This window comes from Chiloscyllium plagiosum, unplaced genomic scaffold, assembly GCF_037043375.1.
Source record: "Chiloscyllium plagiosum isolate Xiang-an unplaced genomic scaffold, Cpla_swu_hap1 HiC_scaffold_45, whole genome shotgun sequence".
Lineage (NCBI taxonomy): Eukaryota > Metazoa > Chordata > Chondrichthyes > Orectolobiformes > Hemiscylliidae > Chiloscyllium > Chiloscyllium plagiosum.
This window is the reverse complement of record NW_028270183.1, coordinates 17,242,237-17,365,912: the sequence shown is the minus strand read 5'-3', so window position 1 is coordinate 17,365,912 and position 123,676 is coordinate 17,242,237. Positions and strand designations below refer to the sequence as shown.

The 123,676-nt window shown below is 43.7% G+C and overlaps 2 long non-coding RNA genes and 1 pseudogene across 3 annotated transcripts; 1 reads left to right on the top strand and 2 right to left on the bottom strand.

Moving 5' to 3' along the window:
* Positions 1-16,916: 16,916 nt before the first annotated feature.
* On the bottom strand, positions 16,917-39,687 carry LOC122552358 (uncharacterized). The gene is made up of 4 exons (XR_015754419.1): positions 38,272-39,687; positions 20,689-20,776; positions 19,346-19,552; positions 16,917-17,078 (listed from the first exon to the last, which is right to left on the bottom strand). It is a non-coding gene; the product is annotated as an uncharacterized LOC122552358 (long non-coding RNA).
* A 684-nt stretch (positions 39,688-40,371) lies between these two features.
* LOC122552194 (adhesion G protein-coupled receptor E3-like) lies at positions 40,372-93,425 on the bottom strand (annotated as a pseudogene). The gene is made up of 18 exons (XR_015754410.1): positions 93,419-93,425; positions 91,800-91,880; positions 90,092-90,226; positions 83,703-83,837; positions 82,300-82,425; positions 76,432-76,566; positions 75,110-75,198; positions 69,938-70,036; positions 68,585-68,762; positions 66,053-66,169; positions 65,267-65,469; positions 63,784-63,954; positions 57,756-57,947; positions 54,375-54,610; positions 51,354-51,420; positions 49,952-50,043; positions 49,226-49,394; positions 40,372-41,920 (listed from the first exon to the last, which is right to left on the bottom strand). The product of XR_015754410.1 is annotated as an adhesion G protein-coupled receptor E3-like (transcript).
* Positions 93,426-96,082: 2,657 nt separating this feature from the next.
* On the top strand, positions 96,083-105,610 carry LOC148136402 (uncharacterized). Its single transcript, XR_015754421.1, has 3 exons — positions 96,083-96,202; positions 103,324-103,414; positions 105,589-105,610. It is a non-coding gene; the product is annotated as an uncharacterized LOC148136402 (long non-coding RNA).
* The last annotated feature ends 18,066 nt before the right edge of the window (positions 105,611-123,676 follow it).

Genomic DNA, 123,676 nt, shown 5'->3' with positions numbered 1-123,676 from the left:
GGGAGTCTTGAAGCAAGGGATATAAAATAAGGGGGAAGACACTTGGGACAGAAGTGAGGAGAATTTCTTTTACTCACAAGGTTGTAAATCTTTGGAACTTTCTATTTCAAAGGGCTGTGGAGTCTCAGTTCTTGAGTATTTCTAAGATAGAGATTTTTAAATATCAATGTTGTAAAGCAATATGGGAATACTGAAGAGAAAAATAATTGATGTGGTCATCAGCTATGATCTTATTGAACGGTGTTACGACCAGACCCTGTGTGATGTTCTCTAATTTGTTGCAGTTCCAGACAGGATACCCCAAAGTATAAAATTTCTGGGTAAGAGTAGATGGACTGCAACTCCTTCTTTATACACCACCATGCAGCACCCCACAAACCCCACCTAACCGCCAGCCCCAGTTAGTTGCAGTGTAGATAATTTTAAAAAGATCCCTTCCCCTGTGGCTGCTTTTCTCCCAGATGCAGTAATTTTCAGTTTTAAAAGAAACTAATTTAACTAAGACAAAGTCTCTTCCCTGGGATGGGGGAGTCTAGAAATAGAGGGCATAGGTTTAGGGTGAGCAGGGAAAGGTATAAAAGAGACCTAAGGGGCAACCTTTTCACACAGAGAGTGATACGTGTATGGAATGAGCTGCCAGAGGAAGTGGGGAGGCTGGTACAATTGCAACATTTAAAAGGCATTTGGATGGGTATATGAATAGGAAGGGTTTGGAGGGCTATGGGCCAGGTGCTGGCAGGTGGGACTAGATATCTGGTTGGCATGGATAGGTTGGACCAAAGGGTCTGTTTCCATGCTGTACATCTCTATGACTCTGTGACTCTATAACTAGGCTTTCTTGAGTGAACAAAGATGTGTTTGATAATTATTAAATGTGAGAAGAGTTAGCAACACACATATACACAGATTAGAAATATGAAGCAAATCTAAAATGATTAAACTGTTTAGTCTCTGAACTATTCATAAAGAGTGTAGAGATGTACATTGCAGTTCATTGCATTGGAAGTCACTGGTAACATTGACATTGGTAGGTGAACTGTCTGCTCCGTGATCCTTAGTTGAGATTCTGTAGTTCTAATGCGTTTCTACAGTGATTAAATTCTAGCATTAAGAGAGAGAGAGCCATTTGTTATCTGTTTTCTTTTTAACTAGTTTGCAGCACTCAAAGTCAGAGAAGATTTTACCTGCAACACTGAGGTAACTCTTCATCTGTGACAGCACACTACCACTCAACCCCAGGCTGGTATACATGAGAGTACTGAGTCCCACTAGTCCACTCTAGTAGAGTTCAAACTGGCTTTATAACCTTCTGTCCTTGTGTATTCTTCAAACGGAAAAACACAAAATGTGTCTCCAGTTTATGATATAATCTGGCATAGGTGGCTTGCTTTTGAGTAGCAGGTCATCTGTCCCTTATTATCTTTGAGAGAGATAATAATCAAGAGATCATAGTCCAGTCTGCTTCAACTTTCATTGATGTTATCTTCCATTGGTCTCTCTCTCTCTCTCAAAACAGCCACTCAATGTGCATCTGCAGCCATCTTTGGTTGTATTAGCCCTCTTCCAAAAAAAAACACATTTTGGAATTACAAATTAATAATGTCTGCAGTACTTCAAAGTTCCGGTCTATCAGCTTTACAATGGTGGAGCAAGCTTGATGGGCTGAATGTCCACTTCCATTCCTATGTTCTTCAAGCTGCCTCGGAATCTTAAATGTCTCAAAGAGATCACTTTGTATTCTTCTAAACTCCTAACAAATATTGGAGCAACATTCTGAACCTCTCCAGATAAAATAAAATTATCCTTCCAGGTATCAGACAAGTGGACCTTCTCTGAAATGTTTGCAATTGCCAGTATGCTCTTCCCTATATACAGTGATGAAACTTTTAAGAAAATAATGCAATTCTTTGAAGGACAATTCCCTTGGTTAAGAAATCAGTATCCAGGGGACACAGTCTTGGGCTAAGGGAACAGTCATTCCGCACTGAGTTCAGAGGAAATTTCAAGCTCAGAATGATGGTGGTGGTGGGGTTTGGGAGTGGGGAAGATGGTGTTGAAGTGAACTCCGTGGCCATAGTGGTTTCTTACTCCATCATAGGGAGTAGTGGAATGTAAAATCAATTAATATGTTTCAAATATAAAGTCTGCTGCAATTATGGAAGCCATGAAAACCTTCATCAATTGTAAAAAAAAAATCTGGTTCACTAATACCATCCTTACCTGGTCTGGCCTACAGGTGACTCCAGACCCACAGCAGTTGACTCTTAAAATGCCTTTTGAAATGGTCTAATAACTTATTCAATCCAAGGGCTATTAGGGATGCTACTTAATGCACTTTAAGAGTTCAGAGTTTGAACAATCAATGCATTTGAACTCAACAAACTAGAACAAACTACTGGAATTTAGAACAATGAGGGGATGCCTTATTGAAATATTATAACATTCTTAAGGGACATGATAAGGTAAATACCGAGACCTGGCTGGTAGGTCTAGAATTAGGGGAGACAGTCTCAGAAAGGGTTAGCCATTTAGGACATAGATGAGGAGTATGTTTTTGTTTTCAAATGGTTATAGATAATTGGATTTCTCTACTCCATAGGGATGTGGATTCTCAGACACCAACTGCTGGCTTTGTCAAGAATGCCTATTTCCCATGAAAAAAAAAATCCTGTATCCCAGAGGAATGTAGATGATAGTCAGGGGTACATTTGAGACTCAAATCAGTAGACATTCAGAAACTAAGGTTTCGGAGAATGGAATAAAAGATCAGCCATGATCTTACTGAATGGCAAAATACAATGAAGAGCCAGATGGTCCACTCCTGCTCTGAGATTCTTACAAAACATTGTGGTCAATTTGCACATGACAAGCTCCCACAAAAAGCAAGCTGATAATGACCAGTGTTATAATGGACAACATTTACACCTGCACCCTGTCATGTGCTGTAGGGTTGAGAACATAGCAGATGATTGATGATTGCCTTGACTCAGATGCTATTGTATGGTATGGAAGTACAGTGTAGAAGTTTGGTGGAAGCAGGTTCAATTTAAGCATTCAAGAGAGCATTAAATCATTATTTAGATAAAAATAACGTGCAAGGATTTGGGGAAAAAGCAAGAAATTGCCACTAAGAAATTATGCTTATTCAATGAGCTGGTGCAGACATGGTGGACCGAATGGCCTCCTTCTGAACTTTAACACTTCTGTGATTCCCTGTGTATAAAATTCCAATGAATCAAACTATTTCACTCTCAATGTATAGAATACAATGGACATACCCTTGTTCTGATACTGTGCTGTTTTCCATACACTGTTTTCCATCCTCCTGCTTTCTTGACTGTAGCATTGACGTTTGATACTCTTGACCATGTGTGTGTTGTGTGTGTGTGTGTGTGTGTGTATGCGTGGACATATGCTAGCATGTCAGTCCATGCCAGTACGAATAACTTGGGTAGTAAGGGGGCTAGGTTCCTGAAACCCTTCTTCAGGATTTTCCAAAATGTCGATTCTCCTGCTCCTTTGATGCTGCCTGACCTGCTGCGCTTTTCCAACAACACATTTTTCAGCTCTGATCTCCAGAGCTGGTGCAGTCCTCACTTTCTCCTAGGTTCCTGAAAGCAGATTTCAGCGAGCTAAAAGGGAGAATAAAAAGCAAGGTCTCCAAAACTCGTGAAGACTTATACCTTATGGTTTTTGGGACAATGTTATTTTGCTTCTATAACTTGTACTTAATTGTAGTTCTGCAATAAACCACACTTTAGCAAGATAAGATGCTCACATGTTAAAAGTCAAGTGTAGCTATTCTTCCCCATTGTTAAACCAAATAACAATGGGGGCGGCACGGTGGCACAGTGGTTAGCACTGCTGCCTCACAGCGCCAGAGACCTGAGTACAATTCCCGCCTCAGGCGACTGACTGTGTGGAGTTTGCACATTCTCCACTTGTCTGCGTGGGTTTCCTCCGGGTGCTCCGGTTTCCTCCCACAATCCAAAGATGTGCAGGTTAGGTGAATTGGCCATGCCCGTAGTGTTAGGCGAAGGGGTAAATGTAGGGGAATGGGTCTAGGTGGGTTGCGCTTCGGCGGGTCGGTGTGGACTTGTTGGGCCGAAGGGCCTGTTTCCACACTGTAAGTAATCTAATCTAATCTAAAAATCAAATCTAAAAAATAGACCCTGAGATCCAGTAAAAGGAAAGAGGATCCACAATTACTGCAAAAATCTCAGCAGAAAGAAAACCTGGGATAAACTACAATCATATATTTATGAGAATCTATGACAAGCCCAAGGTAAGAGTTTCTTCAGTTATAAAAAGGGCAAAAGAGAGGCAAAAGTGGACATTGGACTGCTAGAAAATGATGATGGGGAGATACTAGTGGGGAACAAGGAAATGACTGAGGAATTCAATAATTACTTTGTATTTGTCTTCATGTGGAAGGCATCCGTAATTTCCCAAAAATTCAAGAGAGTGAAGGGGTAGAGCTGAGTATGGTGGTCATCACCAAGGAGAAGGTGCTAGCAAAGCTGTATGCCTGAAGGTGGATAAATCACCTGGACCAGATGAACTATACCCCAGAGTTTTAAGGGATATTGCTGAAGAGATAGTGAAGGTGTTAGTGGTGATCTTTCAGGAATCGCTAGAATCAGGGAGAGTCCCAGAGAACTGGAAAATCGCTAATGTGGCACCCCTTTTTAAAAAGAGTAAGGCAAAAGATGGAAAGTTCTAAACCAAGTAGCTTAATTTCGATTGTGGGTAAGATCCTGGAATCCATTGTGAAGGATGAAATTTCTGAATACTTGGCAGAACATCATAAAATGGGGCAAAGTCAGCATTGTTTCATCAAGGTAAGGTCATGCCTGTCAAATCTGCTAGAATTCTTTGAGGAAATAATGAGCAGATTAGACTAAGGGGAGCCAATTGACTTCAAGAAAGCCTTTGAAAAGGCACTGCACAGCATGCTGCTGAATAAGATAAGGGCCCATGGTGTTAGAGGCAAGGTGCTAGCATGGATAGAAGTTTGGCTGTCTGACAGAAAGCAGAGAGTGGGCATAAAAGGGTCCTTCTCAGGATTGTAGCCAGTGACAACTGGTGTTCTGCAAGCCTCAGTGTTGGGTCTATAACTTTTTACTTTATATATTAATGGTCTAGATGAAGGAACTGAGGGAATTCTGGCTAAGTTTGCAGATGACATAAATATAGATAGAGACAGGTAATACTGAGGAGGGAGGGAGGCTGCAGAATGAGTTGGACAGGTTAGGGGAGTGGACAAAGAAGTGGCAGATGGAATACAACGTGGGCAGGTGTGAGGTCGTGCACTTTGGTAGGAAGAATGGAGACATGGACTATTTTCTAAATGGGGAGAAAACTCAGAAGTCTGAAGTATAAAGAGACTTGGAAGTTCTAGTCCAGGATTGTCTCAAGGTAAACTTGCAGGTCGAGTCAGTAGTTAGGAAGGCAACTGTAATGATGGCATTTATTTTAAGAAGACTTGAATACAAAACCAGGGATGTACTTCTGAGGCTCTATAAGGCTCTGGTTAGACTACATTTGGAGTATTTCGTGAAGGTTTGGGCGCCATATCTCAGGAAGGATGTACTGGCCCTGGAGCATGTTCAGAAGAGGCTCACAAGAGTGGTCCCAGGAATGAAACGTTGAACCTATGAGGAATGTTTGAGGACTCTGTATATACTTGATGGATCTGTTCGTCAAGTTGGGAATTTGTATTGCAAACGTTTCGTCCCCTGCCTAGGTGACATCCTCAGTACTTGGGAGCCTCCAGTGAAGCGCTTCTGTGATGTTTCCTCCAGCATTTATAGTGATTTGTGTCTGCCGCTTCCGGTTGTCAGTTCCAGCTGTCTGCTGCAGTGGCCGGTATATTGGGTCCAGGTCGATGTGCTTATTGATTGAATCTGTGGATGAGTGCCATGCATCTAGGAATTCCCTGGCTGTTCTTTGTTTGGCTTGTCCTATAATAGTAGTGTTGTCCCAGTCGAACTCATGTTGCTTGTCATCTGAGTGTGTGGCTACTAAGGATAGCTGGTCGTGTCGTTTCATGGCTAGTTGGTGTTCATGGATGCGGACCGTTAGCTGTCTTCCTGTTTGTCCTATGTAGTGTTTTGTGCAGTCATTGCATGGTATTTTGTACAATACATTGGTTTTGCTCATGCTGGGTATCGGGTCCTTCGTCCTGGTGAGTTGTTGTCTGAGAGTGGCTGTTGGTTTGTGTGCTGTTATGAGTCCTAGTGGTTGCAGTAGTCTGGCTGTCAGTTCAGAAATATTTTTGATTTATGGTAGTGTGGCTAGTCCTTTGGGTTGTGGCATGTCCTCATTCCGTTGTCTTTCCCTTAGGCATCTGTTGATGAAATTGCGAGGGTATCTGTTTTTGGCGAATACATTGTATAGGTGATCTTCTTCCTCTTTTTGCAGCCCTGGTGTACTGCAGTGTGATGCAACAGTTTGAACAGTGTCTTGATGCAACTTCTTTTGTGTGTGTTGGGGTGGTTGCTTTCGTAGTTTAGGACTTGGTCTGTGTATGTGGCTTTCCTGTATACCTTTGTGGTGAATTCTCCGTTCGGTGTTCTCTGTACCATCACGTCAAGGAATGGGAGTTGGTTGTCCTTTTCTTCCTCTCTAGTGAATCGGATTCCTGTGAGTGTGGCGTTGATGATCCAGTGTGTGTTCTCTATTTCTGTGTTTTTAATGATTACAAAGGTATCATCTACATATCTGACCCAGAGTTTGGGTTGAATTTGCGGTAAGACTGTTTGTTCTAACCTTTGCATTACCGCTTCTACTATGAGTCCAGAGATGGGTGAGCCCATGGGTGTGCCGTTGATTTGTTCATATATTTGGTTGTTGAATGTGAAGCGTGTTGTGAGGCACAGGTCCAGCAGTTTGAATATGCAGTCTTTGTTGATAGGTTCCCCGTCTTGTTGTCTGTCTGTATGTCCAGCAGGTTAGCTATTGTTTCTCTGGCTAGGGATAGAGGTGAACAGTGCCATTACATCGAATGAGACCATAGTTTCTTCCTTGTCTATGCGTATATTTCTGATGATGTCCAAGAATTCCTGTGTATAGAGTGTCTGGGTCCGCTGATCAGGTGTTTCAGTTTCTGCTGTAGTTCTTTAGCCAGTTTGTGTGATGGTGTCCCTGGTAGTGATACTATGGGTCTGAGTGGGAAGTTTGGTTTGTGCACTTTAGGTAGTCCATAGAATCTGAGGGTGTTGTTGCTTTCAGGTTTCATTCTCTGTAGGTCAAACCTGGTTACCTGTCAGTTTTTTTGTAGGTTCCTCAGTGTGTTGTTTATCCTATTGGTGAGCTGTGGGGTGGGGTCAAACTCCCTCTTTTGGTAGGTGTTGGTATCGGTAAGTAGTTGTTGTGTTTTTTGGATGTACTCTGCCTTTGTCTGCTGGTAGTAAGATTATGTTCTTATCATTTCTTAGTGCTTTTAGTGCTTCCCTCTCCTTGGTGTTGAGGTTATGTGTTTGTCTTTTCCTTGTTATCAGGGGTACGATACTTTGTCTCGCTGTTTGTTGTGTCTCTTCTGTCAGTCTATTGTTTCTGAGTGTGCATTCTAGTGCTGCTAGGAAGTCTGCTGTCTTGGCGTCCCTGTGGTTGTAGTTGCACTGCAGCGGACAGCTGGAACTGACAACCGGAAGCAGCAGGTACAAATCACTATAAATGCTGGAGGAAACATCACAGAAGCACTTCACAGGAGGCCCCCAAGCACTGAGGATGTCACCTAGACAGGGGACGAAACGTCTGCAACACAAATTCCCAGCTTGGCGAACAGAACCACAACAATGAGCACCCGAGCTACAACTCTTCTCCCAAACTTTGAATATACTTGATGGAGTTTAGAAGGATGAGAGATGATCTACTTGAAACATCCAGAATACTGAATGGCCTGGACAGAGTAGATGTTGGAAGATGTTTCCATTGGTAAGAGGGACTAGGACCCGAAGACACATCCTTAGAGTAAAGGGAAGACTTTTTAGAACAAAGAAGGAACTTCTTCAGCCAGAGAGTGGTGAATCTATGGAATTAATTGCCACAGAAGGCTGTGGAGGCCAGGTCATTTAGTATATTTAAGACTGAGATAGTTAAGTTCCTGAGTATCAAGGGGTTCCAGGGTTACAGGAGAAAGTGGGAGAATGTGGTTGAGAAACTTATCAGACCTGATTGAATGGCAGAAGAGACTCGATGGGCTGAATGGCCTAATTTGTGCTCTCATGTATTATGGTCTTATAATTACGGAGACGTAATTACTGGGAAATATGAGGAGGCACATGCTCAGGAAGCTCAATACGGATGAACTTATGTGAGCCCAGTTGCGCCACCTGCAAGCATAAGATGGTACTACAACTATTTACGGTCACACAGTTCAGTAGCTGTAACACTTCAAACTAAGTTAAAACAAACTGAATTTAAACAGTAAACATCAAAATTCGTATAGTTTTTAAGGTGTTTTTTGCCCTTCTCCTGAAAGTGCTGGCTCCAGGAGAGCCCTTAACCTACATGGCAGAAACAGACCTGTTTTGATCAGTATATTTCTACTGATTGGGTGTAGAGTAAGAAGAAGTGGGAAATTGCCCATACATTTCTGGAGGCTTCAAAGTGCTTCACAGAGCAAGCTAGAGAAGAGAATGTCAGCAAACTGCGAAGCATCTGCTCATATGCTGAAATACTAAGACAACAAAGAGACCTGAGTCGCTTAGGCCACATCTGCTACGAGGCAATCGGAAAGAGGGAACTTCCTGAAATATTCTAAAGGTTACATGACAAAAGGAAGCCATTTTATTTATGGGTGTGGGCGTCACAAGCTAGGCCAGCATTTATTGTCCATCGCTAATTACCTTGGAACTGAGTGGCTTATGGTATTATTGCAGAGAGCAAGTAGAGTCAACATGTAGACTTGCTTCTCCAAAGAGGTGCGAGCGAATCAAATGTGTTTTTACAATAATGGTTGCCATTAGATTAGCTTTAAATTCCCAATTTTTAGTAATTTAAATTTTAAACTAGCTACCATGGTGAGATTTGAACCTGCATCACCTGAGCTTTGGTCTGTGTTTTAGATGATAGCACAGTGACATTACTGCTACACCATCTCCCCTAAACAGAACGTGACCCGTCTCAGCTTTATGTGAGAATTAGATTAGATTAGATTAGATTAGATTAGATTAGATTAGATTAGATTACAGTGTGGAAACAGGCCCTTCGGCCCAACAAGTCCACACCGACCCGCCGAAGCGAAACCCACCCATACCCCTACATTTACCCCTTACCTAACATTACGGGCAATTTAGTATGGCCAATTCACCTAACCTGCACATCTTTGGACTGTGGGAGGAAACCGGAGCACCCGGAGGAAACCCACGCAGACACGGGGAGAACGTGCAAACTCCACACAGTCAGTCGCCTGAGTCGGGAATTGAACCCGGGTCTCTGGCGCTGCGAGGCAGCAGTGCTAACCACTGTACTCGGCTTATGCCATTGTCTTGCCATTTGGCCCCACAAATCTGTTCTTTTCAGATAATTACCCAATTCCCTTTTGAAATTCATGTTTAAATCTGCCTCCACCACACTCTGAGGCAGGGGACAGATTGGGTTTGTTTACACTGGAAAGCAGGAGGTTGAGGGGTGACTTAATAGAAGTTGATAAGATTGTGAACAACATGTATAGAGTGGAAAGTATAAGGCTTTTTCCCAGGGTGGAGAGGTCTATTACTAGGGAACACAGGTTAATGTACAAGGGGAGAAGTCTAAAAGACATGTGTGAGGCAAGTTTTTTACACAAAAGGTGGTGAGTGCCTGGAAAGCATTGTCAGTGGAGCTGATGGAAGCAGACACAATAGCAACATTCAAGAAGCACCTGGACGAATATATGAATAGGAAGGGAATACAGGGATACAGATCTGTAAGTGAAGACATTTTTACTATGGAAGGGCAAATGTGGTGGTGCAGGCTTGGAGAGCCAATGGGCCTGTCCCTGCGCTGTGTTGTTCTTAGTTCTTTAATCAGAGCATTTCTAATCACCATGTAAAAATATCGTTGCTTCTTCATTTTTCTGCCTTTATAGTCTATGTTTTGATTTATTTTTCTGTGTTTTAAGATGGTGTTGGAGTGTGGCGACATGTTCCAACACATTTCACTGTATTTTATAACAAGATACGTGTGACAATAAATAAATCAAATGAAAATGATTTTCCTTACACCAAAGGGAGCAGTAACAAGCAATTCCTTTTTTATGGTCTAGAATAAAACAGGTCAACAATCTCTTCTCAGACTGAAGAGGAAATGGCAACATGTATCTCCATTTGTGTGTATAAGTGTGTGAGTAAATATGTGTGTGTGCGCAAGTATGTGTGTGTATGTGTTCATGTCTGTGTGTATTTGATGCAGAGAAAATAGGATCGGGAATAAGCCATTCAGTCCCTTTTGGAGATGTAGCCTTTCAGATGAGTCATTAACCTGAGGCTGTTTATTTCAAGTGTCTTTGTGTGGATGAGGAAGATCCCATGACATTGTTTTGAAGGTGAGCAGTGGATTTCCAGGTCAATATTTGACCATCAGCATCATCAGAAATGGCCATCTTGTCATTACCATATCACTGTTTGTGGGATCTTACTGTGCACATTGGCTGCTAATTTCCAGCAACTGCACTTCAAGAAGTAGTTAATTAGCCGTAAAGCTCTTTTGTGGTCATGAACTGTGCTATACGGATGCATCTTCCCTTAAAACATCTTGAGTTGAATTTTACGATAAATTTTTATTGCGTTATAAATGATTTAAACCATCACATTATAAAAGAAAAAGCCAAATATTTTGTTTAGGGTTTGGAAACACAGAGATGCTAAGCTAAAGCAAATGCAGTTACAATGCATAAATGCCATGTGATCAACTTTCCGCTTATAAGTGATAGCAAAGCTGGCAAGCTAAGTCCCACCATTAGTAAGTTTATATCGCTGACCCTACCAAACTAAATTGGACAAAGCTAAAAATCACACAGCACCAGGTTATAGTCCAACATATTTATTTGGAAGTACAAGCTTTCAGGCTGTTGCTCCATCATCTGATAGCTAGTGGAGTACTCCACTAGCTACCTGACGAAGGAGCAACGCTCCGAAAGCTTGTACTTCTAAATAAATCTGTTGGACTAAATTGGTGTTGTGTGATTTTTAAACTATGTCCACCCCAGTCCAACACCAGCACTTGCACATCAAAACGAAATTGGAACAAGAAGCATGAAGCTGCAGTACTCTTAAAGCCCAACTGGTGGTGCTGATTAGCAACTTTTCCTGATGCCAATACTGTGAATATAGAGACAGACAGCTGGTGCCTGGGTGTTGAGTGGGAATCGGAGTAGGATTCCTGATGGAATGGGCATCATCACTTGTATGAGGAATGGAAAGGAGGAGTAAGATTGGTTACATCAGCATGGGAGTACATTTTTCCGGAAGGAAATTCCCAGGACAGGAATATTAAAATTTATATTAGAGAACACCCACTGAAACAGTGCAAGAGACACAGAAAACTATATTTTGCTGTTTCACATATTAAAGTATTGTACAATTTCTAAAGCAGAATGCCAGTAAATTGGTTTAAGGAGTCGATACTTGTTTTGGTTAATAGACATGTTTGCAATGAAATAGCACACCCTCTCTTTTTTATTTCAAAAATACATTTTATTCATAAAAATATTTTGATGATCTATACAATTGGTCATGCATACATACGTAAACATTCCATTTCTTTGCATACAGAAATCGAGTAATCATTCATATATACAATCCATATATCCATATATTTAACTGAAGCGTCAGTGGAACCCACTTACTGCGTGGGCCCCCTGCTCTTTGGCAGGCAGACGTTACACGGTGGTCTTTCCCTACTGCACCTTGGCGGCAGCTGCCCCAAACTTCAGCGCATCCCTCAACACGTAGTCCTGGACCTTGGAATGTGCCAAACCGCAATACTCAGTTGGGGTCAGCTCCTTCAGCTGGAAGATCAACAGGTTTCGGACAGACCAAAGAGCGTCTTTGACTGAGTTGATGACCCTCCGGGCACAATTGATGTTCGTCTCGGTGTGCATCCCGGAGAACAGACCGTAGAGCACGGCGTCCCGTGTCACGGAGCTGCTCGGGACGAACCTCGACAAACACCACTGCATTCGTCTCCAGACTTCCTTTGCATAGGCACATTCCAGAAGGAGATGTGTGTCAGTCTCGTCCCCTCTGCAGCCGCTTCGAGGGCAGCGTGCGGTGCGGCAGAGAGTCCGGATGTGAAAAAGGATCTCACAGGCAGAGCCCTTCTCACCACCAGCCATGCCATGTCTTGGTGCTTGTTAGAAAGTTCTAACGATGAGGCATTCTGCCAAATGACTTTGACAGTCTGCCCAGAGAATCGCTCGACAAGATCCATCCTCTCCTATAGCACACCCTCTGTCAAAGGGCAGATATCTCTGATACTTTTCCACACTAAAGGTTAAAACAGAAGCAGTTGCCTGCTCAGCAATATGGAGCCTCATCTACATCATGTCACTGACCTTTCATAACCAAATATTTGCATCTCACCAGCACCTTCGAACATCACGAATATTTGGAAGCAGTTTATAGAATGATTGGCACAAGTAGAAGCACTGTTACCTCAGGATAGTAAAGTTCTTTGTTTACATTGAATGCACAAATCAAGGTGGACCCCACAGAGGAGTGCTGCAGTGTCAGGGATGCTGCTCTTCAGGAGAGACAATAAATTGAAGTGCCATTAGTCTGCTTCTGGGGATATGAAAAATCCCAGAGCACCACTTTGAAGAGCAGGCCAATTAAAGCAGCTGTTCTGACTAATATTAGCTCTCAATCACATATTTTAAAATATCAGCTGGTAATTCTCACATTACTAATGTGGGAGCTTGCTGTGAGCAAATTGGTTGCTGCAGTTATTGTTATGAACAGTAAAAATGCAAAACCTTTCTGTATTTTTGTTAGTTTGAAGACTAGGAAATGGCCAGTCCATTCCCAGAATGTAATGGAGAGGTAGGAGAGCTGTATTTAAACCACATTCCAGGCAGTTTAATACAGATACGGCTGGGTTTCAATGACATATGCAAACACACTCAGAGAAATAGTGAGCATGGACTTGTATCTCATCACTGATAGTGTCACAAGGCTAGTAGTCCAATAGGGACAGGCTCTAGTTACAAAGGTTCCAATGTCACCCTTGCTTTAGTGGAGTTTAAATTTAATTAATAACTCTGGTATATAAAGCTAGTTTCAGTTATAGTGGCATGAAAATTACTATCCTTTCATGGTTTTTTAAAAAATACATCAAGTTCATAAATGCTCTTTTTGGGGCGGAAATCTGCCATCCTTACCTAGTTGGACCTACATGTGATTCAAGACCCACAACATTGTGGTTCACTCTTAACTGCCCTCTGAAATGGCCTTAGCAAACCCCTCAGTTCAATGTCAATTAGGGACGGGCAACAAATCCTGGCAGTGAAGCCCATAAATTAAAGAAAGAATATCAGTAGCAAGGAGAACTTCTACATAAGTATCGATTCTCCAACTGATTCTGGTTGGCAATTTACAAGTATTTATCTTTGGAGTCATATATCAATAAGTTACAAAATCCTTTATACATATCTCCTTCGCTATCATTAGAATGTAACGACAAGAAAGGAACCTGAAAGGAACCAGATCTTCTTACACTCATAAAATACTATGATGTGGAGCAGCCAGTGTTGGACTGGAGTGGTCAAGTTAAAAAATCACACATTAAGAAATGAGGGCAGTCAATTTGTACACAGCAAGCTCCCACTAATAACAGAGTTAGTTTTAGTGACCTTGGTTGAGGTTCATATGTTGACTCTCCTGTTGTTCATATATACGTAGAAGTCTTAACAGATTTTTAAATCTGTAAAACAATTGTCGGTTATGGGGAAAAGGCAGGAAAGTGGAGTTGAGGATTGTCAGATCAGCCATGACCTCATTAAATGGTGAGCAGACTCGTTGGGCTGAATGGCCTACATCTGCTCCTACATCTGATGGTTTTAAGGTCTTAACATATTTTCTACAACATAGCACCTCCAACAGGCCATACCCCCTCAGCACAGACTTTGAGTGTAAGCCTGTGTCATCAGTTCAAGTCTCTGGAGGGGGATTGACATTATAAATTGGTTACTGAGCCAAAACTGACACTTTAAATACAATTCAATGGACAAAGCAGTAATGGGGAGAGCCAGCAGAAAGGATTTTAATGCTTTAACAGAAGATCCTTGTGTCTATGTTATATTAAAAATAGTTTTTCTTCAGTTCAGTGTCATATGTGGTTATATGTTCTGAGCAACTTTTGAAAACTGAGAGAGAGAGAGAGATAGGGAGGGAAGAGATTAACTTGATTGACTCATTTAGAATAAGGAGTGTCATTCATACATTTCCAAACTGTAGGTCATGACCCCCAGTGAGGATGCAGCGCGATCCTTTGGGGTCACAAATCCTAAGGCAATAACGGAGGCTGTGGAGCTTGGAGCGTATTTTGATGGATGCGGGGTCCCTTTAAATGCTCGTGCTCTGTCGGCCTGACTTAATCTCTTGTTTTCAGAAGCCTGATTGTTGAGGCCGATGTAAAGCAGGTCTTTGCTTTGTTTCTAGTCCCAACCCAGCAGGTTTTAAACCCTCTTTCCCATTTACCAATGCTCAACCCCAACTCCACACTGACCAAGGACTCTCTCACCTTCCTCCCCTGGGGTCATGCTTGGTCTATGTCATTGATATGGACTGACGTCAACAAATTATTAGGGAATGAGCACAGGGTGAATTTATTAATACTGATGGTGGAACAACGCTGGGAGTTCAATGTCCGACTCTTCCAACTGACCCATAAGTTGTGAATGTAAAGATGTTGCCGTCCACAGCACATGGAGCAGACTGGGCAGCAGTAAGTGCAAGAGAGGCCTCATCCAAGGCCCATGAGTACTTGATAAATATTCCATCACCCTGCACCCTCCCAACTACCCCCATAACCAAATGAACCTACCCCAAAGACTGTCATAGCTGTTGATGGACCACATCCCTTCGGCACGTCCCATCATCTTCGCTGCTCACTAAAGCTGGATTAAAATCAGATTGAATGATGTGGCCCTTCCCAGTCAGTTGCACAGCTTAAGGGCCTAGCCTAAGGAATGTAAATTCCTGACCCAAAGATTGAGTCATCTGGGAGACGGTCTTTGGAACTCTCTATGATTCTCCTTCCTCTCTTGGACATGAATCTTCCCTCCTTCTTAAGTCTGCTTGAACAGGCCAAGGTAGAATTGGGACTTTAGGAAATGAGGGTAGGAATCTTTCTCCACGCGAAGCTGTGAATCCTTTTCTGAGCTGGGTCAAAGCAGGAGAGGCCCAGGTTGGTCAAGTTCTTGAGGATGAACTCTCTGCTGAGCAAGTCCAGGTTCACCTGAAAATAAATGACAAAAGGAAACTATCAGCATGTTGCTCACCAGCTCCCTTCCCTGCAAAACCCTCCCTTTGAAGCAGTTTACCACTTTGCTGAGGTAGAGCCATGGAAACTCCCAAGCCTTTTCCAGGGCCCAAGGCCCTGCCGAGATAGGCAATTGCTATTTCAAGGAATACCTTCCACCCCCAAGAGGTAATTATGTTTATGAAGAATCTTGTTAAACCTAGATATTTTCCAATTAGCTTCCAGTTTCCCAATGAGAACTGACTGCAGTGTAGTGACAACTAGGAGAAGGTGTCAGCCATTCAGGTAGGGCTCGAGACCCTGGTTGGTTTTCTGCCTCGGGTGGGATTCAGTCCAAATCAAACTGAATTGAGCCAAACTAAACAGGGGGCCCATCACTGAAGGGCGTCATGTAACTAAGATCAAGATCTGAAAGGAAACTTAATAGCTTGAAATGAGATGTGATTTTGAGGGAAGTTGATGCCTACCAGCCCTGATAGTGCCCACCAACCTGGAAAGTACCAGTAGTCAATCCATGATGTCTCCTTGAGGCTCTTTGAACATAACCACAGAAAAGAGGCAGGCAGTCAGCCAGGTTTAACAATCCCACTGTCTGGACTTGTTCATAGCAATCATTTTTTGGGCCCAAGAGGAATTCCTTGCCCATCCCTCTCCACATTCTCTCTTTAAATTGCCTTCTAATGAACCTGTTCACAGATAATATTACCTGGCCACCTGGCCCAGAGGTAGGGACACTACCACTATGCCACAAGAGCCCCTCATTCTCCTAATCTGCAGAGTGATAGAAACAATGAAACCAAATTAGGTGACAATCCTTAACAAGGGGGTCGTACAACTAAATCAAGATGTTTCAAAGGAAATCAACAATTTTAAATTAAAATGCTATATCATGGGCCACTGATACACACCAACTCATGTCAAGTAGGGTCCAAAATTAATGTATAGTAAACGGCATGATAAATAACCAGATTGTCTGTTTAATGATGTTGATTGAAGGATTCATTAGCTGGCATACCTGGGAGAACTGTGCTGATTTTCTTTGAAATAGTACCACAGGAGGTTTTGGATCCATCTGACAGTGTGGACAAGCCTCAGTATAACATCTCATCTGAAAGACAATGCTTCTAATAGGACAGGAAGAGATATAGGAAACTGTGAAACCATGGTAGGTTTTCAGCTGGAGGATGAGACCCTCAGATGAGGGACAAGTCTAATTGAACTCCCCACTTTCTCTGACCTCCCATTGCCCACCCCATCTAGCTTTCTCCTAACCCCTTGACTCTCCCCCACCTCCAGTTCCCCATCACCTTCAGTACTCACTGACCACTCCGACACCCCCCAGCCCTGTTCTACTTGACCCCTGATTCAGTCAAGAGTGCTCTGATGATGAAAGAAAATATACGCACTAAAGCAATGCTCAAAAGAGAAGAAAGGCAAACCTGCCTCCTTCGGGACCCGGATCTTGACAAACTCGTCATCAATCTTCTGGGCTTTGACCATGAGTTTGGAGCTGGTCTTTGTGTTCTTGTAGTCCTCACAGACAAGAGAGAAGTCAATGTTCTCCTCGTTGAACTCTGAGTGAACGAACGCTTGGAATGTAGCCATGCGACCTGGAATAAGACAGAAAGAGAATTTGATTATGTTTCCTCATGAAGGAACCATCCATTCCCACTCTTACAACCATTGATAAATCAGACGCCTCCCATTGCAATACGAGCACAGAAGGTGTCAAGGGAGATGATAGCTTTGCTAATATTGTCACTGGTCCAGTCATCCAGAGGCCCCAAATAATATTCTTGGGACCTGGGTTCAAATCCCATCACAACAGCCAGATTCCATTAATAAATCACAACTATTAAATTCAATTACTCGGTCTGAAATCAATAGCTAGCTTTAGTAATGAAAACTATTGCTGATAGTTGTACAGTCATCCCATCTATGAGAAAGTGAGGACTGCAGATGCTGGAGATCAGAGTCGAAGGGTGTGGTGCTGGAAAAGCACAGCCAGTCAGGCAGCGTCCAAGGAGAAGGCGAATCGATGTTTCAGGCATAAGCTCTTCATCAGGAATGAGGCTTGTGGGCCAAGGAGGCTGAGAGATAAATTGGGGGGAGATAGCTGCGAAGGTGAGAGGTAGATGAAGGTGGGAGTGAAAGTGATCGGTCGGAGAGGGGGTGGAGTAGATAGGTGGGAAGGAAGATGGATAGGTAGGGTCTTTCAAGAGGGCGGTGCAAGTTGGAAGGCTGGAACTGGGATAAGCTGGGGGGAGGGGAAATGGGAAAACTGGTGAAATCCATATTGATCCTGTGGGGTTGGAGGGTTCCAAGGCAGAAGATGAGGCATTTTTCCTCCAGGGGTCAGGTGGTTAGGGTTTGGTGATGGACAAGGCCCAGGACTTGCAAGCCTTGGCGGAGTGGGAGGGGGAGTTAAAGTGTTCAGCCATAGGGCAGTGGGGTTGGTCAGTGCGAGTATCCCAGAGATGTTCTCTGGAATGATTGTAAGTTGGCGTCCTGCCTCCCCAGTGTAGAGGAGACCACATCAGGTGCAACGGAATGCAGTAGATGACATGTGTGGAAGTACAGATACATTTCTGTTGGATGTGGAAGGATCCTTTGGGGCCTTGGATGGAGGTGAGAGGGGAGATATGGGCCAGGTTTTGCACTTGTTGCGATGGCAGGGAAAGGTGCCCGGAGGGAAGGGTGGGTTGGCAGGGCCGTGGAGATGACAAAGGAGTCACGGAGGAAATGGTCTCTCCGAAACGCAGATGGGGTGGGGAAGGAATTATATCTCTGGTGGTCGCTTCTGTTTGTAGGTGGCAGAAACGGTGGAGGAGGATGAGATGTATCCGAAGGTTGGTAGGGTGGAAGGTGAGGACCAGGGGGCTCTGTCCTTGTTGGGGGGTGGGGTTCAAGGGTGGAGATGTGGGAAGTGGAGGAGATGCACTGGAGGTTATCATCAACCATATGGGAGGGGAAATGCTGATCTTTGTTGGAAGGAGGACATCTGGCGTGTTCTATGGTGGAATTGGTCCTCCTGGGAGCAGATGCGGTGGAGGAATTGGGAATAAGGGATAGCATTTTTACAGGAGGCAGGGTGGGAGGAGGTGTGGTCCAGGTAGCTGCGGGAGTCAGTGGATTTGTCATGGATGTCCATGTTGAATCAGTCACCAGAAATGGAGATGGCGAGGTCTAGGCCGGGGAGGGAGGTGTCCAAGATGTCCAGGTAAACTTGAGGAGGTTGAACAGTTCATCAACTTCACCAACACCTTCCACCCCAACCACAAGTTCACCTGGACCATCTCAGAACGTGTGATTCCAGACCCACAGCAATGTGAGGGTTCAGAATAGATTTACCAAGGTATTGCCAGGAATGGAGGGTTTGCGTTATGGAGAGAGCTGGATAGGTTGGGACTTTTTTCACTGGAGCTAAGGAGGTTGAGGGGTGACTTTACAGAGGCTTATAAAATCATAAGGGGTATAGATAAAGTGATGGCAGGTGACTTTTCCCTATGGTGGGGTATTTCAAGATTAGGGGGCATTTTTAAGATGAGAGGAAAAAGATTAAAAAAAAACATGAGGGGCAATTTTTTTACACAGACAGTGGTTCATGTGTGGAATGACCATCCAGAGGAAATGTTGGATGCAGGTACAGTTGCAATGTTTAAAAGACATTTGGATAAGTACATGAATAAGAAATGCTTGGAGGGATACATGTCAAGCTCAGGCAGATGACACTAGTTTAGTTTTGGGATTTTGGTCGGCATGGACCGTGAACTGAAGGATCTGTTTCCATGCAGTATAACTCTACGGATCTATGGCCCTAAGAGTACAACAATCAATGTCAAGGTTCTCACTCCTCAAGGCAGACTTACTGACTTACTTATTTCCCTCACTCGTGTGTCTGGGTCTTGTTTTACGTCAAATGGCTGTTGGTGTCTGCCTCATGCAGAACAGTAATTATGGTGCAATAGAATTCAGATTTTGAGTGGAGTGGAGTATGTATTCTTTCCTTCTTTCACACTAACATTTGTAATTCAGTAGCTTGTCCAGCGATTCTCCCCATTTAAGAGCTTTGTCTTCATGGGATCTACAGAAAGAAATCAAATGGGATTAATTTAGCCACATTCACACCAATATCAACAACCTTACTGTGTCTTAACATAGATAGAGGACCATAAAATAATGATAAATAGCAAAACGAGTAAGACATTGGCCCCTTTAGCCTGCTCTGCCATTTCATAAGATCATGGCTGATCTGACATTCCTCACATCCACTTTCCTGCCCTTTGATCATCCTACTGATCAAGAATACACACAAGGACCCTAACCCCACAGCTCTCAGTGACAATTAGTTCCAAAGACCCACAACTCTCTGAGAGAAGAAAGTCCTCCTCATCTCAGTCTTAAATTGGTACCCCTTTATTCTGAGACTGTGCCCTCTGGTCCTAGACTCTCCCATGGGGGGAATCATCCTCTCAGTATTTACCCAGTTAAGCCCTTTCAGAATCCTATAAGTTTCAACAAGATCACCTCACATGCTTTTAAAACCCAATGAGTAGAATCCCAACCTGTTTCGCTTTTGCTCGTAAGACAATCCCTCCATACCTGGGATCATCCAAGAGCATTCAGACACTGAGAAATGAGCTGATTGTGTGAACAGCTGTTAAAAGCTTATAGATGCTTATGCTGCTACAGGATGGGGTTATTGTTCAGGGCGCTGGTTAGTCCTTTGCGTGTGGTTGCAGTGTTTGTGGTTGTGGTTACAGTTATTTGCAGCTGTGGTTACAGTCATTCCAGTGTACGGCTAGAGTTATTTCAGCTGGTAGTTACAGTTAATTAAGAGTATGGCTGCAATTATTTAGGGCTGTATTAAGTTATTTGAGGCTGTAATTGGAGGGGTGCAGTTACAGTTTTTTTGGTATTATGACGAGAGTTATTTCATATTGTGGCCATCAATACTATAGCTACAGTTATTTAATACTGTGGCTACAGTTATCAGGGGTTGTGGCTACAGTTATTAAGGGTGTTGTTATAGTTATTGGAGGCTATGATTACAGTCGACAGGGAGTTGGCTGTATTGCAGATGAGTTGGCAAATTGGTCCTTTGGGATCTAACAAGAAGCTCTACTGAACAATGGGGTTCCAGCTGACACTATTTCAGTCATTCCTTTCTCTGTATTCATCACACAATCCCATTTGGCAGTCTCTAGTTACTGGACTTACCCCAGGATCCTAGCTTGTTTCTCACTCCTGGATTCAGTGGATGCTGATTTCACCAGCAGGAAGCCCAAGAGTGCCAACCTCCTTCGCCCTGGAATATTAACAGAATTATTGTTAGTCTGAGCATGCGACAAGTTCAGCTCCCTCTGTCCCATCAACAGAGATTTTAATTTATCATTGCAATCACTCTTTATCTAGGAGAGAGATGAGGAGTGATTCCAGTTATGCCCAGTGCCAGGTCTGGTTCATCTGATCTTAGCCCAAGTGGTGTTGGATATGTAGAACTGATATTAGCTGGAGTGTAGGAAGAAGGTAAAACAATTGAAGCTGACAATTTATAACAAGTTTCTAAAATTGTTACAACAAGTACCTTGGCAGTACAGAACTTAAACATTGCGGAAAATATTGTCGAGTTTATCATCTTGTCCTCATCAGGACACATGCAAGAATGCAAAATTTCAAACAACCATAACAATTTATATCACAGGGGAAGTGGTGCTGGCTATTGGCTCATTAACTCTGATCAAGGCATTGCCATGGAGAAGGCAACAGGATAGATCAAGTTTGCACCTTTTTTGAAATACTTGGGAGTCTTGGAGATCTTATATTTCATCACAGCTTTCTCCATGGAAATGCCTTAGCCAATCTGAAGCAGCTTGCCAACCCAGTCAACACCGCTTTGTACTGCAGCTGTTGAAATCCTTTAATATTTGTCATTCTTGCATCTGTCCTGATGAGCGCAAGACAAAAGCCTCAGGCTTCTTTCATAATATCCAAGATCGAAAAACAAATATTTACCTGACAGCTCCATAGAAACCAGGATGATTTACAGAATGAAAGGAGACCATTCAGCCTATCATGGCCAACTTCTCTACCTCCAAAAGATGGGGGATTTCAAGACAAGGGGCATATGTTTAAGATAAGAGGAGAGAGATTTAAAAAAGACACTGGAGGCAATTCTTTTACATAGAGCATGGTACGCGTATGGAATAAACTTCCAGAGGAAGTGGTAGATGTGGGCACAGTTACAATATTTAAAAGACATTTGGATAGATACCTGAAAGGTTTGGCAGGATATGGGCCAGGGACAGGCTGGTAGGACTGGTTTAGTTTGGGATTGCAAAGGATGGTACGTGTATGGAATGAGCTACCAGAGGAAGTGGTGGAGGCTGGTACAATTGCAACATTTTAAAGGCATTTGGATGGGTATATGAATAGGAAGGGTTTGGACGGATATGGGCCGGGTGCTGGCAGGTGGGACTAGATTGGGTTGGGATATTTGGACGGCATGGATGGTTTGGACTGAAGGGTCTGTTTCCATGCTGTATGACTCTATGACTATGACACTATAAGAACACATGGCAGCACGCAACTCTGCAACTGAGACACGGTTTGCTAGGTTGATAGATCATTCAAAGGAGCACAGACCTGGTCTCCTTCAATAGAAAGGACAGAGAGACCCTGGGTGAGAAGGTGCAGTAAAAAAAAGTTACCTTTCCAAACATGGGTTTTCACAAATACATTAAGGACAAAAGGGTAACTAGGGAGAAAATAGAGCCCCTCAAAGATCAGCAAGGTGGCCTTGTGTGGAGCCGCAGAAAATGGGGGAGATACTAAATAAGTATTTTGCATGAGTATTTACTGTGGAAAAGGATATGCAAGATATAGACCAGAGGTGGGGGAACCTTTTCATGTTGGAAGGCCACATTATGTTAGTTGTAATCTAATAAGGCCGCATCCAAGAAACTTCAATTATATATTCTTCAAAATTCACATTATTTTGTAAAAGTCTAACTAGAGTCACATTATAACTAAATCATGAGCATAGCAAGTGTCGCAATAGCCCTTATGACTTACCAATTTTTTAATTGTGGCTGTCAGTCTGTGTGGATTATTTCACTGAATTTTCTTTTACTCTAAAGTATTTTAAATACATTCATTTTAAGATTAAAATAAAAATAATGAAGGACGAAAAAAGACATATTAAAAAAAAGATTTGTTCTGCAAAATTTGGATTCATTCAAAAGGCCACACACAATGACCTTGAAGACCGCATGCGGCCTTAAGGCCGCAGGTTCCCCACCCCTGATATAGACTGTAGGGAAATAGATGGTGACATCTTGCAAAATGTCCATATTACAGAGGAGGAAGTACTAGATGTCTTGAAACGGGTAAAGGTGGATAAGTACACAGGACCTGATCAGGTGTACCCTAGAACTCTGTGGGAAGCTAGGGAAGTGATTGCTGGGCCTTTTGCTGAAATCTTTGTATCATCGATAGTCACAGGTGAGGTGCTGGAAGACTGGAGGTCTGTATTTGGAAAGGCAAGGACTGATTAGGGATAGTCAACATGGCTTTGTGCATGGGAAATCATGTCTCACAAACTCGATTGAGTTTTTTGAGGAGGTAACAAAGAGGCTTGATGAGGGAAGAGTGGTAGGTGTGATCTATATGGACTTCAGTAAGGTGTTCGACAAGGATCCCCATTGGAAACTGGTGAGCAAGGTTAGGTCTCACGGAATACCGGGAGAACTAGCCATTTGGATACAGAAGTGACTCAAAGGTAGAAGAGAGAGGGTGGTGATGGAGGGTTGTTTTTCAGACTGGAGGCCTGTGACCAGTGGAGTACCACAAGGATCGGTGCTGGGTCCTCTACTTTTTGTCATTTACATAAATGATTTGGATGTGAGCATAAAAGGTACAGTTAGTAAGTTTGCAGATGACACCAAAATTGGAGGTGTAGTGGACAGCGAAGAGGGTTACCTCAGATTACAACAGGATCTGGACCAGATGGGCTTATTGGGTGAGAAGTGGCAGATGGAGTTTAATTCAGATAAATGCGAGGTGCTGCATTTTGGGAAAGCAAATCTTAGTAGGACTTATACACTTAATGGTAAGTCCGAGGGAGTGTTGCTGAACAAAGAGACCTTGGAGTGCAGGTTCATAGCTCCTTGAAAGTGGAGTCGCAGGTAGATAGGATAGTGAAGAAGGTGTTTGGTATGCTTTCCTTTATTGGTCAGAGTATTGAGTACAGGAGTTAGGAGGTCATGTTGCAGCTGTACAGGACATTGGTTAGGCCACTGTTGGAATATTGCATGCAATTCTGGTCTCCTTCCTATCAGAAAAGGTGTTGTGAAACTTGAAAGCGTTCAGAAAAGATTTACAAGGATGTTGCCAGGGTTGGAGGATTTGAGCTATAGGGAGAGGCTGAACAGGCTGGGGCTGTTTTCCCTGGAGCATCAGAGGCTGAGGGGTGACCTTATAGAGGTTTACAAAATTATGAGGATCATAGATAGGGTAAATAGACAAAGTCTTTTCCCTGGGATCGGGGAATCCAGAACTAGAGGGCATAGGTTTAGGGCGAGAGGGGAAAGATATAAAAGAGACCTACGGGGCAATGATTTCACACACAGAATGGTACGTGTATGGAATGAGCTGCCAAAGGAAGTGGTGGAGGCTGGTACAACTGCAGCATTTAAGAGGCATTTGAATGGGTATATGAATAGGAAGGGTTTGGAGGGATATGGGCCGGGTACTGGCAGGTGGGACTAGATTGGGTTGGGCTATCTGGTCGGCATGGACGGGTTGGGCTGAAGGGTCTGTTTCCATGCTGTACATCTCTATGAGTCTGTGACTCTATGAGGCCAGAAAAGTGGCAAGTCCTTTGCACATCTCCAAGCTTTTTTTCTCTCCTGAAGCCTTTCATTAGATCCTTGTTTGTGTTCCAGCTGATCCCTCGGAATCTCTCTGCCCTTGGTTGGGCCGCTCTTATTCTCCTCACAGCCACTTCCTGCACAGTTTAAATGTACATCCTCAAAACGAGTGAGCTGGCATGATATCCAATCAAATAGACCTCCCAGATTGTTTCAGCTCTCCAGGATCCTGACGTACTCAGGACTCCTCCTGGGATTTACATGGCCTTTCACTCAATCTCATTTGCACTTATAGTGCCACCTCTGTTTCAGTGTCTGAAGCACATTTCACTGCTTCCGTCCCACTACTCAAAGCTGCAATCAGCACAAGGCTGCAATGGGAGCAGGAAGCTGACTAACATATTGCAACTTTTCATGAACAGGAAAAAGATTCCAAACAACAGCAGGACTGATCACCATGGGTGGTATCTTAGACGTATGATATGTTGGGATTTGTGGCAGAATTGGATGAAAAATGCACCAAACCCTGTCTCAACCTTGGGAGCATTTCACTCCATTTTTGATACTTTTTCGAAATGAATTTCTCACTTTGCAGCGAACATTGAGGAGGCAAATACATGAAGCATGGGTTTGCAAACTCTGGCCATATTTTATTTGCAATCATTTCTATGCACAAAGGCAGTACATAGAAATGGAGTGAAAGTGCTAATGCATCAAATGCTGATGAAATACTGATTGCACCATTGTATCTGTGCAGCCAATCTGAGCTGTTCACTTGCATCCTGGTGCAATCTGGGAGCTGAGTGCCTGGCCCTGCTGCACAGTCTTCCTACTGCAGCCTCTTGATGCTAGTTATTGGTGGGCCCCAAAATGCATGTCCATGTGTCTTTCCGGTGGATTGGAGAAGGTTGTTAGAGCTTAGCAGGTGTCAGATGCCAATGTCTATGAACGAGGGGTGGGTGAAGCTGGGGAAATATGAAGGCTTCTGGTAGTCTGGGGTGAGTTGAAGTCTCCAGGTAACCTCCTGCGATCTCCATGTCAAGCCTGGTCAGCACATTTAGTAAGATGGAAAGCTGACTATTAGTGAGGCGAATTGGGCCTTTAACAAGGTGTTTGACAATTGGCACTCATCCTCTTTAATTGGCAACTCATCACTGCACAGTGAGAAACTCACTTCGAAAAAGTATCAAAGATGGAGTGAAATGCTCCAAAAATGGAGTACAATGTTCTGCATTGCATCTGTGCAGCCAATCGGAGCTGTTCATTTGCTTTCTGAGCTCATTTACAGCCGACTTGCTTGGCCACAGCATCCAGGTATAACCTTGCATTGCCTGTGATAGCATTCATGCTTCATTCAGAGCCCAAAGCTACAAGTATTGCTGTATTGATGCACTCCTTTACATGGCCTTACAGACAGACTGCTTGTCAGTAGGAATCTTTCCAGGTGATGGTGGGGGTGGTATCATTAAGGCACACTGAGGTATCAGTCCAATACTTACAGCATGTGTCAGCTGCTTACATGGCAAACATACTGTACCTTTATTCAACCAACTGAGCATATCAGAAACTGCACTGGGGCTAGTCCTCAGTCCAGTCTCTGTCGGTCAGCGGGTCTTGGTACCACTTGTCAGGAGCGTCATCTGTACTGAGTCCAGGAGCTTGGCCATGGTTAGTTGTAAGTTTGGATTGCTTACTATCAGGGAATCTGTCCAGCTACAGTCCAGTGACTGGGCAGCACGGTGCTATAGGTGCAGCTCCAACAGTCAGGGGAAGTGTGTCTCATCAGTCCGAGAAGCTGCTAAGACAGCAGTCAGGGGTCTGGCACGTCATGCTAGCTAGGAGCTGCTTGTGTAAGGCAGTTAGAGTCTAGGGAGAATAGAATCCATCGATTGCTCAATTGTAAGGGAGGCATGTAAGGGTAGTGAGAGGATCACTGCTCAAAAAGGGCAGGGAGATTCAAAGCTGAGGGGCAAAGCAGGGCATTAGGGGAGATGGGGACAAGGACAGTGACGGAGTAGGTGGCACCAAGGTGTAGGGGTATATGTCAAAGAGCATCAGAGGGCATGGGACACACGGGTACTTATTGTCAGTGACCGCTTCCATAGCCTCAGCATAGAAGAGCAGGGCAGTTATCATTAAAATTGGGGCTGAGGGGGCTGGGAAGACAGTTGGAGGTGAAGTTTAATGAGATGAGTCACCAGAAGGAGGGGTTTAGGGGTGAATGGAAATGGACTGTTAGGGTAGAGCAAAAGGTGACATGAAGGTTCTGGAGTGTCTGGGGTGTGTACCTGGTGACCAGATGGGGCCTGGTCGTGATGGTGTCCATCGCAATCTGCGTTTCTGGCCATCAATTATTGTTCTCTCGATGTGAAATACAACTGGAAGATAGCTGGACCAATGGCCAGAGTAGACAGTGTCAGTTTGATGTGTAGAAGTGTGGGATTCATGACTGCTGGATATTGAGGAGGCAAATACATGAAGCATGGGTTTGCAAGCTCTGGCCATATTTTATTTGCAATCATTTCTATGCACAAAGGCAGTACACATGAAGTGAAAGTGCTAATGCATCAAATGCTGATGAAATACTGATTGTACCATTGCAGCCAATCTAACCTCTTGAACTTGTTCAACTGCTGAACCACCACTGTTGCCTGGGAAAGGCAATTCCAAAGATTTCACCACTGTTTCAGTGAAGAAATTCCTTCTTGTCTCAGTTCCAATGGGATTTGCCCCTTAATCCTAACGTGTAATTTCCGATTCACACTTTCTGGATCATTAATCCAGTTCTCTGGACTAAAAGACTAACTGACCTCTGCAGGGTAGAAAAGGCTAAGGATTTGATAGCCTTCTTTAAAATTTTGAAGGCGTCTGATAGAGTAGATGTACAGAAGGGCCCTCTTGTGATGCAGTGGTAGTGTCCCTACCCCTGGATGGGAGATACAGGTTCAAGTCCCATCTGCTCCAGAGGATGTGTAATAACATCGCTGAATAGGTTGGTTGGAAAAATAGGTTAAATTAAGGAAAAGATGTAAAGAAGGTGTTCCTGAATGTGGGCAATGATCAAACTAGGAAAGATCGCAAAACATCCAATAGGGGATTCAGCTGAAAGATTTTGCCCAGAAAGTCAGGGGAATGAAAAGCTCACTCCCTCAGGGAGTCAATGAGGTTAATTGCGCTGCATTGACACTTTCAAAGGTAAGCTAGATAAGAATGTGAGGGAGAAAGAGTTAGACAGACAACATATAAAAAAAATCTGTGGATGTTGGAAGTCAGAAAAAAGATCAGGAAGTGCTGGAGAAACTCAGTAGATCTGACAGATTTATGCAGAGGAAGCAGAGTTAACGTTTCGGATCCAGTCATGAACTGAGTGCTGAAGAAGGCTCATTGGACTTGAAACGTTAACTCTGAATGTCTCTCCGTAGATGCTACTATACCTGCTGAGATTTTTCCGCAATTTCTGTTTTTGTTTCTAAGAAGGACAACCTGATGATGCTCGATGAAAAGAGGTGGGAGGACATTTGTGTGGAGCAGAAACACCAAAATTGAATATTCTGTACATTCAATGTCGTCCTATAAAACAGGGATATATTCAGCTGATTTTTTTAGGGAAGTCTGTCACAATCCAATTGCAATTCTGCTCCTTTTTTTTCCTAACCCTATCCAGGGACTCTGTATTTCTCGCCCAAGGTTCCAATATGGGATTCTTAAGAAACTTGGAGTGTGCCTAATCTAGGATCTTTCCACAGCAGCACAGGTCACCGTCTGCAAGTTCCACTCCAAGCCAATTAACCTCCTGACTTGGAAATATATCACCATTGTTGCAGGGACCATATCTTGCAACTCCCTGTCTCGCGGCTTTGTGTGGGTTTAGGAAGTTGCTGAATTGAAGGGCTAGTCACTTGGCAGATAACAAACCTGCCCTTGGAGACACCTCATTGGCCAGAGCTTCAGTAGGACACATCCACAATTGGGTCATGTATGTTTAATGATCCGTATGAGAGGCTTTTCAAATGTGGTCATGAGGTGAATTATTTGAATTTCAAAACCTGAGCAGGTCAAAAATGGATAATGAGAGGTGGGTGGAACAGCCAGAAGATGATTGAAGGAAAATGGGCAGAAAGACAAATTATTTCCTCTGGTCCAGGTCATCCTTAAAATTGTGCCAGATCATTCAGGAGTGATGTTAAGCAGCCCTTATTTCCACAAAGGGACAGTGGAAATCTGGAATTCTCACCCCCCCCAAAAACTACAGAGGTTAGGCGAGTGAAGGGGTCTGTCAACTGAAACAGATTTGGAACAGAGGTTGATAAAATTTGATTATATATTAAATAAATCTAAGGTGGATAAATGGAGTTCTGATGGAGATCAACAATGATTTCAACCAAATTGGCTGGAGGGTCCTGAGTGGCCTCCACCTATTATTGCATGTCTAAGGAAGCAGAAATCTACAGCTGGGCCATAGGCTTACTGCATTCAAAGTTAAATGTTTGTTCTAAATCAATTGTATTGGACATATTATGACAAACGCACATGATCATCACATTGTGTGGTGTTCCTTTAACCCAGACCTCTTGGTCCAGAGAGAGGGACATTCCCACTACAGGGTATATCACAAGACCTTGGGTAAGTGAAATATTTGTAGATGTACAATTCCTGCTGCTCATTATCCCTGCCCTACGTTTACAGACCTCTCAATTATCCTTATTCCATGTGAAAAAGAATCTGTTTGGTTGCCAGGCAACCAGTGTTGATCCAATGATACTCTGGGAGACACTGGAAGCAATTAGCTGTGATTATTTCAGAGGAATGGATTTTATAGAATGAAGCTTTGGTGCAAAGATTTTCTCACAAATTTATGATTGGCTTCCATTCTGTTTAATGTTTTGTTACGCAGTGGAGTGGAACATTGCATGTTCTCTCATTCAGGGCCTTAATGCCAGATGGTTCCAGTGCTTTACCTGAAAGACTGTGGAGATGGTGGTTCATTAGTAATGTTGTTGGCCTAACAACCCAGTAGCCCAAGCTACTGCTTTAGGATTATGGGTTCAAATCCCACCACAGTAGCTTTGGTTGTGGGGAAAGGTCTAAACTCTATTAATTAAATTTGGACTTTATAGACTCACGTTTAAGTGATGGCTATTGTCATCAATTGTTGCAATAACCCATCTAGTTCACTAATGCGCTTAGGGAAGGAAATTTGCTGCTTTTATTTGGTCTGGCCCGAAATGTGACTCCAGACCCACAACAATGTGGCTGATTCTTAACTGGCCTCTGAAATGGCCCAGAAAGCCACTCAATTCAAGGGCAATTAGGGATGGGTAAATAATATTGGTCTTAACAGCAATGACAATGCTCCGCATAGAATGAAACTGGCACTGGACTAAAACTGGACAGAAGGTGAATAAAATAATTGTCTAGCCTCTGACTGCTACTCAGTGAGACCCTGCAATGAAGAGCTCAGGTGGGCCCCCTCCATACCTGAGAAGCTGAAACATTAATGAAGTCAATAGTAGATAAAGTAGTGATTTACACCTCTAAAGGCCAAAACATTCTCACATCATACAATATTTGGTCAATATGCTGCGTTTTATTGAGCCACAGCCAGCAAACCAAGTCAATGAGTTGGAGATGCCGGTGTTAGATTGGGGTGTACAAAGTTAAAAATCACATAACACCAGATTATAGTCCAACAGGTTTATTTTGAGGCACTATCTTTTGGAGTGCTGCTCCTTCATCAGGTGGTTGTGGAGTATAAGATTGTAAGACACTGAATTTATAGCAAAAGTTTACAGTGTGATGTAACTGAAATTATACATTGAAGAAGACTTGGGTTGTTTGTTAAGTCTCTCATTTTTTAGAACGACTATGTTGGTTTCAGTTCTTTCATATGTAAATCGCAAAACGTTTTTAAAAGTTACATTCTCAAGTGAACTTTAACAATAGGTGTAATGTCAGCCCAGACAATACATTGAAGGTGTGAGGTACCCTGTGTGAGACTGTCCGTGCCACAATGGTCAGACTGATTCTAATCTAATAAACGGATTTAGAGAATTTTACATGGATCCATGCAGTTTTTGAACAAAGTAAAATGTAATTCTGCAAGTACAAATTCACCCATAAATTTATATGTGATGTGTGCATGTGGGTTTGTGTGTTGGGGGCGCGAGTTATGAGTGTCTGTCAGAGATTGTGTGTATGTGTGTGAGTGTAAAAAGATATAAGTCTGTCAGAGGGGGTGTGTGAGTGTGTGTGTAGTGCAATGGGGTCACCTTAGTATGACATGAATCCATGGTCCCGGTTGAGGCCATCCCCATGGTATCGAACTTGGCTATCAGCCTCTGTTGTGCGGTGTCCATTCATCCATTGCTGTAGCCTCTGCTTGGTCTCGCCAATGTACTATGCACCACACAACAATCTACAGACAGGAGTGTTCCCTCCCAGTTGGAGAATACTTCAGCGGTCTGGGACATTTGACCTTGGACCTTCGGGTGACCGTCCTCCAAGGCAGACTGCGGGACAGGCAACAATGAAAAGTGGCCGAGCAGAGGCTGATAGCCAAGTTCGGTACCCATGGACACAGCCTCAACTGGGACCTTGGGTTCACGTCACACTACAGGTGACTCCATTGCACTCCACACAGACAGACAGATCCACACACACAGACAGACACTCCTACACACACACACACACACTCCTACAGACCTGTACACTAACGTAGACCCTCTCTCATATGCTCACACAGACACTCCCACACTCACACACAGCCCCTCTGATAGACTTATACCTTTACACTCACACTCACACACATACACACACTCTCTCACAGACACTCATAACCCCCCCACCAAGCACACACACCCAAATGCACACATACATGTATAAGTTTGTGGGGTGAATTTGTATGTGCAGAATTACATTTAACTTAGCACAAAAACTGCATGAATCCACGTAAGATTCTGTAAATCCGTTTTTTTATAGATTAGAATTAGTCTGACCACTGTGACACAGACAGTCTCACACAGAACAGCTCACACCTTCAATGCATTATCTGGACCGACATGACACTAATTGTTTAAGTTCACTTGAGAATATAACTTTTAAAATCTTTTTACGATTTATGTATGAAAGAACTGAAACCAACATGGCTCTTCTAAAAGATGAGAGACTTAACAAACAACTCAGGTATTTTTCAATATATAATTTCAATTACATCACACAGTAACCTTTTGCTATAAATTCTGTGTCTTACAATCTTATACTCCACAACTACCTAATGAAGGAGCAGCGCTCCGAAAGCTAGTGCTTCCAAATAAACCTGGTGCTGTGTGATTTTTCAGTTAGTAACCAAGTAGCTCTTTCCTGACTACGTCTCACTGACTTAACATTACATCTAGGAGCAAGCGTAGGCCATTCTGCCCCTTGAGTCTGCTTCGCCATTTGATGCAATTCTGGCTGATCTCATCTCAGTCGGAACTCCATTTTCATGTCCAGTCTCCATAACCCTTTAACTCGTTACTAATTAAAAATCTGTGTATCTTCTCCTTAATTGCTCAATTTCGTAGCATCCACTGCAATCTGGGAATTCCATAATTTCATGACCCTTTAAGAGGAGTAATTTCTCATCTCTGTTTTAAATCTGTTACCACATATTCTAAACTATGACCTCTCATTCTGGATTCCACTCGAAGAGGAAACATCCTCTCTATGTCTACTTCATCAATTCCTTTTAGTATCTGATTATATCTCAATTAGATCTCACGCTCTGTACAAACCTTTGCATCCTCCACTCAGTCTGTCTCCAAACATAGCCCTTAGGCCCTCAATCCACATTTCAAATGGAATATAATTCCTCTTCAGTCAACACCAACAACTTGCATTTATATTGTGCCCTTAATGTAATAAAATTCCTGAAGGCACTTTCCAGGGAAAGCCAAAACCAAATTTGGCACTGGGTCCCCTTAGAAGATAATAGGCCATTTGACTAAAAGTTTAGCCAAAGGAATAGATTTTAAGCACAGCATGGGAGGGGAACAGTGAGGTGGAGAGTGGAATGGTGTAGGGCAGATACATTTGAACTTTAGTAACTGCAGGGGTGACAAAAAATGGTGGAGTGATTAAAATCTGGGATTTGGGGCATACACAAGTGATCAGAGTTAGAAAGAGATGCTTTGTGTTGTGTAAGGACATTTGGACCCTGGAGCAAGCTTATTAAATGTCATGGAACCCTGGGTATAAATACTACAGTATGGGTGGAATTAAAATGTCCCCCAATCCACTGTTGCCCTGTCATTGGTTCTGGACACCAATGACTAGAGTGATGGGGTGCAGGTGTGGGAGCATATCTAATAGGCTCTGAGACTGCTGAACCTGGTTCTCCATGGCAGCTGTCAAATCTGATTGTGGATTGTGAACCAGATAACTGCCGTCCTGCAGCCTTGGTTCAGGTAGACAATCCTTTATCCAAAATCCCAAAATCTGAAAAGCTCCAAAGTTCGAAGGCTTTTTTGTGAAGTTTTTTTCTCATTAACAAGGTTTTTGGCATGCAAACAGTTAACCCAAGTCGACACCCACTCGATGCGTGTCACTCAGATGCGATGTGGGGTCATGACCCAGCTCTGGCAGGCCTACATTCTCTCTCAAGGCCTGTGTTACTCAGTGAGTGTGCTCCTCCGGTAAGATTTTTTAAAACTTCACCATCAAACTGTCACTTATGCTGAAATTTGAAAAATTCTAAATTCCGAAAACCAGCTGGTCCCAAGCATTTCAGATAAAGGATTGTGCACCTGTATCAGGCTACCCAGTACACTGACAGACCTGCCTACTGCTCCTGTGTCTGTTTGTGCAGAAATGAAGTCACAAATTATTGATACCATGGGTTCCTCTCCTGCCTGAGATACAGCTGGTGCCTGTTTCAAAGTCCTCCGAGTGCCATCGACCCAGAAGGCATTTCTTCCCCAATCAGCTGTGGAGATGTGGCAGTGAGGCACTAACAATCAGGAGCTCCTGTCTCAATCTCAGTGGTGAACTTCTGGCAGCACAAGATCTGGTTGATGAGGTGTAAAATTTAAATGCCAGTTTAAACATTGCTGGAATTCAGTGAATTAAGCATCCAAACTGCTGAACTGCCTCTCTGTGGGCTGGCAGGGGAAGGGGACACAGGAGACTTGGAGACCTATAGTTCCTCATTGATACCTTCATAGCAAAACCTCTAAAAGTTGACTTGCCTATATTTTCCTCTTAGTATAAATCGTTGTGATTGTTTGAAAGTTTGCATTCTTGCAAATTGTCCTGATGAGTGCATGGCAAAAAGCTTCAGCAATTTATCTCCCTGTTCAGAAATAATCAATAAAGCCTTGGCTGCCTCTGGAAGCTGAATGCAGTGGTCATCTAGAGACAAAGAAAGAACCATCCTCTCCTATAGAGGCCCGCAACAAAGAATGGTGTGCGATGGGAGCCCCATCGAAGGGAAATGTTGATTCATGGTCAAACACTTTCCATCCACAATAATATATATGTCAATGACTTGGTTGTAGAGGTCAGATAAAAAGTCACTAAATTTGCTGATGAATCCAAGAGTGAAAGTTAAGTTGTCAAGGGAAAGTGTAGAAGCTGGAAAGAGCTATAGACAGGTTAAGTGAGTAGACAAAAACAAAAGGCAGATGGAATATAATGTGAGAAAATGTGAACATGTCCATTTTGGCAGGAGAAATAAACAAAACTATTTAAATGCAGTAGGATTGTAATGCTTGGTCGTATGGAGGGACTTGGGTATGTTGGTACACAAATCACAGCATGTTATTCAATAGCTGCAGCAAGTAATTCAGAAGACAAATGGACAGTTGTCACTGAGTGCAAAGAGCTGGAATATAAAAGTAGGAATATTTTACAGCAGATATGCAAGACCTTGGTGAGAGCACATCTGGAATACATGTTGAGTTTTTGAAAAATATATATAATTGCAGTAGAAGCAGTTCAGGGGAGGTTCACTTGACGCATTCCAGGAGGAAGAGAAGGTTGAGCAGTTTTGGGCTGAGAAGACTGTGAGGAAATCTTGTTGAAAAATATGAGAACTTGAGGAGAGTGGAGAGGATGGAAAATGGGAAGTTGTTTTCTGTCTCGGAGGAGACTGGAACTAGAGGCCATGGTTTAAGAATAGGAGAAAATTGAGAGAAACCTTTTCCCTCAGAGTGTCACAAATGGCTGGAATTCTCTTCCCTGCAGAGTAGTGGAGGCTGGGTCATTAATACAGATTTTTGATTGTTAGATTTTACGGAGGGCAGACAGGAATGTGGGGCTGACGAGATCAGTCATGATCCAATTGAATGGTGGAGCAGGGTCAAAGGGGCAAAAGATCTGTTCTTGAGTCCTCTGTAACTATAACTCACTCATAAAACTCACTCAAAATTCCTCACTGTCAAAGACTTGTGCCAAGTTCGCCTTCTATCAGCCAAACCTAAAAAAGCCCTCCTCCTAGAAGAACCAAAAGTCTCTCACATGAATTCAGATCTCAGAGTGTGTGTGTGCATGAGACTATTCTTCGTATCTGTGTGTGTGTTTGTGAGTCACATTTCCTTTCAGCAACAAGATCCAATAGAGTATCAAAAAACATGCCAACCATCCTCCAATACCTCCCCGCCGCCAGGTCCCTCTCTCCCAGCTCATATCATCACCTCCACTCCTTCCTCTCGGAGTGTTTCTCTCACTGCTGCAGTAGATGGGCTTAGCCAGCAGAGGGCTTAAGTGAGCCACAGAAACAAATAGTGGTGTAGCCAATGGAATACTAACCGAGAGATCCAGGCTAATTCTTTGGTGGACATGGAATCAGGTGGTGGAATTTAAATTAATAAAATCCAGAAGTGAAAACTAGTCTTAATAAGTGTGACCATGATAACTTTCAATAACTGTCATAAAAACACTCAGTTAGAATTACCTCCAACTGGATGACTGATGTGTCATTTACTACACAGAAACAGGCCAGTCTATCAAACTGGTTCATGTCGTGTGTTTATATTCCATTGGATACTCCTCCCAACTCACTAGCAGCTTACCCTCCTTTTCTCCCTTCGGTGTTTATCTTAACTGTGCCTACGCTATTCTTGAGATAGAAGAAGAGATAACCTCTTAAATCCCCTTGTTCCTCCCTATCTCTCTAACCCACTCCAGCTCCCAAACTCACTGAGGTACCCGAGACCCTCCAATTCTGATCTCTTGACCATCTCCATTTTTTGATCTCTTGACCATCTCCAAATATAATCACTTCATTATTTGTGTCTTCAGATGCCTATCACCAAAGCTCTGGAATTTCTTAAACCCCATCCACCTCTCCAGACCTTTAGAGTCTGCTTAAAACTTACCTCTTTGATTTATCTTATAAGGCTCAGAGCTACATTCCCTTTTATGGAACTCAATGTCAAATTTTCTTGACTAGAAATGCACCTTGGAATGTTTTATTCTGCTAACTGTGCTTTATAAATACAATTTGTTATTGAATCTCTGTTTCATATTAATAGAAGTAGGAGTATGCCATTTGGCCCATCAAACCTGATCCACCATTCATTAAGATCACGGCTACTCCATCCATCATCTCAGTTCCTCCTACCTGCATTATCCCTATCACCCTTAATTCCCCTACCATGCAAAAATCCATCCAACTGTGTCTTGAAACATCTAATGCTTCCGTGGGCAGGGAATTCCATAGAATCACTACTCTCTGTAAAAAGCAGTTCCTCCTCATCTCTGTTCTAAAACTACTCCCCCTAATCTTGAGTCCCTATCCCCTTGTCCTAGTCTCACTCACCAGCAGAAATAACCTACCTGCCTCTATTTTACCTGTCCCTTTTATAATTTTATATGTTTCTATAAGATCCCCTCTCATTCTTCTAAATTCTAGTGAGTACAGTCCCAGATAATCTCCTCATCTCCGGAATCAATCTGTTGAACCTCCTCTGCACCACCTCCAAAGCCAGTATATCCTTCCTCAAGTGAGCAGACCAGAATCGTACACAACCCCAGATACGGCCTCACCAATACCTTGTACAATTGCAGCAGAACCTCTCTGCTCTTAAATTCAATCCCTCTAGCAATGAAAGCCAATACTCCATTTGCCTTCCTGGTTACCTGTTGCACCTGCAAATCAACTTTCAGCGATTTATGTACGAGCACTCCTAAGTCCCTCTGCAATCTTTCACCATTTAAATAATACTCTGACCTACTATTTTATTTCTAAAATGGATAATTTCACATTTACCAATATTGTACTCCATTTGCCATACCCTTGTCCACTCATTTAAACTATCTAATTCTCTCTGCAGACCCTCCATTTCCTCTGCAGTTTGCCTTTCCACTCAATTTACTGTTATCAGCAAACTTGGATATGTTACACTCGGGTTCTTCTTCCAAATCATTTATATATCTCGTGAACAGTTGCGGGCCCAACACTGACCCCTGCAACTCCCCGTTTACCACTGATCTCCAACCATAGAAACACCCATCTGACCGTGCAAAGGAAAGGCTTCACTAGTGGATTGCTTGGAATTTGGGAAAATGAATATGGTTTAATTCCTGGTTCTTGACTGAAACAGAATCTAGCAACACATGGCAAAGTCCAACAATCTGTGGTTCAGTTAGGTCATTGAGTAAAGAAATGCAGCAAAACATGCAGCAACTTTGTTAACTGGAACGATAAAATATGAGCCTGTCATATGATGTTCATTTTTTTCAGTAAGTGTCAATGTTTCAAACTTTGAGTGTGCAATTCAGAGAACCTTTTCCCATACATTGTGTGACAACAAGTTTGAGTGGGAACACTGCCAATGGAGTTGAACTGAACACATGGTTTGGAAGCAGGCAGGAGATGGCAAAGAAAGCTCCTTTAATTTACCATCATTATCATTCCCACCCAACTTTGTAATACCCGAGAATAGGAAAGAGCGTGAAATGACACAACTGAGTAAGGCAGTGAGTTCAATGCAGACTGCGTATAGCACCAGAGTCTGTAGAAACATGTCACTAGGTGTGAAAGCAAACAGAATCTATTTAACACCAACATTGTCTATCACCTCCATTGTAGCAAGCCTCACGGTGTCTCCATAGCTAACATAAAATGAAATCTCATTCGCTCACAAATATTACTCAATACACCTAGAAGAGTAATAACGGTAAAAAACTTTATTAAAATACAAATGGTTAAGAATTGTAATTAACTATTAAACAGTCCAGAAAATTTCAAGAACATATAATTTTGCAAACAAACTTTTACTGTAATTTTAAATCCTGTTAATCAACATTTCCACTTCATTATGAATCTTCTAAAAAAACATGATTGGCATTAAACAAGTCCAGAAAGCAGGACATGAAACCAGTCTCTCTAATATACCATGTCATCATTCAGCTTGCAAAGGGACATTGGAGTGTTTGTGGTTTGTTATATGTATGGGAGTGTGCGTGTATGTTTGTGGCTTGTTAACTAAATGGGAGTGTGTGTGTGTCTTGTTAACTATATGGGAGTGTGTGTGTGTGGCTTGTTGAATATATGGGAGTGTGTGTGTGTGTGTGTCTGATTTGTTATATGTATGGGAAAGTGTGTTTGGGTGCGTGTGTATATGCCTTATTATGGACGACACCAAACCCCCTCAAAATATGTTACGAACATAGTTGACATCCTAACTTTTTATTATTTTAAAGGCAAGTGCCAGATTATGTGTTCCAGATGCAACTCCATTCGTTAAAAAAACAGTCATGAAGTAAACATACTTTGATCATACACTACAGTTAAAATACAACAAAAGAAAGAAGGAATTGGAGTAACAACTCTATTGGAAAACTTTACAGAGAAATAGATTATTTAACTATTAAACAGTAACTGCTCCAACATAATAACATCCCATAAACACACTCTTAGCAAAGACAAATTCAGTAAAATAGATTGTCTCACATGCAATTCTAGCCGCAGGAAGAGAGCCCCAGCTTTTAGCTGTAACAGAGTGAGGAAAAGCAGCTTCCAAATCCAACTTCAAGACTCCAGCAGCAACTGCTACTGGAAAATTAAACCTAAAAATTCGGGCTCTGTGGGAGTTTGACTCCACTCATTCAGGCTGCTGTTATCGTTCCAACTTTAAGACAAACCCAAGGCCTCAAGCTATTTACTTAATTGGATTCAAATAGACATGTCTTCACCTGTGTCTTAAAACTTCTCTTCAACAAAAAAAGGGACAAAACACATCTCTTAAAGCCTTAGTATTGTCACACTATTGTGTATGTATTTATCTGTATGACTGTGTGTGGGAGACCTTGCCAGTGAAACCCACGTCCCAAGAAAAAGCAACAACTTGCAAACTCTACACAGACAGTCTCCCAAGGCTGTAATGAAACCCAGGTCCCTGGTACTGCATTTTGAGCCGCCATGCCACCCTGGTGTCTGGCAAAGCTGGAAAAACCATCAAATTGCAAAACCAATTTTTGAAACATTGCGCATGCTGAATTCACAGGCAGAGAGAGGGAGAGACAGACACACAAACCATGAAAGCTCTTGTTGCTATAACTTCACCAGGCAGGGTTATGTTGTGTTAATCCAGTTAAGGAAATAAATGAGGATCTCTTATTACTTGTCCCTGTCCGATTCGGTAGATCTTTAACAGACACAATTGGCCTGAAACCCCTCGGGTTGTAGTGATGATTGTTATGCTTGAGTGCATGGTGGTGTTTGCAGGGTTAATGGGAAACCATAAAATATACATGCAGATGCACGCCATTCAGCCCATTGAGGTATCTCAGCAGCAGAGGTTGGGTGGGCACTGACAGGTTTTGGCAGGGGAGTGCCAAAGCACATCTGGCCAGGCCTGTTGGAAACATTGGCACCCACCTGGTATGGGAGGTTGAAGCATCCACGATCTCTGTACCAAACCATACTTCTCTCTAACTCCTGAGCAAACAGTTTATTTTGCACGACCATGTAGCCCACTCCATCAGGGAGCGGCAGAGGAAGGAGGTGTGGGAAGACGTAATTACCCTTGTGGAGGAAGTGAACACTCCCATTTACTTCGGGACCAATTACCTCTTCTAATCTGGTCATCCCAAACTGGTCCAGGAGCAGGGGATCAAAGAGTGAAGTCTCTACAGTGGGAGGGAGATGGGCTGAGTATAAGAAAATCAAGGGAAAAATTGAGAATGATAAGGAGCTCAATAAATCCAGTCTTCAGGAATCACCCTCAACCCTCTCCACCTCTGCCTTCCTGACCCCTTCTCCCTCCACCTTTCACTTGCCACTTTAGGGAACAACAGAGTTCCAGAATGGCTGTTGGCTTTGAGCTGGGATTACACAGAATTCCCATGGAATTTTGTTCCTAACTCAATAGGATCAATGGATTAGCAGCATTCAGCTTGTATTCTGTTGCTCTTCATTCTCTCTCTATCTTGATTCTCTGTACTATGTCCCATCTTGTTTGGAGGAGATAGTAGTCGTCTTGGGAAAGCCATTAGACCCAGAGGCCCAGGCTAATTCTCCAAGGGCAAAGGTTTCAATCCCACCTTGGCATCTCTGAGAATGGAGGGTAAGGAACCAGGATGTGCTCCTGTGGACACTGAGGTGCAAAGTGAAAGCATGTCATTCTGAAACTGAGCATGGACATCACTTGATCATTCCACAAGAGAAGGTGAACAACAGTCCTCCACTTGCACATATCCCATGAATGTAAACACGTCCTGAGCTCAGACAGATGGCGAGGAACTCAGGTTAAACAGTCTGAGGTATTTGAGGTTTCTGTAAAGGTGCCAACTTTAAAAGACAGTAGACTAGTGTTTCCTACTAGAATCCTGTGGTGGGTGGGTGGGATGTGGAGACGGGCAGCAGGCTGGTCCAAAATGCAGTACACTAACACGCATTGTCATCGGCATAACCAAATGAGGGAACAAACCCAAACCTATCCCCAACCCTCCCATGACATTGCATAACCCGATGAGCTCCCATACACATGATGTATCATCATTGAACACTGTCACTTTGGGAGAGATGTCCTTTTAAGAATTCAATGCAAAATGAGCCAGATAATGGGATTTTAACACATGACTACAAGTCTCTAATTATTAGCTTCTCAGAGATTCAGGCTGCCTTATGAGGAAGGATTGAGCAGGTTGGACCTGCACAAGTGGAGTTTAAAAGATCGAGGGTTGTACTCTCATTAAAACATAAGATTCTGAGGGAATCTTAACAGGGTAAATACAGTGGAGATATTTCCCCTCATGGGAGAATCTAGAATCTAGCAGCGTTTCAGAATAGAAGGTTAAGAGAGAGAGATGAGAAACAGTTTCTTCTCTCATTGGGTCATTGCTGTTTGAAATTCTCTCCCCTCAGGGGGCAGAGGAGGCTGGGCCATAGAAAGCATTCAAGGCCAGATTCGACTGATTTCTGATGGACAAAGGAGTCAAGGATTATGGGGGACAAGCTAGAAGGTGGAGTTCAGAACAGGATCAGAGGATGGAGAAGCCTATTCCTGTACACTCTTATGGTCATGTTGAAGATTCTGATGATTTTATAACATAGATTAGAATGTTTTAAATAAATACATAGTGGTATTAATGTTTATCATAATTTCTGCACTTTTGTTTCTGGTAGAAGTCAATTTACATATAATGTTTAATTAAAATTGAATGCAAATACATTTATTCCATTTAGTAGGAAAAAAGTAGGAAACTATTTATACATTTTTTTTTTTTATATTTTTTTCTTTTTTTTCTTTTTTTTTTGTTTCCACACTACCACCTAAGTGCGGTAGTGCTTATTTTATCCCCAGCACCCATGGTGTGTGTGTGCAGGTGTGAGACACAGTGAAAGACACACAGTGCACGAATCTTTATTCAAATTCCACCACCAGGAAGATAGGAAAACACCCGGGTGGCCAGTGACAAACACTGCCCTTCACATCAAGGGACAGTGCTGTGTGATCAAAACAGTGAGGGGGAGGGTAATTTATACATTTATTTATTTATTTTTTGACAAACACTGCCCTTCACAGTAATCCCTGTTGATTTTTATCTTTTTTTTCTTTTCTTTTTTATTCCTGTTCTTTTTTTTTTCTTATTAACCCCCACACTACCACCTAAGTGCGGTAGTGCTTATTTTATCCCCAGCACCCATGGTGTGTGTGTGCAGGTGGGAGACACAGTGAAAGACACACAGTGCATGAATCTTTATTCAAATTCCACCACCAGGAAGATAGGAAAACACCCGGGTGGCCAGTGACAAACACTGCCCTTCACATCAAGGGACAGTGCTGTGTGATCAAAACAGTGAGGGGGAGGGTAATTTATACATTTATAGAGACAAGTAGGTGGGATAGGATTAGTGGGGGAGGCGGAGTATAGCATTGGTGGGATAAGGTATCTAGGGTTCATGGAATCTTTCTGCCCTGCCTATAGTATTCCATAGTTGGAACGTTTAGCCACTGCTTACGAGCCAATGTCATTCCACATCAATTGTCTTTTGACACCTCACTTCTCACCTCGAAAGAACTTATCTGAACATTTGAGGTGTTGCTGATTGAGTATGTTCTTGACTTGATGAACCATTTCCGAACTTCATCACTCACCTTCAACAAAATGAGGACAATTAAGTCAGTCACAAGAGATTAGGTTAAGCCTGTGGAGAACCCTCGTTGGACCCAGCTCACACAACTGTGGCCATTTCTGGTCTTCACAGTGTCAAAGCAAGACACAAACTATGGTGGAGGGGCAAAGATGAAGATTAACTAGAATGACATCAGAACTGAGGAGCAAAGCAGGAAACATTGAAGAGGTTTGAACCAAAAGAGAAAATGCTGGAAAATCTCAGCAGATCTGGCAGCATCTCTAAGGAGAGAAAAGAGCTGATGTTTCGAGTCTAACTGACCCATTGTCAGCTTTGACAAAGGGTCAGTTAGACACGAAACGTCAGCTCTTTTCTCTACTTCCAGATGCTGCCAGACTTGCTGAGATTTTCCAACATTTTCTCTTTTGGTTTCAGATTCCAGCATCCGCAGTAATTTGCTTTTATATATTAAAGAAGTTGGGTCTGGCTTCCCCAGAATAGGGGAGGTTGAAGGGTGACTGTTGAGTGAAGGACATTGTACTTCTATTCATGGAATAGCTACAGAACATGTGCCCAAGGAGCTATGACATAGTCATGTCAGGTCACATGGGACTGGAACCTGAATGTGTAAAGTTCTGGAAAATTCTTCTTGTTTGTTGTATAAAGGCCTTTAATGTTCACTTGCAAGATTGCAGATTTGATCTTACTACAATGACTTGATGGAGGTCTCCAAGATTGTGAAAGGGGTTCATAGATCAAACTTGGTGGTGATGTTTCAACTTGCAGGCCAGGCAAGAAGTAGAGGCCACAAAAAATATAAATTTAAGTACAACTAAATATAAAAGAAATATACACATATAATTCCACTTATCAACCAACTGGCACTCTCCTTGCTCACAGTCTAAAATATTTGCATTGGTATTCTTGCAAAAAGTCCTGATGAGTGCATGTGGAAAGGCTTTGGCATAATGTATCATTTTTCAGCAATGCTCAACTTAGATAATCACTAATGAATCAATAAGGCCATTCAAGACAAAAGTCTTTTTCCAGAGAGTGGGAAGAATGTGGAGCTGACCACAACAGGGAATAGTTGAGGTGTACTGTTAAGGGAAGGCTAGATAAACACACAAGGGAGAAGGCAATGGAAGACTCTGTTGATGGGATTAAACAAGAGGGATACGTTTAAGAAGAGGGGGAGGAATATGTTTTTGTGGAATCTAAGTCCTGGCATAAACCACTTGGATTGAGTGGGCTTTGCCTCAGTGCAATTACTTTCTAATACATTGTAAGATAACTTTCCAAAATATTGGACAGTCAAAGAAAAGTAAGTACCTCCATTTATATAGCAACATGTGGGCCATGCAACTTCATGGTGTCACATGTTACTTGGAAGGAGTAAATGTTTCTGCTGTTATGAACCAGGCCAGACCCTCTCAAAATACTTTAAGACGATAGCCTCGTCCCTAAATCTTTCTTATTTTAATGGCAGATGTGAAGTGGGTGTTCCAGGTGTGATGCAACTGGTCAAACCACTTGGCTTTAAGCAAAACACAATTTATTTAAACACTACAGTTGGACCACGAACAAAACAAAGCAGAATTTAGAATTACTTAACCATTGGAAAACTTGACTAACCCGATACCTTAACTATTACTAATTAACTGTTCCAATACAGTAACATCTCTCAGCTCCTTGGCTAAATGATAAATTCAAACACAGATTCTTACATGCAGAAAGGAACAACATCCAGAGAGAGATTTCAGAGAAAGTCAGAGGAATCCTTTACTGAAGCTTGCATCTCCTGGAATCGCACATCTTGTGACTGCTAGAGCTAAAACAAACTATGAAAAACCTGAATTGGGAGAACTGGCCACTCCCATTCCATTGTTAAACTGGACTGTTTGGCAGCTCTGCCTTTATGACCTCTCTTCAATAAAAGGAAGGACAAAGTAACCTTTTTAAAGTGATAGCATTGTCACACCACTATTTCAGGCAAAACATGACTCTAGTTCAGTGCATTGAAATAACACCAGAGTTTGGGGTAAGCCATCTCAGACTTGAGAGGTTGTTATGGGCATACAATAGGGAGACACCTGTACTCTGGCATAAAGAAAACATCAGCTGAGTTTTAACAGGTCACAGGATACAGCATCCTCTGCAAACCTTAACTTCAGCGGTAATGGTCATGAAGGAGTGTCACATCCCAAAGGGATGCAGTTTAAAACAAGGTGGTTATGTTGCAGCTGGAAAGGGTGCTGCTGAGGCTACACGTGGAGTACATCTTATCAGTTTTGTTCTCCTCACTTGAGAAAGGATGTACTGGTACTGGAGTGGGTGCAAAGAAGGATCACTGGATTGATTCCAGTATTGAGAGGGTTGGAGAGATTGAGTGGACTGGGATGATACTCATTGGAATTTAGAAGAATGAGGGGGAGTCTTACAGAAATATTTTAAATTATGAAGGGAATAGATAAGATGGAAACAGGAAGGTTGTTTCCACTGGCATGTGAAAGTGGAACTAGGGGGCACAGTCTCAAAGTAAGTGGAACAGATTTAGGAGGAACGTCTTCTCCCAAAGGGTTGTGAATCTTTGGAATTCCCTTCCCAGTGAAGCAGTTGAGGCTGCCTTGTTGAAGGTTTTTAAGCTGAAGATAGATAGGTGTTTGAACAGTAAAGGAATTAAGGGTAATCAAGATGGAGGATGGGAAAAATTTCTGGCTGTAAGAGCTGTTCCTTTTTTTGAGGTATTTTAGGTGTTGGAGGTGATTTCCTCAAATTCCAGGAGCAGCAATTACTGTTTTATATGCTGTTGCATTATTTTGGAACCTTGGAAAAAAAAGTCAAAACAACAGCAGTTTTAAAAGGGAGAAGAGCAGACAAAGGAAGCAGATGGTGAGGACAATGCAGGAGAGAGAGAAAGAGAGAACCTGCACAGTTACCGCCTTTGCTGTTTTTGAATTCATGTGTCGCTGGATATCGGAATGCATCTGGGAAAATTAACAAACTGTGAATTTCACAACTAATCTTGGAGGAACCGGTTTGGGCGAAGTTCACAACACAGAATCAGATAAGCTAATTGTTGTTTTAAGTCTGCCCAAGAGAAAGGCTGTATAAGTGAGTACAGTGGATTCTTTCTTGATTATATGTTTTTGGAGATAAGTCTCTTGATTAAACTTAAAATATAAGCCATAGCTATTAATTTAACCTGGGGCAGTGTTTTGTAGAGGAATAAGACGGTGTTATTTTCTGGCTCTGTAGATTGTGAAGGAGCAAAAATGGCCTTTGCAGTGATATGTACTTCTTGTCAGATGTGGGAGTTTAAAGAGAGTTTAAGGGTTACTGTGGATTATATCTGCCATAAATGCTGTTGGATGCGAATCTTATCAGATCGAGTGGATCGGTTGGAGCAACAGATAGAAGCGATGAGGAATTTGCAACAGCAACAGTATGTGATGGATGACAGTTATAGGAAGGGGGGAATGTCTCAGATACAGTCACATAGATGGGTTAACTCCAGGAAGGGTAAAAGAGGTCGGCACCTCGGGCAGGAGTCTTTTGTGGATATACCCATTTCAAACAGGTATGCTGTTTTGGAAAATGCAGGGGGTGATGGATTCTCAGGGGAATGTAGCACGAACAGACAAATTTCTGGTATTGAGACTGGCTCTAATGCAACGAGGGGTACATTGGCTTCCAAGAGATCAATTGTGTTAGGGGATTCTGTAGTCCGAGGTACAGACAGATGTTTCTGTGGCCAGCAGAGAAAAAGCAGAATGGTGTGTTGCTTCCCTGGTGCCAGGATCAAGGATGTCTCAGAGAGGGTGCAGAATGTTCTCTCGGGGCAGAGGGGCCAGCAAGAGGTCATTGTCCACATTGGAACCAACGAGAGAGGAAGGGAAAAGGTTAAGATTTTGAAGGGAGATTACAGAGAGTTAGGCAGAAATTTAAAAAGGAGGTCCTCAAGGGTAGTAATATCTGGATTACTCCCAGTGCTACGAGCTAGTGAGGGCAGGAATAGGAGGATAGAGCAGATGAATGCATGGCTGAGGAGCTGGTGTATGGGAGGAGGATTCACATTTTTGGATCCTTGGAATCCCTCTTTGGGTAGCAGTGACCTGTACAAGAAGGACGGATTGCACCTGAATTGGAAGGGGACTAATATACTGGCAGGGAAATTTGCCAGAACTTCTTGGGAGGATTTAAACTAGTCAGGTGGGGGAGTGGGACCCAGGGAGATAGTGAGGAAAGAGATCATTCTGAGACTGGTACAGTTGAGAACAGAAGTGAGTCAAACAGTCAGGGCAGGCAGGGACAAGGTAGGACTAATAAATTAAACTGCATTTATTTCAATGCAAGGGGCCTAACAGGGAAGGCAGATGGGACTGGGATATCATAGCAATTACAGAAACATGGCTCAGGGATGGGCAGGACTGGCAGCTTAATGTTCCAGGATACAAATGCTACAGGAAGGATAGAAAGGGAGGCAAGAGAGGAGGGGGAGTGGCATTTTTGATAAGGGAAGCATTACAGCTGTGCTGAGGGAGGATATTCCCGGAAATACATCTAGGGAAGTTATTTGGATGGAACTGAGAAATAAGAAAGGGATGATCACCTTATTGGGATTGTATTATAGACCCCCTAATAGTCAGAGGGAAATTGAGAAACAAACTTGTGAAGAGATCTCAGCTATCTGTAAGAATAATAGGGTAGTTATGGTAGGTGATTTTAACTTTCCAAACATCAAGTGGGACTGCCATAGTGTTAAAGGTTTAGATGGAGAGGAATTTGTTAAGTGCATACAAGACAATTTTCTGATTCAATATGTGGATGTACCTACTAGAGAAGGTGCAAAACTTGACCTACTCTTGGGAAATAAGGCAGGGCAGGTGACTGAGGTGTCAGTGGGGGAGCACTTTGGGGCCAGCGACCATAATTCTATTCGTTTTAAAATCGTGATGGAAAAGGATAGATCAGACCTAAAAGTTGAAGTTCTAAATTGGAGAAAGGCCAATTTTGACGGTATTAGGCAAGAAGTTTTGAAAACTGATTGGAGGCAGATGTTCGCAGGTAAAGGGACGGCTGGAAAATGGGAAGCCTTCAGAAATGAGATAACAAGAATCCAGAGAAAGTATATTCCTGTCAGGGTGAAAGGGAAGGCTGGTAGGTATAGGGAATGCTGGATGACTAAAGAAATTGAGCATTTGGTGAAGACAAAGAAGGAAGCCAATGTCAGGTATAGACAGGATAGATTGAGTGAATCCTTAGAAGAGTATAAAGGAAGTAGGGTATACTTAAGAGGGAAATCAGGAGGGCAAAAAGGGGACATGAGATAGCATTGGCAAATAGAATTAAGGAGAATCCAAAGGGTTTTTCAAAATAAATTAAGGACAAAAGGGTAACTAGGGAGAGAATAGGGCCCCTCAAAGATCAGCAAGGTGGCCTTTGTGTGGAGCCACAGAAAATGGGGGAGATACTAAATGAATATTTTGCATCAGTATTTACTGTGGAAAAGGATATGGAAGATATAGACTGTAGGGAAATAGATGGTGACATTTTGCAAAATGCCCAGATTACAGGGGAGGAAGTGCTGGATGTCTTGAAACGGTTAAAGGTGGATAAATCCTCATGACCTGATCAGGTATACCCGAGAACTCTGTGGGAAGCTAGAGAAGTGATTGCTGGGCCTCTTGCTGAGATATTTGTATCATTGATAGTCACAGGTGAGGTGCCGGAAGACTGGAGGTTGGCAAACGTGGTGCCACTGTTTAAGAAGGGCGGTAAACACAAGCCAGGGAACTATAGACTGGTTAGCCTGACCTCAGTGGTGGGCAAGTTGTTGGAGGGAATCCTGAGAGACACGATGTACATGTATTTGGAAAGGCAAGGGCTGATTAGAGATAGTCAGTATGGCTTTGTGCGTGGGAAATCATGTCTCACAAAGTTGATTGAGTGTTTTGAAGAAGTAACAAAGAAGATTGATGAGGGCAGAGCAGTAGATGTGATCTATATGGACTTCAGTAAGGCGTTCAACAAGGTTCCCCATGGGAGACTGATTAGCAAGGTTAGATCTCATGGAATAAAGGGAGAACTAGCCATTTGGGTACAGAACTGTCTCAAAGTTAGAAGACAGAGGGTGGTGATGGAGGGTTGTTTTTCAGACTGGAGGCCTGTGACCAGTGGAGTACCACAAGGATTGGTGCTGGGTCCTCTACTTGTTGTCATTTGGATGCGAGCATAAGAGGTACAGTTAGTAAGTTTGCAGATGACACCAAAATTGGAGGTGTAGTGGACCCTGAAGAAGGGCTTATGCCCGAAATGTCGATTCTCCTTTCCCTTTGATGCTGCCTGACCTGCTGTACTTTTCCAGCAACACATTTTTAAGCTCTGATCCCCAGCATCTGCAGTCCTCACTTTCTCCTACATATTTTTATTAGCCAAGACAGAATATAAGAGCTAAGAGATTTAATGCTGGTTAGGCCACAGTATTTCATGTAGTTCTGCCTTTCACATTGTAGGAAGGATGTGACTGCACAGAAAGGGTGGTGAGGAGACTCACGAGGATGTTGCCTCAGCTGTAATGTCTGAGCTTTGAGGAAAGACTGGAGGGACTGCGCTTATTTTCCTTGGAGCAGCAAAGGTTGAGAGGGGACCTGATAGAGGTGCATCAGATTATGTGGGGCATGGATTGGGTGGATAGGAAGGTGCTTCGTCCCATTGGTAGAGAGGCCAGTTACATAGTTTTAAGGTTAAGAAGTAGAAAGCTAAGAGGAGAAATAAGGAGCAATATTTTTACCCAGAGGGTGCTGGAGGTCTGGACTTTACTGCCTGAAAGGGTGGTTGAGTCAGAAACTCTTGTAACATTGAAGCGGTATTTAATATTCACTTGCCATTGCTGTAGCCACCAGGGCATTGGGCCAAGTGCTGGAAAATGGGATTAATGTAATCAGAACTGTATTGACTGGATGGACACGATGGGCTGGATGGCCTCCTTCTGTACTATATGTGTCTATGAGACTATGAGCTATGATGAACAGAGATAAATAGAGCATAAATATCAGTACAAACTAAATGATCTATATCTGTGCAGAACTTTACATGTAACTCTCTGTGACATGATGGATCTTTGTGTCTTTCACTGAAATTAAATGACTCCAGACTGCTAACTTCTATTAAGTATTCATCAGACTGCTGGCAGTGAGAGTTACTGGGCAGTTACTTTGTCACACAGCTAATGTCTGACCCACACCCAGTTCTACTGGTAAAGTTATCCTTTCCAGATTCACAAATATCGTATGGATTGGAGAGTCTGTAATGGAGACAGCCTTACCTGGTGACTGGAAATACAGTAGACCATGAAAATAAACAGGCCCTGGAGAGTGTTGATGACAGTGAATAGGTAGGAGAGGAAAATGGTGCTTTCATTGAAATGAAATATCCCAAAGATCCAAGTGCATTCCAGTACAAATAACCGTGCAGCTGCCTTAAGAGTCAAGGTCCTGTCAAAAAGGGACAAAATATAAAGAATATTCATATCAATCCATCTTATCATAATGAAAAAAAAGGAACCCATTTGTACACTGCTTTTCGCTATCTCAGAATATCGCAAAGAGCATAGCAGCCAGTGAAAACCAATTGCAATATTAACACTATTGCGATGTGGGAAACGTGGCAGTCAGTTTGTATGCACAAGCTCCTGTCAATAGCACTGTGATAACCTTCTTTTGGTGTTGTTACCAGAGAAATGATTAATGGCCAGTACATGAGGGAAGCGTTTTGTCATAACTGTGTGATGGGATCTTTAACATCCAGCTCAGAGAGCAGACTGAACTTCAGTTTGTTGCCTTATCTGAAAGCGGGTACCTCTGACAGTGAAGTACTCCCTCTGTATTGCACTGGGGTCTAACCTCAGCCCTGCACCATCCAGCTTTCAATACGAAGGTAGAATAGAGAGAGCATCACACAGAGATCTCATTTCAGCCAATGCTGCTGGGCCACAGTGAATTGTGCTGTGATCTGAAGGCAGCAGGCCACAAATTTTCTGAAAGGTACTCACGTGGTGTCTTTAATCTTTGAGACATTCACATCACGTTTGGTCAAATGATGCCTCAGTAAGCAGAGTGTCCAGACATACAACACCATATTCACCTGGAGAGGGAGTGAAACAAAGTTTGGGAAGCAAAGGCAAAACGTTGTCTTTGAAATTCGCAGCACAGAATGCTCTGTCTAACTATCCCAATTATTTGTCTTCCAATCTTTCTCCTTGCACTTAATGGTTGGTCATTGCTGGGATGTTGGCATATCTGGCCCGGCCAGCACTTGTTGCTCATCCCTGACTGCCCCCCAAGAAGGTGGTGGTGAGCTGTCTTCTTGATCTTCTGTAGTCCATGTGATGTGTTAAACATGAGAGATTAATAGTTGCTCAGATAGAGTCCAGCCAAATACCTTTTTGATTTAATTCAATGGATGCCCGTTGACTCAAACCACACTGCTATCTTCATCCTTATAATACAGCCACTGAGGAAGAAAATGGTGGTATGGTGGTATTATCACTCACTCAGCAAGCCAGAGACTTAGAAAATGGCCTATGGTCTTGGGCACAAATTCCACCAAGGTCGATAGTGAATTCTATCAATTGTCATTAAAAGATATACTGTCAAAACGTGCCCAGACAGGTTCATTAAAATATCTACACCCTGTCTAGTTTTTATTAATTATCCCTTAATTAACATAGGTAACCTGTTTTATTTGGTCTCAGGTGTACCTGCCAACATGATAACATTGTATTCATTCCCTGAAAGAGTGCTTTTTCTGTTTGAAACAACCGAATGTATGTTAGGGTGGTTTAGCTCAGTTGATTAGACAGCTGGTTTGACTTACAGAGTAATGTTAACAGTGTGGGTTCAATTCCTACACCAGCTGAGGTTACTGTGAATGTCCTGCCTTATCAATCTCTTCCCACCCCTAATATGAAAGAGCAGCTCTCTGGTCTGGTAAGACTATGACAACTTTACCTTGATAATTGAGTGTCTTCCTTAGGTGGTGAAGTGATTTAATAACACCAGCAGTATCTTGAGTCAAGTGTAGGCCAGACCAGGTAAGAATGGCAGATTTCTATCTTGATGGAAAATGCAACAGCTTTATGACAGTTATTACTGAGATCCTGATTTTATTCCAGATTTACTAATTAGTTGAATTTTCAGTTCCCCCACTGCCTTAGTGAGATTTGAACTTTCACACCTTCTTTGCTCGATGGCTTTGCCTATGACTCCTTTTCCACCTCCTTTTGTCTAAAACTCCTATCTTCTCTGCATCATGTCCCTGTAAGTTTAAACTGATAGCCAATCTCTCTCTCTCTCTCTCTCTGTCTCTCCTGAACAAGGCCTCGTGCCTAGAGAGGTCCATATGGTTACCTTAGTGAATATTAGGGGGTGAGGAAACACCAGAAGGACACGTACCACAATCACAAGGCAGACTGGCCCTTGGAAACTCCATCGAAAGCCCCACTCTAGGCTCAGCCAGCAGCTGTGAGAACCAAAGAAATCATTACTACATGTCGTCCAGGCAATGAAGTACCTTTGCAGTGTTGTCGCTATTGTCATATAGAAAAGACAGAAACCAGTTTGTGCACAGCAAGATCCCACATGTGATAGTTGTAGTGTAAGGGGTTTACTATATGATATGTAAATGTGACACAGTATACATCATCTCAGAAAGTGATAGAATGTCACATGATATGACCGCGTTCTTGCTCTTGACTACAGATTGGTGTAAAGGTAAAGTCTCTGTTATTTGTTGTTACTTTCAATTGTGCATTCTTAAAACGTATTGTCTTGTATCTGGCCTCAGCAAGCACTGTAGGTATTTGTCATTGCAACATATTATAAAGTAGGAACAAACACAATGTTAAAACAATGATCAGATATTAATGATTATATGTTTTAATGAGATTGACTCAGAGGATATCCCAGTTCTCGGAAGACCTCCCCCCTCTTCTCTAGTCTCTCATCAAGAGTCAATGAAAATAAATCAAAGAGATGTGAAGGCGCTGCTGACATGTTTTATATACATGATAGAAAGTCAGGACCTACCTATCAACAGTGTCACTGGACAGTGAGGAGTAATGAGATTTTCAACACTGCCTTCCCCAAAAATCTAGGTAACAGTGAATTCAAAAGATTTAGAGTCAAAGCTATGACACGAGTACAGATGGAGTACTCCTGTCCAGTTCTGGTCTCCTGATCTAAGGAAGGATATATTTTCTAACCAACCTGTTGCGAGGTCTTGAGGACTGCTGACACAGAGGTCTAAGGAATGCAGTCTAGGATGTAGTCCAGTAACTGGTGATGTACAAACGAAGTCTTGTGATGAAGAAAAAATGTTTTCACACAGCATCTCATCCACACAACATGCTTACTCAGTGATACCCAGACCAGGTGTCAGATCTCTTGGTGGGACAGCATTTCAGGGATAGTGATCACAACTCCCTGACCTTCACTATCATCATGGAGAGGAACAGGAGCAGACGGTATGGGAAAGTATTTACTGGGGGAGGGGGGACTACAATGCTTTTAGGCAGGAACTAGGGAGCTTGAATTGGGAACAGGTGTTCTCAGGAAAATGCACAACAGAAATGTAGAGTTTGTTTGGGGAGCACTTGCTGATAGTGTTGGATAGGTTTGTCCCACTGAGGCAAGGAAGGGATGGTAGGGTGAAGGATCCTTGGATGACAAGGGATGTAGAATATCTCGTCAAGAGGAAGAAGGAAGGTTACTTAAGGTTGGGGAGGCAAGGATCAGCAGGGCTCCAGAGGGTTACAAGGTAACCAGGAAGGAACTGAAGAATGGACTTAGGAGAGCTAGAAGGGGCATGAAAAAGCTTTGGGGGATAGGATTAAGGAAGACCCCAAGGCATTCTATAGTTAGGTGAGGAACAAGAGGATGGCCAGAGTGAGGGTGGGCCGATCAGGGACAGTGGAGGGAATTTGTGCCTGGAGTCGGAGGAGGTTGGGGAGGCCCTTAATGAATACTCTGCTTTAGTATTCACTACTGAGTGCGACCTTGTCGTTTACGAGGACAACGTGAAATAGACTGATATGCTTGAACAGGTTGATGTTAGGAAGAAGGATGTGATGAAAAGTTTGAAAAACATAAGGATAGATAAGTGCCCTGGGCCAGATGGGATGTACCTGAGGCTACTATGGGAAGTGAGGACAGAGATTGCTGCACCTTTGGTGATGATCTTTGTGTCCTCACTGTCCACTGGAGTAGTGCCAGATGATTGGAGGGTGGCAAATGTTATTCCCTCGTTCAAGAAATGGAATAGGGTTAATCCTGGGAATTACAGACCAGTCAGTCTTATTTCAGTGGTGAGCAAATTATTGGAGAGGATTTTGAAAGACAGAGTTTATGATTACTTGGAGAACCATAGTTTGATTAGAAAAAGTCAGCATGGCTTTGTGAGGGGCAGGTCATGCCTCAGAAGCCTTATTGAATTCTTTGAGGATGTGACAAAATACATTGATGAAGACAGAGCAGTGGGTGTGGTGTGCATGGATTTTAGTAAGACGTTTGATAAAGTTCCCCATGTTAGGCTCATTCAGAAAGTAAGTAGACATGGGATGCAGGGAAATTTGGCTGCCTGGATACAGAATTGGCTGGCCTATAGAAGACAGTGGTGGTGGTGAATGAAACGTATTCAGTCTGGAGCTCAGTGAGCAATGATGTTCCGCAGGGATCTATTCTGGGACCACTGCTCTATGTGATTTTTATTAATGACTTGAATGAGGAAGTAGATTAGTAAGTTTGCCGATGATATGAAGATTGATGGAGTGATGGATTGCATGGAGGGCTGTTGTAGGTTGCAATGGGATATTGACAGGATGCAGAACTGGGCTGAGAAGTGGCAGATGGAGTTCAACCTGGATAAATGTGAAGTGATTCATTTTGGAAGGTTGAATTTGAATGTAGATTATAGGGTAAAGGCAGGATTCTTGGCAGTGTGGAAGAACAGAGGGATCATGGGGTCCATGTCCATAGATTCCTTAAAGTTGCCACCCAAGTTGATAGATTGGTTTCTGGGATAAAGGGGTTGTCCTATGAAGGATCTAAATACATTTTCTTTAAAAGGGATTCAAAGAACGTGCTACTCCAGTAGTAGTCATGTAACCGCATCTTTTGTCATTAAAACCCACCTGGTACACTGATGCTCCTTTGGGGAACCAGTTATCCTTACACATTCTGGTCAACACATGACTTCAGATCCACAGCAATGTAATGGACTCTTTACGCCCTCTGGGCAATTAGGGCTGGCATAGCCAGCGATGCCCATACCCCCATGAAAAATAAACATTTATAAGAATGAAACATTGAAACATACAAGATTCTGAGCCGTAACAGCAGAGACAGTGGCTTGAAGGTGCAAGTGACCTCCTCTGTGCTGCTGATTCTGTGATATCATCAAAATATAAAGTTACTCACTTTTTTTCTGATCCGTAGCCATAGGGACGGATTGCTGCCGATATAATTACAATCAGTGCAGAGACAGCATAGCCAGAGGTATACAGGTATCTCCATCTGATGATATATAAATGGGCAAACTTTGTGACTGTGAGGTGTCTGCACACAATGAAAACCTGCAAAGCATCCAGGAACATCCAGGCAAAGACAGTTAGAAAGAAGTAATGTAGGCATCCTGCAACCAGGGCACACACCACCTGGAGGGAAGATCAGAGTAATTGGTTAGGCTTCAGCAGTGAGCAAAAACACACAGCCACAAAGACAGAGAGAAACACAGTCAGACACACAAACACGATAAACACAAAGGCTGATACTTTGAAGGCAGATGTAACACACAGGTGCAAAGAGAAACACAGACAGAAACATGTTTGGAAAGACACAGAGAGATCACCCAGAAAGATATAAACAGACTCACTCAGAGATAAACACACAGACACAGAGAGACACACAGATAGAAACACAAACAGAAGCACACATCGAATACATGCACAGGCAGAGAGATACAGTGAAATACACACAGACAATACAGTCAGAACATACAGTGATAAAGACACAGGGCTTTTGTGAAATTTCTAACTCCATCGTTTTGCGTTGTAATTTATAATTAGGGGGCAGAGTTTGTTGACTTTTACGATTGTAGGACTTTCTGTAGGACCCTGATCTACTATTAAATTGCCAATAGGCAGAGGAGGATGTAATAGTAGATGTTATCTGGAGCTGAGGTAGAATAGTAAACAGTGAGAATAGCCTTAGACTACTGAAGGAGACAGATGGGCTGATCAGATTGATCGATCAGTGGCAAATGGAATTCAATTTGGATAAATGTGAAATGATGCACTTGGGCAGGTCAAACAAGGCAAGGGAATACATGATGGATGTTAGGACCCTGGGAAGCACCAAGGATCAGAGGTACCTTGGTGAGCATGTCCACCAATCCCTTAAAGTCGTGGGACAGGGAGATTAAAAAGTGATTAAGAAGGCATATGGGATACTTGCATTTAGTAGTCGAGGCACAGAGCTTAAGAGCAGGGAGGTTATGTTGGAATTGTACAAACTTTGATGAGGCCACAGCTGGGGTACTGTGTGCAATATTGAAATCCACGTTATAGGAGGGATATGACAGCATTGGAAAGGGTGCTGAGGAGATTTAGCAGCATGTTGCCTGGACTGGACAGTTTCAGTTATGAAGAAACATTAGACAGACTGGGCTTGTTTTCCTCGGAGCAGAGGAGACCGAGAAGGGACATCATTGCGATGTTTAAAATTGTGAAGACAGAGACACCGCGGGCAGGAAGAAACTTTTCACCTTGAGGGATGGATCAATGACCAGGAGGTTTGGAAGAAACGTGAGGAAAAACCTTTTTCACCCAGAGGGTGATAGGAATCGGAAACTTACTGCCTCTAATAATGGTAGGAGCAGAATCCCTCATGACATCCAACAAGTGTTCAGATGTGCACTTGTGATGTCAAGGTATACAAGCCAATGGACTAAGGGATGGAAAATGGGATTAGATTTGTTGGGTAGTTGGTCTTTATTGACGCAAATGCAATTGGCCGAAAGGCTTTTTTTTGGCAGTGTAGATCTTTGTGACTCTGACCATGTTATTCCATATCTTATTGCATATCTCAATGATGACAGCGAATGGGATTCCCTTCACAATCCCATCGAGTGTTGCTCAGGATGAAGACTGAGATCTGGGATGGGTTCGACTTCCACAACTTCATCAGAATCAATTCTGGAGTCACTGTGGAATGGATACCGGGGCAATGCGTGAGGTGGTGTTGAGGTCCCTCCCATGGAGACTCCTCTGTGGTCCCCATTCATTGTGGCATACAGGACCAGTGCCAAAACTGATGAAGCAACAAATCAACCAATCCCCAGGGTACTTCTCTGTTCCTTCAAATGTCTGACTTCCTCTTCTGGTAAAGAAGGACTGGTGGAAATCTGGGACTGGTCAGTGATGAGCCATCTCTTGGCCAACGAGAAACCCACTGGGAGCCCACCATAGATTTTTAATGAAATAAAATACCGCATTCCCCAGCACGTCCATCTAAAAATATCAGGATTCTGTGCAACTGTTCTTTTTCCTCACAAAAGTTTGTTGTTTCACAAGGCAGGAGAGACAGGGTAAGACGAAATGTTAATCCAGACCTTCTGTAGGACTCTCCAAACCTGTGACTGCAACCATCTAGAAGGACAAGGGCAGCAGATATAAGAGAACTCCAGCACCACCTGCAAGGTCCCCACCAACCCACACCATCCTGACTTGGAAATATCTTGCTGCTTCTTCACTGATGCTTAGTCTAAATCTTCCCTAGCTGTGTGTGTTCTCACAGCATACAAACTGCAACGGCTCATGAAGGCAGCTCATCACTGCCTTCTCCAGGGCAACTAGGGGTGGCCACATCCTATGAGCTAATGAGAGAAAGTGAGGATCAAGTGTCAAGACCAGAGTAAGGAAAGTGAAGAGTGAGTTCAGCTGGATTGACAGTGGGTCATTTGAGAAATCAGTGATGTACAAAAATTCCCATGAGAGACCAAGTCAAAATAACGATAATTTTCCTGTTCAATCTGGGTATTAGCTGTCGAATAAATTAACTAGATTATAAAGTAGCAGCCTGCATGTAGTGTTGGATGACCTGGAGTATTTTGAATTGATGAAGCTGAAGATTAGAAACCAAATTGGAAGGGACCAACCTAAGATGAAGGCTTAATTGAGATGAATGGAGCCCATGGTGGGCTCCCAGTGGGTTCCTTGTTGGCCAAGAGAGGGCTCATCCACTGACCAGAGGATTTGAGCTATAGGCAGAGGCTGAATAAGCTGGGACTGTTTTCCAAGGAATCTCAGAGGCTGAGTGGTGACCTTATAGAGGTTTATAAAATCATGAGGGGCATGGATAGGATAAATAGACAAGGCCTTTTCCTTGGGGTGGGGGAGTCCAGAACGAGAGGGCATAGGTTCAGGGTGAGAGGGGAAAGATATAAAAGGGACCGAAAGGGGCAATTTTTACAAACAGAGGTGGTGCGTGTGTGGAATGAGCTGCCTGGGGAAATAGTGTAGGCTGGTAAAATTACATCATTTAAAAGGCACCTGGATGGGCATATGAATAGGAAGTGTTTTGAGGGATATGGACCAAATGCTGGAAAATTGGAGTAGATTAGGTTAGGATATCTGGGCGGCATGGACGAGTTGGACCGAAGGTCTGTTTCCATGATGTATATCTCTATGAGTCCATGACAGCTCAGGGAGATAGCAGAGGCTGAGGGTCCTGTGGTACGGGTGAGGAGTCTAGGTTCGGCTGCCTGACTGAGAGAGATGGTCTACGGGTCAGCTTTCTCACCTTGCTGGTCACATGGATTCCTGTCAGGAAGATGAGCTGCGCCAGGAAGAGGTTGATGCTCAGATGCTTGTACATGATGATGCTGGCCTTTTGGATGGAGCAGCACTTGGTGAACACAATGATGGATACGGCAAGGCACAGCAGGGATACTGTGAGCCCGACAGTGGAGATCAGCAGCAAGGACCAGTCTTCCTGCAGCAACGACAAAGAGGGAATCACATGCTGGGGGGGAGGGGGCAGCTCTTTGGATGTTCTCACAGAATAACATTAGGTACACAGCACAGAAACAGGCCATTCAGCCCATCTGGCCAGCACTGATGTTTGTGCTCCATACAAACTACCCCCTATCTCTTGACATCTCATTCTATCAACATGACCTTCTGATCACTTTTCCCTCACGTGTTTATCCAGCTTTTCTATAAATGTATCAACACTATTCACCTCAGTCATTCCAAGTGGTAGTGAGTTTCATATTCTAATCATTTTCTGTACAAAGATGTTTCTCCTGAATTCCTTGCTTCCACAACTCTGCTCATGGGATGTGGACATCACTAACATGCTCACCTGATGTTGCCTACCTAAAATTGCTCGTGAGGCTGTTAAAAGTCAACCAAATTGACTGCAAGTCTGGAGTCACAGACTGGGTAAGCATGGCAGATTTCCTTCCCCAAAGGGCATGAATGATTTTTTTTCCAGCAATTAATAATTCACCAAGACTAATGTTCAATTCCAGACTCTAGTAATTATGTTCAAATTCCACCAGATGCCTCAGTGGGATTTAAACCCACAAAAGCAGAACATTAGCCTGGGACTCTGGATAATGAATCCATTCACATGATCGCAAATATGAAAATACTTAAGTCGTCATAGTCCTCCCAGGGCATAGGGCTGCTCTCACATTAGAGAGAGAGAGAAATGACTGGTGATGGTTTAACCTGAGGGTCAATGCACCTCAGGTAAGGGGAGAGGGTGTGCAAGAGAGTCCTTCATGGTAACCTCAGTCAGTGCAGGAATTGAACCCACACTATTGGTGTCGCTCTGCATCACAAACCAACCGTCCAAGCTAACTGACCCTACACCACAAATATACAGACATATGAACACACAAGTAAGGTACAGGAGTAGGCCATTTGGCCCCTGGAGCTTGTTTCACTATTTAATATGATCATGGCAGATCAGATAATGCCCTGAACTCCACATTGTGATGACATCTCACTTCCTTTCTATCCAGAATCTGTCCACCTCTGCCTTAAAAGTATTAGAAGTCTTTTCCTCCACACACGTTTTCAGAAAGAGGCTTGTGGGCGTCTGATAGAAAAGATTTGGTGGCACAGTGGTTAGCACTGCTGCCTTGCAGTGGTGGGGAGCTAAGTTCAATTCCAGCCTTGGGTAACTGTCTGTGTGAAGTTTACATGTTCTCCCTGTGTCTGAGTGGGTTACTGCTGGGTTCTCCGGTTTCCTCCCACAGCCCAATGATGTGCAGGTTAGGTGGATTGGCCATACTAAATTGCTCCATAGAGTCCAGGGATGTGCAGGCTAGATGGATTAGCCATGGTGAATACAGAGTGGGTGGAATGCTCTGTGAAGGGCTAGTGGTGACTTTATGGGCAGAATGGCCTCTTTCTGCAATGTAGGGATTCTAGCCTATGACTTTGCTTTCAACTGACTTAAATGGGCAATTCCTTATTTTCAAATAATGTCTATTACTTCTCAATACAAGCAGGGGCAACCTCTCCACATCATCCTGTCAAGAGCCTTCAGGATCTGTAATGTTTCAATCAAGACACCTCTTACTCCTCTAAACTCCAGCAGATACAAGCCTCAACCTTCCACGTTTCCTCCTGAGACAACCCATCCATTCTACTATTAGTCTGGTCAAATAAAACAAAGAACTGCGGACACTGGAGATCAGAAACAAACAAACAGAAATCCTGGAGAAATGCAATAGGTCTGGCAGCATCTGGAGAGTGAAAAATAAAAATCAATGTTTTGAGTCCAGTGACTTTCCACCATTGTAAACCTTCTCTGAACTGATTCATACCCATTTCCTTCCTTCCTTAAATAAGGTGACTAATATTGTATACATTACTCCAGATATAGGCTCATTGGTGTTTCAGATAACTAAAACATAACTTCCATACATCTGTGTTCAATTTCCCTTCATAAATGATAACATTCTATTACTTTTTCAAACTACGATCTGCAGCTGCATATTAGCCTTTTGTGGTTCATCTACTTTGGATACACAGGTCCCTCTACTTCTTGGAGCTATGCAATCTCTCACCATTTGAATAATATGCTTTATAATTCTTCCTGACAGAATAGACAATTTCATATTTTCCCACATCATACTCCATTTTCCAGAATCTTGCCCAATCTATCTGTGTGTGTTTGGAGCTCCTACGTCCTCGAGACAACTTGTGTCTATTTTTGTGCCTTTGGCAAATTTAGCTACCCCATGCTTTCAAACTTTTTATTCAAGTCGTTGATATAAATTGTTAAAAATTGAGGTGCCATCACTATGGTATACCACACATGCTAGCCCATTTTATGTTAACTCCTGTTAACCAGTCAATCGTCTATCCATGCCAATATATTACCCCTACACCATGAAAGTTCATTTGCTGCAGTAATTGTTGAAGTAGAACTTTATCAAATGCCTTCTGGAAATCTAAATAGTCGACATGCACCACTTTACCCACAGCATATGTTACTTCTTCAAAGAATTTCGATAAATTGATCAAGCACGATTTCAGTTTCACAAAACCATGTTGACTCTGCCTGATTATTCTGATTCCTGCTCGAGCATCTCTAACAATAGTTTCTAATATCTTCCTTCGGACAGATGTTAAATTAACTGGCTGTTGGTTTTCTGTTTTCTGCCTCCCTCCTGTTTTGAATAAAGGTGTTGTATTCACAATTCTAAAGAGGAGTCATACCAGATTCAAAACTTTAACTGTTTCTCTCTCCCTGGATGCTGCCAGGCCTGCTGAGTTTCTCCAACATTCTTATTGTTTGTTTCAGGTTTTCTTCATTTCCTGTGGTTCATTTTTACTTGAGTGACATGCAGTATCTTCCAGTTGAATGGCCCTTCCCCAACTGTAGGAAACTTTAAATATTAGAAGCAACCCCTCGCTAAACACCTCGAATAAGACCTCATCAGCTCCTCCTATTGAATCTAAATATAAAACAATATCATATTTATGGACCCTCAGCTTGATCTCTGCCACATAAGTTGTACCAGGGACTGTGATAGATTGGGTGGCACTGTGAGCTGCAGCTAATGGTACCAGTACCCTTCCACTGACACCCTCCTTTGACTGACTGAACTGGTCCTCACTCTGAAACTCAAAGCCCTCCGCTTCTTCCTTTCCAGCCGTACCAACCAGTACCCTTCCATTGACACCCTCCTTCGACTGACTGAACTGGTCCTTACTCTGAACAACTTCTCTTTCTAATCCTCCCACTTCCTCCAAACCAAAGGAGTAGCCATGGGCACCCACATGGGCCCCAGCTATGCCTGCCTCTTCGTAGGATATGTGGAACAGTCCATCTTCCGCAGCTACACTGGCACCACCCCCCACCTTTTCCTCCGCAACATCGATGACTATATCGGCGCTGCCCCGTGCTCCCACGAGGAGGTTGAACAGTTCATCCACTTTACCAACACCTTCCACCCCGACCTCAAATTTACCTGGAACGTCTCAGACTCCTCCCTCCCCTTCCTAGACCTCTCCATTTCTATCTCGGGCGACCAAATCAACACGGACATTTACTATAAACCGACCGACTCCCACAGCTACCGAGACTACACCTCCTCCCACCCTGCCCCCTGTAAAAACGCCATCCCACATTCCCAATTCCTTCGTCTCCGCCGCAACTGCTCCCAGGAGGACCAGTTCCAATACCGAACAACCCAGATGGCCTCCTTCTTCAAAGGTCGCAATATCCCCCTAGACGTGATCAGCGATGCTCTCCACCGCATCTCCTCCACTTCCCGCTTCACCACTCTTGAGCCTCGCCCCTCCAATCGCCACCAGGACAGAACCCCACTGGTCCTCACCTACCACCCCACCAACCTCCATATACATCATATCGTCCGTCATCATTTCTGCCACCTCCAAACGGACCCCACCACCAGGGATATATTTCCCTCCCCTCCCCTATCAGCATTCCGAAAAGACCACTCCCTCCATGACTCCCTTGTCAGGTCCACACCCTCCACCAACCCAACCTCCACTCATGACACCTTCCCCTGCAACCGCACGAAATGCAAAACTTGCGCCCATACCTCCCCCCTCACTTCCCTCCAAGGCCCCAAGGGATCCTTCCATATCCACCACAAATTCACCTGCGCCTCCACACACATCATTTACTGTATCCGCTGCACCCGATGTGGCCTCCTCTATATTGGGGAGACTGGCCGCCTACTTGCGGAACGTTTCAGAGAACACCTCTGGGACACCCGGACCAACCAACAAAACCACCCCGTGGCTGAACACTTCAACTCCCCCTCCCACTCCACCAAGGACATGCAGGTCCTTGGACTCCTCCATCGCCAGACCATAGCAACACGATGGCTGCAGGAAGAGCGCCTCATCTAACGCCTAGGAACCCTCCAACCACAAGGGATGAACTCAGATTTCTCCAGTTTCCTCATTTCCCCTCCCCCCACCTTGTCTCAGTCCAAACCCTTGAACTCAGCACCACCTTCCTAACCTGCAATCTTCTTCCTGACCTCTCTGACCCCACCCCCACTCCGGCCTATCACTCTCACCTTAACCTCCTTCCACCAATCGCATTTCCAATGCCCCTCCCCCAAGTCCCTCCTCCCTACCTTTTATCTTAACCTGCTTGGCACACTCTCCTCATTCCTGAAGAAGTGCTCATGCCCGAAACATCGATTCTTCTGCTCCTTGGATGCTGCCTGACCTGCTGCGCTTTTCCAGCATCACATTTGCAGAGTTGCAGCTAATGCCAGTCAGGGTGTTAATTTCAGGGGTGCACAGGTCCAGTTGCCAGAATAGCTGAGATCACCATGAAGACCCTGCCCCCTCAAGCTCACTCCTTGCCTGGGGCATGGTCATCCCCAGGTTACACTCATTGCCAGCCATCTCTTTTAAATAACTCCATAGTCCTCTGGAAACTTTCACTCATGTAAAACAATGACGGCCTATTCTGAAAGAATCATAGTGGACTCAAAATGTTAACTCTGTTTCTCTTTCCAAAGACATTGTCAGACCTGCTGAGCTTCTCCATCACTCTGTTTGGATTTCAGATGTCTAGCATCCATTGTATTTTAATCAACGCGTTCAGTGCTTTTATTACACACATTTGGAGTAGGTGAGACTTGAATCTCACCCTCCTGGATCGGGGTAGAGCTACTACCACTGTACCATAGCCTGTTTCACATTTTGCTCATCTTTTAATTTTCATTGATTCTAGTAATGACCAGTGATGTTGGAACAACTCCACTGTTTTCCTTCAAAATAACACCATGTGATTTTAACATCTGGCTTCATTGTTGGGCTTGCTATCAAGGGGCCATTTTCTTGGGTCACTCCCTGGAGCCATTACATTAGGTCACTCCTGGGTTGTCAACATGGTCACCCATTGGGATAGTTTTCTGTGTAGGTCCCTGTGGTCACTCCTGGGGTGACTGTCTGGAGTCTCCAAGGTCACCATGAAGACTCTACCTCCTCGAGTTCATTCCTTGCCTGGGGGATTAGTCTCTGGGGTCGCTAGAGGTTTCAGTCTGGGTCACTCCCTGGGGTCTCAGTCTGGGTCACTATGTAGTATTTCAGGACTCTGTGGGCTAACTCTCGAGATCACTCAGTAGTTGCTAATGGAGTCACTTTCACCCTTAGGTGTTATTCTGGCCCTCCAGCTTCATCTAACGTTGTTCTTGTGTGTCTGATTCCTGACTCCTTGATTCTCTCAATCTCTGGTTTCTGTCTCTTACATTTTTCTGTTTCCTCTGTCTTTGGGTTTACTTCCCACTTTGACTGGAGTTTGAACAATGTTTTACCTTGATCTCAATTGGAGACATTAAAATAGCAAAGCTCGTCAGATGGTTACATTGGCATATTACGTAGCTTCCATTGGAACTAATGGGGAAGCAGCCCTCAGAGGACCAGAAACTTCCCTCTTCTGTTATCTTCAAATAAACGCATTCAGCTTTCTTGTGATCTTTGGTATCCTGCATGAAGGAGCAAATTTTGTTAAACAGCAGGTAACATTTGCACCGCGCAAATGCCAAGCTATAACCAACATCAATAAGAGATATTCAAAGGTTTTACCATCACTGAATCCCAAACTATCAACATCCTGGGGTTTATCATTGATCAGAAACTCCACTGGACTCACCACAGGAACATAGTGGCTCCTTGAGTAGATCAGAGGCTAGGAATATTGCGGTGATTAACTCACTTCCTGACACCCAAAAGACTGTCCACTATCTCCAAGTCACAAGTCAGGAGTGTGATGGAATACTCCCCATTTGCCTGGATGACTGCAGCTTCAACACTCGAAAAGCTTTACACCATCCAGAACAAAGCAGCCCACTTGTTTGGCATGTTATCCACAAGTGGCCACTTCTGCCATCACCAATGTTCAATAGCAGCAATGTGTACAAGATGCACAGGAGAAATTCACCAAAGATCCTCAGACAGCACCTTTCAAACCCATGATCACTTCCATGGAGAAGGACAAGGGCAGCAGATACATGGGAACACCACCACCGTCAAGTTCCCCTCCAAGCCACTCACCATCCTGATTTGGAAATATATCACAGTTCCTCCACTGTCGCTGGGTCAAAATCCTGGAATTCCCTTCCTCATGCATTGTGGACTGCAAGGGTTAAAGAAGGCAGCTCACCATCACCTTCTCAAGGGCAACTATGGATGGGCAATAATGTGACCCAGCCAGCAATGGTCACCTCCCACAAATGAACAGATTGAAAAAGCCCACACCTACCGCAGATTTAAGTATTCCCACCTCTAAATGTTCACCATACTGGCACCACTCAGACAATGAGAACATAGTAACCTCCACGAGATAAATTTAAAATGCAAGAACATATTTCATATCATTATGAGGCAGCATTAGCAAAATCTCCCTCTCATTGTCCCCATCAAGACTTGAGGATGGGTATAGCATAGGATTAGATACAGAGTAAAGCTCTCTCCACTCTTCAAATATTCCCAGGACAGCTACAGCACAGGGTTAGATATGGAGTAAAACTCTCTCCTGTGACCCTGTTAAATATTTTCCAAACAGGAGTGGTGCGGTATTAGATACAGAATAAACCTCCCTCTATGCTGTCCCCATCCAACATCCAACAATCCAACAGGGACAGCATGGGATTAGACACAGAAATGTTCCTTATGTACTGACCCATCAAACATTTTCATAACAGCACGGATTTGGATAAAAAATTAAAGAGCTCTTTCTACTGTCTTGGGCATTGCAGTTCCTGTTGCATGACAAGCCTGAAAGTCACCCTTACAAACCTGGTTGAGTTTCAGTGTAAAATTGACCATTTCTGTCAGGTCGTGGCTGGCTGCTTTGTTACTGATTCTGGCTGTTACCACTTTGGAGTTTAACCAGCCTGTTCCTTCAGTTGCCTCCAACTGCTTGATGCCATCTTTACGGATCTCGTTGTTCAAAATGGATTCCATGTCGCTGAATACAAAGAAGGAGACTGCAGCAAAGTCTGGGGGAGCAAAGCGATTTGGACTTTGGTGAGTATCACATCATCTGAAATAATTTGGCAACATCAGTTGATCTAGCTATAAGTCCAATTCCACAGCTCATTGTATCCATTCCAATGATGGAGTGTAGAATGGTTCCAAATATTAAAACAAGGCACTTTTTAAACACAAAAAATGTAGGAGTTGCCTCGCAGCACATAAACTAAAAAAGGAGAAATATTCAAAGTTTTTCGCTTTGCACTCATCAGAAGAGAATTGTAAGAGTACCAAATCTCCAAGGAAACAACTGTTTATACTGCATGAGAAGAAGTGCGAAAATTTGTTCCACTTTTGATTTATTGTCACAAAAGGCTCACAAGCATATTTATGAAGTGTAGTCATTAGAATCACAGCAGCTAATATAAGTTGAAATTTTAACAAACCCCTTAATTCCAAAAATTCTAGCAATCAGAAGGGAGGAATAAGTAAGGGTGATTGAACAAGAGAGAGAGGTGGAGGAGGGAAAAGAGGAAGACGGGTGATGCAATTCTAAACACAGAGGATTGTAAAATACAAATTTCGATATAAAAGAAACTAAACATTTACCAGAGTTTTTTGCTCCCATGACCGTTCTCCAGTTTATCTCCATGATGTTATTCCGGATCTCGAGTCTTGCCAAGTCGCCTGGCATACTTTGATTACCAAACACCTGGATCTTGCCAGCTAAAAGTAAAGATAAATCCTTGTGAAGAATGTAGTGCCTATTGAAATCACCATGCCTCTTTCTGTCTCACAGGTTTACTTGTCTTTGATGTTACTTGATGACTTATGATGATTTATTCTGAGCCTACCTAAATATTCATCGCCTCCCTGCCTTGCCTGTCTGCACTTTGGCCCCTCAGCCGGACACATCAAGCTCATGATTTCTGAAGAAGAGTCAGATCGAATTCAAAGCATAAACTCCTTCTCACTTCACAGAAGGCTGCCAAATCTACTGAATTTCTCCAGTGCTGTGTTTGTTGTCATAATATTCCTTCATTTGCATGCAATGAGTCTCTGTCCAAGAAGGTTTGTTGCTTCTTGCAAGAGTAAATGAGCCACATTTCAAGGGCAACTCACTATCTTACAATGGTTGTTGGCACATAGCTATTAGCACACCCAGGACATTTCACCCAGCAGACAACTGAACAATGTTATGTTTGAATCTCAGTGTCAGTGCAGAATTTAGCATGTAGCCTACACATCTCAGCAAGTAGCTAATTGAATCAAACAGGATGTTCCTTCCATTAATGATAACAGGCCAAATATAGTCCCCGACCAACCAGTCTGCATTTGCAAACTCAAAACAAGAAAAACACCTATTGTTTGATGTAACTCTGCATTTGGACAGCAGTCGCTTAACAATCCCAAGGGATCTCCACTTCAAGCCTGATATTGTCTCTCTGGCTCCCTCAGAACTGCTGTGGGATTGTCTGCCTTGATCCTGTGCTCAAAGGCTCTGGGGTGAGACATGAGCCCCCAGTCTTCTCCCTGGCAGGCACTAAAATAACCCACTGAGGCCCAGAGCAAACATTGCAAATATTGATTCACAGCATAGGAAGTAGAAACCTGTTCTCAAACAATATTCACCCACAATCATTTTCCAACATCTGGTACTTTTGAATTTGGAAGGATTTCACTAAAATTTACAGAATATTGAGAGGCATGGGTAGAGTGGATGTGGAGAAGATGTTTCAACCAGGAGGAGAGGCCAGGACCTGAGGGCACAGCCTCGGAGTAAAGGGATGACCTTTCAGAACTGAGATGAGCATTTTCTTCAGCCAGAGAGTGGTATCCCTGCGGAACTCATTGCCACATAAGGCTGCGGAGGCACATTGAGTGTCAGAGGTAGGTAGGTTCTTAAATAGTAAGGAGATAAAAGGTTACAGGTAGAGGACAGGAATGGCCTAATTCTGCTTCTATATCTTATGGCATTATGTTTCACAAGCAGGAAACCAGACTGATATCAATTTCCTTAGCACTGTTTCTGTGGAAATGTAATAACAAATGCAATCTAGAAACATCCTCAGTTCGATGACAATAATGTTGCTGAATGTTCCTCAAAGCAATTCTAGGAACTTTTGCTTGAAATTTTTCATCAGAAGTTACCATTTTAACTGATTTACTTCTTTAACTGAAATGCCAATTGGCTCAGAAAGTGCAAACCATAAAACTGGAGCCAAGAAAATAAACCAAGGAACTTCAGACCCATGGTTTCCCAATTCTATTCCCCATACTTTGTAAGAATCACTTGTAGTCAGCATTTTTAATGGTAAGGTCCTGGGGGGTGTTGATGAACAAAGAGACCTTGGAGTGCAGGTTCATAGTTCCTTGAAAGTGGAGTTGCAGGTAAATAGGATACTGAAGAAGGCATTTGGTATGCTTTCCTTTATTGGTCAGAGTATTGAGTACAGGAGTTGGGAGGTCATATTGCAGCTGTACAGGACATTGGTTAGGCCACTGTTGGAATATTGCATGCAATTCTGGTCTCCTTCCTATCGGAAGGATATTGTGAAATTTGGAAGGGTTCAGAAAAGATTTACAAGGATGTTGCTAGGGTTGGAGGATTTGAGCGACAGGGAGAGGTTGAATAGGCTGCGGCTGTTTTCCCTGGAGAGTGAAGGCTGAGGGGTGACCTTAAAGAGGTTTATAAAATTGTGAGGGGCATGATAGGATAAATAGACAAAGTCTCTTTCCTGGGGTGAAGGAGTCAAGAACGAGAGGGCATAGGTTTAGGGTGAGAGAGGAAAGATATAAGATAGACTTAAGGAGCAACAATTTCATGCAGAGGGTGATGAGTGTATAGAATGAGCTGCCAGATGAAGTGGTAGAGGCTGGTATGATTGCAACATTTAAAGGCATCTGGTTGGGTATATGAATAAGAAGGATTTGGAGGGATATGGTCCGGGTGCTGTCAGGTGGGACCAGATTGGGTTGGGATATCTGGTTGGCATGGACGGGTTGACCGAAGGGTCTGTTACCATGCTGTGCATCTCTATGACTATGATTATGACTATAAACCTTTCCTTTGATTTAAAGTTGCCCTCTGTGTCAACTCAGCATCCAGAGGGTTAGCATTTGAACTGAGTAATACTTTACCAAAAGAGTCTTCTGAGATTGACTTTGTTCCTCCACTGGGCAAAGTCAAAGCAACAGCCATTGCCATATTCTCCAAGAGATCTAAGATGGTCGCTGCTACATTTAACCGTTGACCGGTCGTCATGTTCTGTAGCTGTGAATTCCTACTGAAGACACTATTTGTAAAGTTTGTGATGGTCTATGGATAGAAAAAGAAATAGCTTCTTGAACTAATGAGTCTGCTTTCTTTCCTGTTTTATATCATTTACTTTCATTCCTTTTCTCTCTGAACATCCTCCTCCCCTTTCCTCCTTGAATTTTTTATTTTCTCACTTCCATTTCCCACATCTCCATAACTGAGATTGTCTTGGAATCTTTCTTTCCCCTCTCTTGTCCACCCTTCCCTGTTTCCACCCGCCACCCCCTCCACCTATGATGCCAATTGTCTACCCCAGTAAATGAGGTTAACACCTTTCTCTTACGACTTATTGAAATGTTCCACAACATCATTGAACTGCAAGTGATCAAAGGAACCTTTGAAATAAAAGCAACAGCCAAATAAGCATTTTCAGAGAATCAGAGAATTATGACAGTGCCAAAAGGAGGACATTCTGCCCATTGTGTTTGCACTGCTTCTGTTCCCTGGTGCCCCATCCCCTGCCTTGACCTCATAGCAAATTACCAGCATTTATTGCCCTTGAACTGAATAACCTCCCAAGCCCTTTCCAGATTGTAGCTCAGCATCAATCCCATTGCTGTCGGTCTGCAATCACATGTAGCCCACACTATTTTAACACTGGCACACATCACTCAGATTCGGCTCAATCTACAGTCTGTGAATTGAACGCTCCTACCTTTACAGTGATCATCTTCGCACCAGCTTCACACGTTGGTTAATCATTATTGCAGAGAGATCTTGTGGGCTTGTACAACCTACTCAATGATGGGAGACTACACATTTATTAGATAAGAACATCCCTTTGGATATCAAACCCACATTCAGTTCGGAAGATCCAATCTCCCTTTCGAAGGGGCAATTCATTGAGGGGCCATCAGTTGAACATAATATGCATAATTTCCCAAAAGCATGTCAACCATCACAACAGGAGGATTATAAAAGTATGACACCAGGTCACACTGATCATATACTGACTTAAGCTTGGAGATGGGTTTTAAGGTGTGTTTTAAAGAGAGGAACCAAATGCATTGCAGTGAAATGCATTGTTTGCTTGTTCTGTGTAAATAAAGGTTGGTTCATGTTAAGATTGCCTCTCGTCTCATTCTTCACTGACTGACTTTGTAGAGTTAAACACTATGCATCAGAACCATGTTACCTTTGGAGCAAATAAAAACACTGGGCCTACGATTCCTTACTTGGATAGTGTCTGTGACGCTGAAATTCTGACAGACTTTTTCAAGTAATCGGCGAGCTGATTCCATCACAAAGCAAGACTCATTACCCACAGAGTTTGGCTAGGCAGTGGAATGAGACAATAGTTAAAAAGCACCCCTTACCATTGATAACCACCACTGGACAATTCAATCTAGAAAATCCACCAAAAGAACATTTCTAACAGCAAAAGCCTCGAGAATCAACTTCGTACCATCTGGAAATAAGGGATGTGACATTGCTTGTGTTGCTGGTGTTGATGCTGGGATTATACCAGATAGTGATATCTGGATCTATCCCTCTGGAGTTCACGGCATTAGTGTTGGGATATCTTGTTGGTATGGGATGTGAGCAAGTACCTTCTGAAAAAAGAAACAAATACTGAAAATATGTCACATCCTTCATTCCTTCCGGACATTTAAAAATGTTTTACAACTAATTTTTAGAAACTTCGGTTCCTGGGAAATGGGTGTCACTGATTAGGCCAGTATTTGTTATTAATTCCCCATATCCAATTGCCCTTGAGAAGGTGATGGTAAACTTCTTTTTTGAATTCTTGCAGTTCATCTAATGTCGGGGGCACCTGGAGTGCTGTTCATGGGAAAGGCATGCAGGGTGTTCCAGTATTTGGACTCAATATAATTCCCTGTCAGGATGGTGTCTGACCTGGAGGTTGGTGATGTTTCCAGACATTCTATTCTAGAGGTGACAATTTTCCAAGATGTTGCCATCGAAGCCTTGGTGAGTTGCTGCTGTGCATCTTGCTAATAGTACATTCTACCCCCACTGTGTGTCACTGGTAGAGGGAGAGAATGCTGAAGGTGGTGGATTGGGAGCCAATCATGCAGGCTTCTTGAGTGTTGTTGGAGCAACATTCATCCATGCAACTATAGTGTATTCCATCACATACCTGATTTGTGTTTTGTGGATCGTGTACAGATTTTGGAGGGCAGAAGATGAGTTATTCACTGCTGGACTGACCTGTTTTAGTAGCGCCATACTTATGTAAGTTGATTCAATTCAATTTCTGGTCAATGGTAACTCCCAGGATATTGGTAGTAGGGGAAAGTGAGGACTGCAGATGCTGGAGACCAGAGTTGAAAAATGTGGTGCTGGAAAAACACAGCAGGCCAGGCAGCATCCGAGGAGCAGGAGAATCGATGTTTCGGTCATAAGCCCTTCTTCAGGAATGAGGCTGGTGTGCCAAACGGGCTGAGATAAAAGGAAGGTGGGAGGGAATTTGGGGGAGGGACGCTGGGAATACGATAGGTGGAAGGAGGTGAGGGTGAGGGTGATAGGCCAGAGAGGGGGTGGGGGCGGAGAGGTCGGGAAGAAGATTGCAGGTCAAGAGGGTGGTGCTGAATTCAGGGGTTGGGACTGAGATTAGGTGGGGGGAAGGGAAATGAGGAAACTGGAGAAATCTACATTCATCCTGTGTGGTTGGAGGGTTCCTAGGCGGAAGATGAGGCGCTCTTCCTCCACGCATCATGTGGTCAGGGTCTGGCGATGGAGGAGGCCAAGGACCTGCATGTCCTTGGCGGAGTGGGAGGGGGAGTTAAAGTGTTCAGCCACGGGGCAGTTGGGTGGGTTGGTTGGTGTGGGTGTCCCAGAGGTGTTTCCTGAAACATTCCGCAAGTAGGCGGCCTGTCTCCCCAATGTAGAGGAGACCACATCGGGTGCAGCAGATACAGTAAATGATGTGTGTGGAGGTGCAGGTGAATTTGCAACGGATATGGAAGGATCCATTGGGGCCTTGGAGGGAGGTGAGGGGGGAGGTGTGGGCGCATGTTTTGCACTTCTTGCGGTTGCAGAGGAAGGTGCCGGGAGTGTAGGTTGGGTTGGTGGGGGGTGTGGACCTGACGAGGGTGTCGCGGAGGGAGTGGTCTCTCCGGAACGCTGATAGAGGTGGGGAGGGAAATATATCCCTGGTGGTCGGGTCTGTTTGGAGGTGGCGAAAATGACGGAGGATGATACGATGTATCCGGAGGTTGGTGGGGTGGAAGGTGAGGACCAGTGGGGTTCTGTCCTGGTGGCAATTGGAGGGGTGGGGTTCAAGGGAAGAGGTGCGGGAAGTGGAGGAGATGCGGTGGCGAGCATCGTCGACCACGTCGGGGGGGAAATTGCGGTCTCTGAAGAAGGAGGCCATTTGGATTGTTCGGTATTGGAACTGGTCCTCCTGGGAGCAGATGCGGCGGAGGCGAAGGAATTGGGAATATGGGATGGCGTTTTTACAGGGGGCAGGGTGGGAGGAGGTGTAATCTAGGTAGCTGTGGGAGTTCGTCGGTTTGTAGTAAATGTATGTATTGAGTCGGTCGCCCGAGATAGTAATGGAGAGGTCTAGGAAGGGGAGGGAGGAGTCTGAGATGGTCCAGGTAAATTTGAGGTCGGGGTGGAAGGTGTTAGTAAAGTGGACGAACTGTTCAACCTCCTCGTGGGAGCACGCGGTAGCGCCAATACAATCATCGATGTAGCGGAGGAAAAGGTGGGGGATGGTGCCAGTGTAGCTGCAGAAGATGGACTGTTCCACATATCCTACAAAGAGGCAGGCATAGCTGGGGCCCATGCGGGTGCCCATGGCTACTCCTTTGGTTTTGAGGAAGTGGGAGGATTGGAAGAAGAAGTTGTTCAGAGTGAGGACCAGTTCAGTCAGTCGAAGGAGGGTACTGGTTGGGTCGGCGGGAGAGGAAGAAGCGGAGGGCTTGGAGGTCTTCGTGATGGGGGATAGAAGTGTATAGGGACTGGATGTCCATCATGAAGATAAGGCGTTGGGGGCCAGGGAAGCGAAAATCATGGAGGAGGTTGAGGGCGTGGGTGGTGACCCGAATGTAGGTAAGGAGTTCTTGGACTAAGGGGGACAGTACAGTGTCGATGTATGCAGAGATAAGTTCGGTGGGGCAGGAGCAGGCTGAGATGATGGGTCAGCCAGGCCAGTCAGGTTTGTGGATTTTGGGCAGGAGGTAGAAACGGGTGGTGCGGGGTTGTGGGACTATGAGGTTGGAGGCGGTGGATGAGGTTATGGATGGTCTGGGACATGATGGTTTGGTGGTGGGAGGTGGGGTCATAATCAAGGGGGCAGTAGGAGGTGGTGTCCATGAGTTGACATCTAGCTTCAGCGGTGTAAAGATCAGTGTGCCAAACTACTACTGTGCCTCCCTTGTCTGCCGGTTTGATGATGAGGTTTGGGTTGGAGCGGAGGGAGTGGAGGGCTGCGTGTTGTGAGGGTGAGAGGTTGGAGTGGGGGAGGGGATGGACAGGTTGAGGCGGTCAATGTCGCGGCGGCAGTTGGATATGAAGAGATCGCGGGCGGGTAAGAGGCCAGCACGGGGTGTCCAGGTGGTTGGGCGTGTTGGAAGCGGGAGAAAGGGTCGTCAGAGGGTGGGCGAGAATCCTTGTTGAAGAAGTAGGCGCGGAGGCGAAGGTGGCGGAAGAAATGCTCGATGTCTAGCCGCATGTCGAACTCATTGATCTGGTAGCGTAGGGGGATGAAGGTGAGGACTCTGCTGAGGACTGAACGTTCATCCTCAGAGAGGGGGAGGTCTGGAGAGATAGTGAAAATACGGCTGGGAGCTAAGACCTGGTGTGCGGCTGGAGCTGGGAGTAGCGGCAGAGTTAGGCATGGGGTGGAGTTAGTCACAGGGGGCGGAGTTAGTCAAGTGGGTGGAGTTGGTCATGGGGGCATAGGTGGTAGTGGGGCCGGAGATCGATGTGGGGCGGAGATCAACGTGGGGGCAGAGATTAATGTGGGGGCAGAGATTGACGTGGGAGTGGCGTAGCGTGCGGTGTGACCCTTGAGCAGGTGAGTGACGTCACTGGGGGCTGAAGTTGCTGCGGCAACGGAAGCTCCGGAGGTGGAAGTGGCTGCGGTGACGGCAGATCCGGGGGTAAAGTGGCTGCGGCAACGGCAGCTCCGGGGTTGGAAGTGGCACGCCGTGCAGAAACGGCACTGGTCCCAGTGGCTGTGGAGCCCGCGGCAGCCGCATACCTGTTGGCGATGGTCTTCCTGGCGATTGTGGAGGCGGTTGTCTGGGCAGCAATCACGGAGGCTGCATGTTCGGTGGTGGCTGTTGTCCGTGTGGCGGTGGGGGCGGAAGTGACGTCACCGTTCGCCACAGCAGTGGTGGCTGCAGCGGCCACGTGGGCATTAGTAGTAGGCGATTCAGCAATGGTAATGCCAATGAACATCAAGAAATGGGTGGCACGGTGGCACAGTGGTAGTACGCGGCACAGTGGCACAGTGGTAGTGGGCAGCATGGTGGCACAGTCGTTGTGGGCGGCACGGTGGTAGTCGTGGGCGGCACGATGGCACAGTGGTTGTGGGCGGCACGGTACTGCTGCCTCACAGCGCCAGAGACCCGGGTTCAATTCCCGCCTCAGGCGACTGACTGTGTGGAGTTTGCACATTCTCCCCGTGTCTGCGTGGGTTTCCTCCGGGTGCTCTGGTTTCCTCCCACAGTCCAAAAATGTGCAGGTTAAGTGAATTGGCCATGCTAAATTGCCCGTAGTGTTAGGTGAAGGGGTAAATGTAGGGGAATGGGTTGCACTTCGGCGGGTCGGTGTGGACTTGTTGGGCCGAAGGGCCTGTTTCCACACTGTAAGCAATCTAATCTAATCTAAGAAAATAATGATTTAAACATTAATGGAATTTCCCTTGTGCTTTCTCCACAGAAGCACTACTGTGATCTTGGTTCTACCCAAGGAGGCACATGGGATCTTTGTTAAATATCTGATTTGAATGCCGAGCCAATGGTCAAGAAAATATGAACTTGCCTGGGGACAGAGTAGCCCCTCAAGACCCTGTCCAACGAATGAGGTGGGGGATCAGGTTGTGGGATCGAATCAAAAGATTTTGAATTGTGAATGGTCGAGTTGTCCTTGACAGAGCAAGGAAGAAGCTTCCAAATAAGGTCTCTTTTCGCAATATGTAAGGTGACATATTTGAGCATTCTGATGCTAGATAACAGTGGAAGTAGCTGGGAAAGTAGCTGCTATTTTTTAAAACATTATTTTCTTTTCATTGGACTTTTACATCTGCAATCTATTTTCAAATACACACTCACGTTAAATCAAAAATCGTGGGTATAAAGAAGTGAACCCCTTTAAGCAGAAGGACTTTTTCAATGAGTCATTTTGAGAATGGAACAATATGGGTCACGTACCTGCTCGAGGGTTTGTGAATGCTTTCCACCACACTGTACGAAGGCGGAATTGGTCGCCTTTTCTGGGTTGGGACAATTGAGAGGTTGCACTGTAAAATTAGAGTAGTTAAGAGATCTTTCAACATTAGTGCCCAAATCAAAGCTCTGCCATCTTCCCACTATGGATTTCTGATGGGCAGGCAGGACCCAGTTTTGACATCTTATCTAAAGGATGCTCCTCTAACACTGCAGCACTCCCTCAGCACAGCACAGCACTTTGGGAGGGGAGGAGCATCAGCTTAGATTAGACTCTCAAATCCTGGCAGGCGTTTCATATTAAATGCCCATCTGACCCAGAGTGGTAATAACTAAGCCAAACTGACATACACGTTACCAACAAGCCTGCTTAGATACTAGTCTGAATTTTAGGTTAATGAAGATCAGTTTTTAGGCATCCATGTGATTCCGTCAAAGAGGAACTCAGAATTTGTGGGAAGACCCCGTGAGTAAAATTTCCTCCACAGGGTCTGAAATAACTGCACGAGGTGGGTGTTCCATCACTCAGTCACCCTTTAATTATATCTGCACAGTATACTGGCTCACAGGCAATCCCTGAAGTGAACAGATTCTGAATTGCCTGTTTATATTTTTTTATTTTTATTTTATTAAACAAGTTACAAAACAGTTTACAAAAAACATTGACAGCTGTACACAAAAGACAGCAGTTTTACAAGGGAGGGGAGCAGCAAAGCTAGGCCCCGAACCCTACCGTTCAACCATTTTACAGGGAGAGGAGGACAAACCTCAAATCCCAGTTCCACGTGTGACAAGACAGTAACAATGACATTTATACATTAGACAATACCGTTACATACAAAAGTGCAAATTGCCTGTTTATATTGGGTCAGCCAGGGCTCCCTAATTGGCCCACGTTAATAACCCCAAGGATCTCATAGTCACTGAGTTCCACATGGATCCCATCACTGTGGGGTCTGACTTGTGATTTTTGGCAACCAGCATCTAAAGTTGATTTTAATTTATTTTCAGCTCCACATGAATAGGCATGGAATAGAGTGATACGGACCACAAAGAGGCAAATGCCTTTTACATGTGAAAGGCATCATGCATGCATGCAGTCTTGGAGGGTGAAAGGACCTGTTTCTAAGCTGAAGTATTATTTGTTCTGTGTTTTCTTCATTATCCCTCCAATTTTACTCCTGGATTTGATTTGGACACCAGTCTTTAATTTCCTTGGAGTCCAGGACCATCCTGGAAAACTGACACCCTTCACAAACAACAGATTAATGCCCCCATTTAATCATTCATAAGATTATTCTCCTTACCTTTACAAGTTGTTGCATTGCCGGAGCTCCCAGAAATGGGGATAAAACCTGTATCACAGTAACACTCAAAGCTCCCAATTACGTTGCGACATAATGCTGATGGATCCCATGGTGACGATGTACACTCATCAACATCTGTGTAAACAATGATATTTGTTAATAGCTGGGTCAATATCTTGTTAAAATTAGAACCTCAGATAAAGGAGCATAAGCAAGACACTCGGATCCTCAAGAGAGCTCCACCATTCAATAGGTAAAAACAAGGACTGCAGATGCTGGAAACCAGAGTCCAGATTAGAGTGGTGCTGGAAAAGCACAGCAGGTCAGGTAGCATCCGAGGAGCAGGAAAAATGACATTTTGGGAAAAAGCCCTTCATCAGAATAAGGCTCTAATCTAGACTCCACCATTCAATAACTGACCTGATTGTGGCCTTCACTCTACTTTCCTGTCTGTTTCTCACAACCCTCAACTCTTTTCTTGATTGAAAATCCAACTCATACACCTTGAATATAGAAACATAGAGAATAGGTGCAGGAGGAGGTAGTGGAGGTGGAGACAATGGCAACATTTTGAGATATGTTGACAGATACAAGAATAGGCGGGGAATGGAGGGAAATGGGCCATGTCGAGGCAAAAGGGTTTTAGATTAGAAAGGTATTGTGTGTCTGCGCGGTCTTGGTGGGTCAAAGGCTCACCTTGAGGTGAACTATTGTTTGTTTTATTAAGTATCCCTCCCGGAGGATCCAAGATGGCGGCGACCCAGCAAGACTGAGTCTATAGTGCTCCTCCCAAGACTTGGGTACAGTGGGTCACCCACCCCCTACCACGCTCACCAAATCATTTATAATAGTTGTGTAATTTAATTAGTTGTGTAATATTACATTTAAACAATTTAATCCTAAATTAAAATGACTAAAGGGAAGGGAGCCCGCAGCTCTCAGCAAGCAGGAACCCCTCCCCCACCCTCTCCAGCTGCAGCAGAGGAGTCCACAGCCGCCCCAGGGGACTTACCAACAGTAACAAGCCTTGCAGAAATGATTTCCAAGCTTGACTCGAAGATCGATGCCTTTATTGCACAATCCAGAAATCGTTGGTTTCGCTCTCGGCCGCGCTGCAGAAGCACGACTGAGAGATTCAAGAAATTGAACGCCGAGTCGGAGGGGCGGAGCTAAAGGCCGCAACCTCCGAAAATACCGCTCAATCGGCCGTGGATCAGGTCCGGATTCTCGAGCAGCGAGTCCGGATCTTGGAAAATCATATTGACGACCTTGATAATCGAGGTCGTCGAAAAAATATTTGTTTGCTGGGCCTTCCCGAACGGGAAGAGGAAGGCCAGCTTACAGCATTCCTGGAGCAGTGGCTGCCACAGCTTTTAAATCTGGAGGCTGGATCAGGCCAGGTAAGGGTAGAATGGGCCTACTGGGTCGCAATACGCGGGCCCGGCTCGAACCAGCGCCCACGCCCGGTCCTGTTCCGGCTGCAGAGCTACAGGGAGAGGCAGATACTCCGAGAAGCCTCTAGAAATCTCGGAAAAGACCCCCAAGCTTTGATCTACAAAGGATCCAAGATCATGCTATTTCAGGACTTTTCCCTGGCTCTGGTTTGAAAGAGGAAGGCATTCGACGAGGCGAAGAAGCGTTTAAGGGACTTAAATATTCAGTACTCCTTACGCTACCCAGCGATGTTACGCTTTAACCATGAAGGATCCGTATATAACTTTGGATCACCAGAAAAGGCTAAGGAATTCTTGGACTCTATTCGATAAACTGTAAGACATAATCGATGTTGGTCTGCCTTTCCCCCCCACTTTGGTTTATATCCCCCCCTTTTTTTTCTCTTTTCTCTTACCTTACTGTTTAATATTATCATGGGGGGTGGGGAGAGGGATTTGAATTTCTCCCCCCCCCCGGGGTTGTTTTCTGTTATTATTTTATGTATATATGAGGGATGTATGTATATGTGTGTGTGTATATATATATATATATATATAAAAGCTGGGGGGTTTGGTTAATGTTGGTGGGGGGAGGTGGTTACCTTATTCAATTTTACCACTGTCTCTAGGAGCGGGGTTGTTTTCCCCTTGTTATTTTGTATTATTATATTTAATTATTATTTGTTGAGGTGGTAATTTTATAGTTATATGTTTATATATGGTATTACCATTACCAAATATACCCAGGTGTTGGTATGGGTGGGGGTAGGGTGCTCACTGTTAACTCTAGCTTTGTATTATATTTGAATTCTCGTCATTTTATTGAGGAGTGCCTGGGTCAAGGGTGAGGCATTGGTTGGGAGAGGATATGAGGGACTTTTGGAGAGGAAGTGACGCCCCCTGGGAACAAGGGGGAAAGTCTCCACTTAGATACGTTTTATATTTTTTTTATTTAGAAATAGTTTTTTACTGTATTGTTGTGGGTGTATTAAAGAGGCTTTATTTTTGTAAATTTTACATGTTCTACGCTCGGGATGTTCTGGATAGGGATCCCCCTCCCGAGGGGTCTCGGATTGGCCCAGAGGATTATGGTTGATCAGTCGGTTAAGTGGTGCACCTGGAATGTCAAGGGGAGTAATTCGCCAGTCAAAAGGAAGAAAATATTATCAAATCTTAAGAAGGAAAGAGTTGATATAGCTCTCCTACAGGAGACACACCTGTCAGATAAAGAACACTTGAAATTACGACAGGGCGGATTTGATCAGGCCTTTTTTTCTTCTTTTAGCTCAAAAAGCAGGGGAGTTGTTATTCTTGTTCGGAAGAATTTCCCTTTCAAAATCCTAAAGCAGATAAAAGACGAATCTGGACGATATATCTTGATTAAAGCCCTCATAAATGGAGAGGAATATGGGATTTTAAATTTGTACTGCCCCCCGGCACACCCCTTTAAATTTATCACGGAAGCCTTTTCAAAATTGATGGCTTTTGATGCCCGTCATATAATTATAGGGGGAGACTTTAATTGTATTATGGATCCGGAAATAGATAGGATTCCCAAGAGTACTGCAGGAGTATCTCCCAGATCTAGACAATTGATGGATCTGAACAAAGAATTAGGATTAGTAGATGTATGGAGATGTCTTCATCCACAGGGTAGAGATTTTTCTTTCTACTCTAATCCACATAAATGTCATACCAGAATTGATATGTTTTTTGTCCCCTCGATTTTTTTAAATTCCATATCATCCTGTAAAATAGGTAGTATAGCAATTTCTGACCACGCTGCTGTATATATGGAAACTAAGGCGAGAAACAATGGGACATCCCCTCGGCATTGGCGTATGGACCCCTTCCCAATGAAAGATAGTAAATTTGTAAAGTACTTCTCTCAAGAATTTAAAACTTTTTTAGAAATTAATTCAGGTACAGCTAGCAACCCGTCAATGATGTGGGAGACCATCAAAGCTTACACGCGAGGCTTGATCATCTCCTACTCAGCGACCCAGAAGAAATTAAAGGGAGAACAACAGCGTCTGCTTGAAGCCCGCTTAAAAGCGGCTGAAACAGCATACACTGATAGACCTTCTATTATTAAATTGCAAAGGATTACAGCTCTTAGGACAGCTCTAAACACTATGCTTACTCAAACGGCTAAGAGGGAAATATTATTTGCAAAGCAAAGGTTATATGAATATGGCGACAAACTGGGTAGATACTTAGCATTTCTTGCAAAGAAAAAAAAGGCCCCTCAGACTATTACGTCTATCAAGGAAAGTATGGGTATTTTGACTCATGATCACAAAAAGATTAATGCGATCTTTAGAGAATTTTATTCTGAATTATATAAATCACAGGATTGTGAAGATAGGACGAAGAGGATGCAGTCATTTTTTAAAAATTTGACTTTTCCAGGCCTAACTCCGGAACAAGTATCGGTCCTAAATGCTCCTCTTACACCCCAAGAAATAGTTGATGCAATTAGGCAACTTCAAAATGGTAAGGCGCCGGGCCCAGATGGTTTTCAAGCTGAATTCTATAAAGAATTTACAGAAATACTGGCTGGTCCACTTATGGACATGTATAACTATGCATATAGTCAGGGCTGTCTCCCACCTTCGCTGAAAGAGGCAAATATCTCTCTTATCCTTAAAAAAGGAAAGGACCCAGAAGATTGTACATCATACAGACCAATATCCTTGCTAAATGTAGATTTTAAAATTCTAGTCCCAGATCCTGATGAAGTATCCGGATAAATGGATAATCTGCTTAAAACATGGGATCAGGATCTGGGACTAGAAATCTCCACAGAAACGTGGAATGATATTTGGGAAAATGCTAGAAGAATTACTATTTGTAACAGAACCCAGGCTATCCAGCTGAAGATACTTCATAGGGCCCATATAGCACCGGTTCGATTGGCAAAATTTAAGGCAGGAGCATCTCCAATGTGTCCTAAATGCAACATAGAGGTGGGCACTCTTGTACATTGCTTATGGACCTGTCATAAGATCCGTAGATATTGGACTAAAGTAGCAAGTACCCTGACAGAAATTTTAGGAACGGAAATTAAAGTGGACCCTGTATCTCTCCTCTTGGGCTTTTCAAACTTTCCCTCCTGGACACGTATGGGAAGAGACTATTTTCTATTCTTTCTTTCTGTGCAAGGAAAAATATTTTGGTGAACTGGGCAGCTGAGGGCCCTCCTGGACTTTCAAATTGGCACAGACTAATTATGGAATATATTCCCCTTGACTCCCTTACAAATATGGTGCACCGAAAGACCGAATTATTTTATAAAATATGGCAGCCCTTTTTGAATTACATAAACACAGATATTTCGGCTATCCTAACAAGGGCTTTTATTTAATTGAGATTACAAACCTGGCTGGTCCGGGGCCCCTCGGGGGAGGAATCCCGCACGAATACGGGTTTTATTATATCTGATGCTAACACATCCCGAGCATGTAAGAGACTTAAATATACACTCTGGTTAGTTGGAGGTTAGATTAGTAGATAGTTGAGTTTTATTTGTTTTTTTTCAGATTTTTTTTGTCGTTTTTTTTGTTGTTTTTTTTGTTAAATTTTGGCTATTGTATATTTGAGCTAATTGTATATCAATGTTTATATCTGAGAGTTTTGTTTATTTTGTAAACTTGTAAAAATGTTAAATTTCTAATAAAAATATCTATTAAAAATAAGTATCCCTCCCATTTCGCTGTTCAGGAAGTTTTGAATGTGTTGCCAGAGGAAATGGAGGAGGTGGATAGAAGAGAAATGCTTTGAGGCATCTTGACAGGTACATGAATGGGCAGGCAGTAGAGGAATACAGACTATGTAGAGAGAAAAAGCTTTTACTTTAGAAAGGCACTATGTATCATGCAGTCTTGGTGTGTCAAATTTGCCTGTTTCTGTGCTGTGATGTTTGGAGCAGGAGCAGGCCACTCAGCCCTTCGGGTATGCTCTATTATTCAAAATAATCATGGCCGATCATCCTATTGGCTTCTCTGCTCAAACCTTGGAGAGCCGTGCAGTAATAAGCAAATTATGGATCATGCTGTGCAGGAACTTCTGAATGCACTGTCAGAGGAGGTGCTGGAGGCAGCTACAGCAGCAGCGCTTTGAGACATCTTGAGAGATACAAGAATGGGCAAGAACTAGAGTGATACAGATTGTGCAGAGATAAAAGGTTTTTAGATGAGACACATAAACCAGTCTGTGCAGTCGTGGTGGACCAGAGGGCTTGTTCCTTTGCTGTACTGTACTATTCTTTTTTCTGTGTTTTTTTAATTATCCCTCCAATTTCTCTCACAGATTTGACTCGGACATTAGTCTCTAATTCCTTTGATGTCCAGGGCCATCCTGGTGAACTGACAACCCTGTCACAAACAACAGATTAATGCCTCCATTTAATTGCTCCAAAGATTATTCTCCTTACTTTTACAAATTGTTGCATTGCCGGAGCTCCCAGGAGTGGGGGTAAAACCTGTACCACAGTATCATAGCTCCCAATTACGTTGCGACATAATGCCGATGGATGGTGACGATGTACATTTATCAATGTCTGTGTAAACAGTGATGTTTGTTAATGGCTGGGTCAATACTTTGCTCAAATTAGAATCTCAGATAAAGGAGCATGAGCAGGGCCCTCAAGACTGCTCCACCATTCAATAACTGACCTGATTGTGGACTACACTCCACTTTCCTGTCTGTTCCTCACAACCCTCAACTCTTTTCTTGATTGAAAATCATATTCACACGCCTTGAATATAGAAACATAGAGAATAAGTGCAGGAGTAGGCCATTCAGCCCTTCAAGCCTGCTCCACTATTCAATATGATCATGGTTGACCATCCCACTGTCATCTATGTGTAGCCATTAAGAGAATTATGGAGTACACTGTGCAGTAACATCAGAATGTGCTGGCAGAGGAGACAATGGCAACATTTTGAGATATGTTGACAGATACAAGAATAGGCGGGGAATGGAGGGACACGGACCATGTAGAGGTAAAACGTTTTCAGATTAGAAAGGTATTGTGTGTCTGCGCGTCTTGGTGGGTCAAAGGTCTACCTTGAGGTGTACTATTGTTTGCATTCTTAAGTATCCCTCCCATTTTGCTGTTCAAGAAGTTTTGAATGCGGTGCCAGAGGAAATGGTGGATGTGGATACAAGAGAAATGCTTTGCGGCATCTTGACAGGTACATGAATGGGCAGGCAGTAGAGGGATACAGACTATGTAGAGAGAAAAGGCTTTTACTTTAGACAGGCACTACATATCTTGCAGTTTTGGTGTGCCAAGGTGCCTGTTTCTGTGCTGTGAAATTCTTTGTTCAATGTTTGGAGCATGAGCAGGCCACTCAGCCCTTCAGGTATGCTCTATTATTCAAAATAATCATGGCCGATCATCCCACTGACTTCTATGCTCAAACCTTGGAGAGCCGTGCAGTAATAAGCAAATTATGGATCATGCTGTGCAGGAACTTCTGAATGCACTGTCAGAGGAGGTGCTGGAGGCAGCTACAGCAGCAGCGCTTTGAGACATCTTGAGAGATACAAGAATGGGCAAGAACTAGAGTGATACAGATTGTGCAGAGATAAAAGGTTTTGAGATGATAGTTATAAACCAGTCTGCACATTCGTGATGGGCCAGAGGGCTTGTTCCTCTGCTGTGCTGTACTATTCTTTGTTAATTATCCCTCCAATTTCTCTTACAAATTTGTCTTGGCTATTAGTCTCTAATCTCTTTGATGTCCGGGGCCATCCTGGAGAACTGACAACTTTAGCACAAACAACAGATTAATGCCTCCACTTAATTGCTCATAAGATTATCCTCCTTACCTTTACAAGTTGTTGCAATGCCGGAGCTCCCAGAAATGGGGGTAAAACCTGTACCACAGTAACACTCATAGCTCCCAATCGCATTGCGACATAATGCTGATTGATCGCACGGTGACGATGTACATTTATCAATGTCTGTGTAAACAGTGATGTTTGTTAATGGCTGGATCAATATTTTGCTCAAATTAGAACCTCAGATAAAGGAGCATGAGCAGGGCCCTTGGGCTCTCAAGACAGCTCCACCATTCAATAACTGACCTGATTGTGGACTTCACTTTCCTGCCTGTCCCTTCTAACCGTCAACAGATGTCTTGTTTGAAAATCCAACTGACATGCCTTGAATATAGAAACTTAGAGAATAGGAGCAGGAGTAGCCATTCAGCCCTTCAAGCCTGCTCCATCATTCAATATGATCATGGCTGATCATCCGACTGTCATCTACATGTAGCCATTAAGAGAATTATGGAGCACATTTTGGAGTAACATCAGAAAGTGCTGGCAGAGGAGGTAGTGGAGATGGACAGCACAGCAACATTCTTAGATATCTTGACATCAACCATGTCAAGGCAAAAGGGTTTTAGATCAGAAAATTATTGCGTGTCTGCGCAGTTTTGGTGGGCCAAATGCCCATTTTGAGGTGTAGTATTGTTTGCGTTCTTAATTATCGCTGTCATTTTGCTATTCAGGAAGTTTTGAATGCATTGCCAGAAGAAATGGTGGAGGTGGATACAAGAGAAATGCTTTGAGGCATCTTGACAGGTACATGAATGGACAGGCAGTAGAGGGATACTGACTATGTAGAGAGAAAAGGTTTTTACTTTAGAAAGGCACCATGTATCATGCAGTCTTAGTGGGCCAAGGTGCCTGTTTCTGTGCTGTAGTATTCTTTGTTCAATGTTTCCTTCATTATCTCTCCGATTTTTCTCTAGGATTTTACTTGGACATTAGTCTCTAAATTCTTTGGAGTCCAGGACCATCCCAAAGAACTGACAACCTTATCACTAACAAGGGATAAATGCCCCTATTTAATTGCTTGTAATTGCCACACCATCTGACAGCTCATCCAAGAGATGAGGGAGGAGACTCGTAATCGACCGGAGCTGATCTCGGCCATGCTGCAAAAGCATGAGAAGGTGTTGGAAGGGTTCGGGAAGCGAGTTGAAGTGGTTGAGCAGCGGGCCATGGCGTGGGAGATCGAGGTTGAGTCCTCAGCATGTCGGATCCAGGCCCTTGAGAAACAGATTCGGTCACTGATTGAGCAAGGTGATGACCTGGAGATTAGAGGTAGGAGAAAGAATATCTGGATCGTTGGCCTGCCAGAGGAAGTTGAAACTGAGCAGCCTGCAAGTTTTATTTTGAAGACTGACTGCCACAGTTTCTTGGCTGGGATACCGAGGCAGGCTTGGTGAAGGTTGACAGAGCTCACCGAGTTGAGGTGCACAGATCCCATCAGGGTCAGCACCCCTGCCCGGTTCTTATATGATTTCAATGATACAGGGACAAGCAGAGAGTCAGGGAAACTTCTAGAAGGTTGGAGAGAGATCCGTAGGTCCTGACCTATCCGGGAATGAAGATAATGTTTTTCCAGGACTTTTCTGCAGCAGTGATTCATAACAGGAAATTGTTTGATAAGTTTAAGAGAAGATTAAAGGACCTTGGTATTCAATATTTGATGGGATACCCAACGGTGTTTTGTACTACTTACGAGGAGACTGTGCAGTCGTTTGATTACTCAGAGCAAGTTATACCTTTGTGTTTACAATGTCCTTTGTTTGGCTCATCCCATAGCTTGGGTTTGGGGTGCGGCTCGAGCAGACGGGGGTATGGAGGTGTGTTTAGGAAATGTATGCGCCCTCTATGGACAGGGGTAGAGCCCCCTATTAAATCCCTTTTGTGTTTTGTAGTTAGTTTTTTGTTGTTTTTTGTAAATAGACTCCATGAGGCTTCTTTTGAATATGCTCAGTGTGCTACAAGTTGAATTCTTCCTCTCAGTAGGTCAAAGGTGATTGTGAAGGATCATAGTTAACAGCGTTCTTAAATGGTGCACCTGGAATATCAGAGGGATTCATTCACCAGTTAAAAGAGTAAAGGTGTTGTTGAGCCTTAGAAAGGAGAGGATAGATGTTGCCCTGTTGCAGGAGACTCACCTTAATGACAAGGAAAAAGTGAGGACTGCAGATGCTGGAGATCAGAGCTGAAAATGTGTTGCTGGAAAAGCACAGCAGGTCAGGCAGCATCCAAGGAGCAGGAGAATCGACGTTTCAGGCATGAGCCCTTCTTCAGGAATGACGAAAGTGTGCCAAGCAGGCTTTAATGACAAGGAACCCTTGAAGTTGCTGCAGGGTGGGTTTGATCGGGTGTTTTTCTCATCTTTAGTACTAGGAGCAGGGGAGGGCCATACTCATCCAAAAGGGTCACCAATTTAATTAAATAGATTGTGTTAAAGATGAGGAGGTCGGTTTGTTATTCTTAAAGCCCTTATATATGGCAGGGAATATAATATTTTGAATGTCTACTGTCCTCCAGCCCACCCTCTTAAATGTTTGACTGATGCACTATCTGAGCTAATGGTCTTGGAGTTGCAGCATATTATTATAGGGGGGGACTTTAATTGCCTTATGGATCCATCCTGTGCTGGATAGAATGCCTAAAGGCCCCCCAAAGCTTTCTTCACAATCTAAACAGTTGGGTGATTTATGTGTGGAACTGGGGTTGGTCGACGTCTGGAGGCGTCTCCACCCTCTGGGAAGAGATTTTGCGTTCTTTTCCAATCCTCATAAATGCCACACAAGGATTGATTATTTCCTAACTCCTGCGGCTTTTTTTAGATTTGGTGGTATCCTGTTCGAATGGGAATACTGCCATCTCTGATCATGCAGCAGTGTATTTAATGGTTAAAATTAAGGGTGATGCAATGGACTCACAGTCTGGCAAATGGATCCCATCATCCTCAAGGACAGCAAGTTTGTAGAATACTTCTCTCGGGAATTTGAAGCTTTTTTGGCTACCAACTCAGATACAGCCAGTAATCTGTCCATTCTTTGGGAGACTGCTAAGGCCTGTGCTAGAGGGGTAATTATCTCATACTCTGCCAGCCCAAAGTGACAGAAAGGAGTGCAGCAGCGTCTGCTCAAGGCACAATTGAAGGTGGTTGAGGCGGCACATTACAGTAGACAATTGGTGACTAAATTGCAGTGGATCACAGCTCTCCGATCCACCTTAAACTCCATGCTCATACATATAGCAAGGACGGAACTTTCCTTTGCAAAGCAGAGGCTGTTTGAGCATGGTGATAGGCCAGGTAAATACTTGGCATATCTGGTTAAGAAGAAGAATGCCTCCCAGTCTATTGTTTCTATTAGGGAAGGGAATGGGACTCTTACTTATGATGCTAAAAAGATCAATGTGGCGTTTCAGAGGTTTTACTCTGAACTTTACCAGTCTGAATGCTATGAGGACAGATGGGATAAGATGGAGTCTTTTTTTAGTTGTGTCTGCTGAACAGGCGTCGCTCCTTAGAGCTCTGTTAACATCACAAGAGATACAGGAGGCGGTAAGGCAACTTCAAAGTGGGAAGGTGCCCGACCCTGATGGCTTACCCAATGAGTTTTATAAAGAATTTCTAAACGTCAGGATCGATGTTAGACATGTACAACTATTCATATAGTCAGGATTGCCTCCCGCCATTTTTGAGACAGGATAATATCTTTCTTATCCTCCAGAACGGGATGAGCCTGGAAGACTGTGCTTCTTACAGACCCATCTCGCTTTAAACTCTGATTTTAAAATTTTGTCTAAGACTCCAGCATTGAGGTTTGAAAGGGTGTAGCCCTTGATTATTAAGGAGAATCAGACAGGCTGTATAAAGGGTCACAGATGTAATAATATTAGGAAACTGCTTAACATGATTCAAGTATTCCAGCAACGGTCGGTTCAAGGGTTGGTGGTTTCCTTGGATGTGTAGAAGGCATTTGTTAGGGTGGAATGGCTGTATCTTTTTTATACCCTGGAGCGGTTTGGCCTGGGTGAAGTGTTTACTCGATGGGTCAGGGTCCTTTTATAGTAATCCCCTGGCAGCGGTTCTCACTAATGGTATAAGATCTGACAAGAGGCAGTCGGCAAGGCTGTCCTCTCTCAGCTTTGCTCTTCACACTGGTGATTGAGCCGCTGGCAGAGGCCATTGTGGGGACCCTAATATAGCTGCCCCAAAGGTAATGTCAAAGGTGCATAAGTTCACATTGTATACGGATGATGTTCTAATTTTTTTCTTGAACCTGGCAATTTCAGTGCTCTATTTGATACAATGTGATTCATTTGGCTTTTTCTCAGGTTACAAGATCAATTCTTCAAAATCGGAGGTTATGCCAATGGGAGGGTCTTGGGGAATACCGGACGTTGAAGGTGGCTTCTCCTTTAAGTGGGCACAGGGAGGCTTTCTTTATTTGGGTCTCTTTGTTACCCTTAGTTTTAATCAGTTATTCAAGGCTAATTTTGTTCATTTGTTTGACAAAATTAAAGAAGACCTTTAAAGATGGGGGGGCCCTTCTGATATCTTGACTAGGTCGAGTTGCTCTTATTAAAATGAATATTCTTCCTCGCTTATTATACCCTCTGCGAATGCTTCCCTTGCTTTTTCCTAGACAAACGGTTCGGAAATTAAATGGGTGGGGTTTAGTTCTTTTATTTGGTGCATTAAGCAGCCCCTTATCAAGTTTATGAAATTGCAAATGTCCCGGGGTTGGGAGGAGTGGATCTCCCGGATGTCAGAAGATATCAATTGAGCTCCCTTCTATCTTTTGTGAATGATTGGGCCTGTGAGGACTCAGCATCGATATGGTTGGACGTTGCAGCCTCCCAGGCAAAGTGGTCTCTTATTAACCTGTTGTTTCTGGACAAAATGAGGACTGTTGTGGAACATTACCGTAATCCAATAGTTATTAATACTGTCAAAGTGTGGAGGGAAATGAGACAGATGGAGGGTAAAATGTCTAAAACACCTTTCCACACTCCCAGGTTTCTGGCCAGGGACAATGGATCCTGGGTTTAAATCCTGGGCGGATAGGGGAGGCTTTTGTTTGGGTGACCTGTTTGAAGATGAAACGTTGATACCATTTGATCAAATAACTCGTTAAGTATGGATTATCAAGTAGGGACGTCATTTGTTCCTTTCAGATCAGAGATTTTATCCGAAAAGAGACTGAGGATTATAGATCTGATATGGAAAAGAGGGTGCTTCAGGCTGGGATCACTCTTTCAGTGAGTACTTTCTATCATTTGTTCCTTGGGTGACATTGAGCGATTACGGGAAGTCAGGGAGAGAGAATCAGGGGTGAAGGTCACTCCAGCAATGTGGGAGGACATTTGTGAGAATAAGAGGAAGCTTTCGATATGTGATAGGACCCTGCTATGCAGTGAAAGATTCCTCAAAGGGCTCATATGGCCCCAGACCATCTTGTGAAATTTAAGCAGGGAGCAGCTTCAATGTGCTCCAAGTGTAAAGTAAATACAGGTACCCTCACTCATTGTTTGTGGTCCTGTCACAGGCTCCATGTGTACTACAGCGCTCTGGCAGGTGTAATAGGGAGGGCCTTGGGCACCAAAGTCAAGGTGGACCCGGTTTCTCTTCTCCTGGGTTCACCGAATTTATCTCCCTTAGATGTACGTGGGAAAAAGCTTTTTAACATCCTCACTTTCTGTGCGAGGAAGAATATTCTGATGTGCTGTGTGTCTGAGAACTCCCTGAGTCTGTCGGGGTGCCTTAAGTTAATTATAGAACACATTCCTTTGCACTTTCTTGCAAACATGGTGCACCAGCAAATGGACAATTTTTATAAGACATGGCAGTCCTTCTTAAATTATTTAGAAGCAGATCTATCTGCTGTTTCTAGTTAGGGCTTTTTGATTTAATTTCGAACAAATGTGGGTTTAATAATTGATGCTCTTGAAGATTGAGAGCTGTGATCTTGTTGTACTGAGTGGCCTTATTTATATATTGATGTGTAATAAGTGTAATTTTGAGTTCTTTTGTAAAGTAGTATAGTATTTGGTTTATTGTTTATTGTTATTTTTGTTGTTATAATGTTATATTTTCATATTTTTGTAATTTTATAATTGCGTAAAGAAAATTTTGTTTTCAATTTAAATATTTTTACAAAAAGAAAGGCATTATGCAGCAGCATGGTCTTGGTAGGCCATTGGGATCTGTTCCTGTGCCATATTGTTCTTTGTTCCTTGTTCTATTCATTATCCCTCTGATATTTCTCCTGGATTTGATTTGGAATCAGTCTCTAACTGCTTTGGAGTCCCGACCATTCTGAAGAATTGACAAGCTTATTACCAACAAGAGGTTAGTGCCCCTGTTTAAAAGCTCATAACATTATCCTCCTTACCTTCACAAGTTATTGCATTGCCGGAGCTCCCAGGAATGGGGTTACGCCCTTGATCACAGGAACACTTAATGCTTCCCTTTAAGTTGTGGCATGTCGCAGATGGATCACACGGTGACAATTTACACTCATCAATATCTGTGTGAACAGTGATGTTCATTACTGGCTGTGGTAATTATTTTCCTCAAAATAGAACCTAAGATACATGAGCCTGAGCAGGCCACTCAGCCCCTCAAGCCTGCTTCACCATTCAATAACTGACCCGATGTGGCCTCCACTCTACTTTCCTGTCAGTTCCTCAGAACCCTCAACTCTTTTCTTGACCATAAACCCAACTCATGCACTTTGAATATGGAACCATAGAGAATAGGAGCAGGAGTAGGCCATTCGGCCCTTCAAGCCTGCTCTGTCATTCAATATGATCATGAATGACTATCCTACTGGCTTCTGCACTCAGAACCTGGAGAGCCATGCAGCCATTAAAGAAATTAGGGCACACGCCATGCAGCAACTTCTGAACAAAGTCTTTCACCCCTGGCTTTGTCTGCAGTTTTGGGCTCCTTATCTGATGAGGGATGTTCTGACCATGGAGGCAGTGCAATGAGCTGGTTCCTGAGATGGTGGGACTGATATCAGAGGGGAGGTTCAATCTGTTAGGATTATATTCGCTGGAGTTCAGAAGAATGAAGGGGCACCTCATTGAAACCTATAAAATTCGAACAGGACCAGATGGGGTAGATTCAGGAAGAATGTTCCCAATGGCGGGGAAGCCCAGGATCAGAAGTCACTGTTTAAGGATATGGGGTAAACCTTTAGGACTGAGATGAGGAGAATTCTCTTCACCCAGAGAGTGGTGAGTCTGTGGAACTTGTTACCACAGAAAGCAGTCAGGGCCAAAACATTGTAGGATTTCAGAAAGAACCTGCAAATGGGGCTAAAGGGAACAAAAGATATGGAGGAAAAACAAGAATATGCTGCTGAGTTGGAGGGTCAGCCATGATCTTAATAAATACTGAAACAGGCTTGAAGTGCCAAATGGCCTATTCCTGCTCCAGTTCTCTGTGCTTCAATGATGACTTGGCCTGCTGACAACCATGACAAGGTTCCTTCCTTTCAGTCTGTGCTGAATAGCAAAGCCAGGCAGGGATAATATCCTTTGAGAATCTTCTACACTATCCACAACTCCACTGATCTTTGTTATCATCTGCAAGCTTACAAACCCACCCATCTACGTTTTTATACAAGTCATTTATATACATCACAAACAGCAGAGGTCCCAGTATGGATCCCTGTGGAACACCACTAGTCATGGAACTCCAGTCTGAAAACCAATCTTCCACCACTACCCTCTGCCTTCTATGGGCAATTCAATTCTGAATCCACACAGCCAAGTCACTGTGGATCCCATGCATCAGATGAATTATGAGCGAGGTGTGTGGGGCTGAGGGGGTAAAGCACAAAAGCCAAGGTAATGTAAGGCTGGAATACTGTGAGCATCTAGATAAGACTTGGAAAGTGTGTGCACTATAGCAGTGAGCAAAGAGCTGGGTATAGGTGTCGGTGTGAGCATGAGGCATTGTTGTGGGACATGGTTGTTTGATATCTACCCATGCCACAAGATACAAGCCTTGTCTTAGCCTGGCTGAAAGTGTCAGAACCTGATCATTGTCTTCAATCATGTAACTGTCCCGTAATCTTGCTGAACACTTACCCATGCAGCCATGACCTTTACTTTTATAATAACCTTGCGGACAAGAACGAGTCTGGCACAGCCTCCAAATGCAGCAGACCACTAAGAGAAAAAAGAAATGAAGCATTTTAAGATGTTGTTCCTCAGTTGCCTCTCTTCCTGCCCTGAGAGAGTTTACTCATTCTCCAATCCTTCACCCATTCCCCATGCACAGGCCCATCAACCTTTCAACCAGCAGGGATTGGGGATGGAACTGGGTTTGGGTTGAAAACATGACTGAGGTCACATCAGATTGCCTGAGTTTGATGCATGTACATATGCCCAGGCTGGGTATACGTGGCTTGTTCCTTTCCCTGAAAGCTGTTGTGATTGTTTTGTACAACAATCTGGAATCTTCCATTTGGACATTTTACCTGATGGCAATTCAGGCTGTGGACAAGGCTCCCACTAATAACAAACAGGGACCTGCTTAAGACACATTTGCATCCATCGTGGCAGCCAGTATTGTATTTCAGAAGTACAGTGAGATTTGGATCGAGCCTATCCAAATTCATTTCATACACAGAGGCTACAACACAAAGGGCAGTACATGTGGGCTAATTTCACACGCTGCTCTCTGAGGTAATGGGACAGTGTCACATGCCTCTTCCTCTCCAGTTCTCTGGTTTTAAACAGAAATGAAAATAATTAAAGAGATTGACATGGATTCCACAAAGTTGAGGAATGTTTCAGTGCTCTGCTCCAATATAATGTGCAAGCCATTCAGGACTTCTCTTCCACCGAAAGCTGTTGGGGCCAATTTGTTCGATATATTCAAGAGGGAGCTGGACATGCCCTTGCAACTAGAAGGATCAAGGGGTATGGAGAACAAGTAGGAGTGGGATCCTGAAATTGCATGATCAGCCATGATCAGATTGAATGGCCTCCTCCTGCACCTGTTTCTCTGTTTCTGTTATTCATATCCCCAGCAATGGCTATCATGAGTGGTGTGACTTCCTCTGCTCACCTTACCATTAGTGGTTCCATTATGTGTCATTTAATTGTTGCTGATTGTAGTCTTTGCTGTCCCATCAGTGTTGCACTGGGCAGTTTTTGCTCAAGTTTCACTGAACTACATCAGAATCTACAGCACAGAAACAGGCCATTCAGCCTAACCATTCCTTGGATCATTCCTTGTTCCAGTCCTATTCCAGCCTCCACCCACAACTCTTCCTCCAGTACATCAATGATATCATCAGTATTGCTCCCCTCTTTTCATCCGGAATTGGAAAAGTTTATTAATTTTTCTTCCAATTTCCACCTTCACCAAGTCCTTCTCTGAATCCTCCCTTTCCTTCCTCAACATCTCTGTATTCATTTCTAGGCCACCAATATCCACTGATTCCCACAGTTACGATTGCTATACATCCTCCTGTCTCCTGTAAAGACAATTTCATTTTCCCAGCTCCTCCATCTCCATCACATCTGGTCTGATGATGCCAACTTTGACAAGGGAGCCTCTGAAATGTCCACCTTCTTCCTCAACCCAGCACCATTGTTGGCAAGACCCTCAACCTGGTCCGACACGTTCCCCGCACTTCTACCCTCACCCTCCCCTGTCTTTCTTCCCGCATCAGCGGTGGGGTCCCCCTTGTCCTTACCTTCCATTCCTATCAGTATCTATACTTAGAAGATCATTAGCTGCTACTTACACCACCACCAGTGAGACACTACCACCAGGCACATATTCCCCTACCCTCCCTTGTCAGCCTTCCTGCAGCTTTCTGGATGCAATATCGAATTCAATAACTTCAGGGCCTGTGCTATCCCATGTCCTTATCGCAACCCCAACACACCAGGCCTTGTTATCACATTCTGCTATTACACACAATCCCTTGTTAACGAATAACAGTCCCCATTAATAGCTATTTGCCTACATGGCCAGATTGTTATCCGCGCCTTTGTCTGTCCAATTGTTCTTTTCTCTCTCATTGGACTCTATCCCCACCTATCTTTTTCTCCTTACCCTCTCTCTCCACCCTATCTTCTGCATTTAAACCAACATTTTCCTAGCTACCATCAGTTCCTGAAATGTCAGCTCTGATTTCTCTCCACAGATGCTGCCAGGCCTGTTTAAGACACACTTTTCAGCAATTTATGTTTCTGAGTGAAGGCTAGCATTTATGCCACAATCTGGGACATTGTCCAGTCCTAGTTGCCAAACCAGGAAGATATGGAGACTTTGGAGAAAAGGTAAAGGTTTACTAGGATGCGGCTTAATTTTGTGGTTATTGGCTATAAGGAGAGATTGGGCAAACTTGGATGGCATGATGGCTCAGTGATTAGCACTACCACCTCACAGCACCAGGGAGCCGGGTTCGATTCCAGCCTCGAGAAACTGTATGTGTGGAATTTGCATATTCTCCCTGTGTCTGCATGGGTTTCCTCCCACAATCCAAAAGATGTGCAGGTCAATTGAATTGGTCATGCTAAATTGCCCATAGTGCTAGGTGCAATAGAAAAGGGGTAAATGTAGGGGAATGGGTTTGGGTGTGTTACTGTTTGGAGGGTTGATGTGGACTTGTTGGGCCAAATGGCCTGTTTCCAGAATATCTAATCAAAATGATTTTTTTACACTTGAATGTTGAAGGATCGGGGTGACCTGATAGAAGTTTATACAATTACGAGAAGCATGAACCATCAGAATCTTTTCCCCAGGTTAGAAATACCAATTGTACAATAAATGGGGGCAAGTTTAAAGGAGATGTGAGAGGCAGGGTTTTTACATAGTGGGTCACAATGTGCTGTAATGTGCTGCCAGAGGAGGTGGTGGAGGTAGATGCAATAGGCATGTTTAAGAGGCATCTTGGAAGATATATGAATAGGCAGGGAGTAAAGGGATAGAGACCGCATGGGGACAAAAGGTTTTATTAAAAAGGCATCATGTATTGGCACAGTCTTGGTGGGCCAAAGGACCTTTATGTGCTTTTTTTGTTCTCTTTGTTCTTTGGAAACCCATCATCTTCAAACTTCTTACACAGTTGTACTTCTAACACTAAACACATTCTATCCCATGAATGAACAGAACTGAACTGAAACACACATCAGCATTCCTGCTGGTCATCCATTCCTCCCATCCATTTAAATTTAACATTCAATACAGTTTCTCTTAAAGTGGATATCACATAAAATACCAAGACAGCTAACCCCATCTGATCCCTTATACTCACCCAGGATTTGACACGACGTTCTTAATCTCATGATTTTTCGACAGTATCACCAGAGGAAATGCTTCAGCAAAACTCTCTCACTCACTGAGTGAGTTTAAACACAACCTCAATATTTTTATGCACTATACATCATCCACATACAGCAGCCACTGCACTGGAGGAAGTTGCATCGTTACATTGCAATAGGAACTTCATTTTGAAATAAGATTTTATCTCTCACATTTATAATGTCTATTTTTCAGACAGAATCAGTGTGTCTTACTGCAACAATTGGACATGTTTATGGTGAATAGTAGCTGTACTTGTTTTATGATGAATAGTAGCTGTACTTGTCATATTCCAGTAGAAAGGGCAGAATTTTCCCAGGCCCTGAATGACATGGGCTATGGGGAGAAATCTGGAAAATTTGAGTGAGAAGTCAAGTGAGGACTTTCTTGATGTCAGGAGCAATAAGTTGTACTTTCCAATGTAGTTTTTGATCTCAAGACAAGATTCTTGCTAATGAGCAGTGAGGGGTCTATTAACTGAGAATATTGCTCATTATTGCCCTCATTATTATTATTTAATCTTGTCTCATTAATTGGTGGGTTCATTTCCTACCACCTGCCAGATAGAAGCCGGATGCTGAGAATTCCCAAAGTGAAAGTCTGCGCATGTCCCTGGCAAATCCAGCTCTGGAGCTCCATCTTAGACTCCTGGCATCAACATCCCAGGCAGTGACCATAAACACCCCACACTCTCAGATTTTAACATTCAACATGTTATAGCCTCTTTACATCATCATACCACATCTCCAATGCACTTACTGTACCCTTGCAGTACACTTTGCACTGTAACGGTGCACTTTGAGGCACACTAGTTAATATACTCAACATTATACACAGGTCATGGGTTGGACTGGGCTGCATCTCAGGGCTGCTCACTTGCTCTTAGTGCTCATTCACGTTGTGCTTGGATGTTCACAGCAATGTTTGCCTTGCCTTTTCCCTTTTTGCATTTTGAAAGCTCAGCCAGAACTCTGAGGCTTGCTGTACTTCTGTTTTGCCTTCCTGTTTAGCACAGGCACAGAGTCAGGCAGCTAGTGAAGCTTATCAGCAGACCCTCAATCAAGGGGGTGGACTTGTTGCTGTATGACAGCTGAATCATGTGCTAGCAGCTTCTGCAGAAAACACCCTGCAGGTCATCCAAATAAATAGCTCTCACTCAATATCTAAGGTGAGTAATCCTCAATGAAGTTAGAGAGACCCTGTCAGTCAGGGGCTTGCAGCTCAGTAAGTGAAGGATTGTCTCTGATATCTTTCAGGGTATTGGGCATGGAATTCAGCTGCTTGGGGCGGTCAGAGTCAGGACCCCCACCACCATCTATCCTGGTTCCTTTGACCCTATTGGGGAATGTTTCTGCTCGAATGAGAGATGGGAGGGATTGACTCTGAAAGTGAGTAGCACATATGTTAGTCCGAGTACAGGTGGGTGAACAGGGGTGAGCTATGTCAAGTGAGTAGGCAATGAAGAGGCCCTGCAGGGCTAGTGATGTGGGACAATTGGGTAAGTGAGGGAAGACGTTACAGGCAACACCGAGAGTAGAGCATGAGCCTTGTTGGCAGGTGGGTGCAGTAGCAGAGATAGAGTGAATGGGAGGTATCAGACAGAAGATGATGCCACCCACCCTGGTGGAATGGAGAAGGTTACTGAGCTTCTTCCTGTCATCCTGGGCATTCCTCCAGATGCTGAAAATGTGTTGCTGGAAAAGCGCAGCAGGTCAGGCAGCATCGAAGGAACAGGAGAATCGACGTCCTCATGCCCGAAATGTCGATTCTCCTGTTCCTTGGATGCTGCCTGACCTGCTGCGCTTTTCCAACAACACATTTTCAGCTCTGATCTCCAGCATCTGCAGTCCTCACTTTCTCCTCCCATTCCTCCAGATGATCAGGCTGCAATGATCTGGGTGGCAACCTTGGGCCAAGCTGGCAAGGTCAGGTGTCATGGCCTCCTGTTTCTGTAGGAGGACAAAGCCCCTCCTCTGCTCTAGCCCATCCACTAGGATCTCTGGTCCTTGTTTGCAAAGCAGGGAGCCAGTTGCCCCTTATCTGCCACAACTGGGGCAAATGTCATGAACTGGGAAGGGCAGCTGCAGACTGACTGTGCTTGACCAGGTGTGCATCAGTCTTCTCACTATTCCATGATATTCTGGGGGTCTTTCCAGCGACTATGAGAGGGACAATCCTGCTAGCGTCGGGTGAGAGGGGACACATGGGTGTGACAGGTAGGTAATGAGATAAATCAGGTTGATAGTGTGAGAAAATTCTCTAGGCCTTTCACAGAAAAGCTTTACATGAAATTCAACAAAGGTTATATTGCAAAACTACAGTTCGAATCAGCCCAAAAAAGTTTATTTGTAGACTATAACAAGCTAAAGCACACGCAGTGGTCAATGAGATCATACCGACTGGCGTTTTAAACAGCAAGTTTGAATCACCAGTGGCAGCTGCATCTTTAAGTGTAGCAATCATCAAGAAACTAACAGTGTAAAAACAATGACTGCAGATGCTGGAAACCAGATTCTGGATCAATGGTGCTGGAAGAGCACAGCAGTTCAGGCAGCATCGAGGAGCTTCAGCAAAATCGACGTTTCGGGCAAAAGCCCTTCATCAGGAATAAAGGCAGTGAGCCTGAAGCATGGAGAGATAAGCTAGAGGAGGGTGCGGGTGGGGAGAGAGTAGCATAGAGTACAATGGGTGAGTGGGGGAGGAGATGAAGGTGATAGGTCAGGGAGGAGAGGGTGGAGTGGATAGGTGGAAAAGGAGCTAGGCAGGTTGGACAAGTCCGGATAAGTCAAGGGGACTGGAAGTTTGAAACTAGGATGAGGTGGGGGAAGGGGAAATGAGGAAGCTGTTGAAATCCACATTGATGCCCTGGGGTTGAAGTGTTCCGAGGCGGAAGATGAGGCGTTCTTCCTCCAGGCCTCTGGTGGTGAGGGAGCGGCGGTGAAGGAGGCCCTGGACTTCCATGTCCTCGGCAGAGTGGGAGGGGGAGTTGAAATGTTGGGCCACGGGGCGGTTTGGTTGAACATCTCGGAGATGTTCCCTAAAGCGCTCTGCTAGGAGGCGCCCAGTCTCCCCAATGTAGAGGAGACCGCATCGGGAGCAACGGATACAATAAATGATATTAGTGGATGTGCAGGTAAAATTTTGATGGATATGGAAGGCTCCTTTAGGGCCTTGGATAGAGGTGAGGGAGGAGGTGTGGGCACAGGTTTTACAGTTCCTGCGGTGGCAGGGGAAAGTGCCAGGATGTAAAGATGAGTCGTAAGGGGGCGTGGACCTGACCAGGTAGTCACGGAGAGAACGGTCTTTGCGGAAGGCGGAGAGGGGTGGGGAGGGAAATATATCCCTGGTGGTGGGGTCTTTTTGGAGGTGGCGGAAATGTTGGCGGATGATTTGGTTTATGCGAAGGTTGGTAGGGTGGAAGGTGAGCACCAGGGGCGTTCTGTCCTTGTTACGGTTGGAGGGGTTGGGTCTGAGGGCGGAGGTGCGGGATGTGGACGAGATGCGTTGGAGGGCATCTTTAACCACGTGGGAAGGGAAATTGCGGTCTCTAAAGAAGGAGGCCATCTGGTGTGTTCTATGGTGGAACTGGTCCTCCTGGGAGCAGATACGGCGGAGGCTGAGGAATTGGGAATACGGGATGGCATTTTTGCAAGAGATAGGGTGGGAAGAGGTGTAATCCAGGTAGCTGTGGGAGTCGGTGGGTTTGTAAAAAATGTCAGTGTCAATTCGGTCGTCACTGATGGAGATGGAGAGGTCCAGGAAGGGGAGGGAGATGTCAGAGATGGTCCAGGTAAATTTAAGGTCAGGGTGGAATGTGTTGGTGAAGTTGATGAATTGCTCAACCTCCTCGCGGGACCATGAGGTGGCACCAATGCAGTCATCAATGTAGCGGAGGAAGAGGTGGGGAGTGGTGCCGGTGTAATTACGGAAGATCAACTGTTCTACGTAGCCAACAAAGAGACAGGCATAGCTGGGGCCCATACATGTGCCCATGGCTACCCCTTTGGTCTGGAGGAAGTGGGAGGATTCAAAGGAGAAATTGTTAAGGGTGAGGACCAGTTCGGCCAAACGAATGAGAGTGTCGGTGGAAGGGTACTGTTGGGGACGTCTGGAGAGGAAAAAACGGAGGGCTTGGAGGCCCTGGTCATGGCGGATGGAGGTGTAGAGGGATTGGATATCCATGGTGAAGATGAGGCATTGGGGGCCGGGGAAACGGAAGTCTTGGAGGAGGTGGAGGGCGTGAGTGGTGTCACGAACATATGTGGGGAGTTCCTGGACTAGGGGGGATAGGACAGTGTCAAGGTAGGTAGAGATAAGTTCAGTGGGGCAGGAGCATGCTGAGACAATGGGTCGGCCAGGGTGGTCAGGCTTGTGGATCTTGGGAAGGAGGTAGAACCGGGCAGTGCGGGGTTCCCGGACTATGAGGTTGGAAGCTGTGGGTGGGAGATCTCCTGAGGTGATGAGGTTCTGTATGGTCTGGGAGATGATGGTTTGGTGATGGGGGGTGGGGTCATGGTCGAGTGGGCAGTAGGAAGAGGTGTCCTCGAGTTGGCGTTTGGCTTCAGCGGTGTAGAGGTCAGTGCGCCAGGCTACCACTGCACCCCCTTTATCCGCTGGCTTGATGGTGAGGTTGGGATTAGAGCAGAGGGATTGGAGGGCTGCGCGTTGTGAGGGTGAGAGGTTGGATTGGGGGAGGGGGGTAGACAGGTTGAGGCGGTTAATGTCCCGGTGGCAGTTGGAAATGAAGAGGTCGAGGGCAGGTAATAGGCCAGCATGGGGTGTCCAGGTGGATGCAGTGTGTTGGAGGTGGGCGAAGGGGTCCGCGGAAGGTGGGCGGGGGTCCTGATTGTGAAAGTAAGCTCGGAGGCGGAGGCGACGGAAGAAATGTTCGATGTCACGGCGTGTATTAAATTCATTGATGCGTGGACGGAGGGGGATGAATGTGAGTCCTTTGCTGAGGACTGATCGTTCGTCCTCAGTGAGGGGGAGGTCCAGAGGGATGGTGAAAACTCGGCAGGGCTGGGAGCTGGGATCTGGTGTGGGTGTGGAGCTGGGAGTGGGGTCGGAGCCAGTACCTGGAGTGGGTGTGATGGTGGGGGGAATGGGGGTGGAGGCATGAGCAGGGGTCGTGCTCCCCTCGGGGTTCTGGGGGGTGGGGATAGTGACAGTCGGCTCTGTGGGGGGCGTGTCAGCAGAATGCAGGTGAGTGGCGCTGGTGGGGGCAGAATTGGTGGCAGACACGGCAGTAGGGGTGGCGGAAGTCACTGAGCATGTGGCATCAGCGATGATGTGAGGGCCGGAAGTGGCTGTGGGAGTGGCCATGATGGGGCGGAAGTGACATCATCAATCAGCGTGGGGGTGGCAGCTGCATCAGCCACGTGGCTAATGGCGTTTCCAAGGCCAGGGGAATCTTCTGGAATGTTTGAGGAGCGCTGGTTATGGAGGTGGGTGGATAAAAGTTTGTTGTACTTACAGTTTTTGATGTTTGAGATGGAATTGAAATACTGTTTGTTGAGAGTATGGATTCTCCTAAGGATGTAGGAGAGTATGGATTCTCCTAAGGATGTAGGAGAGTATGGATTCTCCTAAGGATGTAGGAGAGTATGGATTCTCCTAAGGATCAAGAAACTAACAGTGTTTACTTTGCTGTCATCAGCTGCTCACTCTTAATTCTTTCCTCTGTAAACTCCATTCACCAAGGTTCCCCTCACAGCACCTTCAAACCCATGCTCTCTACCATCTTGAAGGACAAGAGCAGCAGAGACGGGGAATAGGAATTTGTACATTCTCCCTGTGTCTGCATGATTTCCTTTGAGTGCTCCAGTTTCCTCCCACAGTCCAACGAGGTGCAGGTTAGGTGAATTGGCCATGCTAAATTACCTATTCAGGGATGTGTAGATTAGTCATGGGAAATGTAAAGTAAGAGGGTAGGGAAACAGATTTGGGTGGGGTATTCTTCGGAAGGTCAGGTACGGATTTGTTGGGCTGATTGGCCTGTTTCCACACTGTAGGGATTCTATGATGATTTTATGTTGAACACCACCATCACCATGTTTTCCTCCAAGCCACACATATCCTGACTTGGAAATATATCGCTGGGCTCCTTCAGTGTCGATAGGGCAACATCCCGGAATTCCCTCTGTAATAGAGTGTGGATGTACCCACATCTCATGTATTGTATTATTACCAGGTATGGAAGGTTGAGTTGTAAAGAAATGCTGGATAGGCTGGGACTTTCTTCACTGAAAGATATAGATCGGTTCATGGTAGTTGTCTTTTCCCTAGCATGGGGCATTTCAAGACAAGGGCGCACATTTTTGGGGAGAGGAGAGAGATTCAAAAAAGACATCCGGGACGAATGTTTTTACAGGGAAGGGTGGCGCGCCTCTGAAGAGGAAGGGGATGTGGTTACAATTGCAATATTTAAAAGACATTTGGATAGGAAAGGTTTGCAGGGATTTGGGTCAGGAGCAGGTAGGTGGGGCTAGTTTCGTTTGGGATTATGTTCGACATAGAGCGAACGGCCGTGTGGATATTGGGGTTTCAGGGACAGATTTCCCCTTTGCCTGGCTAGAGTTCTGGCCACAGTAATAATCATGAATTTCGGGCATTCTGGATCTTACTCTGGATTTTTGTCACTTTACAATTTAAACTGAAATTCAATTTACTCTTGCATGACATTCTGATATCTTCAGTATTCATGAAACCTTTGCAACATGTCCTTGGATGTAACCATGTTGAATATTGATGAACCATGGATGTAACCATGTTGAATATTGTTTCCGTGCTATATGATTTTGTCTCTATGAAAGCTCAATCACCATCTTCTCAAGAGCAATAAGGGACTGAAAGCTGGTCTAACCAGGAATGTCTAGGTCCTGTGAACAGATGGAAAAGACATTGCCTGCCTTTTGTTGCATTCTGGGTTTAATCTGTCATTACTGATACTACCTTCAGTTGCTCAGTTGTCATGGGTTAGCTTGTCATGAAGCTTCAGATTTGTTATTTTGTTCTGGATTCCTGAAAGACAGCTCCATTCGAATGCTCTGTCTCCTTTTAATGCTGGAAAATGTTTTTCCCTAAGAATGACGATTGTCTGATTCACAGAATGTACAACAAACTCTTTCTCTTTTTAAGAGAACAAGACATCCTCAATGTCACAGCCCTAATCATGACAGGAGACTGTGTCATCATTGGACAGAGTTGGAATGAAACAGAGGGGTAATGGAAACAGCAAGGATAGGGAAAACACAAATCACTAAAATAGCACAGATTAAAATTCAACTTGATATGGGGGTTAAATGGAGACTGTTAAACTGATCATCTATTTGAACATTCTCTGCCAGTTATTCAGCTGAAATCAGGCAACAGGAAACTGTGAATGCTGTTGTCTCAAACATTGCAAAGTGTTCTTTTAACCAACCATAAAAAGTATTTCAATGTTACCCTTGAAATCCATTTCTTAATATGCAGACTGTTGACAAGGAGAGGCAGTGGTGTAAGTGGTGATATCATTGGACTAGGAATCTACAACTCCAATTAATACCCAAGAGTGATGAATTTGTGTTCCCCCCATGGCAGATGGTGAAATTTGAATTCAGTTGTAAAACCCCATCTGGTTCACTGCCTTTCAGGGAAGAAAATCTGCCATCCCTATCTCCTCTGGCCTACACTCGACTGTCAATATACCCTCTGGGCAATGAATGCCAGAACTGATTACAACCCATGAACAAAAGAATATAAAATTACAGCTCTCGTTTCCTTGAGAAGGTCTAACCAGACTTAAAATGTTTAAATTACTGCGAGCAGTTTGAAGCCTGGCCAGAGGGCATTCTAGATGGGACATTCCAATTGGACTCATTGTTGATGCAATCAGCTGTCTAGCCTTGCTCTGCAGTTGACTCATTTTGAATATATATTATGGATGTTTATTCATCAATGTATGGGATTCATGGCAATGAAAAAACAGGGGATCTGAATGTGAAGCTTTGGGTGGATGTAGCAGAAAATCACAGGCTTATTGATAGTCTGAGAGTCCGTAACTTGAGTACAACATAATTTGTATGATTGCAGGAACAGTATTCTTGGGGAGTTCTACCTGAGTAGATGAGGGAGTGGGATTTAAATCCTACACTTCCCTCACTCAGCGACATCAATGTTACCACTGAGCCAAATCAGATGTGATTTGTTATGGACGGATGTTCCAATGTAATGAACGCCTAATGTGTAAGATTTTATTGACAGCTTAGTCTATAACTGCACTGCTGCATTGTAATTTGTTTTATTCAGAAACCTTGGTGACAAATCAAGACTCAATTGCAGAACAATATCAGGCAAACAAAGGATAAGGGTGAGAACTTTGGATCATAGGAACATGGAGGTATCATTTGACCTTTCAAACCTTTTCTACCATTTAATAAGATGAAGGTTGATTTGTGATGAAATTTCATGAACTTGTCTTTATCCATTATACAAGGACATGAACAAGGAACAGGAGTAAGCCATTCGGCCCCACGATTATGGCTGATCTGATTTCAAACTTAACTCCACATTCCCAACTACCCCTGAAAACATTTCACCACTTTCTTTACCATGAATGTATCTATCTGTGCTTTAAAAATATTCAATGACTCTGCTTCCACCAACCTTTCAGGAAGGGTTTCCAAAGACCTATGACTCTCTGTGAGAAAAACATTTCACCTCATCGCTGCTTTAAACGATCCACAATTATTTTTGAACAGTGACCCCTTGATCCAGAAGCATTCTCTCTACATCTACCTTATCAAGATCCATTAGTCTTTCATGTTTCAATAAGGTTGCATCTCACTTTTCTAAACTTCATTGGATACAAGCCTACTCTTGCTCATTATATACCACACCTAACATTTCCTCATTATATACCTCACCCATTCAAGGTATTAGTCCAGTAAACATTTTCTGAACTGCTTCCAGACCATTTACATTCTTCCTCAAGTAAGGAGACCAGATGTGGTCTCACCAGTGCCCTGTAGAATTGAAGCATAACCTTTCTAAGTTGGCATGGGGAAGGATTGCATCTTTGGGGTTGGTTGGTTCACTGCTGTCCCTCAATCCAAGGCACTCACTGCCTGAACAATGGACTGTATGGAGGGCAGGGCAGTGTCTGCTGAGAGCTATTCACATGCCCTAACTTCTCAATGACCCCCACAACCCCAGAGACAGCCCACCCCATCATAAATCACACACCTTGCCCCTACATCCTTCACAATCTTGCAAACCCCAGAGGGTCCTCTCCCTCGGCAGCCACAGCCTCCTCCTTGGCACTGCTGACTGTGAGTTAAGAGCCTGTAAATTTTAAGACAAAAGAGAATCTGGGAGACTTAGATACCTGGAGCAAATGAACTTTAGGAGAATAGTTGTTAGTGGTGCCCCCAGTAAGAGATGGGGTCATTCTTCAGGATTTAGGGGGTTTGGGATTTGTGTGCAATGCTGAAGGGAAATGTGTAGGCTTCATATAAAATCGGGAATCCCTTGGATGTAGTTTTGGAGGAAATACAAAATGTGGGTTAAGACCAGTAAACTGTCACTGTCCCATCACATTGCAGCTCCAAGCTCACTGTTATCAACCATCAGCTAAACATGGAGGACCAGTTTAATAGAGAAAGGGAAGGGGGACTAACGGGTGTCATTTTCAAGGAGTCAACAAAGACTCAATGAGCTGTCTAGTTCATGAAAAGGTACAAACCAGAAAGAGGCCTTTCAGCCCATTACGGCTGCTTCAGCGGAATAAACTAACCACCTATTCTAATCTCACTTATCTGTGGCTTCACAATTTACATCAATTCAGATGCAGATCCAAGTTCCTTTAAACGAGTTGAGGGTTTCATCCCCAACCATCGACTGGACAGCAACTTCCAAACACCGAACTCCCTCTGGTTGGAGAAGATTTTCCTTCTGGCCCCTCTTTTTCTTCAGCCGATCACCTTAAATCTGTGCTCCTTAGTAATAGACTGCTCCACTAGGGAAAGCAATTCTTCTCTGTCCACTCAATCTAAGGTCCTATCATTTAGTACTATTTGCTCTGAGTGATCCCTCAACCTTCTCTGCTTGAAAACAATTATACCCTATTCAATCTTTCCTCATTGCTGCAATTTTTCAAAAGCCTGCAATATTCTTGTAAATCTTCTCTGACCTCTCTCTCTCGATTGTTTCTGTAACGTGCTGACCAGAACTGAACAAAATCCCCACCTCTGGCCTAGTCAGTGTCTTATATAGTTCCAGCAGTATATCCCTGCTTGTGTCTTCAATACCTTCCCAATGAGAGAAAGCATTTCATATATCTTCTTCACTACCTGCTCTACCTGCTCTGCCACCTCCAGGGACCTGTGGACATTCAATCCAAGTTCTCTAATCTCCTCTATCCTGCTCAACATCCTCCTTTTTATTTTGTATGATGCCATGATTATATGCTGATCAATTAAGTTTGCAAATGCTTAACCAATGGGATTTTCTTTGTTAATAAAAGTCTCTCAGCACAACAGCCTTTTAATGTGTTTTTTTTCCTCCCCTATATAGTCAGAGTCTTTTGCCGTGTCCATAATTACATTCATTGGGATCCCTGTATCACTCGTGTGCCTTGCTGTTGCTTTTGGAATGTTTGCGTTTTGGAAAGATCTTAAGAGCATATTAACTGCTACTCACATGCAGCTGTGCCTGAGTCTCTTCCTGGCGGAGCTGCTCTTTCTAATCGGCATCAACCAAACCAACAATTGGGTAAGTGACCCCTCCACAGCCAGCAACACAAGGGATATAGGTTGCACTGGGATCACACAGTGTTGTGTTTGTAATCCAAACTTATGTATGCTATGTAAAGTTGTTCATGAGGGAAAAGGGAGATATAAACAGGTAGATGGCAGTGGTGGAAATCTTACCCAGCCCTGGTAATTTGGAAATTGAGGAGCCCAGTGTGCACTGCTAGTGTGCATCCTCATCAGAGTTTCTGAGTTAGTCTCAGGTGGAGTGTCTGACCAACAGTCCACCCAATCCTGTAAATGGTGTGAGTCATTTGGGACATGATTGAGATCAATATATTTTTGTTTAGGGTCAGTATTATGGGACATGGAGCAAAGATGCATCAATGATGTTGGGATAGAGGACAATTCTGGTCTCCCTGCTAGAAGGATGTTGTGAAATTTGAAAGGGTTCAGAAAAGATTTGGAAGGATGTTGCTAGAGTTGGAGAGTTTGAACTATAAAGAGAGACTGAACAGGTTGGGGCTATTTTCCTAGGAGCATTGGAGGCTGAGTGGTAACCTTATAGAGGTTTGTAAGATCATGAGGGCTTGGATAGAGAAAATAGGCAAGGTCTTTTCCCTGGGGTGGGGGAGTCTAGAACTAGAGGGTATAGGTTTAGGGTGAGAGGGAAAAGATTTAAAAGGGACTATGGGGCAACTTTTTCACAAAGAGGGTGGTGTGTGTATGGAATTAGCTGCCAGAGGAAGTGGTGGAGGCTGGTACAATTGCAACATTTAAAAGGCAACTGGATGAGTATATGAATAGGAAGAGTTTAGAGGGATATGGACCAAGTGCTGGTAAATGGCACTAGATTAATTTTGGATATGCGGTTGGCATGGATGAGTGGGGCCGAAGGGTCTGTTTCCATGCTGTACATCTCTATGACTCTATGACTTTCCTGATCTAACTGAATAGCACGAAGAAAAAAAATGCTGGAGAAGCACAGCAGGTGTTGCAACATCTGTGGAGAAAGAAACAGAGTGAATGTTTCGAGTCTGATATGACTCTTTTTGTTCTGAAGAACAGTCATAGCAGACTCAAAATGTTTCTCTGTTTCTCTCTCCACAGATTCTGCCAGACTGGCTGAGTTTCTCCCGCACTGTTGTTGTTTCAAATTTCCAGCATCAGCTTGAAGGGGTAAATGGTCACTTGGCATTCTTATGTGCAAATATATCTGCTGAACCTGTATTATCTCTTTGGGCAGATAAGAATATAGTGTCTCTGAAAGATTCTCCAGCATTTTCCATTCTTACAGGTTGTGTGTGGGTTTATAGTGGGATTTTTACACAACTTATTCCTGGGTATGTTTGTTTGGTTATTTCTGGAGGGAGTCCAGCTCTACCTCACAGACAGATTGATGTACCATCTTGGTCTAGGGTTCCTGCAGTAATTGTGGCTGTTTCTGCTGCAGTGTATTGTAATGACAATGGGTTCCCAGGCAGTAAGCAATGGCTTCTGTTTTTCCAACTTCACAATGCAAATTGATAACTTACTGTCGATTGATTTGCTAACCCTATTCTTGACTGATCTGGAGACAGGAAAAAAGCTTGTTAATTCTTCTGTGATCTTGGGCTTTGGAACTCTCCACCTCAGATTTGTGTGTTTAAGTCCAACTCCAAAGACCTGAAGGCAAAGTCCAGCCTTAGATACCCAGTGTACTATTGAGTGAGTGCTGCACTGACAGTGGTCAACAAGAGCTTGCATTTTTATGGTGTGTTTACATGCTATTTATTCCAAGCGTCCTCACAAAAGTGTTAACAAAAACCGTTGGATCCCATTGTTGAAAGGCGATATTAAGACAAGTGAATTAATTGTTAGTCAAGGAGACATTAAGTTAAAACCCATCTTTCAGAGGCAGAGGATCATGGGTTCAAACCTCAAAGAAGACAGGTATACATGAAATCCAGGTAAATACTGCACTGTGGGAGTGCTCCACTGTCATAGGGTCATGTCTATGACAGCTATGACATTAAAACCAGGTCCTAGCTACCTTCTGAGGTGGATCTAATAGATCTGAGACACTGTTATGAAGAACAGCCAGGGAGTTCTCTCCACCCTCAATCAGCATCATGAGAAAACAACTGATAAACTGTTGTGGGAATTTGCTGACTGCAAATTAGATGCCCCATCTCCTCTATTAGAACAATGGCTGTACTTCAAAACATATTGACTGTATCACACTTTGGGATGTCCTGAGGCCATGAAAAATGCTACATAAATGCATGGCTTTCTTTTCAATCTGAAGCAATTTACTCAAGCACTTCAACATACATCAGAAGACCTTGTGAACTCTACCAGGAAAGCATTTGCTTGTTGCTTTCATTGCCTTGATAAATCTCTGAATTGAACATTTTTCAATGGTAGAGTTTAGGAGCAAATGTTGACTATTTGTCTGAGGTCAATTTCATAGATGATGCCAATTTTATCATGAACAATGAATATTCACACCTGTTCATAGCAGCTGAAGTTTTTGGCTGAGTTTTTCCCTTCCTTAAGTAGGCACTTGTGCTGATCCCAAAGGGGAGAGCCAACGTAACATGAACAGGGATACAACACTGTGAAAGGGTTTATGTTTGACTGGGATCACAGTTTGGACCTATTGCCTGATTTAATCTCTTATAACAACATTGTATTCATTGCTCTACATCCAAAACAACTAATCATTTAATCATATCATGGAGTGGTCATTCACACTGTGAATGTAAAGGACCTGAAAGCAGTAATAGAATTTTAATAACAACTCTCAAGCTTATGCCAATAAACAGCTATTGAAATCGCAAAACTGATATTTTTCAACCGAGGCACAGCGGGCTTTTGTTTATTCTCAAAATTTAAAGAGCAATGGATTTAAATAACTTGATGGCCTGACCATTCCACAGATCTTCTCCACCTTGAATGTCTATTCACATCAACGCTTAAAGATATGTAAGTCATACACTTTAGGAAATGCATCCCTTTCTATCAAAGAAACGTGGTCCATCTGAACTCAACACCGACTACAAACTACCGAGAAGATTTGAGTTTCCCCAATGATGGAATCATATCTTGCCACTCCAGCCCCCCATCCCTGGTGATAATAGGATCTGTTGGCAATGGAGGCAGGATCCCCAGGTCTGGACTGTTTGAGCTAAGATGTAGCATCTCCAAGACCTTGTGAAAATAGACTCTTAGTTCAAGACAGTACAGTCGTGATTTGAAAGGCTCTGCCTGAAGTGTCATTGGAAACAGATCAGCAGGTCTTCCGAAAGGGATATATTTCAAAACAAAAACTTTGCTGGAATATGGAGAACAAGCAGGAAATTAAGTCATATTAGCTAGCCCTTTTAAAGAACTGGCATAATGGGTCAAATGGTTCTCTTTATCATATTATAATTAAATGAACGACAACAGAATACACTGGGTGGTTGATTGGGTCAGATATTGGTTTCTGATTTTTGGAAAATGGGTTAAACTCCTGTCTATCATTAGCGAATGCAAGTTTTCTCTTTCTCTCGACTAGTGGTGTCTATGCTAAATTGAAACAGCATTATTCCCAATGATGACACACAAAACAGATTTGGGTCCTGCATTTCAGAAAGATTGTGAAGGCATTGGAGAGGTTTCAGAAAAGATCCATGAGAATATTTTTAGGGATAAGGATCTTTAGTGATGAAGATAGATTGGAGGAGATCAGACTGTTTTCCTTGAAGAAGAAATGATGGAGTGAAGTGATAGGTGTGTTGAAACTCATGGGGGGTCTGAACAAAATAGGTGGGGAGAAATTGTCAGGAGAGGATGGCTAGTAAGGCAAGGGATTACACAATGAATGACAGGACCATGGAAAGTACTCAATATTAGAGGAACCCTGGTTGTGCATATCAATACATCCTTGAAAATAGCAGGTCAGATTGATAAGATAGTGAAGAAGGCACATAGGATACTTGTCTTTCTTAGTAAAGTCATTGAACACAACAGTGGGATGATTATGCTGGAACTCTATAAAGTGCTGGTTAGGCAACAGCTGGAGTACTGTGTGCAGTTCTAGTCAGCACATTATCAGAAGGATGTGATTACACGAGAGGAAGTGGGGAGGTGGTTTAACCAGACTGTTGCCTAGGTAGAGGGTTTGAGTTATGAGGAAAGAGTGATAGGCTGAGGTTGTTTCTTTGGAGCAGCAAGTTCAGAAGGGACCTAATACAGGTGTGTAATATGATGAGGGGCCCAGATAGAATGGATAGAATGGCATGTTTCCCGTTGGTAGAGGTGTCAATAACCAGGTAAGGTAAGAGGTAGAAAGCTAAGAGAAGAGTTGAAGAGCAATATTTTCACGTGGAGGATGCTGGAAGTTTATGACTGACTGCCTGAAGCAGTCAGAAATTCTTGAAGCAGTTCTTAGATATTCACTTATGCTGTAACCTCCAGGACCACAGGCCAAGAGCAGGAAAATGAGATTAGTGTCATCAGATCTATGTTGTGTGGTGCTGGAACAGTGGACCGAAGGGCCTCATGTGCTGTAAATGTCTATGAAAGTAAACTCTTCCCACTCATGAAAGGATCATGAAAGATGGGGCACACTTTTACGGTAATTGGCAGAAGTAGTAAAAGTGATATAGGGGAAATAATTGCCATGCAGCGAGTGTTTAGGGTGTGGAATGCACTGCCTGAAATATTCACAAGAGATTTTGAGAAAAGGAAAACTATGAAGGGGTATGGAAAGAGGGCAGGAGAATGGTACTAAGTCAATTGCTCAATTGAAGAGCTGGAGGAAACCTGATGGATGGAATGGCCTCCTTCTGCTCTGGGACAATTCTGTGATGTAAAGAAAAAGGTAAGTATAAAGCTCTTGGAGTATGGTAAAAGCCCCAATCATTTCACAAAGGAACCTTGCCATCCATAGCTGATCTGTTCTTGATGTGATTCCAATCCAACAACAAAATGGTTGATGCTGAACTGGTAAAGATGGTCACAAAATGCCAGATCTACCAACAATTACAACATCTCAACAAAGGATCAAGAAAATAAAGCATGACTCATGATTGAAATGTTAATAGTATATGCCAAAACAGTAGGGTATTTCCTTACATGAAGATATGGTAGATTAGAGGAGGTTAATCCACATCTGAGCATGGCACATAGAAATGTGAGGATGCCATTTGGTCCCTCAGGCCTTGAATCAATACCAGTATTGACTGATTTGTATTTTAATTCCATTGACCTATCAGGCTTCTGCAACCCTTAATACCTAACATGCACAAATCTATCAATCTCAGAGTGGGAATTTTGAACTGAACTAATCTCAGCAGCTCTTGAGGGAGATTCCATCACCCTTTGTCTGAACAAGTGCTTCCAAACATCAACCCTGAAAGCCTAGATTCAATGCTATGGTTTGTGGGATCAAGGGTTAATGTGAATATGTCAATGAATTGGTCTACATTGGGAAGTGATGTAAGATCATATGACAGGGAAAGGTGGAGTCTTGTTCTCAACATGTTTAATATTTGGGAGAAAGTGAGCACTTCAGATGCTGGAGATCAGAGTTGAAGAGTGTGGTGCTGGTAAAGCACAGCTGGTCAGGCAGCATCCGAGGAACAGGTGAATTGACATTTTGGGCATAAGCCTGGTTTTTGCCATCAACTGCTGTTGAACCAGTATCCATTAGCAATGTGAATGGTAATTAATAGACAGATGTCTGAAGAAGAGGGATGCTTAAAACATCAGGGGTGAGGGTTGTTGGAGGAAATTGAGTTCAGGCGATATTCCTCTTGTGGAATTAAACAACAGTGTAATAACTCAGGAAGCCGAATTGGAAACAAACATCATTTCTTCTGGAACACCAAAATATAACCACTACTTGTGGTGTAGATAGGCAAGTCCCAGTTCAAGACAAACTGTTTTGCAGACCTATCCTAGTGCTGCTTTATCTTTTTTGTTTATACCCAGAAGTGTTATTGCACATAACTGAGCGACTTTCTCACCACCCCGTGGTTTTTTCTTTTCTAGCTATTTTTACTTTAAACCATCACCAATAAATCAGCAATGTAGCCAATTGAATATTGACATTTCAATGCCCATTATGAATAATCCAGCCATCAAAAGTGAGGGAGGGGTAGGGAGAGAGGGAAGGGACTGAACAAAAATGAATTTGGAGAGGGAAATAAAGTATTGTATTTCTCATGGTGCCCACCTCTCTCTCTAAAGGCATTGTGAGCATTGGTTGACACTGCACGCTGCCTCTCAAAGGACAACCAGGTATGAATGTAACCATGGAACAGGGGCAGATAGTCAGCTGAGATGAGCCCCTATCACAGCCTGCGGATAGACCTATTTATAGCCAACCTGGCCAGGCCCAGCAGGAGACTCATGAGTCAGTTACAAAATAATTGTAATGCAGAAAATCAAGAGTTTAGTGTTAGCAATGTGAATGCAATAAAGAATAGGTGATTACTCCTTAGCTTTGTAATGGAGTTCATTTGTTGCATAAGATTATGGTTGTCCCTGTGTGAGTAAAGGTGTGTTTGCTAGTGGTTAAGACAAATTTTTCAGGACATTTGCAATAGAAATTGCCAAACCCATTTGCATGTTGCATTTGAACCACATGGGTCTGTCTCACACTTGTCAAAATACAAAATAACCATGAAACTCCTTGTAGTGTTAGGTAAGGGGTAAGTGTAGGGGTATGGGTGGGTTACGCTTCGGCGGGTCGGTGTGGACTTGTTGGGCCGAAGGGCCTGTTTCCACACTGTAATGTAATGTAATCTAATCTAATCTAAACACGTTTGTGAACTGATCATCTGCTATAATCATGTCTAAATGTTTGTTTGACCTCTATCTCCTGGGTGTCATGTGAATTTCCCTCAAAGAGACTGGTTTACCTGATGTGGTAATCTTGCTATCTCCCATACATCTTACAATACAGAAACGGGCGTCTCATAATTGAGTATCTTACAGAAGCCGAAGAAAGTCAGGAAGTACAGATACAAAATAAAGAAGGAAGAGCTGCAGCTCAATTATTGTGGGATTCACAACAGCGGGAGAATCAGGTTGTGGTGAAGAACAGATGTATCAGTGTTAAAGAGTGAAAGTTTGGTTAATGTTTCAGATGTTGCTTCCCAAGCAGAGTAGTCCTCACCTCAGCATTGCGTGACTGTTTCATCAGTTAAAGGTGTATTCTCCAGTTGTTGAGACCTCATTTACAGATGCAATAGATATCTCCAAACTCATTGTGCATGTTGCAGTTAAACCACATGGGCCTGTCTTACACTCGTCAATATCTGGTATACAAAATAACAATGAATCTCCCTAAAGCTGTAAGCTTCTGTCTAAACATTGTTTGACCTCCATCTCTCTGTGTCATGGCTGGTGTAAGTTTCCATCAAAAAGAAAGTCCTTCATTTCAGGTTCAGTTTTCCTCAGAAAATGTTAAGCTACCATGTTGCAGGAAATTATTTCAGCCGAATGTCACAAAATCGTACAGTCCAGAAAAGGCCCCTCTGCCGATTGAGTCTGCACCGTCAAAACCTATTCCAAATATGCACGAACATGCTTTTCAGCACTTAGCCCATAGCCTTGAAAGTTTCAATGCTTATGTAGTATATTTTAAAGGTTGTGAGGTTTCTTGCCTCAACTACTCTCACAAACAATACATTTGACATTCCCACAGCTCTCTGGGTGAAGAGAGGTGTTTCCCCAGATGTACTCTAAACCTCCAGTTTTCACCTCAAAATTATTTGATTTGGTTTTATTTGATTTATTATCACGCATAGCTAGATGCAATGAAAAGCTGTATTTATGAGCAGTACAAGCAGATCTTAGTAAGCAAGAACATACAGATCATTGGGTGAATCAAAAAAAACCTTGACAGAGGCATAAAGGTTACATTGCACAGGGCGTGCACGAGGCCAGATCAACATTAGCAAGATCAGCATTACTCGGTTAGAAAATCAATTCAACAGTCAATTAATGGCTGGGAAGAAGCTGTTCTTGAACCTGCTAGTGCATGTGTTCAAGCTTCAGTATCTTCTGCCTGATGGAAGAGGTTATGGGAGAGCATTCCTGGAGTGGGATGGGTCTTTTGACATGTTGTTGTTGGCATGTTACATGTCTCCACCTTATTGACTCTTCAACTAAGGGGAACATCTGACTTCACCCACCCTGTCCATGCCTCTCGTAATCTTATACACCTCAATGGTCACCTCTCAATCCTCTCTGCCCTAAAGAATATAACCTGATTTTATCCATCCTTTCTTCATACCTTAACTGCTCCATCCCAGTAACATCCTGATGAAATCTCCTCTACACTCCTTGAAAGTGCAATCACATTCTTCTGAAAATACAACGACTAGAACTGTACACAGTACTTCAGGTGTGGCCAAATCAAAGTCTTGTGCAGATTCAACATAACATCTTTGGTCTCAAAACCTATCTCATGACTGATAAAAGCAAGTGGCCCTTATACTTTATTAAGTACCCCTTTAACCTGTCCTGTTACCTTCAAGGAGACAGTCTCTCCAAGATTTCTCTGTTCCTTTGAGCTTCCGAGTGACCTGGCATTCATTGAGTACACATTTGTCTTGTTACTTCTTCCAAAATGCATCACTTCACAAACATCAGCATTAAGTTAGATCTGTCACTGATCTGCCCATGTGGTCAATTTGTCTATATCCTCCTGTAATATAAGACCTTCTTCCTCACAGGTAATCTCTCAGCCAAATCATCCTGTCATCTGTAAACTTACTTATCATCACTCCCCCATATTTTCTTGAGAATCATTTACGTCACAAACAACAAGGGACTCAGCACCGATCCATGTGGTATGTCTCTGGACATAGGCTTCCACCCACTGTCTGCTATCACTTAGCCAATTTTGGTTTCATCTTGCCAGGTTACCCTGGATTCTGTGTGCTTTTGCTTTCATTATCACTTTCCCATGTAGGACTTTGTCAAAGACATTGCTGGAATCCTTAAAAACTACATCAACCTATTATGGACCAGACCATAATATATATTGCGAGTAGCCTAGAGCGTAAGAGTTTCTTATTTTCAAGGCAAATGTGAAGTGTTTCATTCCAGACACAATTCAATTGGGTAAAAACAATGACTGCAGATGCTGGAAACCAGATTCTGGATCAGTGGTGCTGGAAGAGCACAGCAATTCAGGCAGCATCCAAGGAGCTTCAAAATCAACGTTTCGGGCAAAAGCCCTTCATCAGGAATAAAGGCAGAGAGCCTGAAGCGTGGAGATAAGCTAGAGGAGGGTGGGGGTGGAGATAGAGTAGCATAGAGTACAATAGGCCAGTGGGGGAGGAGATGAAGGTGATAGGTCAGGGAGGAGAGGGTGGAGTGGATAGGTGGAAAAGGAGCTGGGCAGGTCGGACAAGTCCAGACAAGTCAACGGGACAGTTTTGCTGGAGGTTAGAAACTAGGATGAGGTGGGGGAAGGGGAAATGAGGAAGCTGTTGAAATCTACATTGATGCCCTGGGGTTGAAGTGTTCCGAGGAGGAAGATGAGGCGTTCTTCTTCCATGCGTCTGGTGGTGAGGGAGCGGCGGTGAAGGAGGCCCAACACCTCCATATCCTCGGCAGAGTGGAAGGGGGAGTTGAAATGTTGAGCCACGGGGCGGTTTGGTTGATTGGTTCGGGTGTCTCGGAGATGTTCCCTAAAGCGCTCTGCTAGGAGGCGCCCAGTCTCCCCAATGTAGAGGAGACCGCATCGGGAGCAACGGATACAATAAATTATATTAATGGATGTGCAGGTAAAACTTTCATGGATGTGGAAGGCTCATTTAGGGCCTTGGATGGAGGTGAGGGAGGAGGTGTGGGCACAGGTTTTACAGTTCCTGCGGTGGCAGGGGAAAGTGCCAGGATGTAAAGATGAGTCGTAAGGGGGCGTGGACCTGACCAGGTAGTCACGGAGGGAACGGTCTTTGCGGAAGGTGGAGAGGGGTGGGGAGGGAAATATATCCCTGGTGGTGGGGTCTGTTTGGAGGTGGCGGAAATGTTGGCGGATGATTTGGTTTATGCGAAGGTTGGTAGGGTGGAAGGTGAGCACCAGGGGCTTCTGTCCTTGTTGTGGTTGGAGGGATTGGGTCTGAGGGCGGAGGTGCGGGATGTGGACGAGATGCGTTGGAGGGCATCTTTAACCACGTGGGAAGGGAAATTGCGGTCTCTAAAGAAGGAGGCCATCTGGTGTGTTCTATGGTGGAACTGGTCCTCCTGGGAGCAGATATGGCGGAGGCGGAGGAATTGGGAATATGGGATGGCATTTTTGCAAGAGGTAGGGTGGGAAGAGGTGTAATCCAGATAGTTGTGGGAGTCGGTGGGTTTGTAAAAAATATCAGTGTCAAGTCGGTCGTCACTGATGGAGATGGAGAGGTCCAGGAAGGGGAGGGAGGTGTCAGAGATGGTCCAGGTAAATTTAAGGTCAGGATGGAATGTGTTGGTGAAGTTGATGAATTGCTCAACCTCCTCGCGGGAGCACGAGGTGGCGCCAATGCAGTCATCAATGTAGCGGAGGAAGAGGTGGGGAGTGGTGCCGGTGTAATTACGGAAGATCAACTGCTCTACGTAGCCAACAAAGAGACAGGCATAGCTGGGGCCCATACGTGTGCCCATGGCTACCCCTTTGGTCTGGAGGAAGTGGGAGGATTCAAAGGAGAAATTGTTAAGGGTGAGGACCAGTTTGGCCAAACGAATGAGAGTGTCGGTGGAAGGGTACTGTTGGGGACGTCTGGAGAGGAAAAAACGGAGGGCTTGGAGGCCCTGGTCATGGCGGATGGAGGTGTAGAGGGATTGGTGAAGATGAGGCATTGGGGGCCGGGGAAACGGAAGTCTTGGAGGAGGTGGAGGGCGTGGTTGGTGTCTCCAACGTATGTGGGGAGTTCCTGGACTAGGGGGGATAGGACAGTGTCGAGGTAGGTAGAGATGAGTTCAGTGGGGCAGGAGCATGCTGAGACAATGGGTCGGCCAGGGTGGTCAGGCTTGTGGATCTTGGGAAGGAGGTAGAACCGGGCAGTGCGGGGTTCCCGGACTATGAGGTTGGAAGCTGTGGGTGGGAGATCTCCTGAGGTGATGAGGTTCTGTATGGTCTGGGAGATGATGGTTTGGTGATGGGGGGTGGGGTCATGGTCAAGGGGGCAGTAGGAAGAGGTGTCCTCGAGTTGGCGTTTGGCTTCAGCGTTGTAGAGGTCAGTGCGCCAGACTATTGGTCATGTGACTGAACATTAAGGAAAACATAATTTATTTGTAAGCTGCAGTTAAAATATAACAAAAAAATTTGCTTATTTGCAACTCTATTAGGAAACTGAACAGAATAATAAATTAATTAGCTACCATACAATAAACATTCCAACAGAGCAACATTCCATATACCCTTAGCAAAGGCAAATTCAGAAAACACATTGTTTCACGTTCAACTCTGGAAGCAGGAAGATAATCCATAGCTTTTAGCTGTAACAGAGAGAAGGGGAAAATAACTTCCACTTCTTTAAGACCTCAGCAGCTATTGCTACTGAAAAACTAAGAAACTTAAAATCCTGGTTCTTTGAGAGCTTGTCCCACCCATTCAGGCTGCTTCTGTTGTTCCAACTTTAAAAACAAAACCAAGGTCTCACATGCTGTTTTCTTTATTAACTTTCCAAATAACAACTTGGCAACTCTTTATGAAAGAAAAACAGGACAAAATAACCTCTTACAGCTATAATAATGTCATAAACTGCACAGACCTCATGCACACACCTGGTCACCTCCTTGAAAAATTTAATCAAATTTGTTAGGCATGACAACCATCTGACAAAGACTTGCTTCCTATCCCTGATCATATCTTTCCAAGTGGAGATTAAATCTCTCCATCAGAATTTTCTCCAGTAGAAAGTTGATGATGTGAGACCCACAGTAATTTCCTCCCTCTCCTTCCACAGAAGCCTGGGATACATCTCATTTAGAAATCGGGGATTTGTCCATGTCTAAGCCCTCCAAAACCTCCAATGCCTCCTCACTCTCTATGTAAAACTGGAAAAGAATCTCTCAGTTCCCCTTTCTGAATTCTGGACTGACATTCTCTTCTCCAAAGTGAAGACAAAGGTGAAGTACTTAATTAACACCCTACCAAGGTCATCTGGTTATATACACAGGTCATCCCTTTGATCCCTAATGGGCCCTAGCTTTTCCCTGTCTATCCACTTTCCTTGATATATTGATAGAACATCTCGGAATTGTCTCTGATCTAATTTGTTACTGTTTTTTCATGGCTCCTCTTTGCTCGACTAATTGATGTCTTACATTCACCCCTGCATTTTCCATACTCCACTCAGACCTCCATTGATTTGCTCCCTTTGTCCCTGTTAAAAGCTTATATTTTCCTTCGTATCTCATCCTGAATATTCTTAGACATCAGGTCTTCTTGCTCCTACAATTCAGACTAAAGGGAACACGCTGGGCCTGTAACCTCACCAATTCCATTTTGAATGTCTCCATTTGTTTTTCTGTAGATTTATCCAGAAGTAATTGTTCCCAGTTAACTTTGGTCACCTTCAAGTGATTGAAGGTAAGATGAAGCACTGACATTAAAACCAATTTGACAACACAGAATAGTTGTTCACTTTTTGAAGAACAACATGGAACTTAAACACAGGTCTGTAGGGTGGACAACATGTACATGGGTTGTATCAGGAGAAGATGTCAATGTTCACAGATGGTGAGCCATGTTGGGCTAGGATTCTAACCTCCTGATGGTGGTGTCTGCCCATCAGGAGCGTTCACCCTCCAGTCACTCACCTAATCATCCAATATTCCTAGTGAGAGTGAATAGTGAGGGTGATGTGATACAATGGTTGTGCCATTCAGCTCATAATCCCGGCTTCTGAGTGAATGTTCTGGAGACATGAGTTGAAATCCCAGCCTGGCAAACCACAATTATATTAAATAAAATTGAGAAATGAAGTGCAGCAATGAGTTGAGAGGATCAGAGCTTTTGAGCTAAATTAGCACATGACACCAAGATGGGTAGGAAATTATGTTGTGACAGAGACATAGAGATAGGGTGAGTACAGAAAGATCTGTCAGACGGTGTATAATGTGGGAGCTCATCATTTTGACAGAAAGAATGGACAGCATGATGGCACAGTGGTTAGCACTGCTGCCTCACAGCGCCAGAGACATGGGTTCAATTCTCCGCCTCAGGCAACTATCTGTGTGGAGTTTGCACATTCTCCCTGTGTCTGGGTTTCCGCCGGGTGCTCCGGTTTCCTCCCACAGTCCAAAGATGTGCAGGTTAGGTGAATTGGCCATGCTAAATTGCCCGTAGTGTTAGGTGAAGGGGTAAATGTAGGAAAATGGGTCTGGGTGGGTTGTTCTTCGGTGGGTCCATGTGAACTTGTTGGGCCGAAGGACTCGTTTCCACATTGTAAGTAATCTAAAAAAAAATGAGAAGTAGAAATTTACTTTAATGAAGAATGACTACAAAATTCTAAGGTTCAGAGGGGTGTTCCAAGACATGAGTCACAAAAAAATGAGGAAGGGATACTTTAAACATTTCATTAAGAAGGCTCATGGAATCCTAAATTTCATCTTGAGTGGAATTGAAAATAAAAGTAATAATGGTATGTTTCACTTATATGGACATGGTGAGACCACATCTTGATACTTTGTGCAGTTTTGTTTACCTTATTTAAGGAAGGATATAAATGGTTCAGAGGAGGTTTACCAGATTGATACCTGGAGTGAATGTATTATATTATAAGGATTGGTTGGACAGTCTGGGCTTATTTCTGCTGGAATTCAGAAGAGTGAGGGGTGACTTGATGGAAGTGTAGAAGATCTTGAATAGTGTGAACAAGATAAATGTGGAAAATGTTGAGGCAGGGTTATTGAATGTTTTTAAGGTGGAGGTAGATAGATTCTTCTTGGGCAGAAGTATCAAAGATTATTGGGGTTGATGAGAATGAGAAATTCAGAACAGTAATGGATCTGCCATGATCTTACTGAATTGCAGAGCAGGCTTGTGGTCCTGAGTGGTTGATTTCTGCTCCTTTTCTGTATGTTTAAGTGTTTATATAAATAAACAGTCAAGGAAAATTGTCAACATTTTCATCCAAATCTAATAGAGAAGCTTCAAATTAAAAGTGCTGGAAATGCAGGGAAAACCAACACACATTTTTAATTTCTCCTGAACACTTGTGCAATGTAACTAATTTCTTTACCTCGGCAGTGTGTCACGGTAGTAAGATTTGTTTCTCCTGAATTGCCAATGTATCCTTTCTTTAGACCATAAGACATAAGAGTGGAAGTAAGGCCATTTGGCCCATCGATTCCACTTCACCATTTAATCATGGTTGATGGGCATTTCAACTCCACTTACCCCGTAGCCTTAATTCCTTGCGAGATCAAGAATTTATCAATCTTTGCCTTGAAGACATTTAACATCATGGCCTCCACCATGCTCCGTGTCAATGAATTCCACAGGCCCACCACTCTGTGGCTGAAGAAATGTCTCCTCATTTCCATTCTAAATTGACCCCCTCTAATTCTAAAGCTGTGCCCACGGATCCTAGTCTCCCTGCCTATTGGAAACAACTTCCCAGTGTCCACTCTTTCTAAGTCACAAATTATCTTATAAGTTTCTAATAGATCTCCCCTCAACCTTCTAAACTCTAATGAATACAATCCCAAGATCCTCAGCCAATCATCCTATGTTAGGCCCACCATTCCAGGGATCATCCATGTGAATCTCCGCTGGACACGCCCCAGTGCCAGTATGTCCTTCCTGAGGTGTGGCACCCAAAATTGGTCACAGTATTCTAACTGGCGCCTAATTGAAGCTTTATAAAGTCTCAGAAGCACATCGCTGCTTTTATATTCTAACCCTCTTGAGATAAATGACAACATTACAGTTGCTTTCTTAATCACGGACTCAACCTGTAGGTTAACCTTTAGAGAATCCTGGACCAGCATTCCCAGATCCCTTTGTACTTTGGCTTTATGAATTTTTTCACTGTTTAGAAAACAGTCCATGTCTGTACTCTTTTTTTTTTAACCAAAGTGCAAGACCTCGCATTTGTTCATGTTGAATTTCATCAGCCATTTCCTGGACCATTCTCCTAAACTGTCTAAATCTTTCTGCAGCCTCCCCACCTCCTCAGTACTACCTGCCTGTCTACCTAGCTTCGTATCATCGGTGAACTTCACCAGAATGCCCCCAGTCCCTTCATCCAGATCATTAATACGTAAAGTGAACAGCTGCGGCTCCAACACTGAACCCTGCGGGACACCACTTGTCACTAGCTGCCATTCCGAAAAAGGACTTTTTATCCCAACTCTCTGCCTTCTGTCAAACAGCCAATCCTCAATCCATGTCAGTCGCTCGCCTCGAACAACATGGGCCCTCACCATACTCAGCGCGCTCCTGTGAGGCACCTTATCAAAGGCCTTTTGGAAGTCTAGATAGATAACATCCAATGGGTTTCCCTGGTCTAACCTACTTGTTACCTCTTCAAAGAATTCTAACAGGTTTGTCAGGCATGACCTCTCCTTACTAAATCTATGCTGACTTGTTCTGATCTGATCCTGCACTTCCAAGAAGTTAAAAATCTCATCCTTAACGATGGATTCTAGAATTTTACCAACAACTGAGGTTAGGCTAATCAGCCTATGGTTTTCCATCGTTTGTCTTGATCCTTTCATGAACAAGGGGGTTACAACAGTGATTTTCCAATTGTCAGGAACTTTCCCTGACTCCAGTGATTTTTGAAAGATCACAGTCAGCGCCTCCGTTATTTCCTCAGCCACCTCCCTCAAAACTCTAGGATGTAGCCCATCAGGGCCAGAAGGTTTATCAATTTTTAGACCTTTTAGCTTTTCTAGCACTTTGTCTTTTGTAATGGCTACCATACTCAACCCTACCCCATGACTCTCCTTAATTATTGGGATATTACTCATGTCTTCTACTTTGAAGACTGACGTAAAGTACTTGAGTTCTTCAGCTATTTCCCTATCTCCCATCCCTAGCCTTCCAGCATCACTTTGGAGCAGCCCAATGTCTACTTTTGCCTCTAGTTCGTTTCTTATGTATTGAATGAAACTTTAACTATCATTTCTATATTACTGTCTAGCTACCTTCAGATTTAATCCTCTCCTTCTTTATTTTTTTGTTTGTTTTTGTAGCCTTCCCAATCTTCTGAGTTCCCAGTGCTCATGGCCACTTTATAGGCTCTCTCTTTTTCTTTAATACATTTCCTGACTTCCTTTGTCAGCCATGGCTGTCTAATCCCCCCCCGAACAATCTTTCTTTGGGATTAAACTCTGCCATTGTTGCTCTACTGTCTTCCCCATTAGGCTCTGCTTCCAGTCGATTTTCATCAGCTCCTCTCTCATGCCCCTTAAATACCTTTATTTAACCATATTACCATTACATCCGATTTTGCCTTCTCTTTTTCAAGAACTCTACCATTGTATGATCGCTGCCTCCTAAGTGTTCCCTTACTTTAATATCTTTTATAAAGTCTGGCTCATTACATAGCACTAAGCCCAAAACAGCCTGCTCCTTGTGGGCTCCATCACAAACTGTTCCAAAAAGCCATCCTTTAAGCATTCCATGAATTCCCTTTCTTTGGATCCATCTGCAACATTATTCACCCAGTCCACCTGCATACTGAAGTCCCCCATGATCACCCCATGACCTTGCCTTTCTGAAACGTCCTATCTATTTTTTGGTACATCTTGCGCCCCTGGTCCTGACCACTGTTAGCAGGTCTTACATAATTCCCATTATGGTTTTTTTTGTCTTTGTGGTTACTCAACTCCACCCACACAGACTCCGCATCATCTGACCCTATGTCATTCAGTGCCATAGATTTAATTTCATTCTTAACTAACAAGGCAACCCCACCATCTCTGCACACCTCTATCTTTTCGATAACCTGTAAATCCTTGGATATTTAACTGCCAGTCCTGAACCCTGTAGCCACATCTCTGTGATGCCTACCACATCATAATCATTTACGATGATTTGTGCTGTTAATTGCATCTATTTTGTTACAAATACTACGAGCATTCAGGTAAAGTGCCGAAATGCTAACTTACTTATTATTAGAGATACTGGAAATTATAAGATGTCCTAAGTTCTCCATCCTTGTTGCTGCATTCCTAGTCTGCCTCAAGCTTAAACCCACCCGCACACATGCTATCCTGCTGCTGATCTTTCTGTTTAACTCCATACTTCCTGTTACTTTCCCTTTCCCTCCCCCCCCCAACTCAGAAGTTTAAAGTCCTACTGACCACCATAGTTATCCTTTCTTCGCCAGAACATTGGTTCCAGATCAGTTCAGGTGGAGACTGATCCCCTCGGTTCCAAAACTGATGCCAGTGCTCCATGAAATGGAAGCCCCCTTTCCTACACCAATCCCTTAGCCACGTGTTTACTTCCCAAACTTTCTTATCCCTATGCCAATTAGCACGTGGCTTGGGCAGTAATTCGGAGATTATGACCCTTGAGGACCTGTATTTCAATTTCCTTCCTCGTGCTTGATACTCCCCAAACAGGCCCTCCTTCCTAGCCTTGCCTATGTTGTTAGTCCCAACATGGACCACAACAAATGGATCCTCCTCCTCTCGCTCCAATATCCTTTCAAGCCAGTCTGAGATGTCCTGTACCCTGGCACCAGGCAGACAAACACCATGTGGGACTCCCAATCCGGCTTGCATAGGATACTATCTGTCCCTCTAATGATAGAATCCCCTGCAACAACGACTTGTCATTTTTCTCCGCTCTCTTGAATGGTCTTTTGCACCATGGCGCCGTGGTCAGCTGGTTCATCCTGTCCATAGCCCTTTCCCTCATCCATACAGGGAGCAAGAATCTCAAAGCTGTTGGACAAGGTCAAGGGCTGAAGCTCCTGCAC